Raw genomic sequence first — 144179 nt, forward strand, 5'->3', positions numbered from 1 at the left:
TGTCTCCGTCAGAACTAGACTATGCTGGAAAAATAGCTTGGTGATTAGCATCATTGCTGTGAATTCCACTTTTGTCTATGTGGGTCACCAGTTCCACCAGTGAATACCAAACTTCAATATAGTGGGCATTTTCCAGTTTCTTTGCATTCATGTGAAAGAGCACAGGGAGTGCACAGCTCAGAATGCCGTACGGCATATTGTGCCTAAGTATGACTGTCAATAAGAATAGATGTCGCTAGCAGGTTGTTCTTTGACAAAATATGTTTTACCCAGGTAGCCAAAAATGTAAAAACCCCCTCCACACTGAAGAAAATCTGCTTGCTGTGTTCTTAACCAGTGTAAATTAGTGTAGATTCAGTAACAATAAGGTTGAGAATCTGGCCCTAAATCAAGGACTTTTGATTTTCTAAAATAGGAAACAGGAAATGACAAGCCATGAATTAGAAATACATGCAAATGATGTAATTATTTATTTCTGTCAACAACTGAGAATTGACTGAGTATTATACCCAGAAAGCCTCAAACCTATTACTCCAAAGTTTTTCCAAAACAGGGTTGTTTTCATAGATACTATTGGAAATCCATAAGCTTGCACCAAGAAAAGCAGTCGCCTGATAAAGGGAAGTGTGCTGCTTGCAAAACCTGCCTTCACAGATCACATATATTATTGCTGTATAACGTCAGCAAGTTGAGAGACGATGACCTGATTGACACCTGGAGGATATGAACCTTGTCTTCTGAAGCCTCCAATTTTGTTTGTTGTCCTCAAATCTACACCTCCAATCTGCAAGATCCCAGTCTGCGTCATTCCTCATTTGCATGAGTGTGTGGGTTTGTGCAGAGCTCGCGGTAGCCAAGAGGATTTTACTGAGGAAATGGAAAATGCTGCTTGCTGGACACACAGAGAGTGAATATTCCAGCTGGCACTGTTTTCTAAGAGTACTAAAAATTTCCATCAGATGCAGAACAATGAAACCATCTCTCAGCAGCAGGGACCATATAAGTACTGAAAGTAGAACTTAGATTGCATTAAATTTGAGGATGTGGAGGGGCTTGTGGGGAAGGAATCAGGGCATCTTGATAAGGTAGTATCAGCACAGAGGGTGGGATGGGGCTGTTCCATCTCGTCATGTTAATAATGATTATCGAGGAGCTTGCAGGAATGACTCCTCCCTTGGGTTGCCCTAAGGACTGTTAGGGTTGTCTCCTAAATTGCAACGAGTGTTAAGTTCAGTCCAAAACATGGCAGAGCTGGAACTCACTTTTCCATTTAGACAGAAATTGTACCAACTTGCTCTAAATACCTTCCCTAACATTAGGCAACAGGAAAGCTGAGGAGGTACACTACCTAACTCAGAGAAAAGAGACCAGAATCAATTGTGTATCGCAGGCAGACATTCTCTGTCATAGCTGTGTCAAGGCACAAGCGAGCCAAGACAAGTTATGCTAAAGCAAAGCCAAGAAGTTTGACTGATACTAACTTTCGACTGATAATGACTCTCTGACATCTCTCAGGAGGAACAGGGTCACTTAAGTGCAAATCAATCGCTTTTCCTGGAGAGTGAACCAGTCAAACTATATGAACAAAAGGTATGAAAAGCTGCTGATGAGTAGGTGTGGGCTTGCAATGACCGACCATTTCCAGGAAGGGATTTCCAGTAACTGGGTTGCTTGTTCCATCTTCTGTAAGCTACCTTATCATGGCTGTAATAATTAAAAAATTAAGAGTATCCTATGGCCTAGCAGGATATAGGAACATATAACTTAATGATCTACAAACAAAATGGTCTAGTATGTGGGTAGAATCACAGAATCACAGAATCATAGAATGGTAAGGGTTGGAAGGGACCTTAAAGATCACCTGGTTCCAAGCCCCCTGCCATGAGCAGGGACATCTTCTACCAGACCAGGCTGCTCAGAGCTCCATCCAACCTGGCCTTGAACACTTCCAGGGAGGGGGCAGCCACAGCTTCTCTGGGCAACCTGGGACAGGGCCTCACCACCCTCCTGGTGAAGAATTTCTTCCTAGCATCTAATCTAAATCTGCCCTCTTTTAGTTTACAGACATTCCCCATTGTCCTACTACTACACACCCTTGTGAAATGTCCCTCTCCATCCTTCCTGTAGATCCCTTCAGGTACTGCTCTAAGGTCACCCCAGAGCCTTCTCTTCTCCAGGCTGAACAGCCCAAACTCCCTCAGTCTGTCCTCGTAGGAGAGTTACTCTAGCCCTCTGATCATCTTCTTGGCCCTCCTCTGGCCCCACTCCAGCACATCCATCTCCTTCTTATGTTGGGGGCTCCAGAGCTGGATGCAGGACTCCAGGTGGGGTCTCATGAGAGTGGAGTAAAGGGGCAGAATCCCCTCCCTCACCCTGTTGGCCTCGCTGCTCTTGATGCAGCCCAGAATACAGTTGGCTTTCTGGGCTGCAAGGGCGCATTGCTGGCTCATGTTGAGTTTCTCATCCACCAGTACCTCCGAGTCCTTCTCCTCAGGGCTGCTCTCGAGTCACTGTCCACCCAGCCTGTACTTGTGTTTGGGATTGCCCCGACCCACGTGCAGGACCAGGGTAATCATTCTTCTTCCTTCTTCTTTCTGGAGGAACCACAAAATCTTAAATCTCAGCAATGAATTTCTGAGAAATATCAGGCAGAGGTGCTTGAAAAATTAAGCCTACCAGAAACACATGAATTGGGAATGTATCTTGTCCATGTTTCCTTTTCTCAAGAATCCCACCATTTCAAACAAATGGGAAAGTTTTCCCTGGGCAAGTGAAAAGACAAGAGAGAAAACCTGGACTGGAAGCAATAGAGATGGTATAAAAGTTGTATGACAACAGGAAATCATTTGGGTAAATAGACTCCCCCCATCTGTGCAAGACCTTTGCAGTTTTCTCATGAATTCCTATGAATCATTGCAAGTTTTATACAAGATTATAGAAGACTAGGCTGACAGAAGCCGTATTTCTGGGTGGTGGGAGCAAACTACTGCCAAAGTGTTTTTTAGAACAGCCCCTAACATTGGTATAATCTGGCTGTGGAAAGACACAGCTTCTCAGGACTTCAATTTCCCACACTGGACATCCTGAAAAACTGCTACAAAATTTTCATGATTTGTCTATAAAATAATGTAACATTACTGTCTCAATTAAAATTTAGATAATCCCCCTCGCCTTGGCTGCATATACTGACTCTATGTGCATGTAACATGGGCACTTCTTGAATGGGGGGAAACACTGTTTTTTCTCATCTTGGGAGGATTAAAATCAACCTGGAGTTACGTCTGTTAACATTAGAAGGTCAACTTGACTTGACTATTTAAATCTACCTCTTGTTGCTCCTGGAAGTACTTTGCAGCAGGGTCACAGAATTATTCTGTGTATTTGATCCAACAGAGGATTCTGTAAAAAGAGAAAAAGAAAAAATGGAAATGTTACAATTGGAAAAGCAGAAGTCTCAAATCATATTTATTTACACCTTCTTTAAGGTCATTTTGTCCTTCTCCCTAAGTACGAGAGCTGGTAGCCTGGAAGACTGAACATAGGATGGCAGCACCACCATCACCTCTTTATCTTCAAAGCAATCATGAGTGCAGCCTGGGAAGGGTGCTTGCTCAGAAACCTAATAGCGTTGTTGAAAGCTACCCAAACAAGCACAGAACACACTTGTTAAATGCTGGAAAGAGGCCAGAGGGGGTGGAAGACAGAAAGAAGGAGGAGAATAGATGTTTGTATGAAAGATAAAAATAATTGTCTTCTTGATAGGAATGAGAGGCAGTTCTCATCTGCGGAATGAGTTGGCATTAACTTGCTGCCAAAGGGGGACGTGCGCTGCTCCCTGATGTGCAGTGCTGTTAAACTGGAGAAGACCTGCCCTCTGCCTTTAGTCCTGTTGCCCTGCGAAGAAATGCAGCCAAGCGAGTTTGCAGAGAGGATCTTGACAGCAAAGAGTTGTCAAAGCAGCATGTGTGCTCTGAGGATATATTCGAAAAAGGACATGCTCCTTTCCTGCAAAAGGGAAAGAAAATGAATAAGGTGTGATTCACCTATCATTTTAGATGTCTAGAAGTTCAGCCTCTAGTATAAGTATGTCTTCCAGGGTCCCTATCTAAAAAGAGGAAAGGTGAGGGCTCTCCATGGAAGGCTCCAACTCGTTTGCTCTAAGGCGGATCTTTCAGAGTTAAATTATTTTCTGGAGGTGTCTTTTTCCCCCCACTGGTTTTCAACATTTCTGAGATTAGGTATGTTGGAACTTTTTTAGGCTGAAAATTTGGTGGGATCTTTCCTATACATAGGGCTTGAATTAAACTGTACCATTGTTAGCCAACCTACAATGCATGGCCAATTTAGCATCCACCCCATTCACTCCAGAAGCAGCTGGCATATTGCAACATTTGATGAAATGATCAGTGGTCTCTTCAGCTGTAGTAGTCTCTCAGCTGAGATACTGTAGTAGTTAAAGGAGAATAAGGAGTCTGAATACCTCACAGAAATAACAAAAGCTGTTTTACTGAACCTGGGAGAAAACTGCAACCAGCCTCTTTAGTAGCCAGCTTCGAGTTTTGGAAGATAGAGTTCTTTCCACGTGAAATGAACAGCAACCCCAGTGACCAGTGAACATGATGATGATGTGGAGTTTCTTTTTCTTGTTTTGTTTAATTTTAGCGGAAAAAAAAAGTCAAGGGATTCAATTGGTATGCTCCATCTCTTTGAAAGTGGTGCGATGTCAGAGCTTGAACTTCATTCTTAGGATACTAAAGGTTCTCTGAATAAGGCTTGTTTTCAGTGTTTCTTAAAGACTGCCAGAACCTGTGCTTCAGCTCCTCATGCCACCTTTCTTGTCCATATCACTTCTCTTCTACTGGATTAAATCCCACAAGAAAGAAAAACAAAACGGTCTGAGATGAATGAATGTTGATAATATCGAGAGAACGAAAAAAAAATCACTCTTTTTAAGGAAAACCAGACAAACCTCACCTCCAAGCTAACCTGAGGTGACCTGCCTGCCCTTTCACATTTAAAAACTCCCTCCACCAGGGCAAAAACTTACAGTTGTCTCTGTTGCCGCCCACGGCTGAAAACACACTCCGCACTCAAGCACTGCTGCTATTTTTGCTCCTGGTGCCACAGCCGGAGGGTCCTGTCTGTCTGGAGGGTAGGTTCAATAGGGGCAGCATGAGCAGGTTCCATTATCTATTACATGCGATGACTTAAACCACATTTCCTGCTCCCTGGACAGCTTGTTCAAGAGGAGGAAACTCTTTCGACTGTCCTTTTCCACCGAGGGCATAAAAACTGCTGCTACATGTAGATTGGCCAGGGGAAAATGTCAAATGCTCATGTCACAGTCTCCATATTTTGTGCTGTTCCCCAGACTCGTCCTCCATTTGGTTGTTCATTTGCTTCGTAGGTTTTGGCAGCCTTACTTTCTGCAAATTTTCTTGTATATCCATGGATTCTGATGCTCGGTTTGAGATACTTCTAGGAGTCTCCTGTTATCAGTCGTCCTTCTAGAACGAGGTTTTTTTCTCCTCTGTGTGGTCTGAGATCTGATCTTACTGCCTCCACATGCACAGATAAAAGCTACTGTCCCCTGCAGATATGCACACAGGTAAGGTCCAAGCTCCATTCTTTTAGACTTTTTTATTTCCAGGAATTTGTGAAAAACTTTGTCCCACCAAGGACGAGTGTTTAGGTAGGTTGTCAGGAGAATCTCCTGCTAGACCAACAAGGACAAGATAGAATAGACTGTCAAAATCTCTAACATAACATTAATTAGGTATATTACTAGTGTAGAATTCGCAGCCCCAAAAGCAAACATTCCCAGTCTCTTCTCAGACAAGCACAAAAGCAAGTGGAGAGAGAACAAGAACCTAAGAAACACCTGTTTAGTAATATTGCACACATAAACCTTAAAAAATCCTGAATCATAATTTAAAGGAGGATTTCTATGACAAGATGGATATTAGTTTCCTTATTTAAAATGGTTCTAATTGCTGCACTTGAGATATCTGCTTTTGTAGTCACAGGGTTCAACTTCTTCTCCCTTCCTTCCCACTATAACTTTGTAACCTTGTGTTAATCTTGCAATGCAAAGAAATATTACTATGTACACAGACAGTAAAATAACCTTGGAAATAAGGCTAAGCTGCTTAAATGAATTAAAAGAAAAAAAGTTGCAACCCAATTTTCAGTCTGTGATAGGGTGAAAGAGCATTCTTGGAGAAAAATAGGGACTGTCATACAGTGCTGGGAAGTAAGGTCTAGGAGCCAGTTTCAAAACTGGCTGGAGTTCCAGGCCTTAATTTAAAAAATACTAACCCGCTATTTCATAAACATTAATAAAAAACGAAGCTAAACTAGTTATATGAGAAAATTTGCCTTGCGTTTGCTTTAGGCCAAATGTGGGCACACTGCCATACACCACGGATCAGCTGATATGCAATAAATTCAGTTAGTTAAACCCTTTATTACTAGGCAAGTCACCTTTCATAACCTCTTTTTCTCTACAGTCCAGGAGCAAAAAACGGAGGCGAGGCCTGCAGAGCAGCTTCTGTATAAGGAACAGCTAAGTCAGAGAATTTTGTCTTTCAGGTTAAAAAGAAATATGTAAGGAGAATTGTTAAATATTAAATCTAGAATTTTAAATCAGGAGTGAAATAGGAAGGTGAATGATGGCCCATGAACATATAGGTAACCTGCAGAAATTCTTGCTGAGAGTGAGAAATCTGTGGATTCCAAAAGCTGTGAGACCCTTGGAAGGGAAAGTCTGTGAGGATTATTAAATACAGAGACAAAGATTTTGTTTGAAATTCCTGAATCACCAAATGCTGGGGTAGGATTTGTGGAAGAAGAACTAAGTTTAGTTGGTTTCTGTACATTTCTCCAAGCGTATGCTGAAGGCCACTGTAGGAAAAGGACTTTTAATTAATTGTTTATGAATAGTTAAATACAGCTATTGCTTGTGAGCCTGCTCTGCCAGCAGAAAGCAACAGGAGCCTGTGCACGAGCTGCTCCCACTGACAGCTGAATACATCAGCTGAAATTTACAGGAACGAGCATAAATTGAAGAGCTGGCTTTGTCTGGAGTCAACCATCAACAGAGAGACAGTACCAATCAAATGATGTGAGAAAGCATCTTAAAATTCCTCAGTCATCACCGGAGGGAGCAGCACTCAGAGAGGGAGTTTGGAGAGCTGCGAAGAACCTGCACGATGGCAGACTGGGCAGAAGCAGCAGCTCAGCACAGATGATCTCAGGAATTTTTCAGAACGTGCCAGAGTGAAGAGTGAGTGGAGCTCGAGTTTCTGCTGCATATGTGGAGCCTCCCACTTGGTGTGAAGATCTGGAACTGAGGCTGGATCAAAATTCCTTCTCCCGAGACCAGCTCCAATGGTATTACATTAAAACCTTGAACAACACATGCCACAAGTAGCTGGAGCAGCACTCAGCATACAAAACAGCTTTCCTTTTCTGATCTTCTCACACAATACCGAGAAGATCTTTGCTATTTTTCATGGTGCTTTCAGATAACCTCTATACTCACAGTGAAGACTTGTCTCTTGAGTCTTGCAGCTAGTGGGAGCATTAGGTGTCCAAGGTCAGGGCATGATCGCCATTGCTATTTGTAAGACAGACTAGGAATGAGGAGAGAATTTAGTTGTTTGGCTGGAGAAGTGGAAAGTCCTTCCAGATGCCAGCATGCAGCGGTTCCCAGGGCATGTATCTGCAAACTGGTGTTATGGGGGATTTGGGCTGAAGCCGCCTATTGAAGGCTATTTTTCAGTGTTTAATGTAGTAACACCAAAAATTCCAGGAGTTACCTCTATTTCTTTCTCATTATAACAAGGAAATTGGTTTTCTAATTATTGAACTGATTTAGACACTGAATCATGTAGCGTTGTGGAGCAACCTGGAACAGCTATGCCATTAAAACTTACTTTAGCATCTCATTCATTTCTTCTTCTGTCCTCTTACCAAGCTTGACCCGCAAACTTCAAGTTTTCATTTCCCATGTGCTGCCTTTTCCAGGAAGACCCCACCAAACACTCAAAGAAGGTCTTGTGCTCATTTAAACTTCATTAAGCTGGAGAAAAAACTAATCCTTCATTTGTGATGGGATGTCCTGTTTTGTGGAGTAGAGACCCTTGTAGTCCTTTGAGCACTCAGCTAGAAAAAGCCACATACGATCTGGTCCAGAGTTGCCGATACTCTTGTGTGGGTTGAAGGTTGGATTAGCGATTTCCAATAAGAAATTATTTCCAATATAACCAGTATATGCCTTTTCTGAAGCTATTACTTCATAAGGGGGACCCTGGAGAGGTGTCCTGCACAGTTTGGCAAACAGTGCTGCTATAGTGATTTCCAGAAGCACAGCAAGGGATTCTTCTTCCTAATGTGTAAAAATCGTGTCAAGAAATCCACCACCTGCTTGCAGGTTCAAATGCAAAGCAGTTGTGAGCAAGAACAAAGACTTTTTCTACACTGATATCCTCTCTCTGGGTGTGGATGTGGTGCTTGCTGGGCCCTGTCAGGATCACAGTGACCAGGAGCATGCAGATACATACACTACTCGACTGCGTCCGAGTACAGTAGTTCAACCAGCACCTCCACCAGTGGCCCAAAAAGTCTCCCCTGTGGGCACAAAAAGCTACCTACACTAGCACCTGTGAGACTCTGCCTGGAATTTGATGAGAAAATAAGAAATTCCCTACTCCTCTTTGTCCAGGGTCCAGTAGACCTCTGTCCAATCCCTAAATTCATCTTTTTTTCCAGGATGAAGAGACCCAGTCAATGCAATTGCACTTTGTATGGAAGCCACTACATGTCTTTAGCTGTCCTTCTTGCCCTTCTTGGTAGCTTTTCTATTTATAATCTACCACTTTTACATACTGTGTGGCAGGATAGTTCATCGTATTCAGAGCCTGGGAGAACCATGAATTCGTACAGTGTCATGATGATCTATTTTGCTTTCTCTTTCTTTCCTAATGATTCTTGGCATTTGACGTAGCTATTTTTGATTACTGTTGAGCTCTGAGCTGATGTTTGCATGGAACTGTTGCTGTAATAACAAGCTCTCGCTCGATTTGTAATGGTCTGATGAGAGCCCATCAGATTTGTTTTTGGGCATCCACCTTTACATTTTTCTCCCTCTTCACTTCACATTTATCCACAGTGAATTTATTTCATGATTTTATTTCTCAACCAATCTTGTAAAGTGTTTTTCCAGTTCTTCACAACTGGTCTTTGTCCTTATTGCTCTGGAATAGCTTTATATCAGCAGCAAATTTTGTCAGCCTCACTGTTAATACATTTTCTAGATCACTAATGCATGTGCTCAGCAGCAGAGTTTCCCACAGAATCCTTTTTGTTGCTTCCGTCCGTTATGAAAGCTACTCATTTACTCCGACTTTTCAGCTCCGATCATTTAACCGGATCAGGACCATCCCTCTTGACATTTTTGTGTAGTTCCTTTTTTCAGGTATAACAGCAGAACTATCCTGAAAAACATCTACTCCTGTTGCCCGTTAGAGTAGCTCATTAGGCTGTGTGTTCTAGTGGGCAGAAGAAAGGGTTCTTATCTGTGCTAAATTTGCTAAAATCCTGAGGAAGTCTTTAAAAAAACAATTCTCTTGTGGTTTTGGGGAGGAGTTTGTGGTGTAGGGATGGATTTTGCCATGTTCTTCTCCTGCCTTACCACCTGCCTTGCATCTTGGATCAAATGAGTCCAGATTTCAACTTTGATATTTCGAAGCTCTCTGTGTTGTATGCAGAAAAAGGGCATTCTTTACCCCTCCACCTTGCTTGGGATAAAAGGAACATCTTAAAAGTTATGTATCTCTCTATTGATTTCAGGGATAATCTTGACAACTGCCTTAACTGACAGTTAGTCTCCCATAAATGTGGCTGTGATTAACCCAGTAAAAATCATATTATGTAGGGCTTTAGTGAAGTGAAGTTTTCTGATAATAATACAGTTTTGCTAAAATAGTTTTGCATTTCACAAAATGTCTTCTACTGGCAGATCTTTTCCAGTCATCAGGTATATTTATTGTGTCCTGTCTTTAACACACAGAGTTGCGATGACAGGAGGTACAAGTGAACTAAAGACTATTTACAACAACCTTAAAGAATTACAAAACCAGTGAGCTTTGTTGTAAGAAATTTGCAGAGTGCCTCAGTGGCTCGAGAGAAGAGGCCTCATACAGGCAAAGCATCATTGTTCTGTAACAGAGCTAGAAGACACAAAAATAACTGTCACATAAAATTTCCGTGCAACCCTTCCGGCTGAAAACGAAGCTCGGCTGGAGAGAGTCAGCCTATTGAGAAGGGACATCTGAATCTGCACCCTTGGACTGCTAATGTGAAAGTCAATAAAAACTAATCCTGCAGCGCTTGTCATAAGGAGTCTTTGATGCACCTATATTTACAAAAGCAAGAAGGTATTAGTATGCTCTACAGTTCTAGTAGTCTGCAGTAATCTAGCAGAAAATTAATTGCTGTTCTTTTTAAGGTCGTCCTCTAGTTTGCTTCATATAATAATGTGGTTGTTCTTTGAGAGTTTCCATGAAAAGTCAGAAATAGGCAGAATTAAAACTGATTCTAGCCATTCTTAGACCTGAAGCAAATCCTATGCTATGAGATGATGGTTCTGGCATAAGTATTCAGCTTTCAGGAGCTCGTGTTGCATCAACTGGGCTGACCTCAAAGCCTTGCTAACGCTGGGAGAAACTTTCCTTTCTAGGAACCCAGCTCAAGCAGATCAAAAATTGCTGCTGTTCTGGTAAGGTACAGCTGCTTTTTTGCTGTGGAGGTGGGTGGGGCACCTACATCCAGCTGCAGTGGTTGGATGGTGAAGCTCCACAATACAGGACTGTGTTCTGTGATCAACTGACAGAACCTCTTCTGGGCAAAGCACTGTAGCCAGGAGATTTCCATCCCTCATATCTTTCCTGACTGCTCTGTGGGGGCCAGGGGAGGCAGCATCAGATGCTCTTCAGATCCGGTCACTTGCCTAAAGGAAAGTACATTCTTAGATTCTAATTTCTTTCTTGTGCCAGAGGAATTCAGTCTTGAATCTCCACTCGAGGATGAATTGCCATAACTGCACAAGAGTGCTGATCTTTTCACCTTACAGTAAAGACTGCCCTCCCTCCGTTACACGTAGCATAGAACATCCCTGTTATTGCTCCATCCAAATCATGCATTTGTAGTCAGTTACTTTTGCTTTTTCTCTGCATGCAGATTTCTGAGTGTACCGAGCAGACTCAATTCTTCACAAGAAAACTGCCAAACACTTGTTCAGTCTGTCCTTTAATGGCAAGATAAGTAGCATGTCTGATCCATAATCTCCTCGTGCTGATTATTCTCTGGCAGCAGTGTATAAAATGCATATCACAATAAGCTCCTGGAGGGTTGGCAGTGTCTCCAATGGCTGGCTCTGGGCCTGATGCTCCAGCTCATTGTCATTATGGGCAGCTGGAGTAACCACAGAGAGCACTGAATGTGAGGGACCACTGTCATCCCAAAAGTGCTTCCTAACAGGGGAGTAACCCTCTGACACAGTACTTGTGACAGATACTAGAAGATCTGGATATTGCCACACAATACCTGAAGGGCAGTAATTAGCAAGGAAGGAATGGATTACTATAGGCAACATATTTTTCTGAGATTAAAAGCATTTCATAAAAATAGCTGAACAGATGTTATGGCACGAAATGATGGGCCTAGAATGAGCAGTGAAGATATCACAGGTATTGCATCTACATGAAACAGAGCTGAGCTTGGCAATAAAGATATTTTACCCACCCTTGTGAAACAGCCAGTGTTCAGGAGAATACAGCATCTGTACGAGATTACAAAGAAATGTTAATTGTGTTTTAGTTCAGGAATCAATAAATAATATTGACTGAAGTATTAAGCAGGACATTTATAGAATATATAGAGTATTTTTGTGTTATCCAACTCAAATTTAGCTCTAAATTAGTTATGTATAAGACTCAAAAGGTAGAGCTGGCCTTGACTCATTCTGGTGGCAAAAGTCAAACGACCAAATGTGAATGTGGGCATTTCTAAACACAGTCGTTTCACAACTTCCATGTTCACATTATTTAACAATGGTCATAGAAATGCTGGTTGGAAGGGAGCTCTGAGAATCTTGAATTACTCTTTAACAGCACTGCCACTCATAATGCAGATAGACTAGTATCCTGTCAATAAATCACATACATGTTTCTTAGTTATGTAGAGAACTCAAGTTAGTATTCACAAGACCAGCTTTGAAACAGAAGACGGTCCTAAGCAGAATCAAACTGGACTATTATAGAAATCCTCATCAATAATGCATCTGCAGACACTCCCATTTTCAAGGAAAGAACATTACGTACTTTTGGTTCAACCTAAAACTTGTTATACATCACAGGAGTGTCAAAACTTTGGTTATAATTACAAGAGTTAATTAGGATATAGTCATTAGACGAGGTACAGACCTCCTCAGAAAGCAACAGTGTTAATTCCTTTTTCAAGATTTTTTGTGTGGGTTCAGGAGCTGTCAAGGTCATTAAATGCAGGCAGCAAATTAGCACACCCCCACAGAAATCAAGACAGTAATCTAACTTCAACATGAGCAACTAACAGCTCTGGAAATCAAAGGGATCGAGCTCTGTCTTGTTGGCATTCAACCTAAGTCAATGGAGATGTTCCAGTTATTACTGGTTGGCCCAAGGCTCCCATCCACAGAGCATACACAGCATAAATCCATAGACATTGTAGGTACCCTCTTTTTAGTGTCTTACCAATCTTTCTGAACTGTGGGAGGGAAATAGAAAGGTAGATCACAGAATCACAGAATAGTAGGGGTTGGAAGGGACCTCTGGGGGTCTTCTAGTTCAAACCACTGTCAAAGCAGGGTCACTCAGAGCAGGTTGCACATGACCGTGTTCACGCGGGTTTTGAATATCTCCAGAGAAGAAAAACCCAGCGGCTTTCTAGGCAGCCTGTTCCAGTGCTCCGTCACCCTCAGAGTAAATAAGTTCTTCCTCATGTTCAGATGGAACTTCCTATGTTTCAGTTCTTGCCTGTTGCCGCTTGTCCTCTTGCTGGGCACCACTGAAAAGAGTCTGGTCCCATCCTCCTGACACCCACCCTTCAGATGTTTATAGGCATTTCTAAGGTCCCCTCTCAGCTTTCTCTTCTTCAGGCTAAACAAGCCCAGCTCCCTCAGCCTTTCCTTGTAAGAGAGATGCTCCAGATATCTGTGGAGAATTAACAAAATATCCTACCACACTAATCTATCTATTTTAGGGTAGGGACTGTCTTTTCACTACAGAACTTAGAAGGATGTGTTCTAGTACCTCTTGTATCTGCAGGAACATCAAGCCAAGATACAGCACTTAATTTCTGGAAACAAAACCAGCCACAGGAGAGTAGTTTCGATGACGATATTGTGTTGCAATGTGAGAAAGTCTCAGTTTAGGAATCACCACACTACAAATGTTATAGATACAGGATCAAGGATGAAGTTGAAGAACAAAACATCAATAGCATAGGATCATATGATTTTTGAGTCATATGTCAAGACCAAAAATTTGCAGAAAAATCTGCTCAGATGAGACAGTCCTACCATTCACTGAGTGTTTTTTGGAATCTAAATATCTATTGTTTCTTTTGATCTCTAGCAGAATGGATAGAAAGGACAAGGCTAGAAAATTGAGTGAATACTCCTAAAGAAGCAAGCAGAAGAATATATCTTCCACAACATTTTCCTGTTTTTTTTCTGTGTAATTCTAAAACCCAAATATGTTTGTAATGTGGCAATGTAAACTGAAGGGGAACGAAATACATATATATGTATGTACACCACCACCACCCCCTAAGGACATATTGGATAAAAATGATCTGCAAAACCATTTCCTTAGCTGAAAACCAAAGTTCTGCCTAATGACAATTAAAAAATATAAAGAAAAATATGTCATCAGCTCTAATGAATAGGTAATGCAGCCAAGAGGCTGAGTATCAGAAAAACAAAATATAATGTCATTAATAACAGAATTTCTTGGGCACTTCACCAAACCCTAGAGGTGTTAATTGAAGATGAAAATACAATCACTATGTATAGTGATTATGACTTCGATGTATTCCTCATGGAGGTTGAGTTGTTTCCACTCACAGCTACCATCATTTGCACTCAGACTACCATCTTGGTCTACTGCTCTAATAAGCATTCATATTTCCCACTTCCTTGCTCAAATCTGGAGTGTTATTGTCTCCAGTGTAATGGCTTTTTTTCAAAAAGCTGGTTATAAAAGCATTCCTCAGAGCTGCTCTTTTCATTGCCCCATTTGTCTTTAATGTCTTTCCTTTGCAGTTGCTGATTTGTGCAAAAGGTCTTTTCCACTTCCTTAGCTCACTTGTTCTCCATTTTGTTGCCATCCTTAATTTTATCATCCCTTCTGGTGAATTTTCTCTAGTTTAATAAAGATTCTTGAGTAATTTTGCATCACAGATAGCATTATAGGTACTGCAGTTACTCATGTGGAAAGCGCCATTATGACTCCTGGCGTAAATATTGATTTTGGTACATTATAAGCTTTCATGTTCCTAGGATTACTACTCTTTGGTATCACTTACGGTAATGCTTCTACAGGATCAACGCAAGAGGCACATGCCATCCCTCTTTGCTGTCTCATGTCTTAGCAAACAATATTTCAACACATTGATGTCACAGAATTTCCTCTAAACTCACCACATAGATTTCAGGGGAAGTAAATGAGCTGTGCGTGAATCTCAACTAAAGGTTTTAAAACACAGGGAAAACTTGTGCAGGCTAGGATGACTGGTGAGATCCCTTCTGGGGACACGTTTACTAACCAGGGGGAAGAAGCATGAGAGTGTCTACTGGAATTGAACATGAGGAAGGAGGAGAGATGTTGATATTCTTTTCCTCTTGTATTTGAAAGCTTTGATAGGCATAAAATAGCGCTAATATCCACTGAGGACTTTAATGAACATGTAGCCTTGGCTGTACCTACATTCCAAAAGTAAAGGAGGAGGCTTATATGTGCTGAGTTTCATGAGTAAAGTACCTTCCATAGACTTTTCTGGGCTGTCCTGTGGTTTCAAATTTTCTGCACAAAGCTTAAGGAGCCCTGGCTGGCAACTTTCATGACTCTACCTGTGCCCAGGCTGTCCAAGTGTCACAAGCACCTAAGCCTGCAGTAAGCTGACAAGTACTTGGGCTTGCAGAAATTTTTTCCTCCTTACATCTTCAGAACATCCTTGGAATGCGCATTGTGGGTCCTGGAGGACAGGAGAGGTGCCCGAGGACTGGAGAAAGGCCAATGTCACTCCAATCTTCAAAAAGGGCAGGAAGGAGGACCCAGGGAACTACAGACCGGTCAGCCTCACCTCCATCCCAGGAAAGGTGATGGAGCAGCTTATCCTGGAGGCCATCATGAAGCAAGTGGAAGAAAAGAAGGTTATCAGGAGTAGTCAACATGGATTTACCAAGGGGAAATCATGCCTGACCAATCTAATAGCTTTCTACGATGACATGACTGGCTGGGTAGACGAAGGGAGAGCTGTGGATGTTGTCTACCTCGACTTCAGCAAGGCTTTCGACACAGTCTCCCATAATATCCTCCTGGGGAAGCTGAGGAAGTGTGGGCTGGATGAGTGGTCAGTGAGGTGGATTGAGAACTGGCTGAATGGCAGAACTCAGAGGGTTGTCATCAGCGGCGCTGAGTCTAGTTGGAGGCTGGTAACTAGTGGTGTCCCTCAGGGGTCAGTACTGGGCCCAGCCTTGTTTAACTTCTTCATCAACGACCTGGATGAAGAGTTAGAGTGTACCCTCAGCAAGTTTGCTGATGACACAAAACTGGGAGGAGGGGTAGACACACCGGAAAGCTGTGCTACCATTCAACGTGACCTGGATAGGCTGAAAAGTTGGGCAGAGAGGAACCTGATGAGGTTCAACAAAGGCAAGTGCAGGGTCCTGCACCTGGGGAGGAACAGCCCCATGCATCAGCACAGGCTTGGGGTGTACCTGCTGGAGAGCAGCTCTGTGGAGAGGGATCTGGGTGTCCTGGTGGACGACAGGTTAACCATGAGCCAGCAGTGTGCCCTGGCTGCCAAGAAGGCCAATGGAATCCTGGGGTGCATCAAGAAGAGTGTGGCCAACAGGACGAGGGAGGTTCTCCTTCCCCTCTACACTGCCCTGGTGAGGCCTCATCTGGAGTACTCTGTCCAGTTCTGGGCTCCCCAGTTCAAGAAAGATGAAGAGCTACTGGAGAGAGTCCATCAGAGGGCTACAAGGATGGTGAGGGGACTGGAACATCTCCCCTACGAGGAAAGACTGAGGGAGCTGGGCTTGTTCATCCTGAAGAAGAGAAGGCTGACAGGGGACCTAATAAATGCTTATAAATATCTAAAGGGTGGGTGTCAGGAGGATGGGGCCAAGCTCTTTTCAATGGTGCCCAGTGACAGGACAAGGGGCAATGGGCACAATCTGAGGCACAGGAAGTTCCGTCTGAACATGAGGAAGAACTTCTTCCCTCTGAGGGTGACGGAGCACTGGAACAGGCTGCCCAGGGAGGCTGTGGAGTCTCCTTCTCTGGAGATATTCAAGACCCGCCTGGACAAGGTCCTGTGCAGCCTGCTGTAGGTGACCCTGCTTCGGCAGGAGGGTTGGACTAGATGACCGACAGAGGTCCCTTCCAACCCCTACCATTCTATGATTCTGTGATTCTGTGATTGTGGATTCTATCAAACTAGTGTAAAATTCATATAACCTCTATCCTTTCCTGGGACCATCTTGACCACACGAGGTTTGTACTTATTCTTCTGTCCTTCCCAACACCCTTGGTATTTTGTATAAGGATTTACTCCAGCATGACCCAGAACCTAGGGAAGCCGTTAGATGGTGGTTCTTTAGGTTACTGGGTCTGCAAGCACACCTATGTATTTGACTTGAAGCACACCAGCAAGTCTTTTCAAAGTCCATGACCAGCCAGCCATTCTTCTGCACTGAATCCACTTCACACCTCATTTGTGCTTTCAAAGTGTAGTCAGTAAATCTCTTCACTAGCTAGGCATGACTTGAATCATATTTCTTTAAAAAAACTGTTGGTATTTATAGTAGGCAATAGCAGCAATATTTCTGGGAAGACATACACTTTTATTGTAGGTGAGCAGGTGGGTTCAGTTCATGGATGTTAACTTGCAACTTTCTCTGAACCAAGGAAGAAATACAAATCTGGTTGAAGATAGTGGACACCATTGTGACCAGTAAGGCCTGATCATTTCTAGCACCAGTGAGAATTTTTTTAGACAGATGTCATAAAGCCACAGAAGTAACTCTCTTCAGTAAGAAATATTGGCTTTAAATAAGGGATGCGTACGTATTATTTCATGGGATGATACATTTCATTGGTCTTGTCGTGTATAATTGCTGGAAATGTAAAGAAGTGACTATCTGCACCTGAGTGCTTCACCTGAATGTAAAACTCTTGATGAACTCAGTTTCTATACCAGAATACGAAAGTTTACATCAATGTAGAATATTACAGTTAATAACTGCATTTTTTAGGTAAAGCTTATCTTCCTGTTGATGCCGAAGTTGATGTATTGCTTTTGAAAGAGGCACACAAGTTTACAGCAATGCAATTTGTCCCATCTTCTCTGCCCTAAGTGAATTATCTAGCAAAAGGGCAGTAATCAGATTAAGCACCCATGAATCAGCCTATATCCATGTGTCTGGACTGTCAGCTTCAGCATTCAGGTGCAGTTCTCTGAAAGAGCTCATTAATTTTTAGAAACATGGGTAAGTGTGTGAAACACTAATAACGCATCAAATTTGATGGGACCAGTCAAAATGCTAACAAAACAATGAAGCATCAAGGCTCCCTGGAATCCTGTTTTGCAATTAATGAGCTGTTGTTTCCATTCATTACACGTATCCTGTAGAGATTTTTATTTCTGTGGCAAAAGCACTCCCGACACCAGAAGAGGCAGATCAACCCCCTGAAGCTAGTTTCTCTCCCTCCTCCTCCCAGCAGTCCGGTTGCTAAAGAATAAAGAGTAGAAGGTCAAATAACTGTAGCTGTCCAAATAACTTTCTCCTTCCCTTTCTTATTCCACCGTTAATATGGAGTGGCCATTAGTGTTTATGAAAAATGTGGATCTGCACCCTTTACTGGAAAAAGCAACGGTCTGGTTCCAAAAATAAAGATGAAAAAGGCCAAGGCTATTATTTAGTGATAAAATTCATTCAGTCTATTTGTGTAGCCTTTCAACAGTTCTCCAGCAGAGGAAACTTGCTTCATCAGTCACCTGGAATATATTGTCCCCGGGGAATCTGAGATAAGAAAGCACATTCGCAGCTTCACATTCAGACACGGTGTGATGTGAAGGGTGATAACATTTCTCCAGCTGGCTGTGAGAATCATTCATTTATTATTCAGCTGTATCTCCACGCCCACTAGATCAAGGGTCCTTTTCTTCTCTGTCAGGCAGCTGTTGTGTTATATGTTCCCAATTTCTTTACATCTCTGCCTTCAGTACTGTTATCTCTAACTTAAGCCATCCCATTGTTCAAACAGGGGGTCCTTATTTTACCTTTGTAAGAAGAGACAGGGTGAAAACCAATTATGTGCTGGGTGTTTAGTGTGTTTCTGGGAACTATTTGTTGCTCATTTAAAGTCTGGACTTATCCTTTACTAGAATGTAAAAAAGGTAAAAAAGCAAAACAATAAGGAAGCTGGCATTTTTAAACACTTGCCGTAAAACCCTCTACATCACTCTTTTCCCTGACTTTACAGTGTAGTTGTTAATGATGTTTCTAATTGCTAACTGGTCTATTAAATTTCATTTCCCCAGATCTCCCTTAAAGCCACTAATAAGATTTGAGAAGAATGAAGCAGTTTATTAGTGCTGAGGTGAGAGTGTAATGAATCATGGAATTAGCACTTCAAAAGCCTTTTGTGACATTTTAAACATGTTTATAAACAGAGATCTTTTCAATATTGTTCCTACATATTTTAATAGAAAAATGATTTCATCCTGATGGCAAGTTTCATTCTTGTTAATAAGACACTAAATTCGTTTTTTTTTTTGAAGTTTCCTTCTGGGGTGACCCCCTGACATCTAAGGATACTGAAGCCTTCATAACCCTCCAAGAACCATTCAGCTACAGAAAAGGAGTGGGACAGCTTGCAGGAGCTGCAGATTGAGGTAATTATATACTTGACTGCTCAGTCTTGGCAGATGATGTTGCATTGTCCTTGTAAGATAGACTGAAGTTCATGGTTATGTGCATTCGGAGGTAGTGAACAAGATACCTACATCAACCTTTCAAACAAAATAATTTTCATACCCTGTAAACTACTAAGGTATTTACGTGTAGTGTTGTTAAGGTTTAATTTCAGAAGGAAGAACATTGAGGAGGATTAACCATTTTCTGAATCATAGAATCATAGACTGGTTGACTCTGGAAGGGATCTCTGGAGGTCATCTGGTCCAACATCCTGCTCAAACAAGGCCACCCAGAGCCAATTGCCCAGGACCGTGTTTAGTTGGTTTTTCAGTATCTGTAAGGAGGGAGGCTCCACAACATTCCCTGGGCAACCTGTGCTAGTGCTCAGTCACCCTCAGGGTAAAAAAGTGTTTCCTTGTGTTGATGGAACCTTCTGCAATTCAATTTGTGCCCATCGCCAATGGATGACAATGTGTCCATTGTCAAAGGTCACGGGCAAAACCATTGCCAAATTTTATGGAGGGACTGATGTAAAATCCAATCTCAAAACATGACTTTGAATCTATATTCACATGTGCATTCTTCAGTATGCCAAATTTACCATTAGATTTCTTTGCCTTAGCCTGTAGCCTCTGGACAGTGTATACAATTTTGGCTTGGAGAAAGAAAACATAAGAATTAATATTTTAGGAAATTTGTGTTTACAACTACTTTCTTTAACAGAACTTTGCTTTCTCATGTAAACTGAGACTTCATTTATCATGAGATCTGTAGAAGCAACAGAACAATTTACAGTTTTATGTTTCTTAATTCCATATCACTGACAGTTTACTAGAAGACAATACTTTATAGTGGATAGTTTTTACGTTTGCATACTGTTTAATATATACCTGTCATTACCCATGGTAGACGATCTTTGGGTCAAACAGGGCCCTCAACACTCATTGTTTAAGAATATGCTGATCAGAACACTGGAACAACCCCATTTAGAGTATAATGAAGTATTGCTGAACCTATATCCTGACATATGATTATTGTCCTGATAAGGGGTGTTTACTACATAATTTGAACATGCCATACGAGGACTTATCTCGAAGCCAGTTGATGCAGAGCCATGTCACTGAAGCAGCATGGAGTGTATCCTAAGAAATGTGTTTTTCCCTAGTTTGTACCAAGATCAATCATTTCTGTACTTCCAGTTCCTCGCCTCCGCCACACTGTTTTCACATCATCACATTAACCCTTTTCTCAACAATTCTATGCATGTAGTGGCAATTGTTTCCAGCGGCATTAAGGTCTTATCTCAGTCATTGATTTCCATGTGAGAACCACCATGCTGAAGCTGTAGTCCTCATTTTACACCCTGAGAGAACTCTGGTACACTCAGAGACTGCCTTAGAGAACAACGACCTGGTGAAAAATGTGATAGATACGCAACAGCCAAATGGCAATGGAAAAATGTTAATGACATAGATTTCCTGTCCACACTTAAAAAGAACTCCACCACAGGATGGTCTATTTCATTAAAAATGTACTAAAAAAGTTCTCAAAACCCCTTATTCTAGAAAGTTTGAGAAGCATATGTACAAATCACATTTCCTGTTTGTTGCTATCAGTGTATTGAACTATGCAGTTTCCCTCCAGACTTGGATCAGAGGCCACCAGCTAGGATGTCTGATTGCACAAACATTTTTGGACATGGTTCACAAACCAACCCTACTGGAGAGATCCCAAATGCCCTCAGAAAAATCTACTTCCAGTTTTCTATCATTTTATTTAAAGCATCCTGCCTGTGAATGTGTTGTCAATTTAAAAAGAGCTCACGCAATGACCCAAAGTCATGAGCATCCTATGGCTGGTAACTGGCCTCAAATCAACTTGGTTTTGTCTCAGTCATTTGTCAGTGGCTCAGTTAATTGCAGATTCCACTCTTGCTAGGCTATGGCAGGAAAAATTCAACGAGAATATTGAATTGTCATGAGATGTCAAAGACCATTCCTGCTTACTGAAAACATTTTATATTTATTACTTCTATAAAATGATAGTTTACCTGCAGAGAGAACATTGGCTCCCTTTGGTGTCTGTATTCTGTCTTTCCTCCCCAAATCCTTGCCTCACTCCCTCCATTACCACAATGAATATAATTCTGGGCATCAGCCATGCCACTCTACAGGACTTGTACCCAATATCTGCAGTCTTTGGATAGCGTGAAGAAGAATTTTTCTTCTTGATTGCACTATTATAAGAGGTAGATGGGAAAAGAAATTGGAAAAAATGATTGCTTTTAAGATTAAATCTTCAAGCACTGGTAAGCAAAGAGCAGATTAAGGCTTTTTATATGCATTTAATGCATGGAATAACCTAAATATTTGTTGGAAGAAGCTTCTGGAGGTGTCTAGTCCCAGGTACAGTTTCACAAGTGGCACAAATACACGCCAGTTAGTGGCAGGAGGTTGCTAGTGTTTTGTCTGCTGCTACTTTGGGACTATTTACAGCAAAACTGAACCAAGATCATGACGGCTTTCTTCGCCAAGACAAGAAATAAGATCTGTGCTTGGTGGAATGGGTGTATGCCTCGTACGGTCAACTGGAGGAAACCTGAAGTGTAGAGCGTGTTACTGTCCCTGACAGTCTGATTTTCACTCCATCTTTTTTCTGTCTGCAGAACTAGAGATATCTAACACAAAATATACAGAGCAGCTGGTTCCCTCCTGCTTTGGAGTTTTCTCGGGGATTCATATACCAGCTCACTGACTGTTTCAGTCTCACTACAAGCAGTATGCCTTGCCATCTATACCATGCAGAGAGTTTGGCCTCTAAGCCCTGCAGGTGTGTGAAGGCAGGGGCAGTGTCCAGGGCTGAAGTATTTTATAAGTGAGAAGCTAATCAAGCAGGGGAGCTATAGGGTGTTCATGGCCCACTGCAAAGCAGGAAGGGCATGGACACTGTATAAATTCTTGTACTTAATTATTTCACATCACCCCTACTCACCCAAAATAAATATATTGGAGATCTGAGTTACTTCAGCGCTAACTGCTGCAAGGTACCAATCTAGGCCCATGCTTCCACACAGGCAGATCACAACTGTCCAGAAAGGACAGCGAGTTTCTGAGGATCTCTGTGTTACGTGATGGTTGGAATGAGCTTGAGAATGAGCAAAGCAGTGTGACTTTCAAAACTAATCTTGACATAAATGACACACTACTCTTTCAGTAGCCTGTAGGCCAAAACCGAAGCTGCATAATTGCATCTTTCAAAGCCACCAAGTCTGCCATACCTTCAAATGCCTTGCCAAGACTGCCCTGATATTTCTGGTTTGTAATTTAATTAGAAACCTGCCTGGGAAAGTTGTAAAGATATGTACCTCAGAGCTGGATGTGATCCAGCTGTTAGATGGTAAATTAATAGCTCTGGGAGTCCTTTTTGATCCTGTAATTCTCCAGCACTGAACTTAATAAGCTCCAATACAGCTGCTGATTTCATGCTCCAAACTGATGTTAAAACAGTCAGAAGAGAGTCTGGAGTGTTGCAGTTGCTGGTTTTCAATGTGAGAATCAAGAGTGCAAAAGGTACGACACTTCCAAGAACAAGAATCTTGGTGTATGAACTCTGACATCCCCCAAATCAATTAGATTTTCTTGTCTTGCCCAGTCTTGCCTATAAAAGCATTGTACTGAGTTCTACGTATAATCTCTTTTTTTATATGTCTTCAAGACACAAAAGAGATAAAGAAAGTAGTACATATCTCTTACTGTGCAACATGATGTAATATTATTGCATTTTCAGGCATTATAATACAAGTATCTTTCTGAAATGCTTATATCCTCACTTCATTTTTCCTACCAGTCAAATCTTGCTACAGGCCCTTTACTATATTCCAAACGTTGGAAAGTGCCTTGCAAATAAAGGTGAGATTCTCTCCACACTACCTTCATTGACAGCTAGTTCAGCAGCAAGAAGGACAAACAGTTGTGACATACCTCTGATTCTTTTGAATTTTTGGTAGCATACTTTTGAAGATATATGGTAAATTGCACTGCATATGATCCAATGAGTTATCAGAAAAAACTAACTTGACGTACAGAAAATTTATAACATCATATTCTTGATATCTTGAGGATATCTATCATATAATCCTGCAGTTATATAGAATTACTTTAGATTCCCTCTATCAATTTTAGGATGTTTATTTCAAATTTCTTATAGCCTTTCTGAGAAGTTTTTTGCAAGCTTATCCCCATTCTTTCTGGACAAAAATTAGTTGTTGATAAAAATAAAAGCTGCTTGGACATCTACACAGCAGCTCTCATTCTTCTGTTTCACTGATCCTGAAGGTCACCCATGATATTTTGAATGGTAAAATGCTCATTTTCAGAAATAGTCACAGTAAAAACCCTTTTCTCCCAGAAACCAAGAGTGAATGGAAATGTAATCAAGAAGGGTGATTTTGTTATTAGTGGTAAAGTTACACCTTTGGAAAAATACTCAGAAGAAATTTATTCTCCTTTAGCATGGGGAAAAGATGACACCTCCCATGGACAATAACTACAAGTCTCCCAGCAAGGTGTCTGCTTCTTCTGTGAACATCAGATACATAAAAACTAATTTTATACATATAAAGGGAAGTTACTTCAAGGACAGAGAAACTAGGTATAGGGAAATTTCTACTCCCAGTCTCAGTCAAACTTTGACCTGGATTAATTGCTGAATTGTTGCGCATTGACCTTGTTAAAATACTGACCAAACCTTCTTTCAAAAAACTTGTGTGTAGTTGAGCTACGTGAATGGTCCCTCAGCCATGACTAGTGCAGAATGATATTGAGCAAGCAGTATGCTGGAAACAAATCATCCTTTGATGTCCCTGTCAAGCTGAAGAAATAGGTCCTGTTTGCCACAGCTGTGAGCAATGAGAGAGACTCAGTGGCAACCTTTTATCTTTCAACCATGCACCACCAAATGCAGACCATTTATTTATAAGCCCCACACCTAGAGCAGCAAGAGTCACAAACAGGTTACTTTTTCTACCAGGTCTACAGGCATCTGTTTAGATGTGCTCTGAGGAATAGAGAACTGCTTTTGTACACATCTAAACCCAAACACTACTGACAAACTTATTGAAGAATATATTAAATGTCATGTAACATTTTCTACACTAAAACTCTGAAATACTGTGTATAATTTTGAGCACCTCATCTGAAAAAGAGCTTATACAAAAACCTAATTGAGGTGAGTAACCTAAAATTGAAGGAACTCCCCAATAAGAGAGTTTTCCCCTGTAAACTTGCTGAATAAAAGGAAACAAAGCAGAATTGAAGTGATGACCTCATCAAATTGCGCACTGTCTCAGAATGTGCTTTTACTCGCGAATCACAGAATCACAACAAAACAAGAAGCAAAGCAGCAGTAATTTCGGATGAGTAAGAGGAGACCCATTTCTCACTGCAATGCCATAGGCAGTAGTAAGATCCACAGCATGCTAAATATTTATTGTTATACGCACCTGCTCTTGGAAGAAGACGCATTACTGGATGACAGCTTCTCCATTCATATGTCTCTACTAGGCTTGAAGCAGCACTGAGGAGCAGGTTGGATTAGCAGTTAAGGCAGATGATTTTTTTCAGACTACTTTACTAAATTACTGTCAGCAGGAGCTCTCTATTTAAACACAGGCCTAGAATAAACATTGTACTTATTTTAATTGCATGACATTCAAATATAGTATCTGTGGCAGATACATTGGAAAGATTCCACACTGTGCCTAAGTGTTTGAACTCATTTAAGTGATGCAACTAGCTTTTAGACAGAAAAACTAGTTCACCACAAGCAGTGATAGGAGTGAAACTGAATATGGAGAGTATTCTTCTTCTTCTCAAGATGTATGAGTTACTGAAGTCGTGTTAACCTGTCAGTACTAAAGAACTAACAACCCCATGCAATGCTACAGGCTTGGGGATGAGTGGCTGGAAAGCTGCCCAGCAGAAAAGAATCTGGAAGTACTGGTCAACAGCCGGCTGAACATGAGCCAGCAGTGTGCCCAGGTGGCCAAGGTGGCCAACGGCATCCTGGCTTCTATCAGGAATAGTGTGGCTAGCAGGAGTAGGGAGGGGATCGTGTCCCTGTACTCAGCACTGGTGAGGCTGCACCTCGACTCCTCTGTTCAGTTTTGGGCCCCTCACTCCAAGAAGGACATTGAGGGGCTGAAGCACATGCAAAGCAGAGCAACGAGGCTGGTGAAGGGTCTGGAGAAAAAGTCTGATAAGGAGCGGCTGAGGGAGTTGGGGCTGTTTAGTCTGGAGAAGAGGAGTCTGAGGGGGGACCGTGTAGCTCTCTACAACTACCTGAAAGGAGGTTGTAGTGAGGCGGGTGTTGGTCTCTTCTCCCAAGTAACTAGTGATAGGACGAGAGGCAATGGCCTCAGGCTGCATCAGGGGAGGTTTAGATTGGACATTAGGAAAAATTTCTTTCCTGAAAGAGTGGTCAGACACTGGAGCAGGCTTCCCAGTCAAGTGGTGGAGTCCACATCCCTGGAGGCGTTCAAAAAATGTGTAGATATGGCCTTCAGGACATGATTTAGCAGGCATGATGGTGTTGTTGTTGGTGGACTTGATGATCTTAGAGATCTATTCCAATCTTAATGATTCTATGGTTCTGTGATTCTATGTCTGCCTTCTCAGGTAGTAGTGTAGTAGACACATCATTTGGCTTTACTGAATCTGCTTAGAGGAGAAGCAAGCCAGCCTGTTTTCAAGCAGATAAATTCCTAAGAGAGTTACTTGCAGTGTGGTTCTATTGTTTAAGGGATTTTGGCCAGGCAGGAGCATCAGCTGTGATAACTTGCCTTGGAAAAATAGTTGAAAGAAGCCATGTGAGAAAGCTCCACTTGAGCATGCAAGGGAACAGTGGTATGGAAAGAATCAGTAGTAGGGGACAGTGGAGCACAGGATCAGGGAGTGGATACTCAATGCCATTTGAATACAGCTCCATTTCCACACAAGTCCCTTATTTAGCATTTCCTGTTGGTTAACTCAATGCCTTCATAAATGCCTAGCAAATACAGAACACTGACTTGGGGATTTTAGGCCATGTGAAAATTGATGTATGTGATAAGACAGCAGTTTTCTCCTTAGTGTTAGCTCTGTCCCAAGTGGTTCAGTTGCTTTCACTGGCCAAGGAACCAGAAGAAGTTATAGGGAGCAGAAGTGTAAAGGATTAGAAGAACAGGGCTTGAGCATGCATCTGAGGATCTGGTGAAAAGGTGCCAGCTGCATCTGTAAGTGCCACAGGGTTTCCTTCAGTGCCTAAACAACAGGTATTAGAAAGGAGGCAGGGTGTTTTGGTGATAGTAGTAGAATATCTGTTTGTTGGTCAAGAAATAAGAAGGAACTACCTCAGAGCTGAATATTGGTAGGAGATTGGCATAGGAGATAGGTAGGTTTATGGAGAACAGAAAGCAAAAGGTATGATGTGACGCACCAAGCAGCATCAATTCTCCACTTTCACCTTACATTTCCAGCACTACCTTTGAGCCCTGGGTCTGGTCCAGCTCCTAGGCTTTCATTGCAAAGGGACCACCTATAAACTCTGTCTCGAGTAGAATACACCGAAGTGTGAAGTTGTCCTCTGTTGTCCTGTGCCGTGTTTCTTTTGTGGCTTTGGGTCTTTAATGACCTTCTCAGTTACACAGTACTGAGTGGTATTTTCATAGCTGTTTATGAGACACAGTCTGGGATTCAGCCTTGACACCAACAGGCATAACCCTCAAACAGTTCTTTGTTACAAGCTTTCTTTCAATCTCCTTCTCTCTCTACTTAGCTTTCCTCATTGTAAACTGTTGTGGGTTTGCGTGGCAAGGTTTTGGTAGTTGGGGGGGCAACAGGGGTGGCTTCTGTGAGAAGTTCTGAAAAGCTTCCCCCTTGTCTGATAAAGCCAATGCCAGGCGGCTCTAAGACGGAAGCGCTGCTGGCCAAGGCCAAGCCAATCAGTGAAGGTGGTAGCGCCTCTGTGATAACATAATTAAGAAGGGGAAAAACCTGTGGTGAAGCGGCAGTCGAGAGAGAGGAGTGAGACAATGTAAGAGAAACAACCCTGCAGACATCAAGGTCAGTGAGGAAGGAGTGGAAGGAGGTGCTCTAAGCACCAGAGCAGAGATTTTTCCCCTGCAGCCTGTGCTGAAGACCAGGGTGAGACAGACTGTCCCCCTGCAGCCCATGGAGGTCCATGCTGGAGTAGAAATCCACCTGTGGCCCATGGAAGGGACCCCATGCTGGAGCAGATGTATGCCTGAAGGGGCCTGTGACCTTGTGGGAAGCCCATGCTGGAGCAGGGTCCTGCCAGGGCCTGTGGACCCATGGAGAGAGAGAAGCCCACGCTAGAACAGGCAGGGTTTGTGACCCCATGGGGGACCCATGCTGGAGCAGCGTGTTCCTGAAGGACTGCACATCATGGGAAGGACCCATGCTGGGGCAGTTCCTGAAGAGCTGCAGCCCAAGGGAAGGACTCATGCTGGAGAAGTTTGTGAACTGACTCCTGCAGGAGGGACCTCACGTTGGAGCTGGGAAAGAGTGTAAGGAGTCCTCCCCCTGAGGAGGAAGGAGCGGCAGAGACAACATGTGATGAACTGACTGTAACCTCGACTCCCTGTCCCCCTGTGCCACTAGGGGGGAGGAGGCAGAAAAACAGGAGTGAAGTTAAGCCCAGGAAGAAGGGAGGGGTGGGGGGGAGGTGTTTTAAGATTTAGTTTTATTTCTCATTATCCTACTCTGATTTCATTGGTGATAAATTAAACCTTTTTTTTTCTCCCCAAGTTCAGTTTGTTTTGTCTGTGATGGTAATTGGTGAGTGATCTCTCCCTGTCCTTATCTTGATCCATGAGACTTTCATCATGTTTCATCTCACCTGTCCAGTTGAGGAGGGGGACTGATGGAGCGGTTTTGGTGGGCACTTGGCATTTACCCAAGCTAAACCAAAACACAAACACAGGGAAGTTGTCTGGGTTTACTGCAAGTCATAATATGCTCCATATTTTGCCAGAATTTCTTCTGAGATCTCCTGAAGAGAGATCTTGAAGGCTCTAGTATTATCTGTGCCTTCAGCTATGGAAAGCGTCTCCATTGAGCTTCAATCTCCATTCTACAGAAGGAGAATATATGTTTATTCTGGTATTTGGTCACCTCTTCCACAGACCCACGTTGTAGTCTTCCTTGCAGATCATACTGTTGTCTGGGCATGCACTTTAGTTCCTATGGAAAACTCCATTTATTCTCTTTAATGACAACCAGTGCTATACACAGGGCTGAATTAGGATGCCTCCTGTTCCTTAAAATGGTAGCTGTGAACAGGGGTTGCTTCTGTGGTTCTATTAATTTTTTGCTACTGCTATCAAATCCACATCCTCCAGGATGGGACTCGTCCTCTCCTGCCAGGCTATTACAATCAGGCTGATTTAAAACAAAAAATTCTGCCATACACTTTGTCATCAAAACCTGCTTTGCTTGTTACAAACACTTTTTATACCCCCCTGTGGTACTGCTCACTGTTGACACGTCTTCCCAGCATGGGGTTCCAAATTTTGCCAGTTGTTTGAGCAAGGGGAAGGGAACTCTTTAAATATTGCAGCTATGCTTAGAGCAGCTACCAGTGAGTACTCCATCCCAGAGGTTCAAGAAGTGCTTGGATGCCTTTCGGTAAACCAAATTTCCTGCACATTCCAGATGTCAAGGCAGCCATTGGCCCCTTGAACCAGCTCAGCTGCACATTTTTAATCATTCCCCTGAGCCCTTTTCAACAGCAGTTAACTTGTCCCAGGAAGGGTCAGTTACACTCTTTGCAAAGGAAATTATTAGCGGGCTTGTTAGTTGTTTATTGTTGTGTGTGGGAACAGTTTACAAAGACAGTGCGTGGTACTTTTCCTTTGGGAGCCACTGGAAAAAAATGTTTAGAATATTAATTTGAAAAATGAATGTTTTAGATCCCTGAACAGCAGACATTTGGGTTTACTGCAGGATTTTTTTCTTACTTCAGATAATTGAGTAAACACACTGCTCACACCTCTTACACATCTGCTCTGAGGCGAGCGTAACATGAGCATTGCTGTTTCCTTTGAGGGAAGCCTATCCAAACCCTGAGTCAGCACCATGTAACTTGAACACAAGTCACGTACTTCACCAGGCCAGTCATGTGGGGAGGCAGCTCATGATTTTGTCAGAGCCTGGGATGTTTTCTGCACCCAGCCTTATGCACCTGTGCTGTCCCCAGAGGAAGCCAATCTACACACAGCAGTGTCAGGACACATCAAGAAAAGTCTCAGGATTAGCAAGCTTCTGCTGAATCCCACCTCATGGTGACACTGGCCAGATGAGACAGGGCACTAAGTCCATTGGCATGACAGATTACACGCCCTTGAAGTCATTACCAGAAGCAGAGAGAGTCCAAAGTTTCCATCTGAAAGGATATGCAAGTCACTTAAGAGGTGTTTGACAATACACCTCTGACCAATGTATAATCTGACCTAGGAGCAAACTCACGGCCACTCTCTCCCAAAAGCATAGAAGCTGTCTATCTGTACATGATTGCTCACATGCTCAGATACCAAAGTACTTGCTGGCTTGTCTTGAAGAAGGAAATATAAGCCCATGAGCTCCAATTAATTTTCAAAGAAACTCCAACCCCTGAAGTTGTCTTAGGTATGCCCACACTATATATGCTCTTGATGTACCTTCCAGCGCTTTATTTCTATGATTTTGTGTAACAGAAAGGAATAATGAGCCAGTAGGTGCTTGGAAAATTTTTTTTTTCCCACTGAAGTGGGAGCTGGGTATAAAAATCCTCCAGACAGATTCCACCACCACTGCAATGGGAACTATGTGATCAGAGTAGAAGATATCTCAGTAGGAGGAGGTGAGTCAGGTTGCTTCTGTGAAAACAAATTTACCTATAAGCTCAATTTCAACAGCCGCTGACTTATATAACGAGGCAAAACCCAACTTCTTTCCCACTGAAAAAAAGTACTTTTATGTTTCTGGTGCTACAGCATCACAACTTGAAAGCTATCCCCATTATTCCAACAACTGATTGATTTCCTCCCAACCACACAGCTGGTGACTCTGCATTCGTTTAGGAGCCAATTACACAAAAAAATATAGTAACAGTTGTAAGAGAAGCCCAGATTACTGTTTTTAAATTGTTTTTCTCTTTTCTTCTTCCTTCTATGTAATCCAAAGGAGACATGAGTGCAGAGTTCAAGTTCACAGTAGGAAGGAGAAAAGACCAATGAAAATAAAGCAAAAGAACTGAAGAATACTTAATTTGTACCATTTTTTTCTGTTGAGTAGGATGATTCACCTTTATGTAGGTTTTCTGAATACTGACAAAGAGACTTACAATGCAGCTTTGAGTCTTAAAAAAAAAAGTCTATGGACTGTCCTTCATGCCCCACCTCCCAGTTTTGTGATACTTGCTATCCTAGAGCCTATTGCAATCGCATTTGGAAAGGTATAAACTGCAGAGGAATACTTCAATGCCATGCTGCCTTTGCTCATGACATAATCCTAGCAGACGGACATGGGCTCAGTCCAGACTCTAGGTCCAGGAGTTTGATGTTAACACAAGCAGATCAGTCACATCTACCTGATTAAGTTTATGTGGAATTTTGTGTCATGTATCACTATGGACAGAATAAAATGTGAAAGTTGTTGGAAAAAACACTGTTTTTCTAAAACAGCACTGAAGAACAGGAAAAACTTTATTTTTGCTTAATATATAATTAGATATTTTATTCTGGACTCTTAACATTTCTGTGTGTCACATGCAAAAGAACTTTTATTAGTGGAAATCAAAACCCACAGCAAGGAAGAAGCATTTTCCACCCTATTTCTGACTGTTCCCAGCTGAGGAACCTGTCAGACAGAATATAACTTTGCAATTACACAAGCCTTTAAAAGATGCTGGCAGATGCTTTTAGAGTTTGGCATTCTCTATCAATAAGAAAACAAATCCATGACAGATTCCCATCGAGTCAGAACAATACAAGAACAGGACAGAATATTTTTAGCATACTTACATTCCATACCACACATTTTAGACTACTGCTAAATAATTAATTTCCTCTTTTTCTTTGCTGAGTTTTCCAGTAGTACATTGACCAATTTATAACCAGATAAAGTTGGAATTCATTGACAACTTTCCTGTGGAATTACATGTAAGGCTCAGGCCTCTGGTAACAGCATTTATTCGTGCATTGCCAAGGAGTATGAAATAAAAACCATGAGCCCCTTAACAGCCCTACCCTCAAGGGCATAGGAAAAATCCAGGGCCATCCAGTGCAGCATCTCCATAGCTTCTGGCAAGTCTGAAACTACCGGTACTACCACGAGTTCTTGTCAAGAAGATTAAAAAACCAGTCAGCACTCTCTCTGTAAAATGGATGAAGCCGACAGAGAGAAAAGCTTGCTCTCCAATGATGAATTCCTACAGCAAATAAGTTCTTTCCCCATGAAGACTAGTAGAGCAATTGTTGGATTTGGGGGGGAATCACTCATTAGAGGGATCTGTTTTCCTCTGTATAACTTTATACTTCTATAGTCATATACTTCTGGATATATGAGGTCCACTTAAGGCTTCCTCTTTGCTCATGAGGATGTATTTCAGATCGGTCTTTGCATTTTCCCCTGAGTTTTATCTTGAAGAGCTCCAGTTTTCCAAATACATACTTTTCTTGTATTTTTTAACATGTACTTTTTCTCTTATTTGTCTGTAAAGAGTTCAGAGGTGGCAGCAACAAAAGACTAGGTTTTGGGCCAAGAAGTCTGTGATATGTTAATAATATTTTGAGGAGCAGAATGTATCTGTAATAATGAGTACAAGTCGCTTTGACACTCCTGATATTGTTATTCATGTTTTTCTCAAGGCAGAAGATTGCTAGAAGTTTAATTTAGAGAAACTGTGACTTGAATTCAGAGAGTCAACATTAAGTTGAAAAACAAATAGGTATTATGAAGAAGTTGCTGATTTCACTAAACTGATTGAGAAGATAACATATTGCCTTGAATGAGAGTACAGTTAATTCATAGAACCATAGAATCATTTAGGTTGGAAAGGACCTTTAATATCGAGTCCAACCGTAAACCCAGCACTGCCAAGTCCACCACCAAACGACGTCCCTAAGCACCACAGCTACACGTCTTTTAAATACATCCAGAGATGGTGACTCCACCATTCCCTTGGGCAGCCTGTTCCAATGCTTGATAACCCTTTTGATGAAGAAAATTTTCCTAATATCCAATCTAAACCTCCCCCGACACATATGAGGCTGTTTCCTCTTGTCCTATCACTGATTACTTGGGAGACCAACACCCACCTCGCTACAATCTCCTTTGAGGTAGTTGTAGGGAGCAACAAGGTCTATGCTCAGCTTCCTTTTCTCCAGGCTAAACAATCCGAGTTCCCTCAGCCACTCCTCATGAGACTCGTTCTCCAGACCCTTCACCAGCTTCACTGCTCTTCTTTGGACATCCTTGAACATCTCTAAGTCTTAGTAGAAAATCCTATTTCTCACAAGCCTGGAAGTAGGTCACTACAACATGGTAATGCAGCTGGAAAAACCGAAGAAGAAAATAACCTCTGAATTTATGATGTGTTTATTGGAGGGCCAGCATATTGGGTTTGATATCTCAGTCTTTTGGGCAAATACATAGTGGTTAGAGCACTCTGACAGGAAGAATCAAAGAATGTGGGTCACCACTTCCCATTAGGGTGATTTTATCACTGCAATTATGGTGAAATTAAAGACTTAGCTAGTTCCCTCAAAAAGTTTCACAGAAAGTATGAGCAGCTATTATTTTTCCTAATATTTTTCACATTTCCTAATACTATTCAGTGCCTTTCTCATCTCTGATGTGTGAGTTGGCCAGTGCTCACACCCTGAGGACAACTCTTTAGGGGCACCTCATCCCTGGTCAGCGTCCTGTTATAAATGGAGTAGTGATCCCCAAACTCTAGTAATGCACGAGAGGAAAGTCAACTCCTCTGTCAAATGCAACCCATTATTTTCATGCTGACACATTTATTTTTTATCAGAAGAATTGGCCTGTTCTGCTTAACATCAATATCTGTTCCTATTCACTGCTGTGCTCAATTGCATTAAGAATTGAATGTATTTGAACATGGACCTGAGTTTACTCAGTGTAAATACATGTCTTCTCAACAGCGAAGCTATCAAATGAGTTAACATCAACTGAAGCTCTAGTTTTTATATAACCAGTTATTTACTTGATCGGATCTACTGATTCCTGTCATTTGAATGTTTTGCCTGGTGAGCAACTTCATTTTTTAAACACTGTTGCTGATCAACACAGAAGTATCAACCTTGTTTTGAATACAACTTATTTTTTTGTGCTTACATCAGCTTTGTAATTTTTCACACGTATCTTGTAAAGGGAGAATAATTAGCAGGAGAATTTCTAGCTTACATTGGCTTCTGCTTTGAGAGATGCTGGAAGAAAGTATAACCATCTTCCTTTGAATAAAAATTTTGCTATTTCCTAATAAAAGGACTATTCTAATCTTATTAAGAAACACGCACAAAAATGTCCCTACTTCTCAGTGCCTACACATTTGCCGTTCCCACCCAGCACTGTGACAGTTGACAAGAATTGAATTTGATCTTCAGCCAGAGTTTGTTGCTCTTTCCTGCAATTATCCAACCCTTATCTTTTCTCTGCCCCTGAAGAATAACGTGAGATTACCTCCACGATCAGCCCACTTCACTTACAATCCTGTTACAAAGTTCTTGATAGGGAGCTGAATGCCTTAATTTCCTAGTGATGTCAGTGCTAAATAAGAAGGCTTTGTATTAAGCATGTTGCTGACTAGCCTGAAAGGTTGAACTTCTGACTAAAATAGTTCTCATGATCTCCTTTAAGAAGCCTTGTTACTAGTTTGGGAGGACAATCTAATCGAGCTAGCCTCTGATCCCCTAGACATTTGCCCTTTTTTCTGAATTTTTTTGGTTTTGAGGGTTGTTCTTGATTTCTGGAAGAAGCAGATAGAACAATGACTCTGTGGGAGCCTTTGCTGTTGCAACTGCTTTGCTTATGGCTACCTGGAGGTTCTGTGTTCAGCAGAAGAGGTTGCAGTGGTGGGACAACACTGTGCTTAGGCAGTCAGCACCAATCACAACACTTTGGGGTGTGGAAGGAGGCAATGAAAGCTATCTATTGCAAAATAGTTCCCACACTTTGCTGTTGATGGGTGACCTGTGTTTGAAAGTGCTTATTGCCTGGAAATCCTCACAATGTGCTCAAGAGACTAACCAGTGGGACAAGAATATGCATACGGAAAAGTCATTATCAAGGTCTTCAAGGCCTTGCTCTAATGTTCCTTCATGTAATGCATGAGGAAGACACTAAGCATATCCAGGCGTTTGCTTTTTCTGGATTCCAAAACTGTGTGGGAACCAATGGCTGTGTGCACACTGGGGTCCGGTGTGGACTTCTGCATTTCATAAATAAGATTTTAGACTCTCAGCAGCCCCTACAGGTATGATGGTAAGGGGACACTGAAAAGAATTTACTTTTGAGCCTGCAGTGGCCCCACTGGTAGGTACTGCTTAGAGCAACCTCACAGCTGCTCTAGCTTAGTGAGAGTTTTCAGTGGGCAATCTCCTCATCACTGGGCGTCTGAATGTCTTTCTGTATTGGAGGTGGCATGGGAAGGCACCCAAACTCTTCAAAGGTGCTGCCACTAGTGCAGTCTAAGGGATGAAGAATTGGTGCATATGTCTAGTCAGTCACACCGCTGGAGAAATATGAATTAGTAGAAACACTCAAAAATGTGAGCTCTTGCAGGACCATAATGAGACCTGGTCTGAAGTACTGAACACACAGTTTGGTGTTTGCTGCATTCAGGAAAGTATTCGTTGTCTGAGACAAGGCATCCAAAGGAGCTTGATTTGTTAGTGACGAGGGTCCTCTCACTTGCCCTTATAGTTTTATATCCAAGTTGAATTTATCTGAGCACCATAAGCTTCTTCTGTCACCAGTAAGGCCAAGAGAATATCAGGATACTTTCAGAGAGCAATTCATCCCACCTAAAAAACACTCCCTGTATTGGATTTGAGTCTCTAAAATGTACATACTGAGAACCAAGAAGTCCTACCATTAATTCTAAGCACACGACATATATCGCTGCCCATGAAATATGCAGTGACTAACTAGATATCAGGAATGAAGAAACAAAATTGAGGGCAAAGTTGGTACAAGAGCAGATAAAACAAACTTGGTCTGAATGAGTTGGCCCACAAATTAAAAGCTTTTGTGCCAGCTCAATGAGTAAGACTCCAAACAATTTTTGAAAACAACAGTCGGGACACACATATTAACTGTTTTGACAGGCCAGGAGGAAGTTTGCTATATTTATGCACATGGTTACTTGCCATGGTTTCTTCACAGGAATGAATGACAGCGCTGAATAACCTGGGAGGGATTTTTCAGCTTAATACCAAACCATTGTGTTTCCTGCTCTCTCTGAAAAGTAGGATAGACGAAGCAACCTTACAATACTGACATGAGCAACTCAGTGCCTAAAGAAATGGCAGAGATCAATAATTCTAACTGCTATGCAATATCCTGTAAACATAGGCAAAAAAATCAGTAAGAAAGACCAAAACTAAATGCCTTTTGGGCTATTGCGGAAGATCCTCACCTCATGCAAAATGAATTCATGCAGGGCAGTAATTAGCCTTTTTGGAATTACACCATGACTGTACTTAATGAATCTTTCTATCTAATCAAGGAACTCATACTGACATTTTGCAGTGTAGCTAATGCTTCCTATACAAGCTTGTTTGTCTGAAAATCTTTGTATTTATAGACCTTGATGGAGGTAAAATTAAATTAATGAAAACATCCATCTCATTTTTCCAAAATGCAAGAATATATTTTTGTTCCACTGCTTTTAGTATCAAGCATTTATTTGCCAGTTCAGGCATCATCCATCAGTTTTTATAGAGAAAATATTTACTTTTGATCCAAGCAGTTTTACACACAAATGTTAGCAGAAGCGAAATAAATGTGTTAAAACTGTGCTGAGTAAAAGCAACAACTAATCATTTTTAGGAATCCAGAGAAGTTAATCCCATTTAAATATCTGATGAATAAACCTTTAGGAAGGAAAATAAAAACCATTATTGTTTACTCAGTGGTTTAAAAGTTGATGTCATTGAAACAACACGCACCTGTGTGACCTTAGGGCTATATTTAATATGCTAATAAAGGTTAGCAACGTCCTTTGTATGGTATTTGCAATCATAAATTAATGCAAAAGAAGTTGTTTCTCACAGAAGTTGTGCAGTCTCCATCGTTGGAGCCTTACATGTCTACACTGGATAAATCCCTGAGCAGCCTGGTCTAAATTCAGTGTTGACCCTACTTTGAGCAGGAGGTTGGATCACTGACATCCCAAGGTTCCTCCCAAGCTGATTTATGGCAAGGTCTCTGCTCCAACATCAAGATCAACAAGTCATTTTTTCTACAGAGGGTAAAACTACTGTCTAACCTGATGTTTCTTCAAGCAGCTTGAAATATAACAAAACACAAGCCTTATTCCAAGGGAAGACGTCGAGGGTGAAGCACATTTGTGCTGAAAAGTTTAAAGTGACTTACTTATTACCAGAAAAAAAAGTTTAGCTTGCCAGCAGTTGACTGCTCCAGTTCCACTTGCTCTATGGTATGAACAGTGTAAAAATAATCATTAAAACCCACTGAAAGTTTAGGCATGTTTCTCCCTATCAGGTGGTGTCACAAATAAGTCTTTCTGAAAAGACCCAAAGTGAAGTCTCAACTATTTTTGTGCTCACAACTGTTAAGTAACTATGCAGTTACGTGCCTGGGAGTCCCTCCTAACACTTTATGCTATGAAAGTTGCATATTATTAAAAAGATTGTCACTGCTGAGAGCTGAATATAGGCACTTTTACAGGAGGACAAGGAAAAATACCTACAACAATTTGAGCAAAACCAGAAGAAACAAGTCTGAAAATGGGAAAGGCTGAAAAGCGTTCTAAAGGAAAACATTGTTTTATCAAACTATTTACTGTTTTATTGATTCTGTGGTTTTTTGAAAAAATTGCATGCTTTTTGGTCACTGGGAAAAGGTGGGGGGGAGGACAGGTTTCTTGTTGGATTTTTTTGTTTTTTTTAGCCTTTTTCATTTGACAAACAGATTGTGGGAAATTTGTTTCTCTGCAACAGGACATGAACAGAGCTCTGTGTGGAGAGGGCTCAAGGCCTCTTCTGAGAGCAAAGTGACATGTGGGGTATCTGCCAAAATTCAGTCAAGGTTGTCATCATTTCTTCATAGCTAAATCTTACAGATTTTATCAATATGTTTTGCCCATTTCTTCCACTGCTCACACTACTGCCAGCTCAGTGATATAGTCTTGCATGCAGCCAGAATTACTTTTTTCTTCTTTCTTAGACTATATTGCTGAAGCTTAATGAAAAGCTCGTGTTGAATTACAATTTAATTCCTTTTTTAGTATTGAAGCATATATCAGATTATTTGCTTTTTAAGAGTAATGCCTTTGAATACCTCTCATTCAATAGGCTTTCAGTTGCCTTCCTGTTTCAAACACCACTCCTTCTCTCCCTGAGACCTAACTAAAGCTTTTGAAATAAAGAAAGATAGCTTATATTTATGAAACAGGTTAAAAACATTGTAAGGAGCCCCGAAAGACACGCTAATGTGTTTGAGCATTAGGAGAAAAATTTCGTGTACAATGGGGGTTATAGAAAAAAATATCAATAATAAACAACATTAAGATTACTCCAGGGAACCTTTATTCCACCCTCCTCTGCACATGCATCAGAAAAATATTTTTAACAACGTTTACGACTTTCACACAGAACAAATGCGTCCTTTAATAAATAGCTATTTATTCATAGACTATTTCGCGTACTATTTGAGTAGAGGTGAGTCAGACTAAACAAAGGCCCCGCGAGGATCAGAGGAAGGATGCTAGGTGGAGGGACACACTGATGTGGGGAAGAACAGACCACGCTGAATTGGCAACTCCCATGGCCACCAAAGGAGAGTGATTAGACCATCGCCATTCATGTAAAACCCACCACAGTGAGTCAACCAAAGAAACTCTTTCTCCACAGTCTTGTACAACCTAACAGGTGTTATTGCCTACAGGGGTGTAGGACTTATTATGGGATGTAGAGACAAAGAGAATTTAGGGTTGTAATGGAGAATTTTGTGGGTGTACAGAAGTTGTTATGGGGTGTTCTGAGGCAGAGGCATCCTCTCATCTCACTAGCCAGCCAGCGAGGAATCTCTGTGTCCTACCACCCACCAGATTCAGCTCACTAATGTATTTCATCTCCACATGACTGCGAGCCCATTTAATCTCCATGAGTGTTTCTATGGAGTTCACATTTACAGTGATACAAAAATAAAATACACATATACAAAACCACATAGTTTTCCACACCTAGCCTGAACTCAGAAGTCTAATTTGCTTTAGAATTTAACATTTCTGCAATATCTTCTATGTTCAAACACAGGTCCAGCATAGAATAGTAACTAATTTAGCTCAGAGGCAGTGGCCGGTATGCCTGTACCCTTGATCCTGGGCATCCAAGAAATTAAGAACAAAGCACAGCTGACTGGAAAAGCAGTATCTTGTTCACCACACAGCAAGTGTGTGAAAGCGACAGGGGCGGAGTTCTCCCAGAAGATATTTAGTGATCACAGAATCACAGAATAGTTTGGGTCGGAAGACACCTTTAAAGGCCACCTAGTCCAACACCCTCCTGCAGGGAGCACAGACATCTTCAGCTGGATCAGGTTGCTCAGATCTCTGTCCAGCCTGGTCTTGAACATTTCCAGGGATGGGGCATCAAACACCCCTCTGGGCAACCTGTCCCAACACCTCACAGCCATCATGGCAAAAAACTTCTTCCTCCCCTCTTTTAGTTTAAAACCACTACCCCTTGTCCTGTTGCAACAGGCCAAGCTAAGAAGCCTGTCCCCATCTTTCTTACTAGCCCCCTTTTAAGTACTGAAAGGCTGCTGTAAGTCTCCCCGCAGCCTTCTCTTCCCCAGGCTGAGCAGCCCCAGCTCTCCCAGCCTTTCCTCCCAGCAGAGGGGTTCCAGCCCTCGCATCATTGCTGGGGCCTCCTCTGGCCCCGCTCCCACAGCTCCAGCTCTGTCCTGTGCTGAGGGCTCCAGAGCTGGACGCAGGACTCCCTGGGGGGTCTCACCCGAGCAGAACAGAGAGGCAGAATCCCCTCCCTCGCCCTGTGCCCACGCTGCTGGGGATGCAGCCCAGGATACGGTTGGCCTTCTGGGCTGCAAGTGCACATAATGCCAGGTCATGTCCAACTTCTCATCCCCTCGCACCTCCAAGTTCTTCTCCTCAGGGCTGCTCTCCATCCCTTCATCCTCCAGCCTGCATTGATACCGGTGGCTGCCCTGACCCATGTGCAGGACCTTGCACTTAGCCTGGTTGAAGCTCATGAGCTTCACACAGGCCCGTTTCTCAATCTTGTCCAGGTCCCTCTGGATGGCATCCCATCCCTCAGGCATGTGAACCGCACCACACAGCTTGGTGTCATCTGCAGAGTTGCTGAGAGCACACTTGATCCCACTGTTTCTATCATCAGTGAGGATGTTAAACAGTACTGGATCATAACAGTTCTTTCTTCTCCTTGGATGCCCTAGTTCATATACACCTTCTGTGAAGGCAGCAGCTGCAGCAGCCTGTAAAGAAGGAGGGAGTCTGTGCTGGGAGCACCAACACAAGGTATGGTTTTGTTACAGGAAACTGTGGGAGTTTCACACAAACCCAACACAGGACAGCCCGTGATCACAGAAGATTCCAGCCCAAGTGTTTTAAGCTTGCCCAACAAAAGACAATTCAAATGTGGGTCTTCTGACTAGAAGTACTGGACTCTGTTAAATATAAGCTATACTATTGTAATTTCTAATTCTGGAGTGAAGAAGAACTGCAGGTTTTACTAATCCTCTCAATAATTTTGCAGGTATGGATTTCTTTTTTTGAACAGATAAGTAGGGACATTTCATCACATCATTTAAATTTTTTGTTCCACAATCCTACAGAGACAAAACCAAAAGTTAAAGTCTATGTTTCATTATCTAAATAACCAGAAATATACTACATCATACTTTTTTCACTTCTGTTGTATAGCTGCTTTTCTGAAAGGAGGAAAATGGCCAAATTTCTCTTTCTAACATTGTCCATCTTTCCTTGGGGGAAGACAATTTTCAATATTTTATTGTGGCAAAATAAAACTGAAAACTGAACAGTAGAAATCCCCCCACGTATGTGAAAAGAAATTCACAGGTCTCTGCATTTTTATTGCAATAACACAGAAACTCCATATGGTTTTAACTTTCGAGTTTGCCTGTTCCCTTAATGAGGTCAATAAACCCTGCTATTTCTGAGATGTTCATACAGGAGCAAATGAAGCATCTCTGAAGTCTAGTGAAGGGAGGATTGATGTTTGCTCTGCCTGCTAGAAGTTCTGTTAGGAAACTAGGAATAGACCAAAAGCGCGAACAATAAAAGCAGAAGTGTAACCTTCCTTTGAAAACGAAGTCAAACAGTTTAATGAAGGAATTCAAAGCTGCTCTAGGTCACTTTAATGAGGACAACCAATTAAGCAATCCACCACAAACCCAATACACCCTTCCCATTTGTCATCAGTCTAGGTGTTGTCTGAAAAGATTTCATAACTGGTGAGCAGAACCCAAGGCCAGAGTGATGCTGGTCTGGTGTGCGCACAGATGGAAACCTGCATGCAGAGTCCCTGAGAGCAATCAGCAATACTGGCAGCAACTGCCGACTACAGAAAAAATAGCTAAGGCACTCAGACTGCTTGGCTGCAGTGGAGTCCAGTCTGGGTTACAAAATCTTTCTGAATAACTGATTAAATTAAGGCCTTCTGAACCGACTTTTAACACCCAAGAGTTTTACTCAGCTCTAGCATAATATTTTCTATCATTACTTGCAGCTGATCATAGAGAAAATCTGTTAAGTGCTGCATTATATGCAGAATCACTACAGACTACCACTTCCATAACAAAGATATTTCACCGAAAGGTTACATACAAGGTGTACATACTTATTCATTGTTAAGGTATTGGCAGAGCAACTGACAGATTAGATCCACATCCAGCAAATTACACTTGGCATGTATTTGCAGTGTTTGTTTAAAACTGCAAATGAATTACATTCCTTTCTAAAAGTAAAGAAAAACAATATCCCACTGGAGTCAGAAAAAAATTCCTGTTCAGCAAAGGCTGTACAACCAAACTCTGAATTTGAAGCAGCTTCACTTCCCAGTCTTTTCCATAGCATCTATCTGCAACTGGAGAGGTGAAGATACATCTTGTATTTTAAGACCTTGTTTGTGATTCACAGGCTTCCCAAATCTGTTTCTAAAGGTGATAGAGCCATAGTGAATGTAAGCCTACGGATGCAGTCTTGCATTTATCTCTCCTTGATCCTAGCTTTAGTTCAAAAGCTCCCTGGGGTGTGTAAAGCTATAGGTAGGAAGGCACCGATCTGATAATATCAGCCATAACAGATGACCATTGTATAGTTTTTCTTAATGCCACCAGAGGGTGCAAGGAAAAAAATCAGTCGGATCTTCTCATTTACGGAAAGATACTCAATATACACGTAACTGAACACTCAGGACAAAGAGAACGATAAGTTATTGCCAGCCTTTCCTATCAAAAATATTGCTTGTTTTTTAGAAGTGTCTCACTTTTAGTGACAGGATATTAAGGTCTTCTGACCCTAAGGCCCTCATTTTATCTTTTCTTATTTCTCAAGAATTTAATGGTAGACTACTTATTGGAACAACCCGACATTAGAGCTGAAGCCACGTCACACTGGGAGCCAAAACCTGCATCCTAGATGTCACGAGACTCACAAAAACGTAAACACATCCACTTTTCTAGAATTATCTGGAACCCAGACAAGAGGAGAGGAAAGGATTATTTAATAACATGCCTGGATTTGACACTTGCTTAAAGTTTTGCAGGGCAAAGAGAGAAAACCTCATGGTTTTTTCACCCCGGAATTAACTACTCTAAGATCATCTTGTTCTATTTGAGAAAGTGTGGTTCCCTCGAAATCCTGTTATTTGACAGATTGTAGCTGGAAGTCTGACAAACAGTGCAGTTTTGACTGTTTATAGGAAAGTTTCACTTCATTCACAGAATTCGGACATTTCATCACCAGTCTGATTTAATAACTGAGTTAATTTTTCTTTAAAAAAAAAAAATCAATGATTTCAGGTGCTGTTCCTAGATTCTTTTTAAATCAAAGAAAATCCACTTGGCTCATGGGAAAAAAATAGTTAAAATTAATGAAACTTGCTTACAACATTCAGGAGTTCAGCTGTTTTCTACATATGGAAGAGCAAGCCCAGCAAGATTTCTTTCAATAGATCATGCTGGGTTTATACAGCTGATGGTTTGGGTTCCTCAGTGTTATTGAACTGCTTGGCATGTTGCCTCAGAGTAAATAATCAGAGCACAAAACCCTCGACTGTATTTCACTTCTCCATACTCTTTGACACGAGTTTACATTGCAGTGGCAGTTACTTTCTTTTTGACATCTGTCCTCTGTGGTTTCTACATGAGGAGGAATGGAGACAAAGATCGGCAGATGGTGTGAAAGCAGACCCCTGCTTATGAGAAGAGACTTCTTTTTCGAGACATTAACACCTCTGACATTTATAAAGCCTCACATACCGTGACTAGGCTTTTGCCTCCATCAGCAAATCACCGGCTCGTGAGAAAGTATCTCGCTCTTCGCCTCTTACAAGAGTTGATGCTCAGATGATATTATGACCATGAGGATCTTTGTCAGAAAACAATACTCTGCCCACTAGGCACCTTAAAGTTATTTTTGAGAACTCAGGCACGCTGCTGATCTGTATAGGGCTGGGCAAAATGAAACCATTCCCACCATAGGAGACTTTCCCCACTGTTCCCATGAGGGTAAATGGCAAGTTGATGCATCCCGTGTGTCACCCATATAGCCATGCTCTATCTATAACAGTGAAGAAAGATCCCTTATGGATACCTGGGGCACCCCAGAACTGAACAAGGTATACACAGAGCTGTAGCGTCTCTGAAATAACAGTGGTTTGTTATTTTACTACCAAGAACATCTTTTTTCCAAATAAAGACCTTCACCTCCACCAGAAGTAGAAAAGTTGAGCTAGTTCTCTGGAAGCATGCTGAAGGATTTGTGCAATAATATTTCCATCGCCTGCTTAACCATAGCATATGCATGTGTACAGCTTGGCAGGGCCCCAAACACATCTATTGGTTTGAATTCCTCGACCAGTCTCCCCTGAGGCCCCCATCACATCCTCTGCCCATGGGTTCAGGAGCCCTATGCAAGCTCAGACTCCAGCCCATCCCTGATCAGATGGTCCCTGGGGTTGCTCCTCCATCTGTGCTGGATCATCCCTAGCTTCCTGACAGTGATTCATAGTCATTTAAGTCAATTAAATGCCTTGCAAAATGGCTGCAAAAGAAAAAGCATCAATACTTAAGCATTGACAGACCTCGTGTTATTTTATGGTGTAACTCCAGATGTGGTGGCATTCTTAAGAAGGTCATGGTAGAGCAATGCTCCATCTTCAGGATCAACAAGGGGTCGATGGAAACAGTCTCTTGAGGAGATACAGAAGTTTGTCTGTGATAAAAGGTACTGACTGAAAGTTTTAACAGTCTCAGTGACAGTTCTTGGTCACGTATGTGCACTAGAAGCACCCCCTGGGCACTGTTCAGGCAGCACCTCAGAACTGTGGGATAGTTTGTCCGTGACAGAAGTGTCAACTGATTTTTTTCATCTTTTCAAATGTCAGTTATCCCCAGATTACCATGTGGCTGAAATTCAAAGGGTCCTTTCACAGTCTGGAGACATGAGGTGACAAGAACTGGTATCAGTAAGGGAAAACCTCATTTGTTAAAAGGCAAAAGTTCTTTGGAATGGGGATTGTCACAAAGAAGTGCTTATCTAGCCACTGTGGAGTTTACATCCTTGGAGGCTGTCAAAACTCAATGCAATTTTGAAGTTGTGGTTGTTTTTTTTTTTGGGGGTGGGGGTGGGGGTGGGGTGGATATCAGATGACATCCACAGATCTTTTCTAACCTAAGTTCTTCTGCAAGCCTATGGCTATTACAGAAATCAGCCTAACGCCTGTGGCTGATGTACTTTGGTCAGCACACTGCCTACGTCAAGGGTTTCAGCACTTTAAGAAAATGCAAGGGCTTACAAGACTGATTTATAATTAATTGCTTGGAGATTTAAAATGTGTCCAGAAGGTATCACTAACACTATTTCCCAAGAGAGAAAGTATTTATGCCACTACACAGTAATTCAAGGATGAATAGCTAGGAACGGCTGTTTTTGGAAGACAGATTCTCATAGGATAGAGGACCGTTGTGTTTTGGGGTTTTTTTTAAATTTTCTCCAAAAGTTTTAAATTACAAAGATCAGCACCATCTTGGAGTGTCTATTTATAGTTATCTCTTCACATCATCTCTGTTCCAGCTTTGTGTCACTGACAATGAAGTTTAACTCTGGTCTACGTCTGTTGCAATCAACGAAATAGAAAATTTAAACTCTGTTGCAAATCCCCTACTGATGCAGTTGCTTTGCCCTGGCTTTGGAACAAGAATCCTTCTGAATTAAGTGAAACAAGGACCTGCAACTCAATCATGTTTTGTTATGGGACAAATAGGTCCCAGATTTCTGTGTGGGCTGAGTCACTAGGAAGTCACCGAGTGAGTGGCTACCAAAAGGCTCTTAACTATGAAGCCTTCCCATACGCTTGCATCTTTTCACTTGCACTGTGAAAAGCCAAACCACCTGCATGCAAGTTGTTTTTTGCAACATTTTCTTCAGTAGAAGAGTCAGAATTAGACACTTCAGCTAATCAAGAATAACTTGTAACTACAGAGGAGAAAATTAACACTGGAAAATGGAAATATACTTAGGGAAAACCAGTTTAATAACACTGGTCATTTAGATTTCAGTAGTAAGCTTGGTAGGGCAATACTGGGGTAATGCAGCAAAACATGGATCTAACTTAAATGGGAGTATGTTGTGTTCCTGAACAGATGTTAATAAGACTGATGTGAAACACCAGCCAGTGTTAGGAGGAAAAAGAGAGAGATAGAGACCATCCAGGTGAGTATGTTCTTCAAATGAAGCTTAAAGACATAATGAGTAATGATATTTTATCAGATGTCATAAGCTCACAGACAGACCATCTCAGGAAATGGTGGAAGGGATTGTACGCAAAATAACAGACCTATCAGGTACATTACATATTTTAGAAATTATCAGTGTAGAAGCCCAAACAGAAGGCCTTTGAGCCTGACTCCAAAAATAAAGCACAGGGACAGAATCAAGCAGGACTGATTTGCAAGCAGGGATGTGCAGGCTATAGTACTGGAATTTGGGTTGGAATAAAAATTATTTAAAGCCAGTAAAAATATCAGGTTATTTTTTTGTCAGGAACAATAAATGATTTCATAAAAAAATCAGCTATTATGAAATACAGTAACAACTTGATATGGAACTGTAAGCATTAATGTCTCGAGTGTAGATGGGATGGTGACAGAAGGCATTAGCTCAATTACTAGGAAAACACAAACTGCCTTTATAAACCTATGGAACAAGGTGGGTCTCAGATGTGACAGGTTTAAGAGGATAGGTTTAAAAAATCAGGTGCATAGGAAAGGCAGTTAAACTTCCAACACTTGGTTAAAACTGCTGTTACCACAAAGAAATGGAACTGTTTTGCTCAATGTCCTCCTATCAACAACGATGGAGTTTTACACTCAACTGTTGTTTTCAGCAAGTTGATAAAGCTATTATTAGTTGCACAGTGATAGAAAATAACATTGCCCAAGAACACTATTAAAAGCAGCAGCCTATATAGATGAATACTGGCTTTTGGTTCAAATAATCCCCAGTGAATTTGTGGAGAGATGGAACATCTTGTACAGGGTTTAAAAATCTATATATTGCCCTCGTCAGTTCCAATGCATGTATGAAGTATAAGACTACAATGTGGTAGGTATTAACTGGAATGAAGTGTTAGCTCTGAAAAAAGCCTGACTCCCTGATGTAATCTACATGAACAAGAAGTGGTGCAGGGTGCAAAAGCTTCTTTTTGCCTTTCAGCCCATCCACAGTACTCGTGCCACTGTAGAATTGCACATGGCAACGAGTTATGGCAGCTTTTTTAGACAAGCCCATGGCTGGATAGGCAGTGTTGTGGGATAGGTGCTTACATTAGAAGTAGTCAAATGCAGAATGAGAGGAAGGTATCAAAACAAAAGAAGTAATGAAGAAGAAATGCCTCCCCACAACTCAAGACAAAGATATGCAGCAATTCTTAGCATTTTAGGCAAATATTTTATTTATAGAGGAAAACATTGCTAGCGTGAATCCTGCCTGTTTCTCCTACAGCAGAGCTGCAGAGGAAGGGAATTCGGACATGAACTGCTAACAAATCTCAGGGACTGTCTAGCCAAGGAATACTTCAGGTCTACTATCTAATCCCATATGGTGACAACTTCTCTCTACAAACCATCTGTTTCCCCATTGTCTGTCAGCCCTCGTCTGAAAACATGTAGCCAACCGAATCTTGTTTTGCGAGATGTGTTGACAGACAAACAAACAAGGTTTCTAACAATCACAAAGGGGCAGCAGTTAGCAAGATCGCAGAGCACAACGTGGCCAGTTGCTTCGACGATCCGATCAGTAACACCGCATGCACATTTCCTTGAAGGACTTCAGGTGCTTTGAAAAACCTAGTTCTTATGCTTGCAGTTCAACAATTCAGTAAACCACAGGGAATAGGTTGCTTTGTGTGTTCGGATGAATCAGTGACCAATTAAAACCTTAATAAGAAATAACCTTGTCTAACCTCTGTATTCAATTCCCAAGACAATTTTAAACTGAATATAAATATGAACAAAAAATACACCCTGGAATATAAAATACCTGTTTAAGCCGAAGATGAGTCAACTCTTTTCCCAGCTACTAGTGGAAACACATTCCTGTGAAGGACTCGGAAACAACGGCTGAAGTGGGACTCAGGCATCTGAATTTCAAATAAAATTGAAACTTGGAGTCCCCTGTTTCCTACCCATTTGACTGACTCTGGGGAGTCCAGGCTGTGCCCAAAACCCTAAAGTTGAATTCCCCTCTGCACACCCAGTAAGAGCTATTTCAGTGTCACTAGGACAGAACTATACACCACCAAACACCAAATCAGCAAAGTGGTATTTTTCTCAAATCTCCAGACAAACTTGGGAAACTATTTTCAGATCCCATATCTTGCTTAATTCTACAGGTTCAGGCTACTCCAACACATATTCATAGTTAATCTTATTTAAGAGGCAGGACACTACCAAGTTCACGAAGTAGAACCAGCAAACAGGAAAATTTTTTTCCTTTTCCCTCACTCTCTTTAATATCAAAGAAAACCTGTATATGATGAAGACTTTGTTACTAACCAAGTCCTTTACAAGTTGTAGAACCATAAAATAGTTTGGGCTGGAATGGACTTTTAAAGGCCACCGTGTCCAACCCCCCTGCAGAGAGCAGGGACATCTTCAACCGGATCAGGTTGTTCAGAGCCCTGTCCAGCCGGGCCTTGAACATTTCCAGGGAGGGAGCATCGACCACCTCGCTGCTCAGCCTGTCCCAGTGCCTCACAACCACCATTGCAAAAAATTTCTTCCTCCCCTCTTAGTTTAAAACCATTATCCCTTGTCCTATCGCAACAGGTCCTGCTAAAAATTTTGTCCCCATCTTTCTTATAAGCCCCCTTTAAATACTGAAAGGCCACAATAAGGTCTCCCCGCAGCCTTCTCTTCCCCAGGCTGAGCAGCCCCAGCTCTCCCAGCCTTTCCTCCCAGCAGAGGGGTTCCAGCCCTCGCATCATTGCTGAGGTCTCCTTTGGCCCTGCTCCTACAGCTCCAGGTTTGTCCTGGGCTGAAGGCTCCAGAGCTGGACGCAGGACTCCCGGGGGTTCTCAGCAGAGCAGAGTGGCAGAACCACCTCCCTTGACCTTGTTGTTTATGTTTTATGGTCAGCTAAAGGTGGAATATGAAGTACCAAGTTAAATTTTAGGATAACGATTAGTTTAATTGCTACCACCTGCGTGTTTAGTACTGTTCAACTGTACCTTGCAAGAAAAAAGTTTCTGCATTTCTCCAAAGTCTGCTCAATTTGTTCCCCAATTAGTTCCCCAGTCTCACGCTTGGGGCAACTTCCTCAGAATCTTGAAGAAAAGGTAGTCAGCGCAATGTATACGCAAATTCACACAGGAATCTTAAACTTTATTGGGAGATAGCTTGAATAGAAGTTTAGCTATAGAATCCAGTGGTATTTCCAAGAAGTAAACCAGAATTTGTTAGTCTGAACAGCATTTTTATTACCTGAAGGAGGAGAGAATATCAATGCTGGAGGAAGACCGCAGCTTCAAAGTATTTTTAAAATTCAGACTTGCAAAATGTATCTGTCTGTAACTTCACTTCGATGCAACCTGAGGTAAGGCATTCATGAAGAAGCACACCTAACAAAGTGGTTGCTGGAGTGACCTGCAGCAAGTCAGCTGGATGAAAAACAACCTTTTTGGTTTAGCTTTAGTTGAAACAACTTGAAGTTCAGTATTTTCCTTTATGCCTATAAGGCAAAGTTATTTTACAGCTTGTCTTTCACCTTACTCATAGGAGAGGAAAAAAGGTACAGCAAGGTATTTCCTTCCCAGCTTAAAAGCATTATTTCTAGACTAGGATCCCACAACACTAACAGATACTCATTTCTCTGCTACAGTAAGTAGAAAATTACATTATCACCAACACAAGCTATAAAGGTCAGAAAAAAGCTAATGACTCAAAGGTTTTGAAGATTGACCTATTTTCTTCTTATTTTATCTCCTAAGGTCTTTTTGTAAAGTGTAAAACCTAGAAGTCTCTAACTAATTTTAACACCAGCTGGAAAAGTCTTACACAAGCATGGTACCCTTTCATAGATTTCAGGTAACCAGAAAAAGCTTGTCATGTTCCAAGATTCAGGACTGAGAAACTGAACACCCAAATAGTGTGGCACTCAGCTAAGGGATGTTATTTACAAAAGAAGCTACTAAATTACAAGCCATTTAATTCTGCAGAGGTTACTGCAAGATAAAGTGGAGATTAGTATAAATCCAGATAACCTACAGAACACTTGTGTGATAAAAAAAAGATGCAGTTAGCCAACAAAATTAGGAGTACCCTATTAACAGAAAACTAGTAGTTATTAACCATCCTAACAAGTTATATGAATCAGGTATCCTCTCATTTGTCCTTTCCTCAACAGGTAAAAATGAAGAATTAAAGAGTGAGACACCTAGTTGTGAAAAATACTAAAAAGCTACGATTATCTAATAATTCCAAATACCTGATTTTTTAGGAACATTATTTTAGTTCTAAGAAAGCCTTGAACAAAGCTATTGTTTTTCTGCTTACCCCCAAAGAACCCTTTTCACAGGCAGCTGAAAGATCCTTCACAAAAAAAAAAAAAAAAGAAAACCAAACAAAAAGAAAAAAAAAACCCAACCCAAAACCAGCTGTAGGTATCTCTCTATATATAATGACCTGACTTAATTGTCAATTAGTGGAGCTCCTCCTCCTCCCAGTGGGGCTTTATTTTATAAATGGATTCTTCTGTACCAGTAATCCTGCTATATTTTTAGTTCTTTGCATGTATTCAGGGTAGGCTACAAATGGGTTGAAGTATTAGCTACAGTATGCCTGGAATTGTTTCAGACCGGACTTATTTCATCTGACCAGAGATCAAGGAAGAGCAGATGCTTGAGTTCTATTACTATAGCATCTTGGCTGTAGGTCCCACTACAAGAGGTTTCACATCCCAGGTACAGAAATAACAAGGAGGGAGAAGGGAAACTAATTTTTTGCATACTTTAAAGTAAATATTCTGTTGAAGATCATCAGTATAGTAGAATATTCAATGAAATCCAAAGCTTAGTTTCGGATATGCTAGGTGGTTTCTCCATCAAGCTGGGACCAGAGACTATTGCAAAAAGCTGCATCGTTAAAAGAAAAAGAAAACCCTAATAGGTTTGTTTATTCCTAGAAACCAGTCCCTTGAAACTACAGGCAAAAGCATACAAATAATTGCTACCTTGTTGGAAAAAAGTTTTATTATTTATCCTTGTATTTCCCTAATTAGATTTGCATAGTGTAATTAGAGTAATTATGCATAATGTACATTGCAAATCTGTATTTTTTCTCACACTCCAACTGTTTGTCTTTGTTTTTATTTTACTGTTACATGACTGCTATTCTAAGGGTGCTGATGTGCTAGGTCTTGTGAAATTTTCAGTCCTCCTTGGTTTCAAAGACATTAATAGTCTCTAATGGTTGATGCTCTGCCATAGTGAGCATGTTATAATTGTCGGTCACAGGAGGGTGCTTTTCTCAGAGAGTAAAATGTAGGTGTGCAGGACTGACCAAAGCAAACCCATGGAGCAACACAGCAGGAGGACCTCAATAAGCTTTGCAGCTGGAGGAGCTCAGATCATCCCACCCCTCACTACTGTATCTGCCCTCCAGAGGTTTGCCTACAAGCTTGTAGTAGGAGACGCGGTAAGAATCTGGCTAATCTCAGGTTGTATTTACAAAAAATAACAATAATTAGTCCAGGAATGGTCCTGGTACAAAAGCAGCAGCAGGATCTCTGTAATGCCAGAGATCAGAGTGAAAGGTCTTCTCTATTTTGGTATTTTTATAAATGTCACTGTTACACTTACTTTTATTAAAACCCTGGGGTAAATTTAGCGCAATGCAGAATGTTGAGCTCTAGCTTTCAGATGCCTGGTATATTATCAAAAATTCATCAAGCTTTTGTCAGGAGCGTCTTTATCATTTTACTTTTTTTATTCACAGTCAGAAATACTTCTTCATGTATGTATTACTGCAGGGGCTGAAGTTCAAAGCAAAACAGCAAGCCATGAGCCTTGCAATAACACTGAGAACGGGGACAATGATGACCTGAAGTATGTTAACTAAAATTGCCATTCAGGAGGCTTGTTTTAGCACAGATTAAAATCTTCAGGGCCTGTATCTTTTTCTGCTGTTGCATTAGATGTTATTTGCACACAGTCCAGCTGTTCTAATTCTGTACTTATGTTCTACCAGTTCGTAAAGGATGACCTTCTCTAACGATCCATCTCATATACATTTGAAGAATTGCAGATTTCCTGTGATGAAGAAGATTCTCAAGCTGAAATGGCAACTGGACTACTGAAGTATTTCTTGTTCTGAAGTAGTTCTTGTTCTTTTTTAGAGATTTAGCAAAATCCTTCCATAGCAAAGGTTAAAAATCCTAAATCAAAATGAAAACCAGTGCCAATCTCAGCAATTTGACTCTTAAATAGAACACTATTTTCAAACTGGGTTGATGCTCTTAAGAGTTCAGTAGGAGCTGTAGTCCAATTCTGATGGCTTCCTAGCTAGATCTTTTACTAAAATTATTCTAAACACTCAAGTGTTTTCAGTTTAAATAGCTTCTGTGTAATGATCATCTTGTTTTTCATTAATTACCCAAATTAATCTTTCTAGGCATTCATCTACAAGCCTTCCCAAGTATTAAATTTTCACTTATTGAATAATGTTATTAATTATTCCATAATCTTGTAGATGAATGTAATTTCATCAGTGTAATACAAATTGCTACAGAAAGCTGTAGGGCTTGATTCCATGATCAATGTGTAATTATATCACTTCTTGATCTTGCCTAATGCATGGCTTATTCAAACAAGGATGCCAAGGTTTCACCTGGCACTCCAGGAATTCATTTGGGTGGCAGTCTGCTTGCATGTTGGTGTTCAGATACAAAAGCAGTGTTCTTCTTTTATGGAAGATTTCAGGTTTTAGAAATATTGGTGCTGTTCATTTCCCACAACCATTCCGTCTATTGGGTGCTAGAGACGCATCTGTGTTTATTTGCATCACCGTGGAAATTCTTCCTTTTTGCTTATGTGCTCAAAGTTTTTGATAACAACAGGACCTCCGTCTCATCAGAATCCCTGTCATACCTTCATAACTGGCTGGAACTGAGGATGCTTGTGCTGATGCTCATAATTTTTGCAGTAGCGGTACCCGGGGGTGAAAGCACCCGTACCCCTACTGAGCACTGCATCACAACCTTCCAAGGGAAACTGGTTGCAGTTGAAGAAAATGAAAAATGATTCCTTTTCATTGCCTGATATCTCATCCTGATGACTGAATGAAGTTCACAAAATAAGTAAATTTACCTGAGGCCAGGAACAAGCCAGTGGTGACAGGAATACCCATAGTTTGAGTGTCACAGTGTCAGGAAGCAAATCAGTGCATCACTGTTATATTTGCTGATATGAAAGTACACACTTTTAAAATTAAATGGCTACTGATACTGCTATTATTAGTTAATTTGATTCAAGTTTTTACTTACCTAAACTCATCAATCTAAACATGAGGCAAGTAGACCAGGCAAGGCACTAGGACCTTTTGATAACGGGAGAAACAGTCAGCTTGGGAAGGGTCTTCATCCCATGAAAGATGGTTTTCTGAAGTAAAAAGGAAGGATCTGCCCCACGGAGCTGACTTTTTTCATTCATTTTCATTTTAGGTACCTGAACATATTTTGTCTGGTTACTTATTCTTTGAGTCTGACCAGAGGAAGAATATGAAATTAATATCATTTTCCTACCCTATGGGAGTCCTGTAGGCATAAATGTGTTAATTATTTCTTAAATGTGTAAGATATTTCTTTGAGTGCAGGCAGATTAGCATGCAGGTCAAATCGATGCTGAACTTGGCCAGGATTGTTTCACATCGTGGTTAATACCAGAGGGGAAAAGCAAAAACCAAGCTACATTTTAATTTGTCCATTATGCTCATCTGCACACAGTCATCATGGTTTCTATGCAAGGATGTGACACCTGTGAAATCCACTATAACTGGGATAGGTATTTGCTGTATTTCATGTATTCTTAGACAGAGATGCAAAATGAGGCTTATCTCTTTGAAAAAACAATACTTTTCAGATGTAAACCAGAGCAACAATTACTGTAATTATCACTAGTATACTTGCAAATGCTTTGCAGTGAGTTGCATAACTGGTTTACATATTTCATGAAGCAGCACTTCCATTAATGACATTTATAATCTGGAGAATTTTACAGAAATTTCTTTTTGAGGTTTTGGACATGGCAAAATGAAGGATAAGAAGCTTTTCCTCTAACTTCTCAAAATTTAATATATTTTCATCATAACCCTTTGTATTAATCTCTTCTGTAAACAATCCTACAATCTTTCAGTCTGATTTTATGAAATTTTTATTCGAGGACCCTGATCATTTTCATAACCAATTTCTGAACCCCTTGTGATTCTGTAATATACTTCAGCAAGTTCTTTTGTATTTTTTATGAGAAGCAGAATAACAATGTCTTTAACTGTTGTTGATATTTAATCTGCCTTCCAGCCTCAAAGTATTTCAATCTTCACTACCTATTCATGAGATTTTACTCCTGTTTTGTCCTACACGTACTCTTTCGTATTTCTAAACAGAAGATAGGATTTGTGTCAGTTATTGCTGATATCTTAGACTTCTCTAGCTAAGTTGCTATTATAGTCAGAGCAGGATATATAGATTTGCCTTCTGGAGTTGCCTAAGCTGCTTACCTCAAGATGAAAAATATTTAGTGCACGTATTATTGGGAAAGTGGAATGGATAATAGGAGCAGTTAGTGTCTAGCTGTTGACAGGTAGGAGCAGGAGAAAACCATTTGAGATATTGGATATAGCCTGATGTAATGTTAGCATTCTGAAGGCTTCTTGAATTTACTTTCAAGTATTGCAACCCAGAGCCTGTGGTCAAAAGCACCCATAAGCGACCATCTATCCTCTTTCTTACTCCAAGACATGATCACCTCTATTTACGTCACTTTCTAGCAGATGACTTTCTACAAGTTCGCTATTAAAATCTTTCAGTGATAAACACACAACTTGTCCCATTTAGCTGCTTGACTATTTTCACTTGAAAGTTTTTACCTGTTGTGTGACCTAATCTCCCATTCTCCATTTTTTCAGTATTATCTCTTGTGATGTCCTCAATAGCTACAACAGGTTCTGTCCTGGCAGCAATCTTTCATAATTTGAAGATAAATATTGCATAGCTGTTTCTGTCATCTTCATGTTAACCCATTACAGAAAGAAATGAGCCTTGACTTTCCCTTCGTAAAATACAATTCAGCCTTTTCTTACGTTTGTCTTCTAAATATTTAGAAACAATTTGGTTAATTTTTTTTAGTGTGTTACTGGGAGTGGAACTTAAAAAAGCTCGGTCTGTGAGTCTGTTTCCTTCTTTTCCCTTTTTTTAAGGTAGGCAAATGTTGGATTCTCTCCCTGCCTTCAGAAATCTCCCCAATCTGCTCTGTGCTCCCAAGAGAGCCAACAAAACCACTGTGATTGTTCTGGTAAACCTGAAAATTTAGAATGATTTTCTTCGCATACAGAATATCTGAAAACATCAGATGTGGCCAGGTTTTCCATGGCCTGTTCTTTCTCTTCTCAGTTGTATCTGACTTTGTATCCCTTTGGTGGTGGTAGGTGTGTGAAAAGTTGACTATGTTCACTTGATCCTGTATATGCAATTTTAATTGCATACCTTTAAAAATCTAACTGCTTTCAGGTCTCATAATGTATGATCAGGCAGATTCTAGATGCTGAAAGTTCAAAAACTAGTTTAAGACCATGGGGAGGAACATGTTGATGTACATTTCAAATTTATAATAAAGAAACCGTGGTGAGGCAGCACAGAGCAGCCATACTGACTGTATTACCAGTTCAGTGTGAACTATGCAGTTTAGAGTGAATTTGTATAACTGAAAGATAAATAATGCAACAATCTGAAAGTATGGAGTTGTAATTGTCTTTGATGCCTGCAGTCAACTTCAGTGTAACACTAATACTTGGTGACTTTATGTTTTTCCTCTGCAGAGCTCGATGGTCAAACACAAAGTAGGAAAGATAGTTATTGCTCTTTTATTTGTGCAAAAACTGGCCAAGATGAAAGTAATTCACCCAATATAGTGTCATTTGTCTCTCTCACAAAGAATTAGATTTTATGTCACATTTCTAAACAATCTCCAGATCATACAGGCAAATCTGACAAAACCTCAAAGATTTCACCTTCAGTGAACTGTCCCTTTTGAATCTGCCAACTTTCTAGAGCATAAAGACAATATGATGTAAGCAAGACTGAGGAACTTCCCAAGTCTTTTCATCAGTGGGTTGGGGCAAGCCCAAGAACAAGCACAGGCTGGGTGGAGAACGGATTGAGAGCAGCCCAGAGGAGGACTTAGGGGTGCTGGGGGATGACAAGCTCAACATGAGTTGGCAATGTGTGCTCATAACCCAGAAGGCCAGCTGTATCCTGGGCTGCATCAAGAGAAGTCAAAGGTCAGGGGAGGGTATTCTGCTCTTCTGCTCCACTCAGGTGAGGCCCCCCCTGGGAGTCCTGTGTCCAGCTCTGGAGCCCTCAGAACAGGAAAGATGTGGACCAGTTGCATTGGGTCCAGAGGAGACACCAGCAATGATCCGAAGGCTGGAACCCTTCTGCTGGGAGGAAAGGCTGGGAGAGCTGGGGCTGTTCAGCCTGGAGAAGCAAAGTCTCCAGGGAGACCTCCTAGCAGCCTGCCAGTACCTGAAGGGGCCTGCGAGAGAGCTGGAGAGGGACTTTTGACAAGGGTATGGAGTGATAGGACAAAGGGTAATGGCTTCAAATTGAAAGAGGGTAAATTGAGAATATGTATAAGAATGTAATTCTTTATTATGAAGGTTGTGAGGCCCTGGCCCAGGTTGCCCAGAGAAATTGTGCCTGTTCCCTCCCTGGAAGTGTTCAAGGCAAAGTTGGATGGGGCTGGGAGTATCCTGGTCTGGTGGAAGTTGTCCCTGCCCATGGCAGGGAGGTTGTAAAGAGGTGATCCTTAAGGTCCCTTCCAACCCAAACCATTCTATGATTCTGTGATCACAAAAATGATTGTAGAGAGCCCAGGATTTCACTAGGATCAGCATATGCCTTTTTCAGCCATAAAGACTCACAGAAAATCTATTTTGGTGCTTTCCATCACTTAATCCTTCTGTTGCAGGACTTCATCCTTATAAGTAGTTTCTAGCTCAACCGGCCCTTCATCTGATACTCTCCGAAATCATATCAATCAGTTCTTCAATATGATCTTGAGCAAAGTTTCTTGCTTCCTAAAAAGAACTCTGTTGGCAAAAATGAAAGAGCAAAAGCCTGGCTGCTGGAATCACATGGGAAAGTATCTTCAGGCTGACTTGTCCTTTTGCTACCGCAAGTGAGGAGAGCTAAACCTCCAAACAATATTTCAGAAGGGTGAAAAATATGAAAGTGTGACTGAGAACTGGAAGGGAATAACAGATCCCAGAATAAATTACATTGGTTTCTATTGCATCAAAAAGGCATTAACCTTGTCCAAGGGCAGATTTTAGTTTCTTTCAGGGTTTTACTGCTTTTCATTGATGTCTGTGTGAACTGCTTGCATCTCTGATGCATTTTCCTTCAATCTAGAAGGATTATCACTGAACATTTTTTTTTTTTTTATTGTCTTGTAGGATTATTTTAATCTTTCTACCCTTAATTTTTGTCCCTTTTCTTTTAGGACTGAATGAGTTAAATTACAACTCATTTTTTCTTTGGCAGGTAGGGACCTGACAATTCTTCCTATGCTTTTCCAAATCCTACATGACTTGAATAAAATACACTTGACATATGCCAAATCTCTTGGCTGTTCAAGAGACTGACTTGCTCTATTATGATGTGCTCCTAACTATAGTGTGAGTGAAAACTCACTCAAATCTTTAACAAATAGACCTGTCTCAAATCTCCAGTTTTGTTAATCTCAATATTTGTACCAATGGTTTAATGAAAATTACATAGTATAAAAAATGATATTAAAAATACGTACAGAAGAATTTAACACAATTTACCATAAGATTTAAATGTTATCTCTGTATTGCTCTGGTCAGTCCTCGAGCTGGGGAAGGTTAGAACCAAGTTTGGGGAGAATGTCGCTATTTCCAACGCCAATTTTAAAAACCCCAATGATCTCTTCACTCAGTATTGGAGGAAATTCCACTGAGAAGATATTTCCACCTTCTCTAAGGAAAAAAAATAGTTTTTGCTCTTGTACCAGGCTGTAGCATTTCCAGATCCTTCCTTCATCTAATATGAAAAATGTCCTTGTCTTCACTGGGGTTCAATTGAGAAAGTTCAGGTTTGAGGGCTGTTTAAAAGAAATGTTGCTTCTGTGCAGATATTTGTTATTGTTCTCTCTGGAAACCAATTATTTAGTTTTCTTTACCTTAACAGATGGATGTATTCTTGCTTGAATATAAACATGCTAACTCCCTCTGACATACTTGGGACAAGACCAGACAGGAGTTTCTACAGCATTTAAAATGCGACTAAAGACAATGATGTCCCAGAGGCAGTTAGCTGGAAAAGTAGTCATTCAGGCAACAGTGGCGGCAGAAATATGGTAATACGGAAAGCAACTGTAGAAACCCCAGGACCAGAACTTCTTTTGGATCCATGGCACTCAGATCTTCCTGTATGAAAAAAAAGACTCCAACTCTCTATCTTGGAGAAGACTGCTCCTGAATTATCAGCAGGGTTAAATATACTTCTGCTCAGCAGAATCCAATGAAGAGAGAAAAAAGTTGATTAATGCATGCATGGCAGGGGGTAAGAAAAATACTGCAATTACAGTATCAGAAAACAATTTTGAAGACAAAGGGGAACACCACCAGTAATGTTGGTTAGGTGTTTAGGTATGTGTCTGTGCACAGCCATTATAAAAGCCGTTTGCGTTTAATATAGACATTCACTGATCATTCTTAAACATGTTATCCTGAAATTATTCTGTAACATCTCAAGTACTTCTATTCTTTACTATATAGTGTTACAGCACTGATACATAATGGGAACTTGAATGAAGACTCCAGGTGCTATTACAAATAAATGTAAAGGCAGTCAGGAATGACTGAGCCTGAAGAATAAGCTGCTGGTGGAAAGAGGGATAATTTAATTCAAGGTCATAGGGAATGGTTGCATCCTGTATAGATTAACTTTCCTCATGAAAAGACCTATAAGGTTTGGAATAATTGTTACTATGTCATTGGTCATGTATCTGTTCAGATTCTTCAGGATGTATTCTCCTGTTCTATTTGCAGCAATTTAAAAAAGAAATCAAGGTAGAACTTTGTCAGTCAAAACTTCTGAGCAGATTAGCTTTGGGGTTTCAGCATGGTTCAGCTGCAGAAAAAACCCCTAATTTGGAGTGGCATTAATAATGTACTGAATCAATAAATTTTTAAATAATAGAGGGGAAAAAAAAAAGGAAAAAAAATGAGATTTTTGTGATCTGACAAATGATGCAAGTTTTTCTGTTTCTTAATTGGTACTGAAAATAAAGTGGACCCGTTCTTCTGCTGGTGTCGGTGAGTATGAGTCTGAACTCAGCGGGAGACAATGATTTTACATCAACTTGAGGTATTTGCCCAGCTAATTCTTCATGTACTAATGAAAAATCCTGCCCCAGAATGATTGTTCTAACAGGAAAGTGTTTACAGCAGCAAGTAGCTGTTAAAATAAATTAATTATCTATCTGATTAGACTTACTTCTGCTAACTGCTTGCCCTGAACAGATGAAAACTATACAAAGAAGCAGTATACTAGTCTTTACTGAATGGATCTTGTGACAGAAAATAGACGCAGAAAATAATTTTATTGAGACATTTTTTAGAATTTATTTTGCGAGATAAAGGAAGAACTAATTGTTGATGAATTTGTATCCGGTGTCTTCATGTGCATTGTTAAGACGTCGACAGTACAAGAGGTTTTTCTGACAGCTGTTCTGGCTGTGCTTTGAATCTTAATCAGGCATTTTTGCCAAAGAGTTATAATAGCACTTACCACATACTGTCCTTAGTAAACACGTGTTAATTAGACAGAACTTTTTCAACACAACAGAAAGTGGAAAGTCTACAAGGCAATGATGGAAGCAGAAGAGATGAAGAGAAAGAGAAGAATCAAATGGAGGCAAGTTAAACTCTGAAAATACCACCTGGTATTGTGGTTTTGACCTGTCCAAATCTCAAAGCTGTCTTGTCCTGTTCCCAAAAACACAGTAGTCCACAGACAGAGCCGGTCTGATTTCTGTCATAGTAGATATTGCCCCGATGATGCTTTCTGCTTCAGCTGGTTATGTTTTGTTCAGCTGGAAAAACACTTTGGTCCCTTTGCTTTTTTGCACAGACTTTGATAGGCCTTAGCAGTTATGGATGTGCTCACCCTCTTTGTCTAGTGTCACAAATTTGAAGTATTTTAAGAGGGCGTGTAGAGATTGTCTTGCTGCTTGTCATATTGTGTGTGTGGTGTTAATTGTCCAGACTGAGCTTTTCAAGAGTAATGTCGTTATCTTGACTTTATTTTTGTATTAGACAAACTACTTCCTGAAGAAGCAAGGCTCTATGTTGACAGCAGACTTTTTTCAAGCCAGAGCTGTTGGGACCCACCTCATTTGTCTGTGCAGTTAATGACCTTTAACCTTCTGTTTTGGAATATTGTGTAGTAAATCCAGATAGTAATGCATGGATTATACCTATTCATGTAAAGAAAGGCAAGTGACGTGCATAAATCTCAATATGCAAGCACTTTAAAACATTGTAAAGTAGATTTTTAACATGAAAATTTTTTTTATTCTCTATCAAATGCTGGTTCTGTTTGGAGATTGAGCTATAATGGACCTCCAATGCCAGTTTCAGGAGGCCTGATGTAAGCGATTTCTGTTGTTTTAATGAATAAAATATGGTCACTGAACAGCCACCAGTAGAGAGAACTTCTTGGTGTTAGAAGAAACATTTTAAATCTGTGAATGTGTTCAGTGGAAGAACTGAAATTGTGCTAACAGATAACAGAGGAAGATGAGATCATGTGGACTGCAGTTTGGAAGTAAGTTTGAACAGGAGTTTTGAGGGAGTATCAGAGTTTTATTAAACTTTCTTCTGCATGATTAAAGGTCTAAAAGATAATGGGGGGGAAGAAGTATTTATATGAGATCAGTCTCTAGCATGTGATGTCTGAAGACAGACCTCATCTTGTTACAAGAGTAAGTAATTTTGAAAGAACATATCTATTTTTAATATTATATATTAATATTAAATATGTTATATATTTATGTTATATATATATTGGGAAAGGCAGGAGCAAGGCAGACATACTGTTGCTGGTAGAGGGTCAGGTAAGGGAATACATATGCAAAGGTGACATACATAAAACCATGGGCCCTTATAGGATTCATCCACAAGTGCCTACAACTGCTGGCAGATGTCATTGCAAGGTCACTCCCCTATATATTTATCAGGGGAATGACTTTCATCTCTGATTCAATCCAATTTATAGTTCATATTTTAGTTCTAAAACTCTATCATCTTTTCTCACTGATGTTTTCACACCCTTTTTTGCTTTTTGGTATGTACAGTGGACAAGTTTAAAATCTCCTCTGTATTCCCTCTTTCCCCCTGATACATACTGTCCCTTTGTCATCAAGTGGGAGAAGTGACTATAAAATATCAGGTTTTTTCATTTGAACGCTCCAGACAATGGTGTGGCTAATTCATCTTGACACTTCCCAACATGACCATGGTCCTAAACTTCTCACTGGGATCATAAGTGATCTGAGGTGCTGGAGTGTGTGCAAAGAAGGGCAAAGAGGCTGGTGAAGGGTCTACAGCACAAGTCCTATGAGGACCAGTCAAGGGAACTGGGGTTGTTCAGTCTGGAGAAAAGAAGGCTCAGGGGAGACCTCTTCGCTGTTTATAACTGCTTGAAAGGAGGTTGTAGCGAGGTGGGTCTTGGTCTCTTCTCCCAGGTAACAGGCAATAGGACAACTGGAAATGGCCTAAAGTTGCACCAAGGGAGGTTTAGATTGTATATTAGGAAAAAAGTCTTCTCTGAAAGAGTTGTCAAGAATTAGAACAGACTACCCAGGGAAGTGGTCAAGGTACCATCCCTGGAGGTATTTAAAAGACATGTAGATGTGGTGCTTAGGGACATGGTTTAGTGGTGGACTTGGCAGTGTTAGGTTTATGGTTGGAGTGCATGATCTTCAGGGTCTTTTGCAACCTAAATGATTCTATGGTTTTATGTTTTTGTGAGTTTGGTAGGATAGAGCCTACATCCAACAAGCAATCTTCTTCTTTCTCCGCATACAGATTCTTGGAAACAAGAAAGAAATGTAATTCTAGTACCAGGAACCAAAGTGTCTTCTTTCTCTTTCCAGTGTGAGTAAGGTATAATTCTGATCAACATTCAGTATCATTTCCTTGCTTCCAGAAGCTCATCATCTTTCATGAATTTCCAGATAGTGGTCAGCTAGTCAAGACCTGAAAAGGGCAGGAGGAAAGATTTGTTCCTGACATATGGGAAAGCCTTTGCATAATGAGATTTTAGTATTGATCTACATCTTTTCATTGCCCTTGGTACATTTCATGTTAGCTTCTGGTTGAGTTTCATGATCTTCCTCCTAAGTATCACTTAGATTTGCTGCACAAAGCTTTTGAGCAAGGCATTGGTCTCTTTGGATTTAGAACATTTTTACTATAGGTCATTTCACTAGTTCTCTCCATTAAACACATTCATGTTGTTTTTTAAGCTTTACGATCTCCCCTAAAGATGACCAGTTATTTCTTAATGGTAACCCTTTCAATTTTCATCAGTCAACCTTTTCATGTTCCTTTTTTTATCTTTAGTCTCACGCCATTCACCTGTTCCTTCCTAGAACACTAGTTACTAATGACCTTTTGATCCACCTCTTTCTTTTCTCATCCACTGTTCCAGTAACACTTCAAAGTTAAATATGCTATGGAAGCTGATGTGGCAGTAAAATGAGTCATCTGCTAGAACAGGGACTTTTTTTCTAGTCTGCTGCGGGAATTTCCTTGAATTAAAAGAAAAGGTCAGAATTCAGAAAACAACAGGTAATGACAACGCAGTGAATAATGAGTCTTGGTGCACAGCAACAGTGCATGTGACTGGGGTTTGAAGAGGAAGGAAAAGTTTGGAAAATTATATGTATATTTTTTTTTTTTTTTTGCAAATGCTGCTGTAGATATAAGTGACCAAGAACTAACCTCCTGAACATGCTGTTAGCTGTATGTATTGTTCTTTTGTTCACACATACATTCTGCCATTGCTTTCAAATGCTTTTTAGATTCACTAACTTTGTCCTCCTGTAGTCTAAGCTCCCCGATGTTCTTGTCTCTCCATGGCGGAGCCTTTGCCTACAGATGTTTTTTGACCAAGGGTCTTTGACTTTTGCAAATGATAGCAGAAGGAAATACTCCATGTAAATGACATCTATAACATGAATGCATATGCTTTTGAGGAGGAGTTTGTCTGTAGATTACTGAAAACATTAGCTGGATGCAAAAATGCCCATATCAAAATGAAATCCTCCCTTTCTATTCCCTGTTCCAGACATACAAACTCTGAACGAAAGTAAGCACATAGTAACTGGGCAGAACAAGAGTAAAACAGGAATGAAGCTGAGTGGCCTCACTTAGCACAAGAAATGCCTGGTTGATGAAGAGTGTTTAGTCAGTATTTTAATTACAGAGGCTTAGAACAGCCATGGTGTGTGGGGATGTGCTGACAGTAGGGAAGAACTGGGAAGGTGAAACTGCATAACATCTCCTGTAGTGTAAAGGTGCTCAGAGCCCTTAGCTCAGCTCTGACCCTCTTGCAAAATCTTCCTCTTGATAGTTGTCAGAGAAGCTTGCTGATTTATTCAGCAAGGAATTCTTTAGATGAAAATCTGATGCCACTGCTGCAGCATGAAAACAAACGATGAAGGCTCAGGAAGCTTCTCATTCTGACAGGAGATGTAACGCGCTGGGGACAGGCACATTAACTGCAGCTCTCAGTGTAAGGTTTCTCTGTGCTACAGGTTCGTTTGCACACACAGGGAATAAGCAGAAAGAGATTATTGTGAAGGCTATCAGAGACCTAACCAAAGTCCTAATTTGTGCTGGCACAAGTGCAGATGGATAGAAAGATGCAGATCAGCCTGTTCTACCCAGCCTGGCAAAAACTCTGATTGGGATATATTTACTGTTGGAGTGGGTGCCAATATTCAGAAATCTTTATGGGTCTAGCCAAAGGGTTAGATAACCTGTAATGTATCTTTCTTCTAATGCAATAAAATAAATTAGATGAATGAGAGGCTTTTTAAATGCAACTCAGAAATAATGAAGTGAGCCTTTTAAATCAGGTCTGGCCCAAATACCAATTCATCTGGCACACGGATAACCACCGCAAACTCTTACTAGGGCAGAAAATTCGCCTTTCCATCTCCTGTGCTTTTAGAACACATTCATAGCCAGTCCTGAAAATGGCAACTTGCAACTGGAAGGTTTCACTAAAAAACAAAAATAATAAAAAACAAAGAGAAAATGTTTGAATGCCTAATTTCAGGTCAAATGACAAGGTTAAATGCCTGGTTGGCATTTGGATCTTCTGCTGAGTGCATTAGAAATTCAGATAGATTGCTGGGGTGTTGGGAAGACAGTTATACTAGGAAATAATTTATAATCTGTCATAGTAGAAATTATTTAAAGGGAAAGAGAACATGTCTGGAAATCACTCAATTATTTATACAAAAGAATCAAGAACCGGTGAAAAGTAGTAAAAAATGGAAGACTTTGGGTGATGGGAGGGATTTTAAAGTAAAAATTCCGGTTTCATTTAAAAACAAATGGAGAATTCTTGACAAGTAGTTTGTGTGACTTGTAAAACTTGAAGAACTTTCAAACGTAAAGAAAATAAAAGTGCAGGAAGTATGTCATTCCCTGCAAAGCTAAAAAAATTTTATTATGGTGTGTACAATAAGCGAGACGTTGACATCGGAGCAATAGAAAGAGCAGAGCAATGCAGTAAGAAAAATGGAAAAAAGGAAATTATTGCAGATTGTATTAGTTTTATCTCATCTCTCTTTGGGATTGACCTTTGGTTACATTGAAGTATGAAGGATTACTTTAGGACAGAGTCTCTTTTCAGTGGTGCCCACCGACAGGACAGGGGCTATGGGCATAAACTGAAATGTAGGAGAGTCCCTCTGAACATCAGGGAACACTTTTTGATTGTGAGGGTGGCAGAGCACCAGCACAAGTTGCCCAGGAAGTATGTGGAGTCTCCATCTGTGGAGATATTAAAAATCTGTCCGAACACAGTCCTGGGTAACTGGCTTTAGGTGGCCCAGTCTAAGCAGGGTGGTTGGACCAGATGATCTCCAGATGTCCCTTCCAATCTCAGCCATTCTGTTATCATCATTTTGAACCAGAGTTTAAATGAATGTTGGCAAAAGCTCTTCATTTATGGTCTAAAAATAAGTGGAAAGGGAATAATAAGACTTTATATTCAAAAAATAAGTTGATTCCATGAAAAAAAATACTGAAAACTGTTTATTTTTCATTAGCTCCTTTGCAAAAGGTTTTTTCTGTCTTCCTTGAGAAATTTTGGATTGCGATGAAATTTCATGAGACTAATTGCAGGTATTCAAGTCTGTACAAAAAAAAAAAGGAATAGTTTGGGTCTTGGACTAAATAATATTCCACAAGCAGATATGGAATGAGAAGTCGGAATTAGTCTGGTAGCTGGAAGTCATATAGCTCCACATACATTGTAGACCCTCCATTAATAACTCTTATCAAGAGGCAAAGGATCTTAGTCTAGATTGAAGACTGTTTGCACAACTGCTAGTTGGTTGGAGCACTGCCAGACAGATCCCTCAAAAGATCACTTAGATAAACCCTTGCAAACCTTTGTTTAGAAATTGCATAGTTGCTTAATAAGAGATTTTTCTGCCCAGAGCACAGTCTAGCTTGTATCTCAAATGTGGCTCCAGTCTTTGGAGAAAACATGCTTTGCTGAACTTTGTTCATGAAATTCTTTCTTATTCTTCTTGTGGCATGTTTGAATGGCTCAAGACTTTCTCTGAGGTGCTGTTCTTCTGCGAAACATATTGCAACTAGAATCTCAGGGTTTTTGGATCAACCACAAGAACATCCTAGCTTGGTGAATAGAGTTGCTTATCCCCCATTCCTGGGGATCTGAAACGTTTGAATATGGATTTTCTTTGTAGCCTGTATAGTTCTTGCATACTCTTCTGGAATTTTTCAGCTGTGCATGCACAACTGAAGAGGTGATGGGAACATCAACAGCTTTTAATCTCCTGAAATGCCTACATATATTCAAGGAACAGCTGTGTTTGAAAGCCGTGAAGCATTACCCTTTTCCAAGCCGCATGAAGAAGCGTCAGCAGATGCTTTTCAGTTCAAACAAACAGGAGATTATGCCACTGCAAAATGTGGAAACATTTGCCCTTTGGAGGAACTACAGACATTTAAGGGAAACAGTTTAGTGATGTCCCACTAGCAGACATGTCAGCAGGGCTTGATCTAGCTATGCCCTGCTCTAAATGAGTAAATGCACCTGCCTCTAAACAAGGGACCTGTGAGACTGGAGGATTTGTACTGATGCATTTTGTGGTATCAAAGCAGGCAATTACTCAAGAGATGAGCTCAAAAAACCTGGAGTTTTCAGGTTGGCTTGAAATCTTTTTCTGTGCCAGGGGAAATGTGGGCTGAAAGTTCCTTAATTTCTGCAAAACACAATCTTATCTGTATGCAGAAGACAATTTATGCAGAAACAGTCCAGTTTGTTAACATCTCTCTTCTACCTGGAAGTCCCAGACTGGACACAGTATCAAAAGTGCAGGCCAAGAGGATAAGGATCAGACGCCTGGACCTGCTGGCTACACTTTTGCTAATGCAGCCAAGGATGCAGCTGGGCATTTGTGGCCAGAAGGTCACACGTACAGGACTTATGCTCAACTTTTTGCCCACCTGGACCCTCAAGTCGTTTTTTGCCAAATTACTCCTGGTGTAAAACAGTGGACTTTTGCTTATTAAGAACAAGCAGTAAAAAGAGTACGCACAATTGCTGAGCCTGAACTGGAAAAAAATGGGATGAATCTCCAGAGCTCTGAAGAACTTTTGAAGAAATCTGACTATGCCATGACATATTTCTATGGGACAGAAGAATTATGGCAAAACACATCCTAATAATTGCGTTTATGCAGTCTGATCTGTACAAACAAATATACTGCTGCTTTCCATCCCCTTCTCCTGAGCCCCTGGCAAAATGTGACTACATAACTGTTCTTTGGCAAGAAGAACACATATTTCTTCATAAAAGACTCCTCTGCATATGTTGAACTGGCAAAATCAGAGAAAATGTTCTTGTTCTTGAAAAAGAAACTCCAAGAAACTCAAAACTCAAGGTCATTGTGATTGACAGGATGCTGGAGTGTCACGGACACTAAAGGATTTGACAGCCTTTCAAACACATGTATCACATGATAGTTTTCTTTCTAAATTAGAATTTTGCTGGTAGAAATTCAATAGGGTCAGGAGATATTGCATTTCAGAGTTTAGATGCTTCTCACTTCTCATCAGCTTATCTTTGACATTGTGTTTAGGCGCAGCAACTCCTCCTTGCTCCTGCTGAATCTTAAACAGATGTCTCAGCTCCCACCCTGCACAACTCACCTTCATCGAAGTCTGTTGTACTTTTCTGACCCCTACATTATGGATTGGTAACAGTCTACATGAGACGTCTGCAAATGCAGAAGCCCTTGATTTGCTATCCAGCAACAGATTTCTCTTTCAGAGAAAAGCCACAACCTAAAAGAAAAAGAACAACTAGCGAAGGCACTGCTAAAGTGATGGCGACTTTCTGCTTAGGGCAGGGACTGAGCTGGCAAGAGTAAATGTGAGGAGGCTCTTCAGAGCATCCAGGGGCAGCAGCTTCTCTATGGCGCTGAACCCTAAAATGTTGCCATTTGTCCCATGGCCAGAAAGGTGAAGAGGTTGGGAACAGTCCCAGCAGAGCTCTAGAGCAGCGGGTTTAGGAGATAAACTCGATGTGGGAAAGTATCAGTATTTTTACGTAGATTTGAATCATGAGGAGAAACTAGATTCTTGTGTCATCCCGAACATGAGCTAGCTCCTGTCTGGATCACTTTCTTTTTCTGTTTCTCTACTCGACATCTTCAATAGAAGAATGTGCAGGTGGCAGTTTGTTAAGATATCAAGTAAAAGCACGTTGGCTATGCCCTGAGTACACAGACAGTGATTTCAGGATTTTGAAATGCCTTTGTTCTTGCTGTCTCAGTCAAACAGTGAACTTTGCCTTTACAGATATCTGAGCAAAGGTTTTGTTACAGAAGAAACTTCCCAATAAAACCTCCATTGAATACTTGTCTTGTGTTCCTGTTGCTTCCCCTTTCTTCAATTTAGGGTTTCTTACAGAAGTAAGCACTACACTAAACAACATAAGATCAAGCTTTTACGAATACCTTTTAGGGTTATTGAAGCACTGATGAATTGTGTGTTATTACACAATTAAATTGACCATATATTGGGTGTCCTAAAAAATCTTCTTAGGGAAAGAAAAAGCATGGGCTCATGTTGAAGACTCAGCAAGACAGGATCATGATTCCAGAGCTGAAATTGCTGAGCGAATGCTTTGACTCACATTTGACTCACATTGAATATTTGACTCTTTTTCAAGCACGTCAGTCTCAGGGGGAAAAAAAAGAACATACTTTCTGGAAGTGTTAATGTGCCTGACTTTGTAACAACAGAAATAGATATGGCCCCTTTTCATCTTAGGCATTTGAGCTCTTACTACTTCAAATGCATTATTGCTTGTACTGTTCTCTCAGATGCCAGCTCAGCTCTCTGATTCCTCCGTGTTAACAAACACTTGACATGATGGATTAGGACTTTCAGTATCTATTATTTAGTGCTTGCATGCCTCTTTTTTTCAAAACACACATAAAGTTTCAAGGAACATTGGGTGGTCATTTAGGCCTGCTGTCACCTCCAAGGCAGAAGCAAGAAGAGCTGGATCTACTTCTTACATGTTTATCCTCAAGTCTGTTTTAAACTCTCCAGTAAAGCAGGTGCTTCAACCCTTCTCAGACTGTTGCAGTGACTTTGTTATAGTTTTAATTTGTTTTTTCACTGTTCTTACCACCTCAGCTGATTAAACTGATTTGTTCTCCCCACCTGTCTCCTTGAGAATGCTGAGGATTCCCATCTGTATAACGATACCTCTTGTATCAAAAGACTGAAACTTTCCTCTTAAACATCTCCTTTCCAGACTAGAAAAACTCCAGTCCTCCAAACCTTGCTCCATAAGTCATGTTTTTAAACCTCTTCCCATTTTTAAGACAGTTCTCTGAAATCTATCCAATATGACTAAATTTGCAGTTGCAGTGCCCAAATCTGAACGCAATATTCCAGCTGAGGCCATCACAGTACAAGCAGAGAATAATAATTACCATGTACTAATATAGTCCGTACTGGAATTCAAATTTTTCCAGCAGCGTCCATGCTGGTTCTATTTATTCTGTGTTCACCGTGAATCTGCAGGGGAGGGGACACCCCTAAAATGGAACTTTTTTTTTCACGACTCCGCTTGCTTCGATCTTATACCATTTTGTGTTTCTTTAACTGCATGTCACCACGAGGATTTCTGGACTTCTGTCAAATTTACAAAGGTAGTTTAAAATTCTGGTTCTGTTCTCTGGTGTTTTCATTTTTTCTAACTCATTATATGCAAATGGTCTCATATTATTTTGTATCTCCATGGTCAACTCACCAATGAAAATATTAAATAAAACCAGGTTCAGAACAGATTCTGTAGGACCTCCACTGGATACATCCTTCCATTTACAGAAAACGGTAAGTATGGTGTTTTCTTCTCCTCCAATTTATTAGGCAGTGATTTTCTGATGCTTGTGTATAGGCCACTTTCACCAATTTGTTTGAGAACTTCATACCAGAGCAGTATGAAAACCTTTTAGGACCTGTTGCCCCTTCTTTCTCTCCATTTGTGTAGGCTAAATTATCAGTTAGAGAGGGAAATTAGGTTCCTTTAGCATAACTTCTTCTTGACTGTTCCACATTGGCTATATTTTTATCACCTTACCACGATGTAAGTTTTTATGAAATAATTAATAATTTAATTCCACTATTTCCAGAAATTAAAGCATAGGAATTTTGAGAAAAGTACTTCTGATTCATTTTTAAAATCATACTGATATATTTTCCATTCTCTTGACTTGTCTCCCCTCTCCTATGAACCACGCGTTTTTAAGGACAGTTTTCATGGACTCAGATTTTTCAAATGTCTCTACAAAATGGTTGGTTGTCGAGAAGCTCATCATGACCTGGCAATTTGCACTCACAGACCAAAAAGCCAACTGTATCCTTGGTGCATCAAAAGCAATGTAGTCAGCAGGGCGAGGGAGGGGGTTCTGCCCCTCTGACCCGCTCAGCTGAGACCCCCCCAGGAGTCCTGCATCCAGCTCTGGAGCCCTCAGCACAGGACAGACCTGAAGCTGTGGGAGCGGGGCCAGAGGAGGCCCTAGCAATGATGCGAGGGCTGGAACCCCTCTGCTGGGAGGAAAGGCTGGGAGAGCTGGGGCTGGTCAGCCTGAGGAAGAGAAGGCTCCAGGGACACCTTCTAGCAGCCTTCCATTACCTGAAGGGGCCTATAAGAAAGTTGGAGTGGAACTTTTGACAAGGGCAAGGAGTGATAGGACAAGGGATGATGGCTTCAAAGTGAAAGAGAGTAGATTTCGATGAGACATAAGAAATTCTTTACTATGATGGTTGTTTGGCCCTGGCACAGGCTGCCCAGAGAAGTTGTGGCTGCCCTCTTCCTGGCAGTGTTCAAGGCCAGGTTGGACAGGGCTTTGAGAAACATGGTCTAGTGGAAGGTGTCCCTGCCCATGGCAGGGACGTTGGAAAGAGATGATCCTTAAGGTCCCTTCCAACCCAAACCATTCTATGATTGTGTGATTCTATGATTCTACGATAATCCTGTCTTGAAGGCAGGGTGAGAAAAGATTCTAAAAGCCCAATGTATCTAAAACCTGAGATGAGGTATGCTTTTGGAGATCAGTTTCTATGTAAGTCTTATTACTCACGGAAGCAAAATTAGGCTGTTAGTGTCAGGAAAGGTATAAATCTTGGAGGCAGCTACAGAAATGACTCAGACTTCTGAAGATAAAAATGTGAGAGACGTTTGAGCTGAAATTAAAGAGCATAAGAAAGGTATAAATAATAATAAAGCTGTGTAATTGCATCTCAGTTATTTCAGAACACTTCTGGCAATACTTTAAAGGCAACTGGTGAAAACTCTTTTTCCTTTCTTTGAGGAAAAATACTCCTAAAAATGATTAATTACCTCACATGACCTCCTGAAAGTAAGTTTTGCAAACTGGAAAACCGGTCTGCCATTTTTCTACTCTGAATATCAGATGGTTTTCTTTGACTTTATTAATATTGCAGCTGGTTTACCATAGACTGTTATAAATTGGCAAGTACTATACACTCTCGATAAACATCCCTATGGAACATGTTACACACTACAGTTGCTTCTCTTCTTTTGTAATCCATCCTGTAGGGTGGAATATAAATGACGCTTTGGTTAAATGAAGCCACAGGACATACGTTCCCCTGTATACCTTATTTCTTTGTCCATTTGTCTCTTCCAGTTCAGTGTTAATCTTTGGGCAATAGCCGTTTCTCTGCTTATAAGTCCTGTTTCATGAAAGTTAACATTTCTCATATAATTTCTTTTTCTTGGGTGAGCCCTACAATATGCCATTAAACAAACACAGAAGACAGAAAGGATAAAAGAAGTTTATTCCAGTAAGTCAGTCCACATGACCCTCATGTCTACTACATCCATAGCTGACTAGCTGGTGTTGGAAAGATGCAGGCACAGACTATCAAAGCTTTTCAGCTTAATTAGTTTATAAACGTCCTTACCGTAAATAACAAGGTCGCATAATAATATGCATCAATCTTATTTTGGAACCCTTTCTATTTAATTTCTGCATTATTTGCTCTAAAAACACTTACTAGATTTGAAAGGTGGGAAATTCTGTCAGTAATACTCTCCAGTACCACTATAGTCTCCATCCCAAAATCTTAAAAACTTGAGCTGAAACCAAAATCTATTCTAAAACTAAAGGGAATATTTTTCAACTTAGGTATTTATCTTATATAGAAATGTCTTATACAATTAAAAAGAAAGCAATAAAATCCCCTTTATAAATAAATAACCCTTTAGTGTGGAGAAGCAGTTATCATAGTACCCTTTGGAGACTTCAGCTATAAATCAACATGTAAGAGGAGTCTGGATAAATCTCAGATCTCATTTCTTCTAGCCTGCAGCCATGTGAAGTTTTTCTCTTTATTATAAATAACACTAAAGTATGTGTTTATGAGACCCTTCAAATATGTTAGAAAGGCCTTTATAGCCCTCAGCAAGGAAAATATTATAGACCCAAGAACCGAATATTCGGAGAATAATATACTTTGAATCTTATTTTGCCCTTCATGAACTATTCCCTCATGAAAAATAAAACCAAACAAATCCCAAAGCAAACCCAGAAAAAAAGGAAATAAAAAAACTTGCAAAGCCTAACAAGCAAGCTAACAGGCAAGGTATAAGCAGCTGCTTAGATTCTAACCACTCTTATTTCACAAGTGAGAGACGAAATGTATAAAAAATGTCCCCTAACGTGAGTTGTCATTTCTCTTCCTGTTCCACCTAGTAAAAGAAAACAGGGCAGACGTTGCTGAGAAGCCTTAGGGAGAGTGCATGCAGCTCTATTATGTCCTGTTTTGACAGGGGAAACTTTTGACAAGAACGAATACTGGAAGGTGAAATCTGCTCAATTCTAAAGTTAGAAAGAGAAGACTTGATGAGGGATTCTCCCTGGGGGTTTTCCCCCTCAATGGCAGGTAATGAAAAATCTAATTATGTTGAAAATTTTCACTTTTTTAACCAAAATTTCCCAGTTCCAAACCGAATGTTAAAACTGCTTATTTCAAGTCAGTATGATGGAAATATTTAATTTTGAAATGACCAACTGATTTTTGTGGCAAGGTGGCTGAGGACTTATCTCCAGTAATCTCTCAGGGATCATTGCCTCTCAGGAGCTGTTTTCCAGAAGCGCTATATTCTTTTCCTTCCTGGTCCTCTTCTGTTCTCTTTCCTTAACTATGTATCAGATAATGCACTTCTCCACAGCTGCGCTGAGTCTACAGTTGTACCTTGCATGGTGAAACCTATTGCAAAAGGTCAAGGACCTGAAAAAGAACCTACAAATTGGAGCAACGGACTCATTAAAGTTAGAAAAATTCAGTTTAATATATAGTTTTTCAGGCTGTAGAATCTGTAAAGCCCACCCTTTCCCAATTTGAATTCTAATTTTGGCAATACCAAGTGATTTAACATACATTTGCTCCTGCAGTGAGGAAGATTCTAGTTTTCTGTCTGCCTCAAACCCAACTCCACACAGTCGAGTGCTAAGTGTTGAACGATTGGAAAAAACCATGATGTGTTGTGATGGATTGTACCTGTAATGAGTATTTCAAGACTAAACTCTCCATTATCAAATACAAAGAATTGGTGTCAGCATGCAAAGGTGAATTTTTCCAGCTGTATTTTGTAGATCTTGTAAAGCCATGTTGAAGGTAACTCCTGGCCTTAGCATGGCCCTCCTCATTGGTATCTATTCCTTACAACTGTGTTCCTGAGGGTAGCTGCTAAACCATTGCTCTGAATTGAACTGCACCTTTGCCAGGATCAAATGAAAACTGAAATGCACTCTTCTCATCCATTTTGTTAAAGCTCTGAGCATATTTCTATAGGTTAGCAAATACTTTTTTAAAGAAGTGGAAAAAAAGTAGGGGAAAAAAAAAGTGAAAGCAACAGACAGTCCTGAAAACTTCACTTCTTTTTTTTCCTTTGAGCATCTTGACTGTTGTCTCCAAAGTTTTGAAGAAGACACACAAAAAAGATGTTTGATCTCTAATGGTACAAGTGTTCTGCACTCCCAGCTAAAGAGCTGTTTTGCTCTTTTCACAGAATCACAGAATCACAGAAAGCTAGGTGTTGGAAGGGACCTCTGTGGGTCATCTAGTCCAAATCCCTGCTGAAGCAGGGTCACCCAGAGCAGGCTGCACAGCACCGCGTCCGGGCGGGTCTGGAATATCTCCAGAGAAGGAGACTCCTCAACCTCCCTGGGCATCCTGGGCCAGGGCTCCGTCACCCTCAGAGGGAAGAAGTTCTTCCTCATCTTCAGCTGGAACTTCCTCTGCTTCAGTTTGTGCCTGTTGCCCCTTGTCCTGTCACTGGGCACCACTGAAAAGAGTCTGGCCCTGTCCTCCTGACCCCCACCCTGCAGATATTTAGAGGCATTTCTAAGGTCCCCTTTTATGTGCGTGGAATATAAAGTTTTAATAAGCTTTACCATTCTGAGTCATTCTAATCCTATTATCTCTTGGTATTCTGTATACATACTTGGTTCGCAGAGGTTGAATTTTTTTTCACTTGAATCACCTCTGCTACTTTCACACTGGGAAGAGCAATGTAGTAAAGCCACAGTGCTCTGCCCTCTGTAATGCTAACCATGACACATATCGCTGTGCTTTTGATAGGGGCAGAACCATCATGGAGGCCACCACATTTCCTTCCAGCACAGCTGAGGTTGTGCTTACTTTCTGAGTATAAAGTGGTGACCGGGGAAGGTGCAAAATACGGCATCGTCTGCACATGAGGCGGTCATCCCTGTTCTGTTTTACTCTAATACTTGATATTTTTTTCCCAGTGACCTGCTTGCTTGACAAATTAAAGCAGAAAGAGTAAAAGTGAAAAGATCCGAATATTTACTGTTGCATACTGAAAAATAGCACTTCTTGCTGTTACGTTTCTGACTTCAAATTTGCTCCTGTTATCAGTGATCAACTTCCAGGCTGTTCCATTCTCAGAAAATGGTATGTTAGCAACAGTATTTTTTCTGTGAGGCCATTTCAGGGCTATTTCAGCATCTAATTCTGCTCCTAAGAGTATCATAACTTTTCAAATAAGTTAATGTCCTGGTACACTTGAATACCATGATAACGAGCAACACTGAAATGTCCAAATAGAAAAGTTAAATGAGACATTATACTAGAAATCAACATTTATAACAGCCTCAAGTGGCAGTTTCGCAATTACTGTAGGAACTTATAAATCAATTACACATGGATTTTTTGCAGTGTGGTAATTAATCACAATGCCACTGAACTTCTTAAGTACATTACATGATATTATTAATTAGAAATGACAGAGGAGGCTAGATAACTGCTTTTTACTGTGTGGAAATGTCCACATGAGCTCCAGGGCTGCTTATATTTGTAGACCAGCCTGGAAAATAGGGAAATATTTTCCTTTTGTTTTGCTGCATAATCAGTATCAACCCGTGTTTACATTAATGATGACTGTTCAGTTTCTGGGAATATATTAGCTACTACTTTAATGCTAGTTTTGATATGTGTAAAGTTTAATGCAGTACACCAGATATGATTCTTTCAGTGTATCTTACTTGGATCGTGAGCACACCAGATATGATTCTTTCAGTGTGTCTTACCTGGACCGTGAGCATAGACTAAAATATATGGCCATCATGTACAATTTGGTTAAGAAACATTGCTCCTCTGTTTTGAGATTTTCTAAAATACTTGCATGGCACAAGTCCCAAATAAATTAATATCATCAGGATGCCTAACTTAATCATAAGAGAAAAAAAAAGAATCATATTTTTCAAACCTTCATCGGCTGCATTTGTTTGAAGCAATGCTGTTTTCCCTAAAACTAAACTGAAATTATTTCCTCTGGCTTTTTATTGAGAAGTTATATTTTCCAAAACGCTCATCATTCCTGTTGCCTTTTTCTTACACTTTGAATTATCCATGCATTTCTGCAGTTATAGGGACTGGAACATTTTCAGTGCTTGAGAAAAGCAGGATGCTTTTCTTCATATACCTTCCACTGACAGCAGTGTTGTGAGCATCTCATGTAAGCAGGGTGTGTTCTGCTAGTAAGGCTGACTCATAGCTTCTTTTACCCACTCTTCTTTCCACGTGCATTTTCTACATCATTTTATAGCAAGGAATTTTTCATCTTGTTTCCATGCAGTTGATTATTTGCACTTAAAAGCAGTATCTTGTAATTTCCTGCTCTGATCTGCATCCTATTTATTTCAGACAATATTTTAATTTGTTCAGATCATTTTGAATGTTATGCCTATCTTCTGCAGTTCTCATGGGACATGTGAGACCTACTAGTTTATTATCTTTTGCAAACTAAATGCTTTTGCAAGTCCTTATGGGATGCTGTTCCGGAACTTCGTTGCTCTGAAATGGCAAAAAACTTTCTAATTTCCAACTCAAATATATTACTGGTCATGTTTGTTCTTGTACCTGCCCTGTCTTAATTTCACTAGTGATTTCAAATCTAGCCCAATGCATTTATGTATGACAATCAGATCTTCCAAGCAGCTCATCATTTTCACAGACTCATTAAAGACAATTTTTTTCGGTTTCTTCCCGTGGTGGGTTATCATAGAATCATATAATCATAGAATGCTTTGGGTTGGAAGGGAGCTTTAGAGGTCATCGAGCCCAGCCCCCCTGCAGTGAGCAGGGATATCTGCAACTAGACCTGACTGCTCAGAGCCCCGTCCAACCTGGCCTGGAATTTTTCCAAGGATGAGGCCCCCACTACTTCTCTGGGCAATCTGTTCCAGTGTTTCACCACCCCTATTGCAAAAAAATTTCTTCCTTATATCTAGTCTAAATCTATACTCTCTTAGTTTAAAGCCATTGCTCCTTGTCCTATCGCAACAGGCGCTGCTGAAAATGTTTTCCCCATCTTTCCCATAGGTCCCCTTCAGGTACTGAAAAGCTGCCATAAGGTCTCCCCAGAGCCTTCTCTTCTCCAGGCTGAACAGCCTCAACTCTCTCTCAGCCTTTCCTCATAGGAGAGGTGCTCCAGCCCTTAGATCATCTTTGTGGCCCTCCTCTGGACCTGCTCCAACAGCTCCAAGTCCTTCTTGTGCTGGGGCCTCCAGAGCTGGATGCAGGACTCTGGGGGGGGACGTCTCACCAGAGCGGAGTAGAGGGGCAGAATTCCCTCCCTTGCCCTGCTGGCTGTGCCTCCCTTCATGCAGCCCAGGATATGGTTGGCCTTCTGGTCTGTGAGCTCCCATTGCCACTTCATGTCCAGCTTTTCATCCCCCAGCACCCCTCAACTGCTGTCAATACCCTCATCCTGCAGCCTGTATTGATACCAGGGGTTGCTGCAACCCAGATGCAGGACCTTGCACTTTGCCTGTTTGAAGCTCATGACGGTCACACAGGCCCATTTCTTGAGCTTGTCCAGGTCCCTGTAGATGGCATCCTGTCCTTCTGGTGTGTCAACTGCACCCCTCAGCTTGGTGTCGTCTGCAAACTTGCAGCGGGTGCACTTCATCTCGCTGAGTCATTGATGAAAATGTTAAACAGCACCAGTCCCAGAGTGGACCCCTGAGGGACACCACTTGTCACGGACATCCACTTGGACATCAAGCCATTGACCACTACCACTACCCTCCGGCTTCAACCTTCCAACCAATTCCTTAGCCACCGAATAGTCCATTCTGTCTCCCTCATATCAGGCCTTCTGAAAGCCTCTTCCTGTTTGACTTGATTTTTCTTGATCTTTAGACAACAGCTGCTGAAATCCAGCAGCTTGTTCTTGCATTTTCAGTTGCAGTTAACACTTAAATGTAACTTATTACACAGCTACACATCCATTCTAGAATGTCTATGTCTATTTTAAAAAAATCAAAACCAATTTTTCTGTATCTCATGGAGCTGATTATGGCAGATGAATTTTCTCTAAGATCACTTTGCATATTGAGTAGATCACTGCATATAATCACTTTAAATCCACATAGACTTCTTCCGGGTCAGGAAAGAAAGCTTTTTACATAGAAGCACAAACTAGAAAGGAAACCTGTAGATCTTCAAGATCTGTTCTACTAACTTTGGCAAACACATAATATATTTCTCCTAATAGGCTTTTAGAGATCCAGAGTATGAATTTTTTTTTACAGGAAGACTGCTCTGAAGGTATAAGTCTCTGTTTTGTTCTGAGAGAAAAGCATGAGCAGCATTTGTAGGAGTTTCCTTAATTTCTCACATCATGAGGAGCAGGGCTGAGCAGGGAGCATTCAAAGACTATATGAGAGGATTTTCTGGTCCTCCCCTGACGTGTGAAGCCTCCAGGACTTGGAAGTCCTTCCTCTCCTATCAGTTATACCTCTATTTCTTCAGCATTGATAAATCTGTTCCATCTACTTTCCATGGTCCAACCATAACCCCCAGCAGCTCTTTCTGGTAAATTGGATTGTTTTTCTCCACTCAGACCTCTCGCACTGTTCGACCCTCCTCTGTGTGGGCTTATAAACTTCAGTAAGTGAAAGAAATAAGAGGCAATCCCAGAACAAGACTACAACAGCTCAAAACTCTACTGCTTTCATGGATATTGATCTAAGCAAGTTCCCTCTGGGTTGTCTGTAGTCAAAGCACCAGAGAAGAAATACTAACGATTTCAAGGCGTCTTTGAGCAACCATCCAGTCTCTATGCTATTATTTATTGATCTTTCCCTTTGTTCAGGTAAGCTGTCTTCGGGGCTTGCTTTTTAAATGAGAGACAGAAACAGAATGGAGCTGGCTGATGGATCTTGTATAGGAAGATATATGGCTTCTATTTCCGTCTCTGGTTACTTCTCTTGTGGCATGGGCAGTACTAAAAGGAGTTTGAAGGATCCCCTTCACTTCTCCTCTGCTGTTCTTGAACACATATTCTGGGTTCTCTTTTCTTTCTTGCTGTAGCTCTTGTTCAGAGAAAATAAAGCCGTTTAGAGGAAGTAAAGCTGTAAAATCCAGTCTCAGAGTGCACCTGTTTTAAACTGATGTTAAGGAAATTTGTGAAAAATTCCAAGCAGGTCTGGGTCCTTCCTTTCTGAAAAAAGTGTTCGGAGAGAGAAAAGCTACTTCACATACAGGAAATCTGTATAAAAGTTGGAAAGGTAAAATAGGTTCATGCAAAGACCTCTTGAGTAAGAGGGAACCATCAGCTGCAATAGTCAAAGCCTTCATTTTTAGTTTGGACCGCTACTGTTGTTTTTTAAAAACAAAAGAAACCTCTTTCTACCAAAAATGAGTCCTCAACATGCAGGTCCAGTTTGACCTTCCTTTCAGCTGTGACAGGATTCCCGGGATTGCTTTTTCATAGTTGTGTTGTAGCTGTGCAGGACATCAGTAATGTTTTCTAGTGATTTAATCTTTTTTAGTGCCTTGAAACCTAAAAAACAAGATTAACTCACTAAATTTACTTAATTCTCAAAGAAAAAAAGTAAGACGACACTAAGGCTGAAAGTACAACAGCAATTAAAAAAACAGTAAAAGAGAATAAGAGTGTGTTAAATTCTGAAATGAAGCAAAATAAAACCAGAGAACTTGACCTAAGAAAGCACTTAGAAATACAAGGAATTAAGATGAAAATAGTCTTTAATGACTTACAGTGGAATCAAGCAATAGTTATGAAACTAAGGCATTAAAAATATTTTTAAAGGGAAATTAATCTTATCTTTTTTTAATGTAAATACTCCCTCCCCATTACATCACATGCCACAGACTTAATTAAAAAATCAGGTTGGAAAGAACCTCTGGACATACCTAGTCAAACCTTTCCTCTTGCACAAATCGAAGCTAGCTGCAGAGTGAGACCAAGTTGCTTTTAGCCTTGCCCAGCTGAATTTTGAATGTCCTGAAGGGTAGAGATTCAACATCTCTTTAGGGAACTTGCTCCCATGCCAGACCACTCTCTCAAAACCAGAACTTTTCACTTCTATCCTAAAGGAATTTTCTTTGCTGCTCTGCTTTTTTCCCTTGTACTGTGCCTGTTTGAGAAGTCTGGCTCCATCTTTTAAGGGCAAACTAGATTTTTAGGTAGTGGAAGGCTCCAGCCTCACAAGCATTTTGGGACTCCCAAGTCTGGGTTGTCTCCAACATCTCTTACATATTTAGGGGGCCCAAAACTGCACACAGTACTTCACTCTGGCCCCACAAGTGCCAAACAGAAGGAAACAATCACTTGCCATGACCTGGTGGATGTCCTCTTGCTACTACAGCTGAGGATGTTGCTGACTTTGTGGTTGTCAGGTATTCTGCTGGCTCTTGTACAGCTTCCTGTCCCCATGGCTTCTTCTTTCTCTTCAGAGGTGCTCCACAGCCAGTTCATAGAATCATAGAACCATAGAATCATACAATCATGATTTGGGTTGTATTGGAAAGGCTGAGGGTGCTCGGCTTGTTTAGCCTGAAGAAGAGAAGGCTGCGAGGTGACCTAACAAATGCTTATAAATATCTGAAGAGTGCGTGTCAGGAGGACAGGGCCAGACTCTTTTCAGTGATGCCCAGTGACAGGACGAGGGGCAATGGGCACAAACTGAAGCAGAGGAAGTTCCAGCTGAACATGAGGAAGAACTTCTTCCCTCTGAGGGTGACGGAGCACTGGAACAGATTGCCCAGGGAGGATGTGGAGTCTCCTTCTCTGGAAATATTCAAGACCTGACTGGACCCAGCCTGCTCTCGGTGACCCTGCTTTGGCAGAGGGGTTGGACTAGATGACCCACAGAGGTCCTTTCCAACCCCTATCATTCTGTGATTCTGTGAATCTGTGATTCTGGAAGGGAGCTTTAAAGATCATCTAGTCCACCCCCCTGCCATTGGCAAAGACGTCTTTCACTACACGAAGTTGCCCAAAGCCCTGTCCAACCTGCCCTTGACCACTTCCAGGGAAGGCATATCCACCACCGGTTGGTTTGATGCTGACCTGCAGTTGTCCATGGTCCTGCTCTGTCCCAGGTGTTGAGTCTGCATTTGTGTGTGCACAACTTCATGAGGTTCAGGTTGGGCTGGTCCTCCAGCTTGATAAGGACTCTTACCTCCTAGTGTGGTGCTGTCCACAGACTTGCTGAAGATGCATTCCACCCCCTTGATGTCATTGTTGATGAAGATGTTTTAACAGCACTACCACAATATTGATGCTTGAATGTTGCTGCTTAAACCTGAAACTGTTGAGCACTGTCTTTGTAGCTGGATTCTTGTAGCTAATTCTTTCACTGTAGAAGACCATCAGGCTGGTGTGAGGAATGATTCATTCTTGAAAAAATCCTTTATTAATTGTTCTCCCTTGTCTTCATGTCCTTCCTGTGCTTGGGAATATTTTCCATGAGAATTTGTTCCACAGTCTGAGATGGGGTTGACTGCCCAGTAAATATCCATATTGTCCTTCCTGCCTTGTTTGACCATTCACTGTTTTCCACAGTCAGTAGGGACACACCCCTTGAGCAGAGCAAAAATTCAAAGATGATAGAGCTTGCAGTTATTTCAGGCAGCTGCTTCAGCACCCCTAAAAGCATTACTTTGAGTTCAATAGACTTGTGTATGTTCAGATTTTTTAAGTAGTCCCTTTCTGAGGCAGTGATTGCCTGCTACCTGTGGTACCCCTCTCCTGTAGCACTCCTGTTCTGTAGCTTTTGCTACCAGTCACGGAGATCCAGAGGATCTAAGAAAATATTCTGAGAGTTAAAACAGAGGTAAAGCAGGCACTGAATATCTTGGAAGCTTCCATGTTCTTCATCACTAGTTTTCCTGCTCTGTTCAGCAGTGAGCCCTGATCTTCATTCTGCTGCTTAAATACCTCCAGAGGCCATTCCTGTTGCTCCCATCCCTCACTACCTAACTCTAAAACACCGAAGTTTGGCCACCCAAATTGCACACCTGGATAGCTGTGTGATGATCCTCTGTCCCTCTTTGTGTCCGTCCCTGTTTCCACTTCCCATACATTTCAGGTTTGTGTTTCTGCTTGACCAAGAGTTCCCTGTTCAGCCAAAATCATCCTCCAAAACATGTGCCCGTTTCCTTGCACATCAGGATAGATTGCTCTCCTGCTTTGAAGAGGTGGTTGCTGAAGACGGATCAGTTCCTCTGAGCACTTATGCCCTTCAAGACTAGAGGGTCCTGCCCAGAAATTCCCCATATAAGCAGAAATCCAGTCTCCTGAACCCCAAGATCTTCTGCCAGCTACTTGCCTACTACAATGTCTGAAATGTTCCCATATATAAAAATCAAACAAACAGCTAAGTCTCTCTAAATAGTTTGTTTAAAATCTTGATGATCCAGCTTTCCCTTTTTTTCTAATATGCTTTGTGTCGTTAACCACCTGTGGTAAGTTGCATACTGTTTCTCTCTAGCTGTGAAAGGGAAGCAAATAGTCAATAGTACTTGAACTTGTCTCTGTTCAAACAACTTGTCTGCTTGTTTCAACTCAGCTTCAATCAGAGTCTCAGGTATCTTCTAGACTTGCCTAAAACTCTCATTTTCAAGCCTTTAGTGCCTGCCTTCTAGGCTTCACAGTCATTGGCTGAAAATGAGTTGTGAATGGGTTTATTAACTTGTAGGTCTTTTAACACGGGTCTTGGCCAGTTAAGTAGCAAGAAGACACAACTGTTGCCATTGTATAATTTAAACCTTTGAATAGTTTGCTCGGTAAAACCAAATAATCTTAGATTTCTGTAGCGGTGGTCTTTGTTACTGATAGCCACTGCTACCATTTTCTTGTTAAAGACTGCAGACCAATTGCCAGATTGATAAATAGCGACACTGTGTCTCCTTATTTGACCCCAGCTTTGAGAAGTACTACTTGTGTACATTCCGCTCACCGTTCTTATCAATTATAACATTTTGATAGGCATTTTCAATGAAACTCATTATGTGTTAGCTAAAACCTTTCCCTTCTAACACTCGGGAGAGACATTTAGAGATTAAGAAGACAAAAATAACATAACCAATAGCTTTTGTTTTTTTCTTAGCATGTTGCACAGTGAGCTGCAAGATTTTTATTTTCTGAGCAGCTGGAGAGCAACCCAATGCCCCTTTGTCAAAAGTTAATGGGGCATGTCTTTGTCAGCCTAATAGAAAATGTCTATGCAACTATTTGCAGCACTATCTAGTGGTGATAGGCCTCTAGTTATTAATATATTTTAGTTTTTCAGCACCCATTGCCTTGGGGATTAACACCCTTTAATGCTGTTAGGAATTATGTCGGTGATAAGCATTTATCAAATAAATGTGCTAACACCACCTTTAGGGGCTTTTTAACACAGATTTTTCAAGATGGATCTGTCCTGAGTTTTTATCCATTTCTCCCATAATTTGCTATAATTATAGATTTGATTTGTGAATTTTAAACTACATTGCCAATTAAAAACAATTTTAGGCCTTGATATTTTATCGCTTTCTCTGATTTTTAATTCTATTTCATGAATTTCTACATCGGATACTGCAGAAACCCCTTTCAGAGGCAATGTCTTTTACTGTATGCCTTCGCATTTGGTTTTTGTTTTAATCTCAACGGATAAAAGTCAAATTTTGAATTTTTTCCAACTCTTTGCAGAATAACTTGGAGGAAATCAGACCAGATGTCAATAGATGTGTTTATGATTAAATACTTAGTTGCTGGACATCAGAGCAATTTTATGCGAACAACATTTCAGAGTCTTTTTGTGTGATTTTATTACAAATTTATGTTTGATTCTATCAAAAATATTTCTAATGAAGATCTTCTTCGATTTGTGGTATTAGGGAATCCACGACCACCTTAGGTTCTGGGTCGTTACATGTGCCCTCCTTTGGCAGAGGTCTTTGCAACGTTTGGCATGAACTTGATGAATTTGTCTTGAATAGTTATAGATAGGTGGTTGGGGTTTTCTTCCACTTTTTTTTTTGTGTTGAACCTTCTATCACATACATGCAGCTACCAACTGACTCCTTTTGATGGCATTCCCTTATGTTTAGCCATGTGGAAGAGGAAGTTATGATGGTTTTTGTCAGTTACCCCACAGACTGGACATCCCCAGTACCATGGCTTTTTTTCTGAGTGCATGGCCAAGGCAGAACCCACCAAGTCTCAGCATATTGGATGAGCTGGATTATTACTGCAGAGTATCACTAAGGGAATCTTTGGTCTCCTTGGTGGGGATGTACCAGTAGTATAATTGGAGAAGGATATATGACTATGTATTCCTGGTATGAATAAGCTATTTTCTATAGCAACTGAGGCCACCATTTCTGTGCAAGCAGTCTCGTTTCTTAAAAAGAATTCTGATATGTTTAATCTAATTAGAGGTGGGCTTAAATTCAAGTAATTTACCCGATCCTTCAGCTGAAAGGCTTTCAATCCCTATCAAAGGATTCGGTACTTATTTAAGAAGGTACTGGCAAATATTATCAGTTTTAAATTTAGAAGAAAATTTGAAGAGAAACAGTCTTACTCAAAGACAATGTGGAAAATGGTTATTTGTCTCAGGGGCCCAGCTGTCTCTGTTCCAATCTAGCTGGGCACTACTGATGACACTGACAAGGCCTTTCTTGGAGTATGTGCAGAAGGATTTTTGAAGCAGTGATATTCTTTTGAACCTTATTTTGAATTCAGAATTCTTTGCTCAATTCCAAACAGCTGCTAAGGCCATTATCAGGGGAAGAAGGGTTATTCTTCATCTATTACAAGATTTGATACAGCTCCCGTACATAATCCAGAATTAATTAAAGCATACACTCTTCACATATGCTCACAACTTAACTGTGGCATGCTAATGTGGTGCTTTGTTTGGTGCTATTTACGTCTAAGTTGGACCTTAGGTGCTGTTTCACTGGGCAATATACAAATTTACACGTGTATATGACTATCCTCGTCCCAGAAAGCTCACACAAGGCAAAGTAGAAAATGTTGCAAAATAATCAACAGGAACAGTATGAGAAAACTTACAGTTCTGCTCTAATAAAATATAGCAGTTTTAATGAAGCAATGGACTCACTCCGTTGAGTTTGTTTCCTACTTCTCTAGGCATTTTGAGAGCCGGATTTAGAGGACAGCAAGGTGACTATGTGGATATTTACTGAGTTCTTCCCACTCTTGAGGGTAGCGTGGGAGAAAGCATGACAACTGCTGGGAATTTTGAAGAGCAGGTCTGCAAGAGGTCAACCAACTCTTAGAAGCCAATCCCACCTGTGACTAACTGGCTGTGACTCATCAGAGGCTTTGGTTTCTTTTATTAAGGCTTTTCAAAGTCTCTACTTCCTAGGAAACTTATAGGCAATACACAAGTACTATTAAGTCAGAGCAATCCACAGGCTTACAGGTTATTACAAGCAACAACACTGTTAATTCTCCTAAGTGCCTGTGTACAGAAATAGCAAAGGAAGATGAATAACTTCAAGAGCTGCACAACCCCAGGTATAATGGCATCATGTCACCTCAAAAAAGCCCCAGTATCCTAGCATCAAGCTTCCTTTTACCCCAGTGGAGACTCTTTTATGGTGACTCCTAGGCTACACAATGCTGCTTGTTGGCATCACTGTTCATAAATCATTCACCAGATCTGAAAATGCGGACTGAAGGAAACACACGGACTTGTAACTACAGAGTGTCTGTTCTTAACAAAGAAGTTTGACCAACGGCTGCTCTTTTCCTCTGCTTACTTTCTACAAAATCCCTTTTGAAATTTCACATAATAATTTTTATAGTTTGATGTCCAAAGCTTTAGACTATCTCATGCTGGAATTCCAGACTTCTGTTTCTTCAGCATATAGAATAAGACATATTTCATCAGAAAATAACAGCTTTTACTTCACCCCTGTGAATACACAACTCTGCTCAGACAAATTTAGCAATTCCTTTACAATTCAGTCCAGCAGTGGAAAATTAAACATGTTCAAAGTGCAAGCAGCACACTGACAAGTAACCTGTGCTTTTTAGAAGATGTGTGACACTTGCCAGCTTTTCCAGCTTCCTACAGCCTGCCATCTCCAGCCCCTCTTTGTAGTTGAAGCTCTCTATTTTCCCTCACAAAAGCTCAGCTCCAACACTTTGAGCTAACACCGCAGGCTCTGCAGACCATGCAGTCAGGGAAAGTTCATCCCGTGTTCCTCACCTCATTTGGCTGTTTGGTTTTTGACAGCTGAGTCTCATCTCTGAAGCACTCCCATTGTTCTCCAGAAATGGAGGATTCACATTCTTTGAATATATGATCATAACTGAAATGTTGAAAGAAAAGCCGCATAGTACAGGAGGAAGAAATCCCTGTTACTCCTGGCTTGAAGTTGCTACTGATTTTTGGATACAAGAAGGTGCTGAGCACACCTTCTGGTGGCTAGATCTCCACATCCTTACCAGAGACAACCTATACAGGACTCAACAGATATCCTATGGCTAGTGTCCACACATACCAGTTAATCTTCTAAAACTCTGCTTTTAAGAAGAACCGGTCACGCTCCTGACACTTGTCCTAACAGCTCCACTTCCATTTCTTGTCATCTGTAGAGACAGATGTTCACGCTTCCAATGAGGGGCTTAAGAAGCCAAATGCAGCAGTGGAGGAATGGAATGACAAACTGACACACCTGGTAGTTTTGGATATATTGCTACTGATGGGGAACTATCAGTCTCACCAGCATTTCCCTTTCCAATCAGAAACAAGTGAGAACGAGGAAAAAATGTGAGACTTCTTTGCGTAGGATGTGAGAAAAATCCTACATCGATGTTTTCCCAGGACTCCCTGTTATTCTTTACACTTATACTCCTTAAAGCTGATTAAATCAAGCTTCTCCTTTATTCCTTATTTGGTCTTGAATGGTTATTAGTGCTAGATTAAGAATAACAGCTGACTATGATGGGGCTTTCAAGAAGACACAATGTGGACTCTACCTTTATAAAGATGAAGAAAAGTAACGTATTCTTGACTGTAGCAAGAAGTGTATTCCTGATGAGGAATTATGGGGCAAGAAAGCTCATAGTTTTGTAAACCTGCAGTTTGTAATGAAAAACATTCAGTTGCATATGCTTGATGAATAAAATGGATAGTTCCATTGCATTCTAAGCTTACTTGAAATATCAGGCAAATAAGGCCTTAGAAATTTACCAATTTAGGAGAGTCAGAAATGTGGATTTTTTCACTAATGTACACAGCACTCCAAACTGCTGCCTGCATTCAAAGAAAAAACAAGTTGCCTTATAGCTTCTTCACGAGCCAATCAAATTTTCATGGGAATATCTCTGTATTGCTGCGATATTACTGCAGTCTGACTCTACTCAAAAGAGAGTTAGCTAATACATCTTCTGACTGAGGAGGGAATTGCTGTCCTTAATATATTCCTAATTAATTTCACACTTTCTTTAATCTTTTATTGTTTTGATAAAAACTGAAGGAGAAATACAAAATGAAACAGGTAAACTAATTTCCTTGGAATTTAAACATCTGCTTGGATTTTAATCAGATGACGGAGTATCATTTGTCTTTGGAACAGATAGGTGTTTCTAGGAGTGTGGAAAAAAGATGATATGATGGTTTTTTAGTTCAGAGAAGCTGGGATTGAGAAGATCAGCAGTAAATGTGTGAATATGGTCACAGATGCCAAGGACTTGAAACAACCCTCAGATTCATTTTCGCTTCTGGGATATCACAGTCCCTAATCAGGGTTTTGATAGAACTGTCTATCTTGCTGTCATTTGTTAAAGAAAATTCTATAAAATGAGAAATGCCACCATCTTACACGGATGCAGTGTAGAAAAACTCTTCACTGTCAGAACAGGTGACTGAAGAGACAATCACCGATTAAAAGATTTTGTTGAAGGTGTGTTCATGGTACCATTTCATTAACTGAGTTCTAAGTAGATTAGTTCTTCTGAGGCAGTCTTGTCAGCATTTTTTCCTGCTCTTAAGATCTGAACCGTCCATCCAACACAAGAACCACCTCCCGTTTTCCTAGCGTGTTCTAGTGCTTTCTTTGTGAAGGTGGAGCTCAAAACCAGAAATGAAGCTGAGAAAATGTACATTGAAGCACCTGCAGTTTCAGTTCCAAGCCTTCTAAAGCTTCCAACTGATTCTCTAGGACCAAGTGTCCTTTGCTCTTTCGGAAATGTTTGGATTGAATTTGACCTACATTTCTGATAACATTAGAGAAGCCCTGGTTTATTCTTCAGAAACTGTGTACTATGCAGAGTAGACAGTGTCTTCACAGTGTCCTGAACCTTCTGCTTAAAGCTTGAGCCCAGAAATAACAAAATATTATTGATCCTTTCTCTACATGCTACTTAGTCTGCAAAGCAGATTTTGTTGCCTTTTTTATTAATTTCTTATAATCAGATTTGACTGGCTAACATGCAGCTAGCTTGGTATAGATAGACAGCAGAGCTAGATGAAAATCTTAGAGTAAACCTAAGTTGATGGACAGTAATTGTTAATGTCTCGTGAGGTCTCTTCTACTGTTGCTAAAGCTAATACAACACAGACTGAATGTTCTGATAATAACCAACTTCTTCCTTTCTTGATTGGGGAGTTTTAGTCTACCCACATTCCCTACCAAGGGACTGAAATTAGAGAACGAGATGTCCTATCCATACTTTCACTGGGAGCTTAGTGAGCAGACAAGGGTATTCTTCTGTCCCAAGATGCAATATGACTGTGCCTTCCATCTCTTTACAAAGACAATACTTCAATGATTTACCCTTGAAAGTATTTTCCATAAACTGGATTGGGTCCACAGAAGGAAGAGGAATGTTTCTATAGAGGAACTTCTGCTTCATTTCTGGAAGAATGAGCTTTTCTTCACCAGTAACCAGAAGAGTCAAATATCAAAAACACGCTTCCTCTCCTCAGTAGTCTCACGACTACCTCACCAATTCTGTTTAGCCCTTTCCACAAAACACCAGAATTTGGGTGGTGGGAATCTCAGCTTTGCAATCAGTCTCTTGCTAAAGGAAAGACACATTGGTCAAACCGTACGGGGACATGTGCAATGCAAACATCTACATCAGAGCTAATCTCTGTAGGATCCTTTAGTGGCTGGTGGGAATCAAGTGAATATACTCATCTCAGTCTGGAGGATGAGTTAGCTCATGATGCAGGTGTGTAAAGTAGGTCTGATGATTCATGATTTTAAATTGCCTAGTTCTCTCCTTCAATTCTTAAGAGAGCCTTGGGTGACTAGCTCATGTACAATTGTCTGGAAAGAAAATAATTAAAGGTTAGACCAGATTAATTCCATCCAGAACCTTCTTCCCTCCCCCCTCCCTCCCCATTATTTAAGCAGAAATTTGTGATGCTGAGCTGGTTTTCTGCCTTCAGTAACTTCTCAGTGATCAATGTATGATGTTAACAGGTTAGACACAGTCACTTTGTTAGCTTGCATGTTCAATGTACCATTCAGTTAGCTGAGACAAAAAATTATTTTTTAAAAAGAAAAACAAAAATATGTTTAGAAATAAAAAAACCATAATTTATGACACTTTTAGTAGATTATAATCACTAATCACGCAAAAGAATGCTCCATCTATGTTGCAGGGCAGGAAGAGAGGTCAACTGTCTCCACTGCATATATTCTAGACTTCTGCAAAATAATTTTTTTACAGGAAGCCATCCAATGCATCTCACATTTCAGAAGAAACCTGCCACTGTAGTCTGCAGCTCCTCATTACAACACTGAAAAAATAGGCTTTTCTATTAATATAATTATAGGATGCAGGCACTGGGTAAATCAGGGACACGTTTGGGATTCTCCTTTCTTTCAAACTAGCAATTATGATCACAAGGAGCTCTGTTAGCAAGGGAGTATAAACTGGCAGTGGCCTGTAAACACAGAGGAGCCTGTGAATGCTCATCTGAAACACTTGCCATGCTTGTGTTTCGTCCTTTAAGCTACTCTGTTATATGTCATTTACTGCAGTATACTGCAAATTTTGATAACAGGGTTGCAACCCAGTTCTCCATAGAGACTTCCTGTTTAGCGTGCTGAACGATGAGTTTTTGTCAAAAATACTAGGAACAAAATCTTTTTTGTGTGGAAGATTTTCAGCAAGATTTAAAAGCCCAAAGATTGTAATTTGAGCTTGTGTCTACCTGTCTTTATATGTTGGTGATTTGGAAAGCACTCTGAACAAGGGACCTGGTTTCTAAATCTGGATTCTGAATTCAGCCTTACAGGATCCAAAGAAATACACAATCTGCTGCAGAAACCTCCAGACATTTTTGCAGCAGCTAATGTCCTGCCAGTTTCATGATGTGATACTGCCTCCTCTAAATCCTTCTTCCCAGCTCTCTGAGATAACACACGCTTTGCAAGACTTCACCACTACAATCTGGCGCAACCTAGCTGAAGTTTAAACAGGAGAGATCAATTATCCGTGGCTGACACCACCAGTTAGTATTGGCTCTGTGAAAGAGAACATAACGAAAAAGGATGATCCAGACTGACACTAAACCAATTGAATATGAAGACCCTAAGCTAACAACCTACCTTGTAAATGTAAATTGGTATGACGGCTGACAAAGCAGTTCAGATCTTACAGCTCAAACCAATATGAACATACCTTTGGACAGCTGCTTGCCATCTCAAGTCAGATACAGCCCTGGTTTCTGTCAAACCCCTCATTGTCTCAGTTTCTCAGTGTGAGATATTCTTCAGTACTGATAACTAAACCCTTGTTTGGAAAATCAGTACAGGCAACAGTGTGCTTACACAACTTGTCTGTGGCTTCAGCTTTGTCTGAGCACATTGTCCCTTCAGTGTCCTCTCACTTCCTAAACAGACCCATCCAACTAATGGGACATCTGCTGTCGTTGCATTATTTATTCTATTTACAATGTCTATCTTTACTTTTTTCATTTCTGTCTTCTTTAGATATAATCTCTTTGCAATAAGGATTGTGTCTATTATAATGAGACTTTGGGTATATCTGGCCCTTAAGGACTACCACACTGAGCATGGTTAGTATGCCCCTGACCCTCAGGAAATCCATAATCCAACCCCTAGTGAGATGTCCCCCATAAGCCCATGGAAGGAACTATAATTCTGGGGGGGGTGGGAATTAATCAAGGTTATTCACTGTAGGAGGGTATTAATTTTTTTTCTCACTACCTCTGAATAATGTATTTGGAATGTATCAAGAAAAGAAAACATTTTCTGATTAAGGAGGGGCATCAGAATTTTGATCACTATGTCCCAAGTTAGGTCACTTTGATGTGCTACAACCAATATTGGCCTGCAGTGTACAGTACATATGTTGATCATGGCTGGGACTGCCAGCTCTATATGTGACAGTTAGTAGGGACATGACAACAGCAGGTCAGGCAGCATTCACCTTCCTAAAAATCCTGCATGTAGCTCCTAGCAGGGAGGTTACAACAGAGGAAAAATTCAGACTGCCTATATTCACTGCCCAAGGAGCAGCTGTTCCTGCTTGTATGCACCTCAAAAACGAGAGTGTCAGGTGACAGGACCAGTTGCTTAGCTAATTCAGAAACAACTGAAATAAAGAAGTTGTAATTCTTTTCTGCAGTTCACAAGGCAAATTATCGTGTAAACATCTACTTCTTCACGTGCTTGTTAGTAGCAGCTGTGAAAAGCTTCACAGTTTAATTAGTAGCACTAAAGTGCCTCAGAGCCTGAAAAAGAGACATGCAAAACCAAAAGGAAGTATTTTTCTCCGTGAGCCTGGCAGCTGTGCTTCAAGGTGTAAATGAGAAGAAACCCCATGTTTGACATTTTGAACATTTCAAACACCTCCAGCTCTAGGTATCAGGATTCCATACTTCAAGAAGATATTTTCCTAACTACTTGTGGCTTGGTATTACATAGGTAGGATAAAATCCATTGAACAATGCATTTCTGGATATAAGGTCATGCTCTTTCTCTTTAGACAATAGTTAACTGCCTAGAATAACAGATAAAGAACTTTATCATCTTTCAGTGGTTGTAATATGAATGCTAAAATCATCAGCTTGTGCAAGACTGAGAACTGCTTAAAATAAGTACAGTCATGAAATTAGCAAACAAAATGCTATGAGTTTCAAAATAGATTGCCTAATTAATACTCAGAATAAAAAATAATTAAGCAAAATAAAACTAGAGAAAAGCTTGACACTGCACCTTCATCTGAAAACAGCCGGGCAAGGAGGAGGGTTGGAGGTATGACTCCTCAAGTAAGGAGCGTCTTAAATATGTGAAATGAAATACCTTTTGTTCCTCTTAAAGTATTTGAGACTACATACAATTAATTTTGCAGTTTCTTGATTGTTTAAGATACTACAAAAGAAAGATAACGAAGGAAGTGGTGCTGTAATTTGGCAGGTTAAACAGTAAGACTTGCCATCTTCAGGGAATCAGATTTTATTGAAAATATGGTGAATAGCATTATTTGGCATTCTACTAGCGCTTGGTCTGTGAGCAGAAATCACCATGTTTTACAAAAAAAATCTCAGTGTTTCACATCTGTTCTTACTCTTTTCACATATCAGGTTCACTCAAGACATTATTCAAAACAATGAGAGAAAATGGTGAAAACAATGTGCCAGTCTTTGAATAAGGCAGGGCTTTTTCCGTGAAGTCATGCTTTCACCCATTTTAATTGAGCTGGATTCTGACCCATCTCAGAAACGGAAAATTTCTTCACGTAGATTTCAAAGTGATTTTCATCAAGACTTCTGAATTGCTTTAATCTAATTTCCAGGTCAAAATGTGATCAAAAAGGTATTGTTTTTTTATAGATTTTTTCCCCACGCTGTTACCTTCTTGTAAATCAAATTCCTTTAAGCTTATTCTTCTTAGATCATTTGCTAGTTAGATGTATTTAGCTTTTACAAATCAAGAAAATACAATGAAAAAGCATTATTGATCACAAACTTTCAGTGAGTACTCACTTTAGGATTTAACATATTTAATTAGTATTTTAGGGTCATCACAAAAAATCTATATGTGAATTTTTTCTTTTAGAAATAGCTTTTCTCATCAATAGGCAATAGTCATTCCACATTCTGCTTGTGTATCATGGGACACTGACCTGTAATTTTTAAAACTTAAATATTTTTTTGAGCTTTGCTTTTATTCACAATAACAGTTTACTATAACCCCTATCTTTTTGATGCACTCTGTACTTGGCTTTCCATGTATTTCAGGGCTGAAAAATGAACCCGTAGAAGCCAGTGAGATACTAAGAGGCCTGAAGTTGAACGATTGCCTTTTGGCAAAACTGACGTTTTCTCTCTTGCTCAAATGAGTTCTGGAAGACAATAGATTGAAATCCAGAGATTTTTATTTTAAATATGTTTCTGGTGAGTGCACGTTTGAATCCCATATTGATCTCCTTCAGCACTGAAAATCCTAACCAGAAATCTAAGTTGAGGTTATTTTGACTGGGGATTTTGAAATTAATACCATTTTCTAGAAGGAAAAATCTTTGGATGAGTCCATCATGCTACGTTCCATTGGTTTGCTGCTGTATCACTGTTAGAATTAACTTTTGACAATGGAGGAAAGTGAATCACCTCTCCCACTGGCAGATGGCGTCCATTAAGAGCCAGAGATATATAAATCCAAAACTCACTTTGCAGAAGATAACAAAAATTTGGATGACCCAAATATGGACGTGTCTCTGCCAAAAAAGGTTAGTCTAAAATTTACAGGGAATCTGTCAGTTTGCAGAGGTCTTTGTGCTGTTCACCCATGAAAAATCCCATGCTACTCAGCTGCTTAGAAGAGACAATTACCTTACTCTTTGCAAGACACTAAGTTTTGAAGCATCTGTGATGCAGGGACTGTCCAGGAAAACTCCTTCCTTTGGCCTCTTTGATCAGATTGTTTTAACCTTGTGCCATTTTAATATTTTTATACTGATAGGAAAAATCATGGAATTATAAAATTCAGTGTAAGTTCTGACACAAGCTAGTTTCAGTGAATGTTTTAAAAAGGTGTTTTTGAAATTTACAGAGCTGCACGAATCCATGTATTGATGCTCATGTGGTTGGTGCTTTATACGTAGAAGTGTGGTGATCTCTGTGAAAGGCAGGTTAAAAAAACCACATGATGATCGAAGATACTAATGCAGGTTTTATACCAACCAGGGCTTAGATTTGGTCTTAAGTGCCATGAAGTCCAGTTCTACTTGGTTCAGTTGGGCATGGTTAACACCAGTGAGGCCTCATCCTGTGAACTCTGCAAGTCCAGGAACTCTGTTTCAGTGTTGGCTTTCCTTCCAAGCAGGTAGGCTGAACACGACAAATATCACACCATCCTGTTTGTAAGGAGCCTTCATCAGAGCTGTTTGCCCAAGGAGGAGAAAGTTATGTTCAGAAAGTCACAGAATCACACAGAATCACAGAATGGTAGGGGTTGGAAGGGACCTCTGGGGATCATCTAGTCCAACTCCCGTGCCAAAGCAGGGTCACTTACAGCAGGCTGCACAGGACCTTGTCCAGGTGGGGTTTGAATATGTCCAGAGAAGGAGACTCCACAATCTCCCTGGGCAGGCTGGGCCAGTGCTCCGTCACCCTCAAAGTAAGTCCCTGAAAGAGAGATTTCAGGTTAAACTAAATTGTGGAGTCAACTAACTATGTCACTGGAACTCGACATCACTTTTTTTCTGTGTATCTTTAATACACAGTATCTTTGTGAGTAGCAGTTGACCTGACCATCACAGCATCTCCTACACAGATGTTTTCAAGTTTATGACAAACAAAAGCACTAAGGGTGGTAACTCCTGTCAGTGCCAGACAAGTCCAATCATGTTACCCCACCTGCAACCGAACCACCAATGCTGAGTTATTAGATTAGAGGCTTTAAAGCTTTTTTCTACAGGTTTTAAAGCACCCTGGAAAGAGGTGTGTGGTGTTTTAGGTTCCTGTTGTCACACTATTGCAGTGTTGTCTGCTGAGATTGAAACCCTGTGTTCAAGGCTGTTTTCACAAAATAATTCTCTTTCTTCAGGTTCGAAGTGTTCAGTTCTTAGGAGCTTATGCGGTTTGGAAAGGGGTTTTTGCTGTACAGTATATTGCAGACACTGAGATCAAAACCCACTTCTTTCCCTTTACTGTCAACAAAGGGAGCCTGGAAGGACAATTATCTCATGTATAAATACCTACCTTGTAGCAAGAAGAATTTTCTTTCTCCTTTCATACATCGGGTGCTGGATCCATAACATTTGAACTTGTTAGTTTCTTATCCCAGCCAATCTGTTGTGCTTCCATCACAATGTTCAAAAGTCAAAAGAAATAACAGTGTGGAAATGGAGGATGATCCAATACCAACATTCATTGGCATACTGCTTTGTGAGACTACTGGGAAGGTGACTTTAGTCAGTCAGTCATGCTGTCAGCGATGACTATTTTCAACTCAACGCAAAAACTAAACTTCATTGACTGCAGGGAATTCACAAGTGAGAGAAAGGACTGACCCGAGAACACAAAAGTGCAGCAAATTCTGGGGATAGCTGTTGACACCTCCAGGCACAGCCTGTCCCAGAGCCTTGCAACAAGGCAAGGCATTGCACAACTGTGCACTCTGGCGGCTTGTTGCCCATGGGTGAGGCAGGAGTTGAACCATCAGACTCCAGCTCTTTCATAACTTGCCATTTAGAATATGATAGCTTGAGATCTCTTCCACTGCCCTGTAAAAAGGCAATGTTTTGTCAGGTCATGAGTTTTGTTATTTTTCGGTCTCTCTTATATCTGACTTTGAAGTGACACTGTGAAAGAATTTTGATCTGTTTGTAAACACACTTCTGATCTTCACGAAAATATTTACATCCATTTTGTTTTTTGTGATGAGTAGCAGACTCTTCCCTTTCTCACCCTCTCATCAGTTCTTGGACATGAAACCTGCATTTAGGTTCTCTGCGGAGCTCCATTTTTCACTCATTTTATGATTTTGGCTAACAAATTTGGCATGGCCCTGGAGAATTGGAACAAACACAAGTGTCCCAAGATTGAGCTGAAGTCCTCTTAGGTCCAGAATTTGGTCCTCCTTCATCATCAAATAGGAGCTGGTTGGAAATAAATAATTCTAAACTAGGGTTGCAAAACAAAATCACAAGTGTTTGAAAAAGTGCCTACCTCACAAAGTACATATGTAACCACAAAATGAGAGTGAACTGCCCTATTTAGAAAAGGAAGCCAGATGGAATTACTCCCTATATTCACATTACTCCCAGCACGCACTGCAATTTCAGAAAGCCAAGCTAGAAGTCCTCCTGTACCAGTAGAAACGGTGCTTTCTGCTCCTTTTCACAAGACCTCAGCAACAGAAACATGCCAACAACTTAAATCGATGAATGACTTAAGCTATCACTTGAGATGTCCAAACATTTGGAGATCTTTAAAATAACAAAGCATTTAAAGCATGCTACATTCTGTACTTCAGATCTTCAGAACAACACAGTTTTATTTTATGCTGTACCCTGAAATCTGTCAAGCCAAAGGCTTTCTTTGTGACATGTTGTTTGTAAATAGTGACTTATTTTACTGCTTTCTGCAGTTAAGAAATGAAGGAAGAAATCTAAAATATTCTTGCTCTCCTTCTCCTCCTGCTGCCAAAAAACCTCAGAGTGAGTTGTCAAAAAGTGAAAGTCGGGTGATTTTCTTCATTTAAAGAAGTCAGTTTTAAAATATTCTTGATTAGGAGATGTGCCTGTTTTGTCAGCCGTGGCTGTTACAGCTTGGATAACAGTGGGCAGTTTTGACACAATCTGTACAGTTTTGCTATAATTAGAGACAGACACACAGAACATACTTCAGAGTAGAAAATGACTGGTAAAATGCATAATTCGCTGACAGGTTTTAAAGATCTCTTGCTGCCATCTCCCAACATCTATTCTGTCTCTCAAAAAAGCTTGCTGTAAAGTCGGTAAGAGCAACACGTCACTGAAAATGACCCTCCTAACAAATTGCTTCATGACAGCATAGATTGTGGCCAATTCCACAGTCTTTCTTGAGTAAGGAAACTGCTAAGAGCATAGATTTAGGCAGAATCACAAAGACAACTTGCCGATCCACTTGTTGATCTTGTTTGTGGTTTAGGTTCAAGACCAATTAGGATATAGAGTTGAGTGGAATTTAAAATATTTTGAATAGATTTAAAGACTTGTAGCAAATGTGTCAGTTTATTGCTCCAGTATTGAATTCGTGGCTCCAATATGGAGCTCCTATCTGCAGTGGAAAAGATGTGTATATGTTCTCCATGACTGTCCTCTTTTAAGAAAAGAGATGAGCAGATGTCCTGTGTATGGAACACTGCAGGACTGCTGGAAGTACACTGCAGCAATCCCCTCACTGGCTCTGTCATCTGTACTGGTGGTCTTCTGTGAGATATCTCTTCACAGAGGAGACAGACCTGTTCATGCTCAGAGGCCAGATTCATGACAGCTGCTGGTTTGGTGTCACGCTGCAGATCTATGAATGTTTAACAGGCCCTATCCATTCTCTCTAGGGATCCAATGGCAGTGTCCTTGTGGCCCCTTCTGTGCATGCCAATGCACTGTCCCACAACTGGGTCAGTGGGTATTACCTGAAAAATCTGTTCGCTATTTTTTAGGAAAATCAGTAAGGCAGAAAAGGCAGAAAAGGCAGAAAGAAACTTCCCATTGACAGCTGCAACACCAAATTGCAAGAAATAGGACACAAGCATATCCAAAAAATTAGCTCTTGAATTCATGTTCCACTGTGCACAAACGCTCTCCAGATCTCCATCTTATTCTAAGATTATCAGATACTGCAGAACTCACCAGGTGTCTTTATTGCCTTTTCAAGAAGTGAAGTTTTTGGATGATCGTGAGGGCACATGGTAGCTGTGGAGATCTCCTGCTCATTAAGTGAGAGAGAGTTGAATTAAACACTGCTCCTCTTTTGCATTTTGTGGTGGGGATCAGTTTCTCTGTTCCTATTCTTGTTAGAATCTGTCTTCTTGAGAGGTTTTGTACAAGACCATGGAGACACGAGACTAAAGTCATACTGTTTGTGCACAAGGAATTAAAAAATTTACCCTCACCTATTTTATATGCTTCTTGCAAATGTGATTTAATGCTTACTTTTTCTTGGGAATAAATAGTTTCACTTTTATACAAAGATCAGCAAATCATAGAATTAGAGAATGGTTTGGGTTGGAAGGGACATTAAAGATCACATAGTTCCACCTCCCCTGCCATAGGCAGGGACACCTTCAACTAGACCAGGTTACTCAAAGCCCTGTCCAACCTGGACTTGAACACCACCAGGGAGGGGAAAGACATAGCTTCTCTGGGCAACCTGGGCCAGGGCCTCACCACCCTCATAGTGAAGAATTTCTTCCTTACATATAATCTAGATCTACCCTTTTCTAGTTTAAAGCCATCACCCCTTGTCCTATCACTCCATACCCTTGTCAAAAGTCCCTCTCCAGCTTTCTTGCAGGTCCCTTCAGGTACTGGAAGGCTGCTAGAAGGTCTCCCTGGAGCCTTCTCTTCTCTAGGCTGAATGCCCTTCCATGTGATCTGCCCTTCTCTTTTATATCCTGTGCAGCTTTCTCTGCATAAGTCTCCTAAATAGTAGAAAAAAATCCACAAGTTACAACTTGTAAAATAAGGTGAATTATAAATTTTGGTTTAAGAAAATGAGTGAAGCAGATCATTAAATTTCTACAGGCTGCATTCCTATTCCAAAAGAAAGTCCAAGTTCAAAACCAAGTTTAAACTTGTTTTAACTTACTTTTGACTCTACTGTGGGCTGTCAGCAATATTGCGTGATGTTATGTCTTTCTTTAACATGGCATAGCATAAATTTAGTACTGTCACTGTCTTGCTTTTGTTTCCTATTTAAAGTGTGGCCTTCACCAATGCACATTTGGAACAGACTGCAGACCATTGAAATTGCATGAAAACTCAAGGAATTCTTCCAGCGCATAAACTCTGAACTGTTAAGTGGCACAAGACTGTATTTCCTATTTTTTAAGTGTTATGTACTACGTACAGGTTAAAAAGTCTTTTTGTTGATCTGAAAGCTGTAGGCTTTTAATCTAGCTTTCTGAGCAGGAACGTGACACATTAACACCTTCATCACAATAATGTTGGGTGTGGATTTGAAAGGAGAAAATGAAGTATTTGTGATGACAGATACAAAGTCTCTGAAGCATGGGTCTGAGTTTGCCTGTGTAGGCAATGCTAGTTCTCTGTCTCCTTGAAGTCTCTGTAGCAGTATTAAAATAAATATGTTTTACATATAAATCCTTGAGATCTTGGGTCTCCCACTGGAGCCAGAGAGGAATTTGGCTCAAATATGAAAAAAGAGAACTTTTAACAAGTACTGTTCAAGCCAATTATACTTACTGACTTACCTTTACATAAGCCACTGTCTCTGTTTTATTATTTACCTAGTTATCCAGGACTTTCATTTCTGGACTGTCAAACTAACCAGTCTGTAACTCTGACTTTGTGAGCTGGAAAACTGCTGGTGAAATAGGAGGTTGTGTATTGTGTCTATGCTTTGTCTTGAAGAACTCAGTTCAATTGCTTCTGCTCACTGTTGGGAAAAAATCAGAGAAAATCAGGCCAACTAGAATGTAGGTGTGAAGTAAGGAGATTCTTCTTATTTTTATGAGTACACATTTCAGTTGAAAACCAATTAAGACCTGATTATCTTCATTCATACTCTGCTTTGAGTATTCTGTTCTCTTTCATTCCCGGCATCCAGACCTTTGTCTTCTTGCAGCTGTCCTTGTCTTTCATTACATCAATGCTCTTCTGGGATTTATGAAACTTGTTACAGAGTGATGAGTGAGTTTGGCACACCAACAAGGAAAGTGATGCATTTTCCATCTTCATATTTCCAAATCCAAAACTAGATTTCTAAATATGGCCACTGGTCTCCTTTATATCTCTCCACTGACTAATGCTCTGGCAGGTAATTGATTTAGCCCTTTGAAGATCTAGGTCCCTGGAGATGCCTGACTTCCTCCACTGTATGTATAATGAAGCCTAATGTAAATAAACTCATGTACCTCTCAGTTCGGTACATAAATTTGGGCTACAGTAGTAGAATCTGACTGCTTTTGTTACAGACTTTTTCAGTAACAAAACACTCTGTCTTGACAAAATGGAGTAACATGGGAACGTTACTCCAGCTCTCTGCCTGAAGTGAGTGCAAAAAAGAGTTATATATCTATATGGACATCCCAGCAATCATCTAATTCCTCTTTGTCAAGCCAAACTAAGTTCGTACTACATATAAAAATTCAAAATTGTTGCTGTTCTTCCAACGAAATTTCATGGATTAATGGCCATAAACATTTAAATTAGTTGAGTCTAATGGATCACTTGTCCTCATCTAGGCCACAGCAAATGCTTGCAGCCTTGTCCTTAGCCCTGTTGCAAATGGGAAGGAACACATATTGGCTTAAACTACCCTCAGGCTCTGAAACAACAGAATCTAAGGTTACATGAGCACTTGCTGCAATAACTGATGTGCTGTCCAGGAGCGGTTCATGTTAATGATGCTCTTACTAATGCGTTATGCATCATGACTAAAGTCAGTCAATACCACTTTCTGTGACTTCTGACCATTGAGACTGTGACTCATTGTCAGAGATCTGGATGGGTCAGGAGTCTGACACTTTCCACTATAGAGAAATGTTGCTAATCTGAATCTTTTTTTTATTGTGAATATCAACTGATTTTTATAAGGACACTAATACTGATTTCTCTTTTTTTCACGACAATTATTACAAAACCAGGTTCAAAAATCTTTCACCTCCTGTAAACAAATAAACAAATAAATCAATAAGCCCTTTCATTACATGGTTAAAGGTTAATATGGTAAGAAATAAGAACCAATCTGAGAAGTGGGCAGAAGAGAAAAAGCTGGTAAGTTGTAGCTGACAATATTTCCTTCCTTAAGTAGAACGAAGAATACACACAAAGGAGACAGACTTATTAGTCTCTTTTTAGTTGGAGAAAGAACGTAGTGGAAAATAAGTAAAGCAAAACTAGACAGTAGTAAGCAGTGCTGTTGCCCTTCTGGGGTCTTTTCTGCATTTCATGCCAAGTGCCTTGTGGAGTCAAGAAACTCCTTTGGAAATCAAGTCAAGTGGAGTCATGTCAGGATCACCAAAATAAAGTTCGGTATCCAACTAGCTATGTGTAAAGATGACAAATTTCAGTACAGTTCTAGAACAGTGGAGCTTAAATAAGTAGATCATATACTGTGATTTAAGAGGTGGTAACTCTTCATAAAAACACCTGTTGACCATCCCATTGGCACTACCTCTTACTTTCCTCCTCCAGTCACTTCCAGATACGCTCCCTTCAATATTCATGCTTAACTTAGGGCCTTTCCAGTGGTTTAAGAGAACAGACCTAAGCACGGTCTCATGAGAAAACATTGTTAGCCAGGAGATTTTGTTTGTTCTTGTAGCTTTCTGCGATTTCATGCCATAGCAATCATAAGCAATTTTTCCTCAGATGAATGGCTGGCTTAGGAAGGTCTCTAGTGAACCACTAATTATACAGAAGAGTTTCTGAAAGGAAGGAAATATTAATGGGTTAGGCTCTGTGTTGCTATTTAGGTGTCTACAGAGAAAATACACATTCAGAAACCCTTATCTTTGAGAAATTACTTTTGCAAAACATAGAGTAGTTCCTAAACAACATGCCCAATGAGGAAAATCTGAAAGAACTGAAGCATTTTTTTCTAAGCAAGATAAGATGGGAAAAGAATATCTGCAGTAGTCAAATATAGAAGAAATTGTGTATCTAAGGGGGAAAGGGGAGGATGGGAAGATGTTTGGAGCCTGAGATTAAAAGGTGGGGTAGAGAAAAGATGGGGAAGAGAAAAGATGGGGAAGAGAAGATGGGGAAGAAAAGAAAGAAAGAAAGAAAGAAAGAAAGAAAGAAAGAAAGAAAGAAAGAAAGAAAGAAAGAAAGAAAGAAAGAAAGAAAGAAAGAAAGAAAGAAAGAAAGAAAGAAAGAAAGAAAGAAAGAAAGAAAGAAAGAAAGAAAGAAAGAAAGAAAGAAAGAAAGAAAGAAAGAAAGAAAGAAAGAAAGAAAGAAAGAAAGAAAGAAAGAAAGAAAGAAAGAAAGAAAGAAAGAAAGAAAGAAAGAAAGAAAGAAAGAAAGAAAGAAAGAAAGAAAGAAAGATTAAATATATTTCCATCATTCTGGGTCTAGACACATCTTAAGAAAAGGCACTGTAGTCCTCCCCAGAGTGCATCTGTAGCATCTGTCCATCAGTGAGCAGTATCTTTGAGGAACTTCAATGCACTACTAACATTTCAGTAACTATAGGTTGTCCTTTAATGTGGTACTACGATTGCCTCCTTTCTAATCTTTCCTGTGCAGCCCTCAGCAAAGCCCCAAGAGCATTCAGCATCTTAAATAGATGTGTCCTGGCTACACGTCTGCTCATCCATAAACCACAAGGCTTCGTGATCTTCAGCTCACCTGATGCTGCAGCAATGACAGGGCAAAAAGAAGAGTCTCTGGGGCTATGAAATATTCCCCTTTCCTTACATGAACGTGCCTGACGTGGAGCAGGCCAACCAGACAGCATGAATGATTACACATTGCACTTCAAGGTCTACTTCGATATAGACAGGTTTCTGCTGCCATAGCAGCAAACTCTGAACTACAACCTGTAGCTGTATTGTATTATGAAAGATGTCTGTAGTCAAGAAGAATGGCTTGGGGGCATAAAGCTGATGTCCCCATGTATGAGAGCAGGATGCCCACATTCTACTTCTAATAAAACTGTTCAGCCTTTCCTCGGCTGTGTGTCTGAAGCAGGAGCAGAAGGAAGAGTTTCTATTTGGCAAATAATTTTTGCTTTAAAAAATTTCCATAAGATAAAACCCAGAAATCTCAGGAGTACTTGAAAATCTCCAGAGAATTTTCTTGGAAATATTGGAGCCCCTGCTCTGAGGCTGCACCCAACATAATTCAGGTAGTTCACCTTCAATCTGTTGTCCAGCCTACTTCCTTCCAGGTTCAGCCCAGCATTGTCATACCACTGTAAGTTCCTATTAAAATGCTACTATTTTCTCCAGTGTTGAGCAGTGACTTTTACCCTTGGTAAGGTTTCCTTTGCTTCAGGATTGTCTTTCCTCAGTGCCACATCTTGCCAGCTGAACTATTGTGGGAAGTGGAAAGTCCCCATTTCTGTCAATCTGGCATGCTGGACTCACAGATTTAAATGCAGTAAATATCCAGTTACCAGATCTAAAGTCATCTACCAAATCCAAATTCATTAAAATATAAATCTGCTCATCTAAAAAAGTAAAGAAAAAAGAAAAGGAAACAAGGAAATGGTAATGACGTTCATTTGAAACCAAGATGTTTCAGGTGTGATATTCCAGAATCAAAAAACCTGAGTTGTTTACATCTGTTTTTTTTTGTTGTCAGAAAATTTGCAAGATTTCCTCAGGCCCTTAAAAAGAGTTCCTCTTGGCCAGTGCTGAGCTCAGTACGGAGTGGGAAATATTTTTGCCAGACATATTGCAGAGGGTTTCCCTGTTGGTACGGGACTCTGCAAATCTGTCTGATTAACTTGATCTGCCAGCTCCTAGGGCTGGCACTTCGAAAATACTGGCACTGGCAGTGTCCTTGTCCCAGGGCTGCCAGCTTAGGGACCTCATTCAAGCAGAGAAAACATCCACATGTCCCCTCATCTGCCTGAGGCTGGATCATCATTAAACCCTTTCCTTGGGCTTGATGTCAGCCTTACTGGAGACATGGGCATCAAGCCCTTATACCAGCTAGAGCAAAACTTTTGGTTATGAACTAATGGACTAGTACATCTGATAAAATGCAAGGCTGAAATGGGGAAATGGGGTTGGGGTTTTGAAATATGATTTCCAGAAGGCATAGCTACAAAGGAGATAGAACTAATGCAATGTTTAAAGCTGTGTGCTGCAGGGGAGAAAATGAAAAATAAGTGGATTTGTGTGCTTTGACCTTGGCTAGAAGGAGTTCGGGTATTTTCAACACAGCAAGGTTAAAAAGGTTCCCAAGAGCTGTGCCCAGTGACAACAACACCTCCTCCAGGAACATCTTCCTGTCCTCCAGGGCACCAGTGGATAAAACAAAATATTCCGTGATATGAAGAATAAATTTTGAAGTTTGATTTATTAAGCAATTTTATGAACTTTTTAAAAGATTGTTTTAGGTCTCCTCTCTCATGACAGCTCTGAGTCCTTGAAAGATATTGGAGACTGGGCATAATATTAATAAAATAGTTTTGAATTTGGCTTTAAAATTTGCTAAGGTGACAAAGAAGCACTTGAATGAATAAAAAATCGTACATAGCTAAGATGCAAAGCCTGCAGTTGGTTAAAGTTTTGAGAATCCAGAACTAAACAACATTGCCAGTAATCACAAATAGCCAGCCCCACAGCTGTGTGTCAGCTGCTTTTTTCAGTACACCTTGATTTAAAAAAAATCCCAAAGATTTGCAATCTTAGAGTCACTGAATAATCCTGCTGCAGGTATCCAGATTTTCTGACTTCAAATGGCTGCTGAGAAGCTTCACTTCAAGGCAAGGCATCACAGATGTGAGGGAATTAGGGGCAGGGTAAGGACCTGCTATGTCAGGGAGAAATTCCTGGGTTTTTTACCAGACTTTTTTACTATTTTTAGAGCTATTGTCATTCCCGCTTGGTGGGTTCTGCATCCCAGTCACAGCCTGGAAGCAAAGTAAGCAGCAAGCACATGGGACCTTTATTTCTCACTGTAAGCAGAACAAAACACAGAGGAAGACAAGTCGGTTCTGCCAGTGTAGTGACAATGACAAAACAATGTCTTTTTTCTGAGCTGATTTTACGAGTTAGTGTGAAGCTTTCAAAACAAAGCTTTGTAAGGGCTCCTGGAATACAAACATAAGTGGTTTATAACCTCTCTAATGGAATACAGACATAAGTGGTTTATAACCTCTCTAGTCTTGTGAAAGTGATTCTTGCTATTTGAAATGCGACTATGCTTAATGTTGCATGTTTTCAGATCACTCATCATGATTTGCTTTAAATGGATGTTGCATTTAGTGCCCCTCTGTTACACAGAGGACAATGTATTCATTTATAAACTTTTCATTCAGGCTCTGATAAGGATGTTTATGCAGCACTCAAAAGGGTGCTTGGTGCTACATATAGCTCTGAAGAGACCTAGCCCAGGCTCTGAAGAGGTCTGTTTCTAATAGGTTTCTAGAGGTGACATTAACAACAGGCTTGGGGGAACGAAGCACAAAGATGACAAGGTGCTTGGATAAAATGTTCTTTCCGGAGGTTTGATTAATGCGTTTTGGCTCTGTGTGCCCTCCTGCAGCAGAAACTCTTCCTATCACACTCTTGTGCCTGGAGAGGAGCTGCAAAAGTGAGCAGGTGATGACAACCATCTTGCCCCACAGCATTTCGGGAAAGTTTTTCTGACATCTGGGCTGTGCACGTCCATCACTCTCTGCTTTCTGCTCGGCTGCCAAGCTGACACTATAAACAGCCACTCACCAGCACCTCAAGCAATTTAAAGTCCTTCTCAAAGGGTCATCAGCACAAGAGTTGTCTTGGAGGCCAGGTGTGCTCAACTTCATACTGAATTCTTACTTGATTTTGGGTGGGAGAGACCTCTGGAGCTCACTAGTACAGAATGCTCAAAGCAGGATGAACTTCAAATTTACAGTTGGCTGCTCAGGATTTTATATAGTGACATTTTGAAGATCTTCAACAACAGAAGTTCTCCAGGTACCTGTGGAAGTGTCTGGCCACTGTCATGGCAACATCAAAACCTACTTCTGCAACATTTACTCTCACTATTTAACTCCTGACAATGGGACTTGGACATTTTTCTTCACTGTGAGCAGCCCCCACAAACAGCAAGAAGGTTGTAAAGAAAAAAACCCCCCACCAATCACTTTTATTAGCATATGAATTAGACAATTAAGGGTCTTCTGAAATAAAAAAAATAAATAGATAAACCAGATTATGACACATGGATTTAAATGCAAATCTTCTCTTTCTAGTCTTTCTTTGCAGGCAAGTTCTGAATTCCAGGTTAGGACTCAGTCAATTCAGTCATAAACGAGTAGATACTGATGATTGCTCTCTGGCCACTTAAGGGAAAACTGGCAGTCCCAGGGGCATCACTCTACTTTCCAGCATCTCCTCTTTGCTCAGCAATTCGTCTCCTCACAGAGGAGTTTTGTGGGAGGACAGTAACATGTCACTGAAAACACGATAAATCAGAGAAACTGCCTTCTTAAGTGCGTTTTGAAGATGTATTCAAACTATTTTTAGGGTTCCTAACCAAACAGAAGATGTTGAAGTAAGATCACTGGAACCCTCTGCTTCTTATTGGTTCTATGCTTCAAATTTTGTTATTTTCACAGCATCCATGAGTAGAGGCAGCAGCACCTAGCCTGAACTAGGCCATGATAGGTCACAATAGTGAACAGTTAAAGAAACATGGGAAAATGCTCAAGTCCTGCAGGAGATGTTGAACATTCATGTCCTCGCAGAGCTAAGATGCACAGGATGGCCTAACCCAGTAGCTCATGTTGCTTTTCAGGAGGCTGTTGTTTGGGATAGCAGCTGATTTCACAAGCAGCAGGTACAGCTTCTCCAACAGGCTGACCAAAACCTATCATTGGATGGATGCATTGTGTAGAAGAGGGAAGTGAAGGGCTGAATACTTTGCATAACCATGGCCCATGAAATCACAGTCAGGAGGTCTGGATAATTCAATGGTGTTTGTCTGAAATGTGCCCTCCTCCTTCACCTGACTTAGATATATTGTGCCAAGTAAGCCGACTTTTATGCTCATGTTAGCCACAGTAGATAAAAGGAAAATAATACTTTCTTTTTGTATAAGCAGTTAACTTATTTTAAAGACTTATTCTGACTTGCCTGAATCTTCTATTTCTAGACTAAACAGTCTCTAATCTTCTCTACCTCTGAATTGCTGTATTTTGGAAAAAAGTCACCCATCAGATAGTAGCTCACTTTTGGGCTTATTGAAGGAATCCCAACTGACTCTGTGTTGGAAATCAACATAGTCAGAAAAACTTTCTGATTAATAAAAGAATTTGCAAAGCACTTGAGAGAAAATGTTCATTTTAGGGGAAAAGTGAGAAAGTGGTGTTGAAGCACAGTCAAAAAAAAAGACCAATATTGCTTTTTTTTTTAAAGTTCTGCATCTGTTGCATCAGACTCGTTGCTGAAAATAAAGGAGATGAGAATAAATTAATACTACCTCTGACCATTTAGTTCTGTCTATAAAAGGAAGAAACACACTTTTTGGACTAAACATTTTTTGGCTGTCTGAAGAACTATGAGAATGTCTCCAATCTTCTTTATAAAGATAAATTTCAGGGACGAGTTTTATGATGACTTTCGGTTTTATGGCAGAATTTTTAAAGTGAACTCTGGCTGAACAAGTGTATTTATTACGAATTGTTCTTCTGTGGTTGTTTAGCTGCCCTTACAGTTAGCAGATTTCTCTGAAGTCACTGTAGGGAGTATTTATTACAAAAGTACCGTGCAATTTTAAGCACATTTATCATGGCAACAACTCTTGAAGACAGAAGAGCGTTGTTTTTCTCTATTAGTTTCAAGAGAGTAATAAGACTGGTGCTTAGTAACTTGTCAGATGCTTTACAAGAACATAGTGATTGAGAAGTGAATTAGATGCAGGATTCCTAAGTCCAGGGTTAACATCCTAATGGCAAAACATTTTCCTCTGTGTATCAGAGAAGAGATGTCTCTGCCCTCCAGTGTGTCTGTGTGTGCTAAGGATGATGAAGACTTAAAGCTTACTGCTTTGGGATGAAGCGTTGTTATTCAGAAATGGCAGGAAATCAAAGTTTTTTTTGCTTGCCTTCATTAAAAAACGAAGGGATTTTTTGGTTGGTTTTTAAAGGAGTACTCTTTCCTGCAACCTGGAAATTCAGATTTGGATCTCTGTGCATTTAATCTACCAACATATACAGCCAGCATATATTTAAGTAGCACATACATATTCAACTTCACATCCTGTCTGTATCTTCTGTTGTGACTTGCGTGTTTCTCTTCCATGGTAGATATGCATCACCTTTTTCCCGTTAAATAACAGTGACATTCTCATCAGTCTATAAGTTTTAAGTTCTTTAAAATTTCAGAAAAGCAAGACAGTGCTGGCAACTGATTGATCTGAGGTGGTGCAAGGGTATACCCTCAAATACTAAATGTGTAGTGGATTTAAAGCTATACCAACTCTAGTGATGAAGGATAGAATTCAATCCAGAATTTCTGTTGTAGTTAATTGTCACTTAGATATTTTACTTCACAGAGAAGAATACTATCTGAAAATTAATTACAACTACAGTAAATGTTTTAGTTGTATAACTATTGCAGCTAGTCTGACATAAATATTTTAAATAAGCAAACACATCCAATGTTCTTTGCTCATGAGTTAACTCACCTAGGCATTAAATACCAAATCTGTAGCCTAGATGGAGGCATTTTATATAAAAATCATCTGCTTTGTGGATATGCATAAATTAAAGGAACAATGACACATGCTTTTAGCAGCCCACTCACAGTTTAGTAACATATGTTCCAGTTGGGCAAGGGAAGAGTCTTGGAGAGAAATCAAAGTCCTTGGAGATACTGGCTCTACTCCCTGTTATGTGCCGAAATACCAACAGGAAGAAATGAAAGAGCACCAGAAACACCGCCTGGGACCTTCAGTGGTGCCTCAGAGATTAGGCAAAAAGACAAGGAGACTGCTATCTTGTGCAAACACTAATTCACTACCAGGCTGAAATGTTTAGGCACCATAGGAGCGCCCAAAGCGATGGCAGTTGTTTTTCTTGCAGTGTTAGAGAATTGCCAAAACTAACTGAAATTCAACAGGAATAGCTAGTTAGGATAGTATGAGCTCTGTTGGGTAAATAATTTACATAGCTGCACAGCCTAAAAACAACTTACTGATGTTGATCTAACTAAAAGCAGATGCCAATCTAATGACCTTTAATATAATCTGTAACAAGTATTTCTTGCGAATCAAACTTGTATTCCCTGATTTTGTTCTTTCTGACAAAGAATCCATGCATTTCTGTATATGCACAGGAAAGACATGCAGAAGCAGACCTGGAAATCACAGGAGGATTGAAAACAATTCTAGAAAAGCCAGTAATGCTCACTGCCAAAAGAAGTGGTGGGAAAGGGAAGAAACCCAGTCAAACAAGAATAGCCTTTGTATAATAGTACATGTACACAGCACCCTTCTTCTCTTGCTTTCCAAAGAACACCATTGTAGGTGCAAATTTTAATCAGAAAAAGACAAAGGGAAAATTCTCTGGTCATCTAATTCTGGCATCCATTTTGTGTCTGTGTTTTGAAATTAGAGTCACATCTTGCTTTTCTTTTTGCAGGAGGTCTACCTTGTTCTTGGCCTCAGTCCCTAAAAGTGAATCTATTCGTAATTTGTTTTCCTCGCCTATCCATGAGTGATGCTTCTTCCTTATGTACAACTCATGGTTCAAAACCATCAACTTTCCTCTGGGTTTTACTACTGTGAGTTTGTTCATACAGTACTCTGCCTTCCAGATATGAATGCATTTAATTTTCACAACACCTAACAGGATGAACACAGGCTCCCTTATTACTGGACTTGTTTTGAAGATGGGAAACTGAAACACAGGAAGAAGTCAAATGTATCTACTAACTTGGTATCCTCATTGTAGGATTTGTAATATAAGGGAGGTCAAAAGAAATGTCATGGCCTCACCTGACCTTGAACTTTATGAAAAGGCTGGTTATTAAATCCTACCTGATGTACAGAGAATAGATTTCAGGCAGATGCAAAATCTCTTTTGAGTTAGCAGGATGCACACCAGCTCCACACCAGACTTGTAGCAATGTACTTAAGGCTATGCTAATTCCAGTGGGGAAGCCATGCACATTTGGAATTAAGGCCTGCTCATGTCCAGCTAGTCTGAAAGAAAGCAAGTTTGCATCTGCCTACCACGCACCATGATTACGAGTGTCCTATCCATCGAGCAGCTTTAGAAGGAGATGCTTTTCATTCCTCAAAAGGCTGACCTGTAAGGTGCTCTGGATATGGGGAAAGCCAGGGCAGCTGCTGAAAAGGTGTAGGTTGGGGATGCCTGTGGGATCTGAGCAAAGAAAAAGGGTGCAAAGGGTGGATGGCAGCAATCCCTGCCATAGCTTCCTGAATCCCAGCTTGATGCGTGCTGTGAACACAGACGTGAGTAAAGTCTCTAAGAAGGGATGTTCCCTGTCTGCTTCTGTGCACGCCGAGCAATGTTCCCTGCCCTGCCTCTAGCTGCAGACAATGAAACCAAGCCAAAACAAACCACAGATACGCAAATATGTCTGCCCAGTTTTGTACCAAGGGAAATAAATCCTGCTCAACTCACCCAGGAGACACAAAATTCTGAAACATGAATATTCATTATAATCATTATCTTATGCTCAGCAGAAAGTACCCCGAGCATTTTGAGGGCAATGCAGGCATATTTTGTGCTGTCTTTAGTCCAAAGAACTTAGCTTACAACTGAGATTAATTTTAAAATACAATTTGAACTAATTATTCAGTCTCTGATTCAATGATATTGACTGGGTAGTGTTAGGCTTAAACTGAGATGTGTGCTGGAAGGGTCACAAGCACAATGTAAAGTAATTACTTTCAGTGACCTTTTCCCCTAATTCAATCTCAGCTTGAATATCCCAGATGAATGGGGTGAATGATTTAAGTGGTTAGCTGATTTTCTAAAAGGTCTGCGTGCTGATGCCACATTCAGCTTTCCTGGTTCTAACTCTAAATTCTCAGCCTTGTGACTCTGCTATGTGCCTGCTCACAAGAATTCTAGTGTCAGGAACCTTGCCCCTCCTTAAAGGGAGTTATGTCTCTTCTTCATCTCTCCACCATTTGAACTACTGGGATAAACACCTTCTCCAAGTAGGGCATGTTTTCCTCACCTTGAATCATTTGCGTGACTTTCCTGAATGTTAAAATATGAATGCTCCTCAAAGGTAATAGCACCTCTTTGGTATTAATCCGTACTCTTTGTTACCAATATAGATTTCTATCTGTGCTTTCTTCCGCAAAACACATGCCTCCACCTTAATCACAAGGAAGACCTGAAAAAAGAAATGTGTGGGTAGCACAGGTTGTTTATCTGCTTTTTGCTAACACACTGACCTGTTAATTATCTGCTCTTAGTCAGGCTGGTCTGTGAAGAACTGTTGGTTTCCCATTCTCTTGCAGTGCAAAGTGGGGGTGTCTGCATTATCTTGCTATCTGCTCCTGTATTATACATTTCGGAGTAGCAAAGCTAGCAGACTTCATGTGCAATGTGGGTTGGACTGCGGAGAGACAGGAGTGGACACTGCGAAGAGGGCAGAGTCATTCACCACTGGAAGTCACGTACAGAAGGTTAAAGATGGGGCTCAGTGACTCTGTGGGGAAGTTCCAGTTGTTGGGTGACTGAAAGAAGGAAGCAGTAAGGATGGGATTCATGTGCTGAGGTCTGGTGGGGGTGAAGGAAGAGGATTTATGAAGCTGGATCTGAAGACAACGCTTGTCTGTACGTATACTAGCTTTGTCATGCCTCTGACCCTCATATGGTTTTGTCCATCTGAACATCTAGCTGCCTCATTCCAGACTTAAACCCAACAGTAAATCAACACACAAACACCATAAAGGATTAGAGAGCTCAGCCTCACATATGTGAATTCAAATCCTTACCTGACAATGAATGTGCATCTTCGTCTATATTAATGTAATAACAGACATCTCTGCCTGTGCTTTCACATTAGTTGTTGGAGATTTAGTGTCACAGCAGGTAGAGCAACAAGCAGGCAGCTCCAAGCTATAGAATTTCAACGTAAATCTGCATAAATGCTTTGAGAGAGCAGTGACAGAAAGCGGCAAGCTCCGTGGCTCAGATGATGGTGGTGGTCTAGCTCCCTCAATCTATACTATACTTGAGTCGCTGCAGGATCATATGTGCTCCTAAGGTAACATTAAAACCATTGAAAGGTGAGATGGGAATTTTGTAAGGCCTCCAAGAGAGGTCTTACAAAGATCCACCAGCGATGTGCCTTTCTCGAATGCTTCTGGTCTTGCCAACTTGCTGGAACAGAGCTAAGAGGTCTGAAGGATGCCCTGGAGCCCAGATTCCTCCTTTACAAGGGGCCACTCTGATTCTAAGTCTGGACAGTTTATTTCCACCAGTGAAACAAAATGATAAATTGTTTGTACAAGTTTCGTACAGCCATCCAAGTTTCCCCATCTAACAATAGCATTTGCTGAAAAAAATATTTTCTGATTTTAGAAACCTCAACTTCAAGGTGCCTGAGGAAACTCTTTACTAAACAGAGTTTTAAGAGTAAATCTGCTGTGTTATATTTGTGTCTCTGTTCTTACAATTAAAAAATAAAAGTATGATAAGCCATTAAACAACTTCTTCTTGATGCTGACTAAAACACTTAAAAGATCTCTATATATAAGATAAACAGCCTAGAGTGAATTATGTTTAAGTTTCTTCTCAGTACTGTCCCCAACATTTGCCTTTGCCTACTCTACTCGTATGTTTTGGCTCTTACTTTATTTTTGTCAGAAAAATCATTGAATTCTGACATCATCTCAGTGCCTTCAGGGCAGAATGCTAGCAACTAAACAACTAGTCCTCTCCATGACATTTTCCAAACCCTTATCAAGTTTCCTTGTTTCTAACCAGAGAAGTCCTGGATGCAAGGCCAGTGAAAGGAGGAATTTGAATAGGGTTCACTTTGAGAAGAAAGCTAATTCATGCTGTGTATCCACAACTACCTCAATATTTATAGATTTCTGTGTATCCAGGATGGGAGATCTTAATATACACCCTTTCTTCTTTCTAAAATTATCAGGTTTTGTATTAAACAGAGACATCATGGTTACGTTTCTTTCCTCAGTCCCCAAACAAAGAAAAATGATCTCTTCAGCCAGGTCTCCTGTGTCTCTAGCAACAGAAAGACCTTTCTCCACTGACTACTTGCAGGCCTTCAACATTTTGTGCAGGTGGAGAAAATCACATTAATCTCTGGAGTTATTTGCTGCAAGGCTGAAGGGACAGCATTAAGCAAAACTCTGACTGAGCTCCTGCTTGTGGCATGAATTTGTCATCTTACCTCTCCACTGCATGCCCTGAATGCTGCTCGATGAGGTTTTCTAGATTTCTGAGGTTTGCTCTTGAACCTCTTGCTTCTTTTGAGGTTCCTTCTTCCTGATACCCACTAGAAAGCAAGGCAGAATACTAGCCAGCCATGTGGTCTCAGAAATAATTTTTCTTAAGGAGAATCTCTACCTCCTAGATAACAACAGTCCAAGTTATCAGTCCAAGACATCCTTCTCCTTTTGTCCACCCTGACCCCTAATGGGAATATCAACAGTTGTGAATTTTTCCAGAGGAAGATGTTTACTTTTTTCCCCCTGTACTGTTGTTGGAACAGTATTGGTGTTTATCTTGCAGAGTTTGCAAAGAACGCTGACTGTTGACTCTTGTCCTTGTGTTCTGATTCAGAGATGACTTCTTAACCATTGTCTGGAATAATGGTTAATTTTTCCGTCCTTAAAACCAAAAGAGGGTGTTTTGCTTCAGGGATAATCCTCGTATGCTGATTCATGGCAATGGGTGCCTCTGCTAATAGAAACCTTCTATGGAAAGGATCTGCAGCCCAATGTTTCCAAGACTGGCCCGGTGCAAGGTCTGATTTATGCTTGACACTCCCAACTTCATTTTTGCTCTGCAGAAACACTCCAAACTTCTTAATTCCTTTCAGATACAGAAACAAACTCTATTGTTATTTTCCGAGGTAAGGCTCTTAACTTACCTACTAAGTACCGACAATTAGCAGCCTCCATACTTCTTGTAAGCACTGAGTGAACTGTATTTTTTTTTAATGGATCTATTTCTTTAGTCTTGCTGTTTTTCCAACCTTAAGATGAGTCTCTCTTAATAGTAAGTATAAATAAAACTGAGATCCTAAAACAGGCTTTTCTTTGTCTGCAGTTCCCCGATTTGTGTACTTAATTGTAGCAATTATTTGAGCAAATCAAGAGAATGGGTCTGAAAAAAGGTACAGTGGAGATGTTGACTGGAAAGCAAGGTCTTTATTTCTCATTTGAAGGTGTTGATACCAAGAGATATTGAACTCCCTCAACTTTACTTAACCCCATCGAGAATCAATGCAACTTGGCACTTTGCTGCAGTGCTCCCACCCAGGCAGGCTACATTGATTCATGTTCATTTACACGTTGATATTCATGGGAGGACTGAGAGGAGTAAGAGTGGAAGGACTGGGGGTTGATTTCTCCTCTGAACTCCAGCAAATTTTTCACTCCAGATAAATTTGCCAATTACCACTTGGATTTCTCGTACTGTTTTCTCTCTGCTCAAGGCAATCAGTGGACAGAACAGAGAGAACTAAGTCTGAACAGAGCATTTATCTTGATAACATTCAGTGTGCCAGCATTCAAGTTATAAAAAATGTCTTTCCAATTACTCTAATCTCTTTTAATTTGTTTCAACAAAGCGAGGAGAGCTAATGTTTATAATACCGCAGAGGGCCGGGTACAACAGTATGTTTCTGATTCTTGAATATCTTATACATATTTAGTGACTCATGAACATTGGAAATGAGAATGTATGACCTATTATGGCATCATGTAGATCAGTATATAACATTCACCTGGACTAGTCTGCCTTATATTCTGCTGCCAGTCAAACTATTTCATTTATTTATTATAAATTTACCTCACTGTTTTGGTTTGGCCTGGATAAATGCCAGGAGCCCACCAAAACCTCTCTGTCACTCCCCCTCCTCAGCTGGACGGGGGAGATGAAATATGATGAAAGGCTCGAGGGTTGAGATAAGGACAGGGAGAGATCACTCATCAATCACTGTCACGGACAAAACAGATTGGACTTGGGGAGAAAAGGGAGTTTAATTTGTCACCAACCAAATCGGAGTAGAATAGTGAGAAATAAAACCAGATCTTAAAAAACCTCCCCTCCACCCCTCCCTTCTTCTCGGGCTCAATTTCATTCCCATCTCTCTCCCTCTGTTCCCCGAGCGGAGCAGGGGGATGGGGAATGGGGGTTACAGTCAGTTCATCACACGTTATGTTTGCCGCTCCTTCCTCCTCAGGGGGAGGACTCCTCACACTCTTTACCTGCTCCAACGTGATGTCCCTCTCACAGGAGACATTTCTTCACAAACTTCTCCAACATGAGTCCTTCCCATGGGCTGCAGCTCTTCATGAACTGCCCCAGAGTGGGTCCTTCCCACAGGGTGCAGTCCTTCAGGAACAGGCTGCTCTAGCGTGGGTCCCCCACAGGGTCACAAGCCCTGCCAGAAAACCTGCTCCAGCGTGGGCTCCTCTCTCCACAGGTCCACAGGTCCTGGCAGGACCCTGCTCCAGTGTGGGCTCTCCATGGGGTCACAGCCTCCTTCAGGCATCCCCCTGCTCCAGTGTGGGGTCCCTTCCACAGGCTACCGGTGGATCTCTGCTCATCTGTGGACCTCCATGGACTGCAGGGAGACAACCTGCCCCACTCTGGTCTTTATCATGAGTTGCAAGGGAAAACTCTCTGCTCTGGCGTCTTGAGCACCTCCTCCCACCTCCTTCTTCACTGACCTTGGTGTCTGCAGAGATGTTTCTCTCACATCGTCTCACTCCTCTCTCTCGACTGCCCTTTTACTGCAGTTTTTTTCCCCTTCTTAACTGTGTTATCCCAGAGGCGTTACCACCATTGCTGATTGGCTTGGCCTTGGCCAGCGGCGGGTCCGTCTTAGAGCCGGCTGGCACTGGCTTTATCAGACCTGGGGGAAGCTTCTTGCAGATTCTCACAGAAGCCACCCCTATAGCCCCCCCGCTACCAAAACCTTGCCACACAAACCCATAACACTCACGTTAGTTGGTATTCACATGACACAGCTCTTCATTTTACATCAGTAGTGTGGTTTTTCCAAGTGCTGTTTCTACTGGTAATAACGAGATGAAATTAGTTTGTTCTTTACCTTTTATCTGTGTGAAGCTTACGCATCCTGGCTCTTTTATTTGGAATGATAGATCCCAGCACTGTCGACCAAACTGCAATCTTGGTTTCATCATCCCTCAGTCGCGTATGTTGAGCCTCTGACCAAAGCTGTGACTCCTGCTGTGGATAACTCTGATACGGGGCAATTAATCTGTGATCTCAGAATATAGTAAAATAGCTTACAACAAATTTCCCTGGACCATAACTCCTTTAGGAGTTAAGAAATTTAGAAGACCTCGGGTCAGTACCCACACAAATATTTTATACTACTTAAGTGGTAAATATTTATTAAGTTAATGAATATTATTAAGTAGCTTTAAAAGCATCAGCAATAATATAATTGGTAGATAATAACATAATATCAATACATAATTTAAGAGTAAAAGAAAGAATACCAAGAGTCATTAGCATAGTAAGTATTTATTGATTTAGTAGAACAAAGAAATGTTAGACGAGTGTTACTGTAGTAACTTGTCTTCCTGTTCTGTGCCATGTGATTCATCTCATCAAACTCTTGATGTCTGTAATGGCTCAAATCCTGATATTTTCAGTTAGGATAAATGAAGCCTATCGCAGTCTCCTGGAAGACACAAACTAAACAGTTTTCATATTGTCTGTCCGTAAAATAATTCTGCAAAATACATTCCGTGTGGAAACTTTTCCAAGCATTTCAATATATGATCTTTTCACTGTGATTGATGTCAGCAGCAAACTACATGAACATGCTCAGAATTTCTTAACGCAAATAATCTCCTAAACTGTTTTCACAAAATCATGTTGTCTATTCATTGCCAGAGAAGCTGTGCATTAAGCTTGAGAAGTGCAGGGTTTAACTCTCTGTTGTCAAGCAATACTTCTCCAAAACATTGCAAATAGGTGAAATCTGTGTTAATTTACTGTGTTTTCAAAGCATCCAGTATAGTGGGGCTTTGATTCAAAAGGGAGGCATTCTGTGTGTGCACACACATGCTTAGAAGAGGGAAGTATTTGGCTATACATTAATGAAATTATAACCCCTCTCAGCAGCTTTTTATCAGTCAAATGCTCCCTAAGTTCATCTAAAAAGACAAACCAGCCCATACTGAGGTCTTGCAAGTCCATGTGTATTAATACCATGGGTTTCTGGAAATTGCTGCAAACGCAGTAATATGGAAAAAAACACAAAAAATTTGGTAAATGGATATTACTGCAAATGCAGCAGAAAGAGCCATGCCTCCAGAGCGGCTGCGATAGGTGGAAGGGGATGCTGGCGGAGGCCTTCATCGACCTGTCATCAGAAGTGGAACGGGGAGATGATGCACTTGGCTGAATATGGATGCAAATAGTGGAGTTCAATGTGGAGGAGTAACTGGGCCTAAAGTAAAGGTTTTCATGAAGTAGAAATTGGTAGGTTTTCCTCCTCTCTTATGTTCCCAACAAAGCAAAACTCCCTCTTCAATTCTGTGTAAAACAATTGTATTAATAATCATTATTATCTTGTGCTTTTGTAAGTGGTCTAACACATTATTAATGTTTTGTCTTCTGAACGCTTGTAACTTCAGTATGCCATGTACAGTAGATGCTAAACAAATATCATGACACTACTCAATTTCACAAGAATCTATTTCCTTTTCATAAAAATTAAAGTGAACTTTTAATTTCATTCAGCATTTTAAAATTCACAGACACAGTGCTGTACCAGTGAAATCAAAGCTGTAATTAAGCTCCTGGTTAGCTCTAGTTCTATGAAATTCAGATGCTAGTCTAAAAGGAAATGAAGTTAGACTACCGTTGTATGACTATTTGAATTAATCTATATGCCAGTGTTAGTTCCTATGAGCTGAATATGCATAATGAGAAAAATTTGGCCTTTACCTTGGAAATTACCCTTGAAGAAAAGGACAGAAATAGGAGATATAGCACTGTCTCTCCATAAATCTATCCTTATTGCTGTGATTTCCTATAATAACCTCACTTTCCAGGACCTGCACCTGGGGAGGAACAACCTCATGCACCAGTACAGGCTTGGGGTGGACCTGCTGGAGAGCAGCTCTGCGGAGAGGGACCTGGGCGTCCTGATGGACGACAGGTTAACCATGAGCCAGCAGTGTGCCCTGGCTGCCAAGAAAGCCAATGGGATCCTGGGGTGAATCAAGAAGAGTGTGGCCAGCAGGACGAGGGAGGTTCTCCTTCCCCTCTACACTGCCCTGGTGAGGCCTCATCTAGAGTACTGTGTCCAGTTCTGGGCTCCCCAGTTCAAGAAAGATGAAGAGCTACTGGAGAGAGTCCAGTGGAGGGCTACGAGGATGATGAGGGGACTGGAACTTCCCCCCTATGAGGAAGAGGTTGAGGGAACTGGGCTTGTTCATCCTGAAGAAGAGAAGGCTGCGAGGGACCTTATAAATGCTTACAAATATCTAAAGGGTGGGTGTCAGGAGGATGGGGCCAAGCTCTTTTCAGTGGTGCCCAGTGACAGGACAAGGAGCAATGGGCACAAACTGAGGCACAGGAAGTTCCGTCTGAACATGAGGAAGAACTTCTTCCCTCTGAGGGTGACGGAGCACTGGAACAGGCTGCCCAGGGAGGTTGTGGAGTCTCCTTCTCTGGAGATATTCAAGACCCGCCTGAACAAGGTCCTGTGCAGCTTGCTGTAGGTGACCCTGCTTCGGCAGGAGGGTTGGACTAGATGACCCACAGAGGTCCCTTCCAACCCCTACTATTCTGTGATTCTGTGATTCTGTGACTGTGAATTTTAAAAAGTTCCAAGAAGTACAAAACTTTCGTGAAGCATAAAGAGATGTAGGCTCATTTCCATCTGGGAGTCACCACAGAGGACTTGGTAATGTGACAGTTTCAGCCTGGAACTAAACATCTGTCCAGCAAGCAAAGGACATAAATGCAAGAGAAACCTCTGCACATCACTTGTGAAGTTGAAACTGCAGCCGGATTTCTCAGTTCTATAAACACACACTTCCATCATGATGTAAAGAAAATCTTCCTTTATGTCTAGCTTAATCTTTTTTGTTGTCTTGAAGGTGGAAGCCTTCATCTATTGCACAGATTTTCTACTGTCACCCATTGAAGTTCCCATGTGCTATCAGCTTGGCCTACAGTAAAATTTTAACTCTAGAGAAATGACTGCATTAACCTTGAATATATATTTTTATATATATATACATTTTAACATACCTTAAGCATCTGGAAATTGTATGCTTTTCTGTTGTTCACTTTTTGAGCTCGGCCAAAAATAAAAGAAGAAAAGATCTCATTCTTTATAAAGGGAAAAATAAATCACTGCTGTATCTGTTGGGATTCATCTTGAAAGACTTTGGCAAAAAAAACAAAAATCCGTGCTGAATTAATGTCTCTGAGGTAGGCAGCACAACAAAGGAGAAGTCTGTTACAGAAAAGGGTAAGGAGCTTAAATCATGCAGGCTTTGGTCATAAAATTTCCACAATGAAAATATGTATCAGAGGGCAAAAGATTAAGATGACAACATAGTGGAAATATTTCAGCATTGACCCAGTGGCACCCTCCATTATGTCTTCACACTGTTGTGCCTCAGAGTATTGTAGGAAGAAGAGTGACCGAGGCTGAACCACCAGCTACCAAGAGCTGTCGAGGTATTACAATGAGACCTGACAATTCATTAAGTATTCTGACTTCTATCTATCATGTAAATACACAGCAGAGCCACATTGTTAAATACTGCTGAAGATGTAGCCTTATAAACATTAAAGATTTACAGTCAAGGTTATTAAAATTCCATGTGTCTTTGATAGCACCAATATGTTGGGGTTTTTCTATAATGGAATGTAAGTAAGATAACACTTTCTTACTTATTAAAAGATAGAGAACCTGAATAAAGTAATGGGGCACTTTGAATATGTAGTTTTCATATTCTTATATGAATTATTTGCTGTTGATATGCCTTGCTTGACTAGCCTACCATGGTACACCCCAAAAGGTAGTGGCACTTGCAGGGGGGAAGAAAGAACACCAAGACTTGCTCCCCTCCAAGACCTCTGCCTCCATTCCCATGTGCACCATGGTAGGGCTGGTGTTCAGCCCACATTAACAAGTTTGGTGAAGTGTAGGCTGACAGCTAATAGCCCCAGCACTTTGGGTGTGTTTGTGTTGGGTGCAGCCCAGCATGCTCCTTTCCTGAGAGCTTAGACCTGGGAAGGCTGAAGGCTTCAGGGTGTGAGATATGTGAAAGCCTCCAGAAATAAGCTGGTAGTGGATGAGAGGCTGCTGTGTGTGCCTAACAATGTCTGAGCAGTGACACAGACAGTCCAGCTATGGACAACGGAGATGGCTGTACCCAATAAATGCCACTCTGTTAATTGTCTCTTAATTAATTAATTAATTAAGTTCACTGAGATGACTGTGAGGCAGCACTAAGCTATAGATGTGGAAACGCATCATTAAAGAATATGATCTGCGTCTTGAACTTTCCCAAGACTTGTAACTGTTAACCTTCAACTTGCTAGAGTTTTATCACAAAGGCTGCATCTATAGTTAACACGACAAGTGGTTGCAATCACCTCGTGTAACGAAAAGAGATGTTCTCCTGGCGTTGCTGAAGAGAGTTATGATGCAGCAAACAACTTTTGGCTGATGCACCATGCCAAAGGCTCTGAGTCAGCAAAGGAGGCAGAGCTGCAGAGAGGTTGCTTGTGATTTATCATGGAAGTGTTGAACCGCCCTGCCTTTCTGTGAAGGTTGCCTAGAGGCAGCATGTGCCGTGAGAAATGGTGACCCTCAGTCCTGCTCCAGGAATCCCAGCTCCTGGCAAGCTCCCAATACCTGGCTGCTGGGTAGGAAATCAGTCAGAGTGGATGGGAAAGGAGTTCTTAAAATAGACCATGTGTATAATGGTTGTCTTCTTCTGTTTCTGTTCTGTGCATCTTTCCTGCTCTTCAGCCGAGTCCTGGATACTTATATATGTGCATTACAGAGCTGGGGGTTTCTCTCTCCATTTATTTTATCTTGCATATAGTTCAGCCTGATTTTGAAGCTTCTCATTTTGGCTCCTGCCTTTGTGAAAATAAGATAAGTTTCTTGCATTACCCCTTGTGAAGGCTGGGTGATATCAGAAGGGTCTTCTTTATTACTTCATTACTATTTTTCATAAATCTTACAGGTGATATTAATGTAATAATATTAAACAGGCAGTGACTTGACGTTGACTTGAAAAGTAAAAATTCTGAGATCATAATTAAAAATAGCTATGTTTTTAGAACAAGCTCATAACAAGTATGTTTTCCTTTTATCATGACGCATAATCCCATTATATTAAACCAATAAGTAAAAAAAAATCATAAAAATAGAAGGTACAAGACATAATTATTGACTCTGTTTGGCCTGAAGGGCTAGAACTCTCAGCCAAACAAGATAGCATCAAATTTTTATTCCTTGCATTTTGTTACTTATGACTCATCTCTGGCCAATTCAATTATCATTCTATATACTGCAACTGTTTTCAAAACTTATTTCACGTAATTTTAGGCAACTTCCCCTGTACATTTACCAAAATCAAACAAGTAATAAATTAAAGCAAGACGCACTGTCAATGTATTAATAAGGCTCGGACTGAGAACTAGCTTGCCCCCTCCAAAAATGGAAAAGCTAAAATAAAGAAGGTCTCGGAATCTGAGATAAAAACCAGGTGACAGCAACGGCCACATGAAAGCTCAGAACGTACTCTTTTCCTGCACAGAAGACTATAGAGACCCTACTGGGTATTTTTTTTAAGAAGAAGGAAATGAAAATGTAATAGACAAGACAGGAAATTAATTCAGTAGCATGTCATCAGATTGAAAGTTTTTGAAAAATCTGTTGTTTTGAGGTTCTTTAGTTTGTAGGAGCAGTAAAGGTATAGGTGTAAAGCTGTCTTTGCAATTTTGGAAGTCTTTCACTCGGTAAACTGCAGTGGAGGCGATGGCACATGGAAGCAAGAACTTTGGCAGCGACATTCCTGAGCTCCTTTTCATCTCAGTAAATGTCCTAATCTTTCATTTTGTGGAGATCCTTAAACCTGGTGCAACCCACCTACAGCTCTTTGGGTAGGAGGGAAAGGTTGCCTGGGCTGCTGTTAGCCAACTTCTGTTACCCCAGCATCTCTTCCCTGGGCTGCTTGGAGAGAAACTGCAGCTCATGGCAGGCCTACCCTGCTTTCTGCTCCTTTAAGTTGTTTTCTAAACAAACCTCTCAGCAAATTCTTCAAAGATGAATATATTAACCATATGGTTATAAATTAGCCTACTTCTGTGTTATCTGCTTGCACTTTCTTAGCTTTTTCAGCTCTTATCTTTGTTATGAATCATAATTTAGAGTTGAATGTATAAAATATTTCCGTCTTCCCTGCCTATATGAAAACTGAGTAGTTTTTATTTTAGTTTTTGACCCAAGAGACAAAACTCTCAGCTTCTGCTTCCCACAGTAGACCTCCGAGCAGTTAGCCACTACGAATATATGAATAAAGGTGTGAATTTGTCGGTTTCACTGGAAACAGGGTTCTGGTTCATTGAAGTGCATCCTCCAAATTCAGCAACGAGCGTAAATACTCAGATGGAGCTGCATCCTCGTGCAACAAAACCGTACAGAGCCTCTGTTGATAATATAATTCAAGCTGTTGTTCAGGCATAGAAGCTTATAGGAACCTAAGCAAATTGTAAATAGGAAGGTTTTATCTGGATGCAGCTGTGAAGCCTTTTGAAGTGTGCTGCAGGGGTGCTTGAGCCAGGTGCTTGAGGTTCAGACTTTCCCAGAATACAGGCAGGATCAGGCCTGGACTTGTAGTTTCATCTTGTTTTATCCAGCAAAATTTTATTCCACTGAATAAGCTCTATAGGGTGTGGATTTACAGCTCTTTATTTCCCTTTGCGCTTGTTGTAGTCCGTAAGCAAACTGAAGCCAAACTTGTCCTGCTCCTGTAGAGCCCGGCAACCTACCCCAAATCATGGCACACTTTTTTTAAAAACTGTGCGTGAGAATAGATACTGCAAGCTAACAGGTGAAAAATTCTTACCTAATTGCTTTATAGAAACTTGTTTCTGTGGCTTGGTCCCATCTCATGATACCTATTTGAAATAGTATCTTGTGCAGACTGACTGAGAATTGGAAGAACCTCATGACTTTTGTACCCTTGTTATGAAATGGGAAACATTAGATGTATTTTAGACAGGAGAAAAATCCTTAGAGGGTCCCACTCTGACACACTGGGGGTTTTATAATAATTGACTAACTGGAGCTCATAAATGTAACAAATAAGTGTGCCAAACATGACAATGGTTCCAATTTCCCCTGGGTATATTACCTGATTAACACTGGTTTCCTATCCAGGTCCCTTTTGGATTAAATAAAGTTCTCTTAAACACATCATACTTCCAGCAACTGCATTAAACAAAAAAAAAAAAAAAAAGGAAAAAGAAAAAAATAGCCATGAGTCACGCCTTTTATTCATTACCCTCAAAAGTTACAGTCCAAGATTCTCATAAAGCCAAATGACATTTTTAGAGAAGACATGTACCATAAAATAACAGAGAAATCTTTTCCAGGGAGCTGTTTTGATGGTTGTGAATGCTACCCCACACCGACTTTATGCTCCACTTGGCACCACAAAGACAATTAAAAGTACTGTTTACTTGTACAAGACAGTTTTTTTTCTACAGAAAGAGCTGGGAAGAGACAAAGAGCATTTTTAGCAACGAGAAACTGGAAAAGAGTGAAATTTTATTCTTTACTTAAATAGATGGACTTCTAAATGACGTAAATCTCCAAGGCAGGAGCATTTCATAGTTGAAAGAAACCACAAGGAGATTTAAAGATCCTGTTTTAAAAATTCATTATTTTACCTACAGGAAAGTAAAAGTCATGGTTTAAGGCAGCAGCCAGCAACTAGGACCTGACAACCGCTTACTCACTCCTCCTCTTCCTCCACAGTGGGATGGGGGCGAGAAATGGACAAAAGGTAAAACTGGTGGGTTGAGATAAAGACAGTTTAATAGGGCAACAAAGGAAATACTAATATTACTACTACTACTACTACTACTGATGATAGTAATGATAATAACTAATGTGCAAAACAAACTATGTACAATACAATTTTTCTCACAACCCGATGAGCGACTTGCAGCCGGTCCCCGAGCAGCAATTGCGGAACCAGGAAATCACGTATTTCACTTACTTTGTGAAACTCCCACAACAGACCAAACTCCTGGAAAGGTTCAAACACCCAGACAAGAAAGGATTTAAACTCATGGAAAAGAAAGGAGAGATTCTGGCCCTCTGGACAACCCCCACTCCTAAACTGAGCACGATGTCTACAGTATGGAATATTTCCATTGGCCAGCTTGGGCTGTCTGTCTGTCTGTGCTCCCTCCCAGTTCCCGCAAACCTACTCGTTAGCTGAATAAGAGAAACTGTGAAAAAGTCCTTGATTTGATAGCAACAACTAAAAACATCAGTGTTATCAACATTCTTCTAGTACCAAATCCAAACCACAGCAGCTACTGAGAAGAAAGCTAACGCTGTCCCAGCTGAAACCAGGACACCCTTCAAAGAGTCGGTTTTGGCTTCTTTTATTTTTTCGAAACACTCTTTTTTAGGAGGTGTAATGGTGCCATTGTGAGGACTAGGAATGTCTTTAAAGAACTGATCACCAACAAGAAACAAACAAAGCAACATACAAACTGCTGTTCTGCTAACTAATATCTGAAAAGATTAAAGTTTAGACTTCCCGACCAGCTGATTGATACCAGGTTACTATATGCTCTTGCCTCTGAAATCAGAAAGAGCCATCTCCAATTCCAATGTATTGGTGGATGGTTATTTAAACCAATTTATTCACATATAGTGGATAACAGAGAGGCTAAGGTCTACTGACTTTTTGTGTTTTTTGATAAGGAAAGATTAAATCCTTTAGCTCCTTTAGAGTAGAATTAGTAATAACCTCTCTATGACACTCTACATTATCTGAATATAGTACTTTACTGTTAATTATTTTAGTAGATAATACATTTTCATTCCAGGAACATGCTAATCTACTTTCAATTATTTTTTTTATTCATAGAAACATGGGTATTTTGAAGGAAATCTGTGCCCAAAGTCTTCAGTTTGGGTGACTCATGTTAGCCACCAATATATCTGTACTTTATGGTGGCTTTGGTAACCAATACTCTCTGTTTAGCATTCAAATTCAACTCATAGATTTGCTGGGATAAGGGTCTTCTTGTACTACACTAAGTTAAAAACCAAATTTCCATAATACTTAAATACCTATATTAAGAGGCTTAGCTGAAATTTATATAACCTTTAGATTGCCACAGAGTCTTAAAAATCTATTTAAGGGAGATTTTTGGATTATCTATTGATTGCAATATATTCTGTGATTTTTTTGCTTTTTTTTTCTCTGTACATTTCAAAGCTGCAGATAAAACCAGAATATTAGGGTTTTTTTATATCTTGCTTTAAAATAAACAGGGGGCAGCCGGTTAATTCTCTAAAACTGTGCATTGCAAACAAGTACAGTGCAAAATGTTGTGCTCTTTTTGCTTAACTGCCGCAGAACCTCAACAGGCTGAACCCCTACTTTTACACTAGCTGTGAATGTTTATAGTAACAAACAGTAGAACACTTGTATTGTATGCAGTCTTCTGGGTTTCAGTGATGATCAGGTAACTGTAATCACTTTGCTGGAATGATATATTTCTACCCTTTGGCTGTCAAACTGTAGTGCCAGCAGATAAAATATTAGGAAAAGGTCAGCGGGCATTCGGCTGTCTTGACCAGTGCATTTGGAAAAGAGACTTGTAAGCAAATTCTTCCTGCAGTTGCAGAAAAAGCCATGTAGCACAGTCCTTTCTACACAGTTAAGGTATTTAGCAAGCGTTTTGTATGCATTTTAAGATAATCCGTAACAATGAATCATGCAGGAGTGGGACTGGACACATAGGACCACCACTCAGCTGTATGTAAGATCCGAGCAAAGAGCCCTACACTAAGACACCCTACATAAAAATCTTAATAAAATCCAAGTGGGTTTTCAACAGACACAGAATGTGAGTGTCTGTGCAACAAACTGAAGAACAGTACTATTAAACTAATGATAATGCAGTCATTAAATCTGCTTTTAGGAAGGCAAGGTAAAGCTGGGAAAAAAAAGGCCTTTTTCTTAACTAGTAACCTAAAATAAAAGTTACTGTTCTTATCTGTCTTACTTTCGCATTACTGCTTAGGAACTCTCTATAAATTCCATTCTAGGCAGGGGAAGGAAACAAAGCATGAAGGTAATAGTTTTTAGGAGTCTTCACAAAGATTAGAAAACTAGAGATAAGCAGTTTTTAGACAGGGAAACATTTCCCTGTATGAAAAAGTGTTTACCATAACCAAAGCATCTGAAATGAAGCTTGGCGTCAGACTTGAGGCAAACTAAGTTTCATGCTGCTCACTCCTTGGTGTAAAATGACCCCCAAATGGCATATATTCTTTCTCTTTTCTGCGGCAAAGATTTTATGCTGCAACTTTTTTTCTTCTTTCTTTTTCTTCTTTTTTTTTCTTTTTTTTTCTTTTTGTTTTACTTCCTTTTTTTTTTTTTTGCTTTTAACATGATGGTTATGTTAGCAGCAATGTCATACTAGCCCAGCCTATGACATAGGTTTGACAGCATGGTTTGTACCACTCCAAAACCTAGCAAGGTAACACATAAAAATACCCATCGACATGATTTAGCTTTTTGGATGATGTGACTTCACACTGACAACTGAAATGTTTGTCCAGGTAGAGGTGGATTTTGAAAAGGATTGGGATTATTTAACTCCACAGGATATTTTAATTTAGCATAAGTTAATTCTGATGTTTTTACATGGGGCTCAGGTGAGCAGAAATCTAGTTGTGAAAGCATGTAAAATTCTTCATTAACAGGTTTGACTAAGCAAGAAATGAGTCATCATCTTGCAAGTGCTTTATGCTTTCCCTTCACTGTACGATTTTAATTGGCAAAATACTTCAGTGTTTAATGACTGCGAATACTAGGTATTATTTCTGTTTTCCCTACCTCCTGAGCTAAATGTATCATCACAATCTTAATTACTTCCCATCCAAGCAATATATGCCACTTATCACTGTGGTTTAAAAATTTGTACTTGAATCTGCCTGCTAATTTTTGCAGTCAAATAAATCACTGTGAAGAAGGAATATGCCAACCTATGGTGAGGAAAGGGAGATATTAGTGTTTTGACTGCTGTATTTAAAAGTCATAGGGTAAAATGTGAGAGAGATGCTGGGACCAGCATCTAAGAGTCCCCTGAGACTTGGGTTTGTCATTGATTGTGATACAGAGATATCTTTACAAGTCTCAGGCTTCTGACTCCGTAAATCTTGATTTTTATTTATTTGTTTTGCACACCTAGGTTGTTGAATCACTCTCCAGAGTCCAACCTGCAGGTTATAGATTTTTCAAGGACAGAAGGGGCTGAATGTAGGCTTCCTATTTCCTAGACAAACACTTTACTTTCTCACATACTGCCTAAAAAGCGTGCTCAAACCCTGTCCTAAAAGAAAATAATGACCACCACCAATTTTGTTGTGAAATAGCTGTGTATTTGGATAATGCCTCAGTGCTCTAGATGTCAGCTAGAGGATGACTCAGATGGGTAAGGGGCTGCGGTCTGCCTTTTAACATCCCCTGAGGCATCTGTATCTGGATTATGTATAGTCTGAATTGAGAAAAGGGCTGCACTACCAGGTCAGGATTTCACCACAGTTTTCTTGGCATGATTTTCCAGAGAGCAGTATGGCAAAACTCACCTTTCCTCACTGCAGTAGATATGCTGAATGCAGATGTGGTTGTGCCTTCCAGCAAACACTTCTGCTTGCTTATCACAGAATCACAGAATGGTAGGAGTTGGAAGGGCCCTCTGTGGATCATCTAGTCCAACCCCCCTGCCAAAGCAAGGTCACCTAAATCAGGTTCCGCAGGACCTTGTCCAGGTGGGGTTTGAATATCTCCAGAGAAGGAGACTCCACAGCCTCCCTGGGCATCCTGTGCCAGGGCTCCTCTCACCCTCAGAGGGAAGAAGTTCTTCCTCATGTTCAGACGGAACTTGCTCTGCTTCAGTTTGTGCCCATTGCCCCTTGTCCTGTCACTGGGCACCACTGAAAAGAGTCTGGCCCCATCCTCCTGACCCCCACCCTTTAGATATTTATAAACATTTCTAAGGTCCCCTCGCAACCTTCTCTTCTTCAGTCTGAACAAGCCCAGCTCTCTCAGCCTCTCCTCATAGGAGAGATGCTCCAGTTCCCTCCTCATCCTCGTAGCCCTCCACTGGACTCTCTCCAGTAGTTCCTCATCTTTCTTGAAGTGGGGAGCCCAGAACTGGACCCAGCACTCCAGATGGGGCCTCACTAGGGCAGAGTAGAGGGGGAGGAGAAGTCTGTAGTGTCACTGACAGGATAGAGTAACAACCATGGCAGGAAAACTTCTACTGCCTGTTTTTTTTTGCTAGCAGCCTCTGCAGCCCTTAGTCCCAGCTATAGATCTGTCACTGTGGCTATTGGGACTTGCCTAACCTGGGCGGGTCACTGGACAGGAGCAATTCTGCACATGTACTCGTGTAGAAAAAGTAGGGGTAAAAGAAAAGGAGCTCTGGATTTAGGCACTGTTAGGATTATAGAGCATTGCTTTCATATTTACCCCTGATTAAGTCAGTCATCTGACAAGCTGAACCCAATATTCCACTTTGATAATTATTAATCAATATGTGTTTAGCAGCAATCCCAGTGAAGCCCCATCTTAAGACAGGAATCTCACTGTGCCTGGTGCGATTCAAAATGAGAAGAAGGAGGCCCTACCACTAGCAATGCTATGACTTTATCAACATCGTCTTCTGTGATTAGGAAAATAAAATTTAAAAAAACCCCAAAAATCATAGTCACAAGTGGAGAACTACTTTACTTGTATGCACTGACTTCTAAGGTAGTTTTATAAGCAAATCGAAGATTCTTCCAAAACATGCGAGAAACATAGTGCTCTCATTTTTTAATAATATCTGATTGCTGATTGCTTCTCATTCAAGCTGTAAAATAATAAAGAAATTAATTAAACTGAATGTCACTGTAGCCATATCTATAATGAATCTCTCTGCCCTAAAACACTCCAAAAACTGACACAAGAGCACAAGAAATTGTATTAAAAGGCTATGGCATTTAGTAAGTACTTAATAAAGGGCAGTGATATAAGTCACACCAATAGTTTTAGGTACTTGAAATAAACATTTACTTATACACAAGTGTACTGTCTGGGGGCCCTGGCTGGGACTGTGGCCTGCTGTATTGTGTGCTCTGCAGGCACATGGTAGGAGGGTCAATATCCCACAGAGTTCCCAGCAGGAATAAGCCAGACAGCAGGTTAAGTGCTGAGGTGCAAACTTCATGTCTTCACAAATTGCTGCTAAAATCTTCAGCTGGCCACCAGCATCTAGCTACAACAGAAGGAGGGATGCTAGGTGCTGCTCAGTAACAGGAGTTCATGGCTACCCTTGAGGAGTCTCCCACTCCTCTGTGGGTGAAGGGATGCACAGGGTTATTTTGAACCCTGTGATGGTTCATTTTCCTCTATACCCATATCCAGCCCTTGGAGGGGCAAAAGCATAGGGAACCACCTCAGTCATTAGCTCCACTCCCTGCTGTGTACCAGCCACGGGGTGACAGACATTACGCCCTGATACATCCCTAAAGCATTGACTTCATATGCCACAGACTACAAAACACTTCTCAGTATGTGACTAGTATGAAGCTTGTAAGCTCTGTGTTTAATAAAAGGAAAATATTTTTTCTTCAAAAGTTTCATTTTTATTTCACAAGTACCAGAAAGGGGCCTCCAAGAAAGCTGGAGAGGGACTTTTGACAAGGGCATGGAGTTATAAGACAAGGGGTAATGGCTTTAAACTGAAAGAGGAGAAATTTAGATTAGACATAAGGAAGAAATTCTTTACTATGAAGATTGTGAGGCACTGGCACAGGTTGCCCAAAGAAGCTGTGGATACCCTCTCCCTGGCAGTGCTGAAGGCCAGACTGGAGAGGGCTTTGAGCACCCTGGTCTAGAGGAAGGTGCTTGGAACTAGGTGGTTTATAAGGTCCTTTCCAACCCAAACTATTCTCTGGCTCTATGAATCTATGAAAATAGAGGGCCAAAAAAGGCAAGATTTTGTACAAAGAGTACAGATACTAAGGTATCATTTACCCTTGCAAAACCCACTTGTCATTCACTGGCTGCCTGCAGAACAAGCATTTGCTGTTGCATTGTATCTTGACATGGACAGAAAGGAGGTAGATACGGTAGTTCATTACAGCCCTCCTACCATCACCTCTCTGCTGTCACCAGGCTCAGTATTTTTCACCTCTTCAATACCATTCATATCTATGTCTGCTACCTTTGGCCATACAATAGTAGCCAAGCCTGCAAATTTCCCCTTGTTCTTAGTCCAATGCATCCTATTGCCTCCTGCTCTCTCACATTAGATAGTTTCAATTCACCTCCTCTCCTCTCCTCTCCTCTCCTCTCCTCTCCTCTCCTCTCCTCTCCTCTCCTCTCCTCTCCTCTCCTCTCCTCTCCTCTCCTCTCCTCTCCTCTCCTCTCCTCTCCTCTCCTCTCCTCTCCTCTCCTCTCCTCTCCTCTCCTCTCCTCTCCCCTCCTCTCCTCTCCTCTCCTCTCCTCTCCTCGCTTCACTTTCTCATACACTCTTCAGATCAGATGTTCACTGATAACCTTATCCTGTCATAGTCCAAGGACTAATAATGAAAGACTGCAAGCCACAGTTGTGGTATGACATAAATTTCCCTTGCAGCTGCGGATTTGTACATGTTATCTGATTTAGCTGCTGTTTTTTTTTTCTGGGGAGAGGCTAGGTGTTTGGGGTAACGGCAGAGGATGTCCTGACATGGCTAATCAGCATCAGAACATCAGCCTTGTCTCTCCCTTGTATCTTCCTTTCTGAAAGTAAAGAGGGCTCTGCCAACTCCTGCCTGATGGCTGATGTTGGAGACAAACCAAGATACAGTAAGAAGCTGTGATGAGGAGCCTAAGCATCCTCTGCCAATGTCTGATCTGAGACCAGTCTTTATGGACACCTGGCTTTTCAGCATCTCCAGCTGGTAGCTACTTTAGGCTGTCATGATGGAAGGAGGCAAAACATTTTGGTCACATACGATATCTTCACAATAAGCACATCAGAAACATTTACAAAATCCAGAATCTGTAGGTTGAGCATATGATTAGTCTGGCTAGTCTGCTGGATTTATTGGAGGCTCCTTGCTTTCCCTGTCTTTTCTTACCTAATTAACAATACACTCCTTTGTGTTTATCACTTCCACAAGGCAGCCTCTGTAGAGTAGGCTCTCCTCCTGTGTCTGTAAAGATTGACTGGTATGATGTAACATCAATAGGTTGGTTATGTTTCTTGTACTATTCAGCAATCAGTGACGCAAGTATACTCGAAGGAAGATTTGATCCTGCAGTTGAGCAAATAAAACCGAGCAAGCCTAGCACACTTCTTTCATATCGACTTGTTTACAGCTCTACACAATTCAACTAAACTCCATCTGCATATTTTAAAAGCAGATGTACAAAAATACCAAAGTACCAGACAGAAATTATCATAACTGGTATCCATATGGCAATTGTAAAAACAGAAATATAAAAAGGCAAACCAGTCATCAAAAAAAATAATGAAAAAAATTTAGATACATTTTGTGAAAGTTCTTACAAAATGTAGATAGTCTTCTTGACACAAAGTTTCATGAAAATTTAGTTTCCAGCTTCACATAAGATAGAAAAGTCCCCTAACCTTATAAACTATCCTTGTTAAAATAACCTTCAAATACATCTCATTAGCTAATACACAACAACATACACTATGTAGGCTTAGCCAGATATTCTTCTTTTTTCCAGCCTAAACATACTCCAGGTTGGTTTTTGGATAATTGGTCTTCTGCCAAAATTGTCCTTGAATTATCAGTATGTACACAGACCTTCAGAGTCAGGACACTGTAGCTCTGTAAGTTCGTTTGAGTCAACGTGTGCAGAGAGGAAGACAGAGAATGAGTTGGAATGGAAATGTCAAGTGAAAAAAGTGAATCACATTTTCCTTTCAAATTACTCAACTTGGAGAGTGACAAGAAAAGTTTCATGTTTAAAAGACCTTTTGTTTTCTGAAAGTTTTCAGCATCTCACTGTCCTGTGTTATATTGGAAACTCTCGCTTCTTTTAGCTATGCTGTAATTTTCCATGAGAGGCAGACAGCCTAACAATAATACTTACCATGTCATCCAGTACTTCAAAGTCTTGTACAAATACTAAGAACTCTCTGGAAGATTAGGAAGAAAATCGTAGTTAAACACAGCTGCATCTTTGTTAATATTTTTAAGTATATGTATTTACAAGACACGTGTAATTAAAACCAAGAGGGGAGAATTCTGCTCTCGCTACAGAGTACAGTTGTCAGTCAAACCATTTTTAGACCTTGGTCTGAGGCTGTGTCTATGTATAACACTTTAGATTGACAGACAAGTTCCATCTCTGTGGATGCAACAACCTATTTTTGTATAATAATGTGGGTTTTGATTGACAACTCAACAATGGCAGAATTCAGCCATCCATGTACCATTTTTTATACCCTGGTTATCTGCTGCTACACCACTCTACTGTTGTACAAGCCTAAGCTGTCAATAAAAATGTGTCTAACGCTTGACTGTGCATAACCAGCACAGTCTGGGGGTTCTCAACATCTAAATAAGAATATTAAAAAACAATAAAAAAAGAAGCAAAAACCATGAACATTTATTATTCTACCCTCCATAGCTGATTGGCTGCATCCTGAGCAGTGTGACTGGTGTTTCCATGTCCTTTACAAAATATATTTTTGGTATTATAACCCTGGCATTGGTTATAATTTCAAGGATCACACAGAAGAATCCCAGAGAGAGATGGGAATGAGTGAGTTTGAGGTGTTCAGCATGGCCCAGTTCAATGTATCTTACTACTCACATCACCTTTGTATGCTGGATGCAACGTGTTGGATGACTACAACAACCCCAAACAGCTCTCATTTCCACACCATGATCTTCACTGCTCGGTTTTCTCACAGCAAAACATTGCTTTGGTTTACCAGGCAGGCTTTAGGAATTTTAGAGAAGTCAAGCTTGTGGCGTGGTTTTGTTCTACTGTGGACAGAACATCTTCTTTCTTGATTCAATAAATCTTGGCGATTTAATAAATCTTGGCTCATATTGTGGTAATAGAGGTATTTGCATGCTGAGCCATTTAATGCATTTTGAAAAACTCTTTGAAAAATATTAGGCTTTATATCTTTGCCAGGTAGTAATACTGCAATTCATTTACTCATGGCTTCTAATGGTAGGTGAGTAGAGCTCTCCTGTTTTAAAATGTTGTTGTCTGGTACAAGTTATTCTTATAAACGTCCCTTAGTCTCAATACAGAGAAAGAGAGAGACTTGGAAACTGATTCATTCCATCCATCTCAGACAGTTTCCTAGAAGGGGTGAATTCCCCCTGTGTCTATGGATGTTGGGCAATAATGTTCTGCATATGCATGCTGTGTTTCTTGTGATTTTTCCTCTTCAGTATCATGAGCAGCTGATGACAAGATGAGATTTTTAGACCAAGAATTGCTTGATCTCAACAGTGCTTTAAAACTTTGCTGTATATGTTCTTAGAAGCAATTAAATATAGACAAATGTGTTTATTGTGACTTATGGAGGCAGTTGCATCTTCCTTGATTCAGACCCCTATCTTAATGTCAACCCTCTCAGATAAACAGTTCCCTGATAGTTTCCAGTAAATGAATGCTTAGGAGATTTCTCAGGCACTCTCCTTACCTCTTCCATTCTTTTTTAGTCTCTAAAACCAGTTTGATTTTTCTTCTTAGTAACTATATTTAAGACAAAAAGTTAAGACAACATTTATCTACAAGAATTCAGAAAAAACTACTCCAACTTCAGGCTACTTGAGAAGTTCAATTATTCATTTATCCAAGACTAACCTTCACGTCAATCTGAGTGGATTCTGGTGTCCCCAGTCCAAGCTTTGTCTCAGTCCTTAATCTACATACACCCTTTGAGTTGCTCAGCAGACAAAAATAATGAAAAGAGAATGAAAAGTTCACCCCATCGGTATGTTCTCATGGTAATTCTCCAGGGAGTCATTTGGGTGAAAGTGCCATTATCACCATTACCTTGAAAAAAGAATTTGGGGTAAAGGAAGAGTGAAGTGCAAAATGTACAAACAATTCTAGTAAAGACTCATACTGATCGCACTGTACTGAAAACCACGAGTGAGGGACATAGCTGAGCTGTCTTGCTTCAACTCAGAAGGGTAACAACTGCAGAGTGGATAATACTGATAGGGATGTGGCTTGGGAGCGAGAGGTCATAGCAAGTTATCTTTGGTCCTTGGTTGCACTTAGTTGTCAAGATAGCCCCTAACAGGGAATCTGACTTCTCTCTCCCTGGGGAATGAGTAAATCCGTGGTGAGAAGAGGCTGACGGACTGTCAAGAGAATAGCAGTAAATAATGGGATGGCTAACTGCTAAGTGCCTGGTATTTCTGGCTGAGAGTAACTTAAGAAACCAAAAGAAGAAACGCATAAATATCAAGTCCCAGAACTCTATTTTACAAATACAGGTATGTAAAGTGAAGAAACAAAGCAAATGCCTGAACTTTTAAATTAGGTGTTCCGTTTTCATTTGGTAAAGAAAACTTGAACTTCTGAGCTGAAAATTCTCAGGTTTGTATCTTTTCAGGGGATGTAGATTAAAAATTTTTTGTTTTGTTTTGGGATTTTACTGCATCATGGGAAAGATGATTCTGTGGCCAAAGAGGACATACAATTTTGTATATATCACATAGGTCATAAATGTCAGAGAATATTTCCATGTTATCACATGCCTATTAAATCACATGGTATCTTAAAAAGCTGACTTTCAGCACAGCTGGTGGAAGATCTCCACTGTCTTTTCTTGAAAGTGTTCAGCTTGTAAGAGCATTCGGTTTTTAATTCAATTCATTGCTTGATTTCTTCTACAGAAAATCTTGACTTATGATTTCAAGAAAGGCTGCAAAATTCTGCTCCCAAATATGCAGAAAGCATTTTGGCACCTTTAGTAATCACTAGCCATGGCTGTAAAGAAAAAATAATTTTAAAAATAATTTTCTGTTGGAATGAAGTGCTTGTATATATATACAAAGTTTCAGTCAGTTCAAGAAACAAGGTTTCCTTTTAATTTTTTTAATTAGTATCTTGAGTATAAATGACTGATTTATATCTTGGTAATAAAATTTTAAGCAGAGGAAAACTAATGCAGGAGAAATAATTAAATTTGACAAGTGTCAAGCAACTAAAAATTGCACAGGGATGGAGTTACATTTGGTAATATTCCCTAAAGACATGCAGAATTTAGAATGGGAAATGTTTTTGCTAAATACTGCAAGAGTTTAAATAGAAGAAAAAGCATTTCAGCAAACAGATCTGAGACAATTCTGTGACTGTGTTATACACTTATATAAAATCTGTTCTACTTTTTAATTTCCTAGCATTGCTTAGATTAGGAAATGAAAACAAAATAATATGATCACACAAAGGTTGATTTATGATGGATTTATAGGTTTATAGTACATACGAGGGCTTGCACTCATCTACCAAACTGAACTAAGTATGGTTTAAAGTGGATGGAAGAGATTAAGAATTTTCATGATAACAAATGAAACTGGCTATGTTTACATGATAAAGATTACTGAAAAAATAATGTTGACTTGGTCTAGCAAATGGTCTACATGTGTATTAGGAACTTAAGAACTCATTTCTGACGTTAAATACCCGCATTATTATGTTAGATTAAATAGTAAAAGTCTGTACCTAAATTACAAGGCTTTGTCCCTCTGTATAATCCATGAAACAGAAAAGCTTTTTCTCCATAAAATGAAGTTTAAAATTGATTTATTTACCAAAAAAATATCTTCTGAAGGTGTTCTAGTTCCATCAAGAGCAGCGTGGCCAGCAGGTCAAGGGAGGTGATTCTGCCCCTTCACTCTGCTCTTGTGAGACCCCACCTGGAGTCCTGCATCCAGCTCTGGAGCCCCCAACACAGGCAGGACATGGATGTGTTGGGACGGGTCCAGAGGAGGGCCACAAAGATCATCAGAGGGCTGGAGCACCTCTCCTCCGAGGACAGGACAGGCTGAGAGAGCTGGGGCTGTTCAGCCTGGAGAAGAGAAGGCTCTGGGGTGAACTTAGAGCAGATTTCCAGTACTTGAAAGGGCTGACAGGAAGGATGGAGAGGGGCTTTTCACAAGGGTGTGTAGTGATCGAACAAGGGGGAATGGCTGTAAACTAAAAGAGGGCAGATTTAGATTAGATATTGGGAAGAAATTCTTCACCAGGAGGGTGGTGAAACACTGGCCCAGGTTGCCCATAGAAGTTGTGGCTGCTCCCTCCCTGGCAGTGTTGAAGGCCAGGTTGGATGGAGCTCTGAGCAACCTGGTCTAGTGGAAGATGTCCCTGCTCATGGCAGGGGGGTTGGAACCAGATGATCTTGAAGGTCCCTTCCAACCCTTACCACTCTATGATTCTATGATTCCAATCAAAATGCAGAGGTTTCATGCACAAGTTCTTTGGTGAAAACTTTTTTCTGAGGGCATCAGAGTAGATGACTATGAAACTTCCTCTGCTCATGTAGTTTTTTATTGCTTTTATTGTTTTCCCTCACAATGTAAACTCAAACACTTTTAACCGTAAGACAATATTCACAGCGAAGCCTCCTTAAATCGTGTTTTGAGTAGTGTGGCATTGGTTGTCACTCCAGCTGGGCAGCAGAAGCAGGTTTTGAGCAGGTGTTATAAGACACTGTAAATCCCTTTGTGGTAAGAATAAAAATAAATCAGAAAGCAAAAAATGTGTACCTAAGTATCTGTAAGTTTAAAGTCATTGAGAACAAAACAAGCAATATTTATTCTTCATGGAAGAGTGTATCAACTGAGCATGAACAAGTAGTGCCATGCACCCATTGCCTAGTATGACAGAAATTCACTTTAGAAGTTACATAGAAAGAGTGGCGTTAATTAATGACAAGGCAGCACGTGCTGCGGCATCGTGGTTCTTTTGGAGCAAGGCACAAGTCTGAAACAACCTACTTGATCTTGCCTAGAAAGCTTGTGCAATATCTATCACTACATGTTTTTATGAACAGGCTAGAGGAATATTGTCCAGGAATGACAGAGTTATACCTGATCTTACCTTGGGTGAGGGGATGCATTACACAGCCACTCCAGCCCTGTTTTCTGCTTTTTGGACTGGTCTCTGTATTTGCACCAGAAAGCTCCAAGAGGGCTCTGGACAGCTTGCATGCTCAGGAACACCAAGAATTTGTCTACATTTATCCTATGATGAGCAATCATAGACAGGTTTTCATATGGATTAATGATGTAAATATTTCTGATGCAAACTGGTTGAAAAATTCATCAAGAATGCTTTCCTGGAGTGTGCTGTTTAACTTTACAGTTAATAAATGCTTCCAGAAAAGGGTCTATGCTGGTCTAGAGAGAGCTTGCAAGCGAGCACTGTTGAAATTCTGTGATCTTGTTAATTGCTGGGAGCTTCATTGCTGTTTACATGCACATTCTGGTGAAGCTGGGAAGTAACCAGCAGGTACACGCTAACCATATTATTGTTCTGTTTCTCTGGTTATTATTTTATCTCCTATCTGTCCCTATTTGTTCTTCTGCTGGAAAAACAATGTTCCTCTGGGCTATGTTGAAACTTGCTATGTTCAGATGAGGAAGGCGAATGAGAAGAGGCAGTAGGTGTTTTGTCCCCTCAGGCTGCCACTTTGATATTTTTAATATGATTTTTTCTTTAGAAGAAAATACAGAAGTTCTTGTGCAGATCCCCCGCCGGCCTGCCATAGAGGTTGTTTCTGCAAGCAAGGAAAAGGAGAACAACTAGGAGTGAGGTGTTGTAAGCACCTAGGGCTGCAGAGCAAGCTATTGGCAGGATTGTAATGATCATTCACACTCTGTCTGGAGGACATCATGAGCTATAACTTATTTTACTTTCCAGCAATGTGGTGTGATGTTCAAGCTCATGATTCAGTCTTTGCCATACGGAAAGATGTTTCTTTCTACATAGAGTTGCTAGGGTAAAGTGTGCAGTGGGAGCGTTTACTTGAGTTGCACTTTTGACTTTTAAGTGTTGTTGCTGTTTTCACACTGCAGTAGAGGAGTTTGAGAGTTTGCAAGAGGGATGGGGTTTCCTTTTTGAAAGATGACTGGGTGCAGAAGCTGCGCAGCTTGCAAAGTTGCGCCCAAGAGAACAAGTGCTGGTAGAAGCTGCGTATGTGTGAGGTGCCATCTGTCAATTGTACAGGAAACTAAAAATGCCAAAGCACTTTTCTGGGCTAGAAAAAACTGCTGGTAGTGGTGTCCTATGAAAAGATATGACTGTGAGGCCAAAGGAAGCAAAATGATAAGAAAAAATAACTCATGAATTAGCTGCACTGGAAAAACAGGTAGATGTGGCAGTGCCAAGGGAGAGGAGATGCCTCCATGCCCAAAGAAGAAAATAGAGATAACCAGATATTAGACCACAAAAAAGAACCAGAAGCATAAAAACAACAGAGGAACTACAGATGGAAAGGAAACAAAAAATTGGAAAGGTTAAGCTGGGCAGAGAGGAACCTGATGAAGTTCAACAAGGGCAAATGCAGGGTCCTGCGCCTGGGGAGGAACAACCCCATGCATCAGTACAGGCTTGGGGTGTACCTGTTGGAGAGCAGCTCTGTGGAGAGGGACCTGAGTGTCCTGGGGGACAACAGGTTGACAAGAAGCCAGCAGTGAGCCCTGGCTGCCAAGAAAGCCAATGGGATCCTGGGATGCATTAAGAGGAGTGTGGCCAGCAGGTTGAGGGAGGTTCTTCTTCCCCTCTACACTGCCCTGGTGAGGCCTCATCTAGAGTACTGTGTCCAGTTCTGGGCTCCCCACTTCAAGAAAGATGAGGAGCCACTGGAGAGAGTCCAGCAGAGGGCTACAAGGATGGTGAGGGGACTGGAGCATCTCTCCTATGAGGAGAGGCTGAGGGAGCTGGGCTTGTTCATCCTGAAGAAGAGAAGGCTGACAGGGGACCTTCGAAATGCTTACAAATATCTGCAGGGTGGGGGTCAGGAGGATGGGGCCAGACTCTTTTCAGTGGTGCCCAGTGACAGGACAAGGGGCAATGGGCACAAACTGAGGCACAGGAAGTTCCAGCTGAATATGAGGAAAAACTTCTTCCCTCTGAGGGTGACGGAGCACTGGAACAGACTGCCCAGGGAGGTTGTGGAGTCTCCTTCTCTGGAGGTATTCCAGACCCGTCTGGATGCAGTCCTCTGCAGCCTGCTGTAGGTGACCCTGCTTCGGCAGGGGGGTTGGGCTGGATGACCCACAGAGGTCCCTTCCAACCCCTACTATTCTGTGATTCTGTGATTGTGTGATTCTGTGATTCTGTGATATCAAATTGAGGAAGAAGTGAATCTGCTAGCCAAGCACTTACTAAGAAGTAAGGTTTGTAGATTCTGAGAGCATTCAAATTAGAGCATCTCTGGGGAGCAGGAGCAAAAATCTGAGGCTGGAAAAGACCCTGAAAGGAGCAAAAAAGAATCCAGTCATTGTCTGGGTCAAATTATGCTGCCAGATTCCCAAATAATGACTCAGAATACATCTCTGGGAGAAATACTAGCATCTGGAGTCTCAAGGCATTATTGTGGCAATCTTGCACTTCGCAGAAGAGCAAAAGACAGTGATAGTCAACAGATGGTTCAAGAGCTTGTACTATGAGAAAGGTCTGGGGACAGAGACTACTGGAGAGAGGGACTTTCTCAACTCATACGGCCCTACAATAGTAGATTTCTTGGGAAGAGATTAACTTGACTGATAAAGAGGCTTAGAATAAAAAAGGATGGGAGAAGTCTGGCATTAACTCAGGGAAGAAAAATCAGGCAAATGGTTCATTTATGCTATTGGGGAAGGTCTCTTCAAAACAACTATATGCAGGAAACTAAGCAACAAAAAAAGAATGCAAATTGCAGCTTAAGACCTACAGCAAGAAGCTATAGGGACAACATATGCTACTAGCAAAAAATGTTGATAAAGGAATTGGAATATAAAGCCAGACTTAACTGTTTGGTTCAGCAAGAATAATTTAGAAAAAAATAATTATGTTAAGATAGGATTGGAACATTTATGCAATGAAAAAAATAGGCTGAAAATAAGATTTAAAATTCCAAAGCAAAGCTATTGATAGCTGAAAGAAGTGCCTGTTTCTGTTAACTCAATTTAAAAGTTTGAAGACTTGCATATAGAAGATTTCTAGAATTTCTTTAAGCCAAAGATGCAAAAATAATAAGGAATTTGTATATTAAGCAAAAAAAAAGCACAGTAAGGAAAAATTCCAAGCTTCTGTCTCTGAATAATTAGATCAAAAAAATGAACAAAGAGCTTAAAAGGAATCTAAAAAAGGACTGGTCATCAAAGAATGATACGCTCCTGGGGTCAAGAAGGGTACGATTGTAACATAAATTTCCAAAAGTCAAATGGATGTTTATGAAACAATTAGCAAAGGTTCTTTGGTCCTATAAATAAAAGAAAGTGAGGAAGGAATAAAAGAGGTTGCTACTTAGAGAGGCCCACAAGTCATACTGAATATGACTGGAAAGCAAAGTAAATATGCTGCCTTAGTTTGCAACAAAAAAAACAAAAGGCAATAAGAGGATGGATAGTAGGGATGACAGTATAGAAAATGGCACAACAGTAGTAGAAGGAAAACGTGACTTGCTCCAAATAATTGGGCCACATCATTTTAGTGTGGTAGCTGTATTATCAAGAAGTGGGAAACATTACTAAGACAGAAGAAGCAAGGACACCAGAAATAGGGCAAAGATTGAAGAACTGATATAAAGGAAATGGGGTGAAAATCACTATGGTAATTTGCAAGGTGTTGTACTTAGAAGTACCATGAATGCAGAAAGCTTCTTGAGAGGAAACCAAAAGAACTTAACATATTTATCTGAGAATAAGGCCGAAGAGAGGATACAATTTCTCTCTCTACACTTGTCAGAACAACCAACAACAAGGAAGATAAAAGGAGTTACTAGTGTTAAAGAACATGTTGGCACAAGTACAAAAGTCTTTTTCCATGACCTAAACAATCTTCGATAGTGTTGGGAAGAAATTAGAAGAGGTCTCGTAGCTCCTAAATTTCTGGGATTCTGAAGTGGTCTTACTGTAAGACAATAAGGTGGTAAAAAATATGTACCTTAGCAGAGATTAATATAGGGGAAGGAGTTAGAATCTATTGAAGAATCAAGATAAAGAAAGTGAAAATCATTTGGGAAATTTTGTGAATGATGCAGAATGGCACAGGAATCCTATACGCTGTGCACATCTGCCAACTCCACGTATATGTCTAATATACTCTGAAACATCTTGAGTAGTACCAAACACCCGTTAGACAGCTGAATCACTCTTCTCCAGTGAAGACACCTCCACCTGAGCAATTGCCTCATGGCTGTCTTTGTATACAATGGAGACCTTCAAATACGTTTATTTGTCTCTCCTGACTACAAAGATTGGAATAACTAGCCGAAATGCAGATGCCACTGTGTAGTTGAATGAGATGAGCTACATTTGGACAGTACATCTGTCAGGCATTTTAAAAATCAATGCAAGTGTCTAGAAAATTGCCCTAAAGCCGTGGTTATTAACGAAGGTTGAGAGAAGATGTGGCAAGAGTCTTCCACTAAGTTAAGGGCAGCAGATGTAGAAACACGCTCTTCTTGTTCTCTGTACGTTGGAAAGGAGAAATGGTTTAAATTACAGTGAGAGTGATTTGTATTAGCTACTCAGGAGACTTTTCAAAGAGTAAGGAGACTTAAGGCCTAAAATAGGCTGTGTGGTGGGAGATTGCACCACTTCCCACAACAAGCAGCCTTGGGAACAGTGTGAAAGTGTTTCTCTCAGGATCAGCCGGATACCAGGTTGGCAGTTTTCAGGTAGTGATTGAGATGATCTTCTGAATCTCTGCCAGCGCTGTATCTTACTTTTTCTGTAGTTAAAATCACATCAGACTTATACATCATTGTTTAACATATTGCTTCAGTTTTTCTTAGTCTTTGAAAAGATGTGTAGCTTATTCCTTCAGAATCTTAAGTATTTTTATGCTCCTAAACTTTTAAAGTGAGATCAAAACAGGCTGAACAATGAAGGCAGTATATATCTCTTCTTACCTACTCTGATTTTGAATCCAAATGCTTTCTTTCCCAGAATCCCTAACACCTTTGATTTTGATCACACACTAAATACTTTTCCTTTTCTTTCCCCAGAAATCTGTATTTTGATTATTCAAACTGCTTCCAATGCAATATCTCCCACCTGTTCTCTTCCCCACTTCCTATAGTGGTCACCTGTTGTTACCATACTTAACTGATTTCAGCATTGCTGATTATGAAAATGGCCTTCTCTTCACTCAGGTTTTCTCAAGAGTTTTTATCTCGAAACCATGAAAGTCAGATATATTTCTACTGAGGAGACAGATTTTCATTTTCGTTTGTGTTTGCAAGCATAGTTCTTGTTGCAGAGGAGTCTGAGGTTTATACTCAACTTGTTATGTTTTCTGAAAACTCTACACTGTGTTCTCTTCACCTCATTTGGATTTTACATCATTATACAATTTAAACTTAGAAATCTGAATGAAGACCATTTTATTTTCCCCATTGAAGACTTTGTTGATAAAACATGGTAGAAAAAAGTATCCAGCTAAATTTCTTTAATATTCTGCCCTTGCTCTTTGTGTTGATAAAGGCAACAGTGCTTCCAAAAGTGTTGGCTGCTCAAAGCTGGACCCTTCATCGTGCAAAGTGGTGGGAGCAAGTTCTTCATTCAATCTTTTAACTGGACCTGCAGCCACATAGTGGTATTCTTGCAGTTAGGTTGGAGGAATGGTGTGAAGGCTGGCACTCTAGCCAAGACATGGTCCTCTAAGGTAAAACATCAATATGCAGAGTCAAAAGAGGGGCAACAAATGTTTAATTGGGTGGGTTTGTTCAGATCTGCACCTCAAGGATGGCTCTTCTTCCTCTATGATGTGCAGCACTGGCCAATCCTTTCATCGCATCTCTTTACATTACACATCTGCGAGTTTTTAAGAGTTAACTGCTGCTCCAGAGATGGGGATGGAGATTGCAGGTCATATATTTATACTGAATGAGTAACTGCTGCTTGTCCATAAGCTATATTGGCACTTGGTGTAGGCTTTTTTCTGAGTGCCACTACCTGTTGTGTGTTTGACCTGTCATCCTGGTTTTTTGCAGCTTTGGGGAAGACTCTGTGTGCCTGTTTTCACTTGACTTCAGCACAGGAAAATCCTGGCATTGCCTGAAGACTCTGAGTGACCTCAAAGTCATATCTTATCACAAGTTTTGAGCCTTTTCAAAGAGCATCATGTTTCAGCTTCTCTTTTCTTCCCCTCTGGACTTTTGAAGACTTTAGTGCTCTCTCGTAGGTTGGACTATTCAGTCCTGTGAATAAGAGCTCTCAAATGTCACCCGAGCTACTGCATTTCCTCTTGCAGCAGCTGTGATCTGTCACAAATCTCAGGGAAAGAAGAGGCGATACAACATATCATGAAACCTTGTGTATTTTCAAAGGCTTTCAAAAGCTATTGTGGTCTAACTCTTACATTGAATTATTGAATAAATTTTTCATACTCCCTAATATTTCCTTACACCCTATTTGAAAAGTCTGTAAACCTTTTATGGATATCACTATCCTTTTTTAATCTAAATGCCAGCAGAATATGACCATCTTGTGAAATCCCAGCTCATATATCCAAACGAATATTATCTCCGTTTCTGTACACACCTGTAAAAGGTGTATCTGATCTCAGGATCTAGGAACCACCGGACAGGACACAACAAGGGACAATGTCCTGTGATACCCACTTTTTATTTCTTCTGAGGATGGTGAAAGCTGTAACACAGAGCTATACAGAAAAAGGTGTTAACCTTTGCTGTGCAGAAACTAGCAAGCACTTTCTGAGGTAAGGCAATATAGAAGGATGAGATAGACGTAATTGATCCTAAGTCTGGAGAATGGATTATCTAACCTTTAAGGGCCCCTCTAACATCTTTTTTTTCCTCCAGTAGCAGTATTTTTCCTTCTTACAGTGTCTGTATGAGTGTCTAATCCTTCTTGGAGTTCTGCAAAGATTTGGAAGCTTAAGATATTGTGAAGTCTTCTACGGAAACGTTTCCACTTCTCTGTTGTAATCTGATAGCTTTGCTTTCCTTCCTTTTCCTTGCTGTAAGAAAGCAGGCATATAGGAGTGTCTTGCCTCCATTTGCTAATTAATTTATTAGTTTGCGTACCTCTTTCTTATGCCCTGCTCCTCTCATAACCAAATACTGTCCACGTTAACAAAGATAATGACAGCATTTAAGGAATGAAAAGTTCTTTTCATTTCATTTGCCCTTCAAGATTAGAATAATCACTTTCTAATCCATACCCTTTTGGTTGTCTATGATTTAGTTATCCAAATCCAATTGCATTTATTTCCACTTAATCAGTTATTTTACGGTGCAACCCAAGACTGTCACTTCTGACAGCTGATTTTCCAAAGTGTTTTAAATCAATTTAATTAATTTCCAAGAACTTTTAGGATGTTGCTTCCTACACCAATTAGGTTCTCAAATTACTGGCATGTGCTTGTT

This window comes from Opisthocomus hoazin, chromosome 5, assembly GCF_030867145.1.
Source record: "Opisthocomus hoazin isolate bOpiHoa1 chromosome 5, bOpiHoa1.hap1, whole genome shotgun sequence".
NCBI classification, from domain to species: Eukaryota; Metazoa; Chordata; class Aves; order Opisthocomiformes; family Opisthocomidae; genus Opisthocomus; species Opisthocomus hoazin.